Genomic DNA, 144,179 nt, shown 5'->3' on the forward strand with positions numbered 1-144,179 from the left:
TGTGCCTATCAGTGCCCACCAATGCTGCCAATCAGTGCCCATCAGTGTCTCATCAGTGCCTCCTGATCAGTGCCCACCAGGGTCGCCTATCAATGCCCATCAGTGCCACATATCCGTGCGTATCAGTACTGCTTACCAGTGCCCACCAGTGTGACCTCTCAGTGCCCACCAGTTCTGCAAATCAGTACCCTCCAGTGCTGCTAATCAGTGCCCACCAGTGGCCTCCTGATCAGTGCCCACCAGTGCTGCCAATCAGTGCCCATCAGTGTCTCATCATCAGTGCCTCCTGATCAGTGCCCACCAGGGCCGCCTATCAGTACCCATCAGTGCAACCTATGAGTGCCCATCAGTACTGCTAACCAGTGTACACCAGTACCACCTATCAGTGCCCACCAGTGCTGCAAATCAGTGCCCTCCAGTGCTGCCAATCAGTGCCCACCGGTGCTGCCAATCAGTGTCCACCAGTGCTGCCAATCAGTGCCCATCAGTGCCTCATCATCAGTGCCTCCTGATCAGTGCCCACCAGTGCCGCCTATCAGTGCCCATCAGTACCGCCTATCAGTGCCCATCAGTGCCACCTATCAGTGCCGCCTCTCAGTGCCCATCAGTGCATTGTCATCAGTGCTTCCTCATCAGTGCCCACCAGTGCCACCTATCAGTGCCCATCAATGAAGGAGAAAAATTACCTGTTTGCAAAATTTTATTACAAAATATGAAGAACTTTTTGGGGTTTTTTTCCAAAAAATTTTGTATTTTTTTATTTGTTTAGCAAAAAACAAAAAAACCCAGAGGTGATCAAATACCACCAAAAGAAAGCTCTACTTCACATGTGTACAGTGTTGTATGACCGCGCAATTGTCATTCAAAGCGAGAGAGCGCTGGAAACTGCAAAACTGGCCTGGACAGGAAGGGGGGTATAAGCGCTCCCCGGTATTGAAGTGGTTAAAGCTGCTGATATTTTTTTACGGTTAAAAAGTCCTTTGACAGCCTTCACCGAGACCACTAATATCCGCCTTCCATAAGCTACCTGTTTGTAAAGGAATTATATGCTGCCAAGTAGGAAATAATGTATAATATTGTTATTACGCAAGGAGCAAATTTATTCTGAAAGTCATGCCGGACTACATTCCCCTCTATTTGGTAGAACTTGTACACTAACGCTGTAGAGGTCAACAATATCCACTCGCCGACCTCATCACTTACATGTAGGGTGGCAGAGCGGCTCTTCTGTGCCAGATCACCTACCTAGTACCTAGTGCCTAGTAGCTAGTACCTAGTACGTGACTTGGCAGTTCTGAGTAGGGGGGTGCGCAAGGGCGTGCTGCCGGCGACCTGGCTTTGCTGGGATTAGACACTGGACAAACCGACCAGCAGGTGCCGGCCAACGTATGTCCACTGGGCACCCCACTGATTGGCGAGGGGAGAGACAGGGCAGAACTCTGCCTATGTAAACAATGCAGATCTCTGTCCTGTGAGCGGGGAAATCATGGATTTTGATTCCCTGCAAAGCTGTCAGGCTAGGTGCAGATAACAAGTAACAGTTCAGGTGTGCTGATTATACAAAGAGTTCAAAGCACATACCATGAGCAGGTCTAAGCAGAGCAGGTCAGCTGAGACTTGTAGTACACCGCTGCAGACGAAGGTAGATGATTGCTGGACCTTGTAGTTCACTGCTGTAGGTGAGGATAGATGATTGCTGGACCTTGTAGTTCACTGCTGTAGATGAGGATAGATGATTGCTGGACCTTGTGGTTCACTGCTGCAGATGAGGGTACTAGTAGAATCAGGCAAAGCGTAGTCTAGGCAAGCTGGGTCATACACAGGTAGATCAGAATCCAAACGGTACAGAATCAGAAGCAAGTACGGAGGGTCAAACAAGCCGGGTCAAACACGAAAGTCACAGAGCAAATATCAGCTGGATCAAACACGAGTGAACTCTAACACGAGCACTGACTGAATGCTGATACAGGTGATTTAAACGTGAGCAGGCCAATCACTGTTGTTTCCCAGACACAGGCTGTGTCAGGTGAGTTGTGCTGGGTCCTAAAGGGATTCTAGTACTGACAGTACCCCCCCTTTCTCGAGGGGTTGCTCCTGCACCCCCAGGCTTACTTGGATAACGGAGATGGAACTTCTTCTTAAGTCGGTCAGCATGAAGATCACGAGCTGGTACCCAAGATCGATCCTCTGGACCGAACCCTTTCCAATGAACAAGATATTGTAAGGAATTGCGCACTCGCCTGGAATCAAGAATAAATGCCACTTCATATTCTTGACTGTCCAACATATCCACAGGTTCTGGTTCATTTACTAGGAGGCTGGAATGAACAGGTTTCAACAATGAAACATGAAAGACATTTGGAATGCGCATGGATGGGGGAAGTTTTAATCTGTAGGACACAGGATTAACAATCTCCGAGATTTCATAAGGCCCGATGAATTTTGGGCCAAGCTTTTTAGATGGAACATGCAGGGACAGATTCCGAGATGATAACCACACTTTGTCACCAACTTTATATTCTGGAGCCTTTAAGCGCTTCTTGTCAGCAGTTTTCTTAAAAGCCTGCACAGAGCGGGAAATAGCATGATTTACATCGGACCAGATTTTGGAGAAATGTTCAATAGTGGTGTTGGCATCTGGAACATCAGAGGGCGGAAGATCAAAGGAGCACACACGAGGATGCAACCCGTAAACACAAAAGAAAGGAGAGGTCCCTGTAGATGTGCTGGCACAATTATTAAAGGCAAACTCTGCCCATGGAAGGATGTTGACCCACTCCACCTCATCTTTGGCCATCAGACAACGTACCATCTTCTCTAGAGTCTGATTAGTCCTTTCTGTTTGGCCATTAGTCTCAGGATGATATGCTGAAGAATATGATAATTTAATCCCCAGCTGAGAGCAAAGGGCCTTCCAAAACTGGGCTATGAACTGAGAGCCACGGTCAGAGACAATGTTAACTGGTGCCCCATGGAGCCTGAAAATGTGCTTAATGAATAAAGATGCCAGTTCTTTAGCAGATGGAAGCTTCGGAAGCGGAACAAAGTGGGCCATCTTACTGAACCTGTCTACCACCACCCAGATCGTGGAACATCCCTGGGACAGAGGCAAGTCTGTGATAAAGTCCATAGATAAATGGGTCCAGGGACAGGTAGGTATTGGTAGAGGACGAAGGAGACCGGGGGGCTTAGAGGTACTGCTCTTGCTTCTGGCGCAAACTTCACAGGCCTGGACGAAGGCTAACACATCCTGCCTAAGCGATGGCCACCAGAGGTTGCGAGAGACAATCTCAAAAGTTTGTCTAAACCCTGGATGTGCTGCGGGTTTTGATGCATGTACTTGTTGCAATACCTGCAAACGAAGAGCCAGGGGCACAAAGAGCATACCAGGGGGAGTGGAGGGAGGGGCTTCAGCCTGTGCTGGTAACAAGGCCTCAGAGATGTCAGTCTGGGTAAAAGCCAAAATCCTATCCTCAGAGATAATGGGTTGAGGAGGAAGCGGAGGAGGAGACTCTGATAAAAAACTACGAGACAAGGCATCGGCCTTAATGTTTTTTGGACCTGGTAAATAAGAAATTGTAAAGTCAAATCTGGAGAAGAACAATGACCACCTGGCTTGACGCGAGTTCAGTCTTTTAGCAGAACGGATATATTCAAGGTTTTTGTGGTCAGTCAGAACTATGAATGGATAGCGAGCTCCCTCCAGCCAATGTCTCCACTCCTCTAAAGCTAGCTTTATGGCTAAAAGTTCTCTGTTGCCTATATCGTAATTGCGTTCTGCTGGGGAATATTTACGGGACAAGAAGGCACAAGGGTGGATGGCAGCGCTTACAGGATCTTTTTGTGACAAAAGAGCCCCCACTCCTACTTCAGATGCATCTACCTCTACAATAAAAGGTAGCTCAGGAACAGGATGGCGTAGAATTGGTGCAGAGGTAAAGGCTTTCTTTAACTGGGTGAAGGCTGCCTGGGCTTCAGTAGTCCATTTAAATGTACTAGGAGTCTTCCTGGTGAGAGAGGTGATGGGATGTGCAATGGTGGCAAAGTTCTTAATGAATTTTCGATAGAAATTTGCAAAGCCCAGGAAGCGTTGAACTGCCTTCAGGTCTGAAGGTGGTGCCCAGTCTAGAATGGCTTGAACTTTGGCTGGGTCCATGGTGAGGCCTGTGTCAGAAATTAGGTAGCCCAGGAAAGGTACTTGTTTAACATGGAAAATACATTTTTCAGGCTTTACAAAAAGGGAGTGAGTCTTTAGTCGGGCTAATACCGAGCAGACATGCTTCTGATGTGTTTCAAGATTGGGAGAGTAAATCAAAATATCGTCTAAATAAACAAGCATGAAGCGACCCATCATGTCACGGAAAATGTCATTCATGAAGTTCTGAAAGACGGCTGGTGCATTCCTGAGGCCGAAAGGCATGACAAGTCATTCGTAATGACCATCCTTGGTGTTAAAGGCCGTCTTCCATTCATCGCCTGCACGGATTCGCACCAGATTATAGGCTCCCCTTAAATCCAGTTTGGAGAAGATTTTGGCTCCCTGGATTTGAGAGAACAACTCTGTGATGAGAGGGAGAGGATACCGATTGGGAATGGTTATTTTATTTAGACCTCTGTAATCAACACAAAGTCGCAGTCCTCCATCCTTCTTCGGGACAAAGAAGCATCCTGCTCCTGCGGGAGAAGTGGAGGGACGGATGAAACCCTTAGCTAGGTTTTCCTGGATGTATTCTTGCAAAGCAAGATTCTCTGGTTCAGACAGTGGAAAGACTCTCCCTCGAGGAGGTGTAGTGTCAGGCAAGAGGTCAATGGGACAATCATAACTGCGATGAGGAGGTAAAGTGTCAGCAATTCCTTTAGAAAACACATCCCGAAAGTCCTTATAACAAAGTGGAATCTGTTCTATTCCCACTTGACAGGTATCAAGTCGAACAAGGTGTTGGATGCAGCTCTTTTTACACTGATTGGACCAAGCCAGAATATCTCCTGTTGGCCAGTCAATTACAGGATTGTGCTTCTGAAGCCAAGGAAGGCCTAGGATCAAAGGAGTGGATGGAGAGTCAATGACAAGACAAGAAATCTTCTCCCAATGCAAAGCCCCTACTTGTAACTGGAAAGGGTTGGTGGATTTGAGCACCAGGTCTTGTGAGAGAGGCCGATTATCCACGGAGATCAGGCGGACTGGACAATCTAGAGCATGAGTTTCCAGGGACAAAGAGGTGATCAGAGTTCTATCAATAAAATTCTCAGCTGCTCCAGAATCCACCAAGGCCAGCAGTTCATGAGCCCCTGTCCCAAAGTGAATGACAGCGGGTAAAAGTATGCGATTATCCCCCTGGGGAGATGAGAGTAGACCTAAGGTGACCTCCCCGCAATCACCTAGGTCCTGGCGTTTCCCGGACGTGTAGGGCACGAACGGAGCATATGACCCTTGAGGCCACAGTATAAGCAGAGTCCCATATTACGCCTGCGTTTGTGTTCCTGGGCAGATAACCGGGTGGAGCCTAACTGCATAGGTTCTTCCTCAGATTTGGCACTGGAGATGGAATAATCAGGTGGTAAGGAAGGTATACAGTTTGCCACAGCCATTGTTTGTTCTCGCCTCCTCTCTCGCTGGCGGCGGTCAATTCTAATAGCTAGACACATAGCCTCCTCCAGTGAGGCTGGGTAGGAGAAGTTGACCAGAGCGTCTTTAATCGCATCTGAAAGGCCAATTCTAAACTGGCTGCGGAGAGCTGCATCATTCCAGCCAGATTCCGGGGCCCACCTGCGAAACTCTGAGCAATACATTTCAGCTGTGGTAGTTCCTTGTTTTAAGTTACGCAGGGTCGATTCTGCAGTAGCAGCACGATCTGGATCATCATATAGCAACCCAAGGGCTTCAAAGAAGGCATCTACTGTTAGTAAGGCTGGATGGTTAGGTTCCAGGTTAAAGGCCCAAGCCTGGGGGTCACCCTGTAGCAGAGAGATAATGATTTGAACCCTCTGAGTTTCATGGCCAGACGAGGATGGCCTCAACTTGAAATATAATTTGCAGCTGTTTTTAAAGTTGCAAAACGCTTTACGGTCACCAGAAAACCGGTCGGGCAAAGGAATTTTAGGTTCAGATGGAGTTTTAGTAATGGTGGTAGTAGAAGGAGATTGCACCTTGGTGAGCTCTGTGGCCATTTCCTGAACTTGATGTGATAAACGGCAAAGTTCTTGTGCAAACAACTGAGCCTGTTCAGGATTCATGATAGGTTTCCCTTTATGTATTGGCTCGTGTTAATGTCAGGCTAGGTGCAGATAACAAGTAACAGTTCAGGTGTGCTGATTATACAAAGAGTTCAAAGCACATACCATGAGCAGGTCTAAGCAGAGCAGGTCAGCTGAGACTTGTAGTACACCGCTGCAGACGAAGGTAGATGATTGCTGGACCTTGTAGTTCACTGCTGTAGGTGAGGATAGATGATTGCTGGACCTTGTAGTTCACTGCTGTAGATGAGGATAGATGATTGCTGGACCTTGTGGTTCACTGCTGCAGATGAGGGTACTAGTAGAATCAGGCAAAGCGTAGTCTAGGCAAGCTGGGTCATACACAGGTAGATCAGAATCCAAACGGTACAGAATCAGAAGCAAGTACGGAGGGTCAAACAAGCCGGGTCAAACACGAAAGTCACAGAGCAAATATCAGCTGGATCAAACACGAGTGAACTCTAACACGAGCGCTGACTGAATGCTGATACAGGTGATTTAAACGTGAGCTGGCCAATCACTGTTGTTTCCCAGACACAGGCTGTGTCAGGTGAGTTGTGCTGGGTCCTAAAGGGATTCTAGTACAGACAAAAGCAGGGAATAAAATCCACCACATCCCTTAGTGAAACCACAACAAAGTACACACAAAAACATGTTAGGCACACATTTAACCCTTTAATCGCCGTAGATGTTTAACCCCTTCCCAGCCACTGTATTAGTGTCACTGGTTGCTGCAAAAAGGGTAAAAAAATTGTCAGGCTGCCCGCCATATTATCGCAGTCCCGCTGTAGCAGTCGCTTGATCGCCGCTATTATTTGTATAAAAAAAAATTAAAATTACAGTATTAGTTTGTAGATGCTATAACTTTTGAGCAAACCAATCAACAAACATTTATTGTTTTTTTTTTACCAAAAATATGTAGCAGAATACATATTGGCCTAAATCTATGAAAATGTTTTTTTTTTATTTTTATTGGATATGTTTTATAGCAGAAAGTAAAAAAAAGTTTTTTATTTTTTTTATTTAATTGTCAGTCTTTTTTGTTTATATTACAAAATATAAAAACGCAGAGGGGATCAAATACCACCAAACTACCATCAAATACCACCAAAAAAAAAAAAAAAAAATCTCTATTTATGGGGAAAAATTACATAGATTTTTTTTTTTTCTAACATAGATTTTTTTTACATAGATTTTACATATATATATATATATATTTTTTTTACATAGACTTGACATAGATTTTTTTTTTTTACATAGATTTTATTTGGCTACAGTGTTGCAAAAACACAATAAATAAGTATTTGGAATTTAAAAAAAAAATGTTTTTGGGTTTAAAATCACTGGCAATTTTTAAAAAAGGAGCCTACAGCACCATCGGAGGGCTGAAAATGTAAATATGACATATTTGTATGCACTACTTCATATTTAACTAGCTAAAAGAAAAAAAAAAGAAAGCAAAGATCATTTTTTTTTATTAAAATGTTTTTTTTTTAATTGTATGTTTTAGTCTTGAGCAATCTTGTCAGTTAAAGTAACGTAGTGCCATATCACCAAAGTGGATATGGTGTACAGGAATGCATGTTGTGTTTGTTTATAATTAAAAAAAACACAATAAATAATTATTTGGAATAAAAAATAAATGTTTTTGGGTTTAAAATTGCTGGCAACATTTTATAAAGGAGCCTACAGCACTATCGGATGGCTGAAAATTTAAACATGAAATATTTGTATGCACTACTTCATATTTCACTAGCTAAAAAAAAAAAAAAAAAAAAAAGAAAGTAAAGTTAATTTTTTTTATTTAATTTTTTTTTTTATTTGAATTGTATGTTTTAATCTTGAGCATATTAAATAAAGAAATAAATTATATATTAAAAAATTGAATTGTATGTTTTAATCTTGAGCATAATAAATAAAGAAATAAATTATATGGTGTACAGGAATGTATGTTGTGTTTGTTTATAATAAAAAAAAAAACACAATAAATAATTATTTGGAATTAAAAAAAAAATGTTTTTGGGTTTAAAATCCCTGGCAAAATTTTAAAAAGGAGCCTACAGCACCATCAGAGGGCTGAAAATGTAAATATGACATATTTGTATGCACTACTTCATATTTAACTAGCTAAAAGAAAAAAAAAGAAAGCAAAGATCTTTTTTTTTTTAAATTAAAATGTTTTTTTTGAATTGTATGTTTTAGTCTTGAGCAATCTTGTCAGTTAAAATAACTTAGTGCCATATCACCAAAGTGGATATGGTGTACAGGAATGTATGTTGTGTTTGTTTATAATAAAAAAAACACAATAAATAATTATTTGGAATAAAAAATAAATGTTTTTGAGTTTAAAATTGCTGGCAACATTTTATAAAGGAGCCTACAGCACCATCGGATGGCTGAAAATTTAAACATGAAATATTTGTATGCACTACTTCATATTTAACTAGCTAAAAGAAAAAAAAAAGAAAGCAAAGATCATTTTTTTTTTTTTAATTGTATGTTTTAGTCTTGAGCAATCTTGTCATTTAAAGTAACGTAGTGCCATATCACCAAAGTGGATATGGTGTACAGGAATGTATGTTGTGTTTGTTTATAATTAAAAAAAAACACAATAAATAATTATTTGGAATAAAAAATAAATGTTTTGGGTTTAAAAGAAAGTAAAGTAATTTATTTTATTTAATTTTTTATTTTATTTGAATTGTATGTTTTAATCTTGAGCATATTAAATAAAGAAATAAATTATATATTAAAAAATTTAATTGTATGTTTTAATCTTGAGCATAATATTTAAAGAAATAAATTATATATAAAAAAATTGCCATTTAACCAAGATTTGTTGTAGAATATGGGAACTGTATGGATCTATCATATGCATTCAAAGTTTGACCTTAGTGCCAGTTATAATAATTAAATTGTTTACAATGAATATTCTGACAGCAATTTATGCCACCAAGAGGTTTAAATAATATCGAATTAATAACATTTTTAATTATGCCCAAAGCAGTCAACAATTTTCAGACTTGTTAGCAGAGTAAAAGAAGATTTTACCACCTGGGAAATTAGCAGAATATACTGATTACAGCTGAATCATCCTGGAAAAAAAAAAAATAGCCTCACTTCATTTTTAAAGGGCTAAAAAAAAAAAAATAAAAAAAAAATAAAAAAAATGGAGGCTGCCGTTACTGACTTCCTTCTGCAAATTCTTTTAGCCTGGCTGTCCCCCGGCTTTAAGACAATGATGCAGATCTGGTCAAGTCAGAGTGAAATCAGAACTTGATCAGAACTAATTGACAAAGGTTATTATCTCTGATGGTGTAGCACCCTCTACCTTAGGTAAGTAAGTAGGTAGGTGCTAGAGCAGTGTTTGTATTTTTACTGCCAGTGCAGATAAATTTAGGCCGGTGTTTGTTTTTGATCTGTGGGCAGGGGAGTGGTTTAGCGTAGCATAGCTCCCAACCATCCCGGATTTCGCGGGACTGTCCCTGATTTGGAGCAATGTCCCTCCGTCCCTCGTTCCTCCTCATTTGTCCCTCATTTTGGTCCGATCCATATAGTTGTATATGAAATGCACTTTTTAAAATGACAAATTTATTTTATTTTGTTTTTTATTGCATTTTAGTGTAAATATGAGATGTGAGGTCTTTTTGACCCCAGATCTCATATTTAAGAGGTCCTGTCATGCTTTTTTTTCTATTACAAGGGATGTTTACTACAATCCTTGTAATAGGAATAAATGTGACACAATTTTATTTATTTTTTTTATTATAAAAAACAGTGTAAAAAATAAAAAGGTAAAATAAATAAGAAAAACACGCCCCGTCCAGCCGAGCTCGCGTGCAGAAACGAGCGCTTACTTGAGCAGCGCCCGCATATGAAAACTGTGTTCAAACCACACATGTGAGGTATCGCCGCGATCGGTAGAGCCAGAACAATAATTCTAGCCTTAGACCTTCTCTGTAACTCAAAACGTGCAACCTGTAGAATTTTTTTTAAACGTTGCCTTTGGAGAATTTTTAAGGGTAACGGTTTGTCGCCATTCCACGAGCGGGCGCAATTTTTAAGCGTGGCGTGTTGGGTATCAATTTACTCGTCGCAACATTATCGTTTACAATATTTAAAAAAAAAAAATTAGTCTAACTTTACTGTTGTCTTATTTTTTTCATTTAAAAAAAGTGTATTTTTTCCAAACAAAGTGCGCTTGTAAGACCGCTACCCAAATATGGTGTGACAGAAAGTATTGCAACGATCGCCGTTTTATTCTCTAGGGTATTAGAATTTTTTTTTTATAATGTTTGGGGTTCTAAGTAATTTTCTAGCAAAAAAAAAAAGTTTTTAACTTGTAAACAACACATCTAAAAAAGAGGCTCGGTCCTTAACCACTTTCAGACCGGACCAATTTGCTGGTCAAAGACCAGACCACTTTTTGCGATTCGGCACTGCGTCGCTTTAACTGACAATTGCGCGGTCGTGCGACGTGGCTCCCAAACAAAATTGACGTCCTTTTTATCCCACAAATAGAGCTTTCTTTTGGTGGTATTTGATCACCCCTGCGGTTTTTATTTTTTGCGCTATAAACAAAAATAGAGCGACAATTTTGAAAAAAACGCATTATTTTTTACTTTTTGTTATAATAAATATCCCCCAAAAATATATAAAAAAACATTTTTTTCCCTCAATTTAGGCCGATACGTATTCTTCTACATATTTTTGGTTAAAAAAAAATCGCAATAAGCGATTATTGATTGGTTTGCGCAAAAGTTATAGCGTTTACAAAATAGGGATAGTTTTATAGCATTTTTATTAATAATTTTTTTTTTTTTTTTTTTTACTAGTAATGGCGGCGATCAGCGATTTTTATTGTGTCTGCGACATTGTCGGGGACCCATCGGACATTTTTGACACATTTTTGGGACCATTGTCATTTATACAGTAATCACTGCTATATAAATGCAGTGATTCCTGTGTAAATGACACTGGCAGTGAAAGGGTTAACCAGTGGGTGGCAGTGTAGGGGTTAAGTGTTCCTAGGGGTGTGTTACTAACTGTGGGGGGGGGTTGGGCTTTCATTTAGTGTACACTGATCTCTGCTCCAATCACATGGAGCAGAGATCAGCGTCACTAGTTGCTAGGCAGAATGGAAAAATGTTGTTTACACAGCATTTCTTCCATTCGGCCGCTCTGTGAGACGATCGCGGGGATGCCCGCGGCGATCGAGTCCGTGGGTCCCGCGACCGGACTCACGGGGGTCCCGACCAGCGTGGGAGCGTGCCGCCGCCGCTCCCGATGGCAGGGCGGCATCGAATATTGGATGTACCTGTACGCCAATATGCCTGCCCGTGCCATTCTGTCGACGTATATCGTTGTGCGCTGGTCGGGAAGTGGTTAAGTGGTTAAAGGGGGCGTGGTAAAAGGTGTGTCCTATGCCTGCATACTTTTGCTGATAGGTGTCCCTCATTCCCATCTCAGAAAGTTGGGAGGTATGATATAGTTGCATATAAAATGCACTTTTTATCTTTCAAAAAGTGTTTCCCAGTGCTAAACTGCTCATCCAATTTCTAAATTGCTGCATTTGTAAATTTAAAAGCCAATATAAAGGAATAGTAGTGGTAAAAAAAAAAAAGCCCTTGTGAGTTTAATTAACCTTGTTTGGTTAATTCTCCTTTAAGGGGGTGCGGCAGGGGGGCGTGTCATATGTCTACATACATTTGCTAGTAGGTGTCCCTCAATCCTATCTCGAAATGTTGGGAGGTATGGTGTGGCAGCAGGTGACTGACATGTGCCTCAGCTCTTGGGCGCCTCCTCTGTTTCCAGTGAGAAGGTTCTGGAAAAGAGGAAGGGTAAAGTGTTGGTAGGACATGGGGTGTATGTGGGAGCCCTGAACAATCCCCAACTAAGATTGGCAGGGGGCAGGCCTCCTGTATATACTCATGGTCAGCCTGTTGTGGTAGGAGTTGTCGGGTGGAAGAACTGGAATGATGGCGTTGACCTTTCCAAGGAAGCAGAATCAAGATCGTGCCAGGGAGGCGCGAAGTTACAGGCCTGGATGGGAATTTTCCAGATCTTGGAGGTCCAGACAATCGTCTTTCAAAAAGACTGCAAAAAGCAGTTCAACGGGTGAGAAGGAACGGACTAAGTCCTTTTGAGATCGGGGCCGCCCAGACGGGCCAGGTGGGAGATCGTCTGCTCCATTTTCGGCACGTCTGGGCGGCCTCGATCCAGGATTTTTGGACCATCAGGACGCTCTCTTCAGGACACACTTGGACATTCAGCAGTATATCCCTATCAGATTTTCGTCAGGGAATTGTGTTTGCCTAAAATCCGACTATTAGTACGCTCCTTCACACAATTTTTGTCAAACTTTACAAATGTTGGACGGCAGGCTAGTAAATTTTCGGCGGACAACGGTCTACAAACACGCATGCTTGGAATCAGTGCTCACCAAACATGACATTAGCAGAAGGTGCCCAAAGGGTGGCACTCAAGAGCTGAAATTCCACCTAGTACGTCACTACGTTTGTGCTTGTTGGCCGACAATTGTGTGCCGTTAGTATGCAAGACAAGTTCCTGGCACACACCCTTCGGACAAACGTCTGTTGGCCAACAATCTGATCGTGCGTACGAGGCTTTAGGCTGTGGTGACCCTTGAGGGACCCCTTTCTGGTGGTTGGAGCGTGTACCTCAGGCCTGGACCTTCGGGAGCTGGGAGGGAGCCTCTCTTTAGACGGTCATTGAGAGGTGTCCTGGAACAGGAGCAGGAGGAAGATGGTGGCGGAACATGGCCAGGAAAGTCATTCAGGAGGGATCCATGCCGAGATCGGTGAGTGAGAAGAACCGTGAGAAGCTCTGAGGAGAGACATGCCAGGATTGGATGTGGAGCCAGAGGGAGAGACTGCGGTGTTGGTGAAGTTAAGTTGCTGCAGCCAGGAGGGTTGACAGGATTTGCATCGGACATGCTGGGAGCAGTAGTCCACCAAGGATCAGTTAGCACAATTATTCTTTTTCATCTAAAGTGTCTACTAGGAAAATAGGTAGGACTTATTCCAAGTGACAGGAATCTAGAATAGGACAGTGAAGGAAAGCAAGAGATCTCAAGTAGTGTGCTGGAGGAGATGTGCAGTAGAAGAGACTGTCGGTTTGGATTCAATTACCTTCATTTCATCTAGAAGTATTCATCTCCCATGTCCCTTCCCCCATCCAAGTTTAATCCCCTTATAAAAACACAGACAAGACAGAGACTGTTCATTGACTGGAGAAGGTGTGACCAGCACTGTGGCATCAGAGGGGGGCGGGGCCACCCAGTGACGTAATCGGGTGGCCCGCCCCCCTCCGACGCCACGGGGAAACCATGGGGAAGACCTGTGGTGTCAGAGGGGGGCAGGGTCACCCGGTTACGTCACAGGACATCACTGGGTGGCTCCGCCCTTAGTTATATGAAGAAGACTCGTCACTCAGCAGGAGCCTCCCATGGAGGCGGATAGTTTGCAGGTTTTTTTTTTCTTTTTTCAGTCCATCAGCGGCGTGATAGAAGAAGATGAATGGACAATTTAATTTTTTTCATTTTTTAATAAAGGACTTGTCCCAAGCGGTCTCTTGTCTTTTTTACAATTTTTACACTTTTTTTGTGAAATGGTGGGGGTACATTTGTACCCCATTACCAATTAACACAGGGGGGGAGGCCAGGATCTGGGGGTCCCTTGTTAAAGGGGGTTTTCAGATTTCGATAAGCCCCCCACCGCAGACCCCCACAACCACCGGGCAAGGGTTGTGAGGATGAGGCCCTTGTCCCCATCAACACTGATTGTTTTTACAGGCGGCAGGAAGGGAAGTTTACCATACAGCTGACCATGGAGCAGATGGTCCCCGGTCATCTCTATGACTCTTGGAGGCGACGTTATGACGTCACCTCGGCCCCCGTCAGATGTAAACGCTGCTGTGTGTCAGGCGGGAAAGCCTGAGATAGTTTTTTTTCTTTTTTTTTTCTTTTCAGGCTTTTCAGCCTAGAGGAGAGATGTGAGGACTTATAGACCCTAGATCTATCCATAAAGAGGACCTGTCATGCCCTATTTCTATTACAAGGGATGCTTACATTCCTTGTAATAGGAAAAAAAGTGATAATATAGAATGTATGGGGTTTTCTAGGCAGCAAAAAGGTTGAAAAAAAAAAACGACATAAAAGTATGAGGACTTCAATTTTATTATAACATAGTATCAATATCAGTTAAAATATGAGCTGTGGCACAGGAGATATAAAAACAACAATATCACTAGTGTAGCTGTACACAATAATACACAATAGTCAAACGCTAAAGTATAGATAATATATACAAAATGTTGACGCGTTTCGACCCCATCAGGTCTTCTTCAGAGGATTTGTAAGCTGTAGGAATATTTGTATGTGTTGGAATTCAACTCTGCGATTATAATTTTGAATTCCAACACATGCAAATATTCCTACAGCTTACATACCTCTGAAGAAGACCCGGTGGGGTCGAAACGTGTCAGTTTTCATATATCATCTATACTTTAGTGTTTGGCTATTGTGTATTATTGTGTACAGCTACACTAGTGATATTGTTCTTTCTATATCTCCTGTGCCACAGCTCATATTTTAACTGATATTGTCAACTTTTTGATACTACGTTATAATAAAATCGAAGTAATCATACTTTATGTAGTATTTTTTTCAACCTTTTTGCTGCCTAGAAAACCCCATATGGAGGACTATCCCTTTTTTTGATATTATCCGGGGGGTGCAGCTATTTTCTTTTCTCCCATGAGTGTCTTCCCTTGCTACAAAAAGTGATAAAACATTTTTTTAAAAGCAAAAGTGTAAAAAAAATAAATAAAGAAATAAAACAAAAAAAGCAAAAAATTAAATAAAAATTAAAATAAAATAAACAATAAAAATAAAATAAAAATTAAAGTGCCCCTGTCTCCTCGTGCTCGCATGCAGAAGTGCCCACATATGTAAACAACGTTCAAACCCCACACATGAGGTATCCCCGTGAACGTTAGAGAAAATAATTCTAATGCTAGTCCTCCTCTGTAACCTAAACTGGTAACTTGTAAAATTTTTTAAAGAGTCACCGATGGAGATTTGGCGCCATTCCACGAGCGTGAGCAATTTTACAACGTGACATGTTAGCTATTTACTCAGTGTAACGTTATCTTTCCGATTATGCTAAAAAATTGGACTGTTTTGTGTTTTTTTGGTTTGGTTTTCACTGTTTTGTTTTTTTATTCATTAAATTGTCCCCCTCCCAAAAAAAAAAAAAATCACGTTTGAAAATTTTCTATGCAAATACCATGTGACATAAAAAATTGCAATGATCGCCATTTTATTCCACAGGGTCACCGTTAAAATCTTTTATAATAATAGGGGTTCTGAGTAATTTACTAGCAAAAAAATGAAGATTTTTACATTTAGGAGAGGAATGCTGGAATTGGCCTGGTATGGAAGCAGTTAAGCACACTGCTAATATAAACATATGCATTCCAAAGAGTGTTTTTTTTTATTTTTTTTTATTTTTTTTTTTTAGAAGCATGTGATTAGAACTCTAATTGGCCTAAAAAAGGGTGGGCTCAGGTGCAGAGCACTGCGCCAGGAGCCCATCAAGTTGTATGACAATAGCGACTGAATATTCGCTATTGTCTTCCTGATTCTCCTCCCGGCTAATTCATGTCTTTATGGACATGGTTGGGTGAGTTTGGGGTGGAGGAAATTGACTGGCCTGCACAGAGTCCTGACCTCAAGCAGATAGAACACCTTTGGGATGAATTAGAGTGAGCCAGGCCTTCCCACCCAACATCAGTGCCTGACCTCACAAATGCTCTTCTGGAAGAATGGTCAAACCTTCCCATAGACACACTCCTAAACCTTGTGGACGGCCTTCCCAGAAGAGATGAAGCTGTTATAGCTGCAAAGGGTGGGACAACTCAATATTGAACCCTACGGACTAAGACTGGGATGCCATTAAAGTTCATGTGCGTGTAAAGGCAGGCGTCCCAATACTTTTGATTAATATAGTGTACAGTATATGACATTTTTTTATATTTTGCCCAAAATTCTACTTTAAATATCTCCAACGCACTCAGCTAGAATTGGGTAAATCTGTGTCAGGTAATTAGGCCAGTGACAATCTGAACTAATAAAAGGTATTCTGGTTTTAATTCTGTCATTCCGAGGCTGAACACAATCTGATATTCTGGAAAATGTCTTCATCACATTTTTGTCACGAGGGCTTCAGTGGTCAGACCTGGAAAATGTTTCCTGTGAATGTGACGCCTCCGTCTGAAATGTCGCCATCAATTCGGTAAAATTAGTCAGTTTGCTTTAGGAAATACGATTTTCAACTCCACTTCAAAATGGGATTTTTTTTTTTTTGTAACCACTTCAATACCAGACACTTTTACCCCCTTCCTGCCCAGGCCATTTTCCAGCACTGTCACACCTGTAATGACAATTACTCAGTTATGTAACAATCTACCCATATGAAATTGTTATCTTTTTTTGTTTTTGTTTTGACAAATAGAGCTTTATTTTGGTGATATTTAGTTATCACTTTTTTTTGCTATATAAACTAAAAAATATTTATATTATTTTTATTATTTTATATTATGTGATTTTATATATATATATATATATATATATATATATATTGTAAGGGATCTTCCCGGGGTAGGATGTGTTTGGACACAGTTCACAGCAGACTTGGAATTTATAAAGCAGATCTTGGCGTTTATTCGTGGTACAAACAGTCCAGCAAACAAAATATACAGCAACACCGTGCTTTCTAAGTACAACAAAAATAAAAGTCCTAGCCCGGCTGGGCGCTTACTAACAGGTTCTTCTCACCTATCTGACACTTACAAACACAGCGTCTTTCGCCTGGACATCGCAGGGTGAGTTTTAGCTCCAGCAGTGGCTGTGCTTGCAGCTTCCTTCAACACACAGATTGTTCATTCCCTGGCTGAGAGCAATCACCTGCAGACCCTGCAGTGCCTTTAGCTTCCCAGGCTAATTAGGATCAAAGCTCACCTGATCCCAAACCCAGAACTGGATCGGGGGATGTGGAATGACAGGTCCCTCTACCAAACCTACCTGCCATTCCATATAAACCCAGGCCCGGCAAAATTAAATAACAACTCAGCAGCATATCGCTGCTGAGAAACTGATCCATCCTGGATTTACCATCTCACACTGTGTAGCAACCTAGGTGAGATGTACACCCCCTCGATCACTTCTCCAGTGACATGTCTACATATCCCCCCCCTCTTTTTCAGACCGGAGGGCTGAGCCTTTTGTCCCCACAGACAACTTACCCTTGACAATGCGTCAGCATTTGCCTGTAATTTCCCTGGCCTGTGTTCCACAGTGAAATTAAAGTTTTGTAGGGAGAGAAACCATCTAGTCACTCTTGCATTTCTCTCCTTGTTTAACTTCATCCATGTTAGGGGGGCATGGTCTGTCACCAACTTGAATTTCCTGCCTAGCAAGTAATACTTTAACGATTCTAGGGCCCACTTTACTGCCAAACATTCTCGCTCCACAATGGCATAATTTTTCTCGGCCGGGGTTAGTTTTCTACTCAAGTACGTCACTGGATGCTCCTCACCATTCACTACTTGTGAGAGTACTGCACCTAAGCCTGTGTTAGAGGCATCTGTCTGGACCAGAAATTCTCGCCTGAAATCGGGGGTAACTAACACAGGTGGTTGGCACAAGGCCGACTTAAGGCTTTGGAAAGCCTTCTCGGCCTCTGGGGTCCACGTGACCATTGCTGTCTTTCCGCCCTTTGTCAAGTCAGTTAGTGGAGCAGCAACTGAGGCAAAGTTCGGCACAAATCTACGGTAATACCCCGTAATACCCAGGAAAGCTCTAACCTGTTTCTTTGTCAGGGGTCTAGGCCAATTCTGTATTGCCTCAATTTTATTTAGCTGTGGCTTAATCAACCCTCTCCCAATAATGTAGCCTAGATATTTGGCCTCTTCTAGGGCTAGAGCACACTTCTCGGCATTTATGGTCAACCCCGCATCACTTATGGCATCCAACACGGCCTGTACCTTACAGAGGTGACTTTCCCAATCAGGGCTAAAAATGACCACATCATCGAGGTAGGCAGCTGAGTAATCACGATGTGGTCGCAGAATCAAGTCCATCAACCTCTGGAAAGTTGCAGGCGCTCCATGTAACCCGAATGGCATCACTACATACTGGAATAGCCCATCAGGGGTGGAGAATGCAGTTTTCTCTTTAGCCTCACCAGAAAGTGGAATCTGCCAGTAGCCCTTTGTGAGATCGAGGGTGGTTATGTACCTGGCGTTACCCAACTTCTCAATCAACTCATCTACCCTGGGCATAGGATACGCATCGAACTTGGAGATCTCATTCAACTTTCTGACATCGTTACAGAACCTCCAAGTTCCATTGGGCTTTGGGATTAGCACAATTGGGCTGGACCATTCACTCTGTGACACCTCAATTACCCCCAGAGCAAGCATACGTTTTACCTCGGCAGATACGGCTTCCCTACGTGCCTCGGGTATCCTATAGGGCTTAAGGTTTACTCTGCTTCTAGGCTCAGTTTCAATGTGATGATGGATGAGGTGTGTACGCCCTGGGAGGTCAGAGAACTTGTTTTTGTTTTTCTGTAAAAATTCCTGAGCCTCCTGTTTCTGTGACACTGATAGAGTATCACCTACCTTGACTGGAGGGATTGGTGGTGACAAATTATTAACAGTATTTGTCGCCACCAAGGATTCCCTGTCTTTCCAGGGCTTGATCAAGTTTATGTGATAAACTTGGAAAGGCTTCCTTCTACCTGGTTGGTGCACCTTGTAGTTCACCTCACTGACCTTTTCAACAATTTCATAGGGACCTTGCCACTTCGCCAAGAATTTACTCTCAACAGTGGGGACTAGTATAAGGACCCTATCGCCTGGGTTGAATGTCCTGATTCTTGCGGACCGGTTGTAAATTCTACTTTGGGCCTCTTGAGCCCTCTGGAGGTGTTCCCTTACCAGGGGCATTACAGTGGCTATACGGTCCTGCATTTGTGCTACATGCTCAATAACACTCTTGTATGGGGTGGACTCATTCTCCCATGTCTCTTTTGCAATGTCTAGTAGACCCCTAGGGTGATGACCATAGACCAACTCGAATGGTGAGAACCCTGTGGACGCTTGGGGCACCTCCCTAATAGCAAACATGAGGTAGGGTAATAAATGATCCCAGTCACGCCCATCTTTTGCCACCACTTTCTTCAACATATGTTTCAAAGTTTTATTAAATCTCTCCACCAATCCGTCCGTCTGGGGGTGGTATACAGAGGTACGGATGTGTGAGATTTTAAATAGTCTGCATAATTCCTTCATTACTTTCGACATAAATGGCGTACCTTGGTCAGTTAGGATTTCTTTGGGGATCCCAGTCCTAGAGAACATATAAAACAACTCACGTGCAATTGTTTTAGATGCAGTGTTTCTTAAGGGTACAGCCTCAGGATAGCGGGTCGCATAATCCAGGACTACCAAAATATACTGGTGTCCTCTAGCTGACTTTACAATGGGACCCACTAAATCCATGGCAATACGCTCAAAAGGCACCTCTATAATAGGGAGCGAAACCAAAGGACTGCGAAAATGTGACACTGGGGCACTAACCTGACATGTGGGGCACGACTCACAGTATTTTTTAATGTCATCATATATGGCCGGCCAAAAAAACCTCTGGAGAACCCTCTCTCGCGTTTTGTCAGTCCCCAAGTGTCCCCCAAGAACATGGTTATGTGCCATGTCAAGCACCTGACGCCGGTACGGCTTAGGTACCAGAAGCTGTTCCACAATCTCATCCTTAACCTTATTGACTCTATAGAAAAGATCATTAGTCACCGAAAAATGTGGAAATCTTTTTTCAGCATCTGGTTCCTGAGGTACCCCGTTCATAACAGCAACCTGCTCTCTCGCATTTTTGAGAGTGGGGTCCTGTAATTGTGCAGCCCCAAAATTATCGCTAGACACCTCTAAGTCTAGTATATTTTGCTCAGTGGGAGGAGCCTCCTCCTCCCCAGCCAGGACCTGCAAAGGAAAACAATCATTTTCATCCTGTACACTTTTATCATTCACAGTGGACAAGGCAACCCCCTTAGAGGTATCCTCACTCCTTTTGGGGATTTTTCTTTTTTCCCAGAGAGCCCAGAATAAAGGAAAATCGCGCCCCAATATTACATTATGCATGAGGTTTTTAACCACACCCACTTCATATTGTACGGTGCCTTGTTCAGTCCCGACTTTAACCAGCACTATAGGGTACACTTTTGTATCACCATGTATACACACAACGCTCATATGCTTTTTAGACTCTAAGTCCCCAGTCACCAGGCTAGCATGCACTAAGGTTACGAGGCTTCCTGAGTCCATTAACGCTTTAACAGGAAAGTCATTGATTGTGATGTCGCAGATTTGCGGTTCAGTCTCTAGTCCAGGAACTGCAGCACAAGATGGTTCCGCAAATAGCGACTGACGCCGGCTAGCGTCACATTCCATGGGTTCAGAGGTAAGAGGGCAATGGGCCGACACGTGTCCCGCCTCATGGCATCTCCAACACTGGATAGGGCCTGGTCTCTTTGGCAAGGAGTCCTTTTCAGAGCCCCTTAGCCACCCGGGACCATCACCAGTCTTTTGTCCCTGAGACACCACTTGAGCCCTTTTCCCTCCATCAGCACCCCTCCACACTCCCCCAATAGATGGAAGTCTCTTACCAGCTGACGGCACAGATCTGGCGCTCCGGGGAGGTGAAGATTCTGCAGGAACATCACGGAGGTAGTCCTCAGTCGCCTGGAACCTCTCCACAAGGTTGACAAGTTCGTTGGCATTCTTAGGATCACCTTGTCCCACCCAGCGTTGCAGGTCAGTAGGAAGTGCTCGGAGGTAGCGATCCATCACGACCTTCTCTAGGATTTGTGCAGGAGTAGAAGTGTCTGGCTCCAACCACTTTCTTGCCAAATGGATTAGGTCATACATCTGGGACCTCGCTGATTTGTCCAGACTGTAGCTCCAGTTGCGTACCCTCCGGGCACGGACTGCAGTAGTAACTCCTAGTCGGGCAAGTATCTCCTCTTTTAGCCGAGTATAGTCCTTAACCTCTTGCTCACTGAGGTCATAGTAGGCCTTTTGAGGTTCACCTGTTAAATAGGGCGCAATTACCTCTGCCCACTCAGCGGCTGGTAACTTCTCTCGCTCAGCCACGCGCTCAAATACTGTTAGATAGGCTTCAACATCGTCCTCAGCAGTCATCTTTTGCAGTGCTTTCTGCACAGTCCTTCTCCCAAAAAAAATCTCTGGAGCGGCTCCCATCACCACAGGCGCCTCTCGATTTGCTATCAGGTGCTCAATAAGTTGTTGTTGTGCAGCCATGGACTGTTCATGTCGTCTATTGGCCTCTGTCTGAGCCTGCTGTTGTTGCAAACTCACTTGCATAAACTGCTTCAGCATCTCCTCCATGTTGCTGGACTGTTCTTGGAGTGTAGTTGCAGCTTTCACCCAGGACATCAGCAGCTGTAGCCAAGTCTGTCCACACCGTTGCCCCTAGCAACCGCGTTGCCCGCATTCTCCACCAATTGTAAGGGATCTTCCCGGGGTAGGGTGTGTTTGGACACAGTTCACAGCAGACTTGGAATTTATAAAGCAGATCTTGGCGTTTATTCGTGGTACAAACAGTCCAGCAAACAAAATATACAGCAACACCGTGCTTTCTAAGTACAACAAAAATAAAAGTCCTAGCCCGGCTGGGCGCTTACTAACAGGTTCTGCTCACCTATCTGACACTTACAAACACAGCGTCTTTCGCCTGGATATCGCAGGGTGAGTTTTAGCTCCAGCAGTGGCTGTGCTTGCAGCTTCCTTCAACACACAGATTGTTCATTCCCTGGCTGAGAGCAACCACCTGCAGACCCTGCAGTGCCTTTAGCTTCCCAGGCTAATTAGGATCAAAGCTCACCTGATCCCAAACCCAGAACTGGATCGGGGGATGTGGAATGACAGGTCCCTCTACCAAACCTACCTGCCATTCCATATAAACCCAGGCCCGGCAAAATTAAATAACAACTCAGCAGCATATCGCTGCTGAGAAACTGATCCATCCTGGATTTACCATCTCACACTGTGTAGCAACCTAGGTGAGATGTACACCCCCTCGATCACTTCTCCAGTGACATGTCTACAATATATATATATATATATATATATATATATATATATATATATATACACACACACACACATATACACATGTAATATAAAATAATACACATAATATAAATATTTTTTAGTTTATATAGCATATAAAATATATATAAAAGTTTTTTTTTTTTTAGTTTCTGTTATACTTCACATTTGCAAATAAATAATATTTCTTTATCCAGGGAAAATCCGATTGCCTCTCTGGGATCAGGAAGGAATTTTTTCCTCTGCTGTAGAAAATTGAATGACGCTTTTCTGGGTTTTTCCGTCTTCCTCTGGATCAACTGTGGGTATAGGATTTAGTAAATGGGATTGTATGATATTTTATATATATATATATATAAAAATAAATATAATTTATATTTATAAAAAAAAAATTCTAATAATAGAAGTTTTTCAATTTTTTGTCAGATATCTATATATATTTTTTTTTTTTTTTTTTTTGTCATTTTGTCAAGTTTTCATATTTTGTCACATATTTTTTGAATATAAAAAAAAAGAAAATATAAATGAGATATATAAATATATATATATATATATATATATATATATATATATATATATATATATATATATATATATACACACACACATATATATATATATATATATATATATATATATATATATATACACACACACACACACACACATACACATATATATATATATATATATATATATATATATATATATACACAAAATTATTAAAAAATATATAATAATAATAATAAATATATATATATAACATATATATATATATTTTTTTTTTACAAAGTTGTCAAAGTTGTCATTTTAACAAGTTATTTCTTACACACACAGCCCTATGCTGTAATTATACCTCAAAATGCATTCTGCTATGCCTCCCGAGTATGGGGATAACACATGTGTGAGATTTTTTCACAGTTTAGATGCACAAAGAGGCCCAAAATCCAAGGAGCACCTTCAGGCATTCCAGGGGCATAAATTACACATCTAATTTCCTGACTACCTCTCCTATATTTTGATGCCCTGGAGCACCAGAATAGTAGAAACACCCACAAAACGACCACATTTTGGTAAAACAAACACTCCCAAGAGTGACATAATGAGCGTCTATGAGACGTAATGGGGGTTTATTTACTAAAGCTGAATCAGGCTCACTTCTTCATAGAAACCAATCAGCTTCCAGGTTTTATTGCCAAAGCTGATTGACCAAGCTGGGGTTAGAAGCCATTTTGGTTTCTATGCAAAAGTGTGACTGAATATGCACTCTCTAGCCCAGCCTTTCTCAACCTTTCCAACACAGAGGAACCCTTGAAATAGTTCTCCGGTCTCAGAGAAACCTGCTAAAAATTAGAAATCTACAACTCATGATACATTAGTGTGATGGTCAGTGGGAAGAATGGTCCTTACACTTGTGGTCATCGGGAAGAATGGTCCTTACACTTGTGGTCATCGGGAAGAATGGTCCTTACACTTGTGGTCATCGGGAAGAATGGTCCTTACACTTGTGGTCATTGGGAAGAATGGTCCTTACACTTGTGGTCATTGGAAAGAATTACCTCCTTACAGATAGCTAAAAAGATCAATGGTGTCGGTGGGAACTTATCTGAGAGGCAGAAATGGCCCAATGTTGAAGGAACCCCTAGCAACCTCTGGAGGAACCCTAAGGTTCCACGGAACCCAGGTTGAGAATCACCGCTCTAGTCTTTAGTAAATAAACCTCAATGAGTCCTTTTTTTGCCACAGATTTTTGGATGTTGATACACCTATCAAATGTTGATACACCTGCATCGGCTCTTGCTCCCTTCCGGCTGTTTATATGCATTGGCCGGAGGGGGAAGTGGTTAATTTCCAGGCTTCCCTCTGCTATGATCTAATAATTTCATATGATGTTTCCAGATTTTGGTGGTTCTCATGTAAAACAAAAATTCCCCATCAACTGGTGCAAACCCTTAGTGGGTGACATTTGTGTTCCATAAACCAGTGGTCATCAACCCTGTCCTCAGGGCCCACTAACAGGCCAGGTTTGCAGGATAACTGAAATACATCACAGGTGATATAATTTGCTGCTTAGTGATTGCAGTATTCTAGTCTGCATCTCCCCCAAGGTAATACTTAAAACCTGGCCTGTTAGTGGGCCCCGAGGACAAGGGTTGATGACCACTGCTATAGACAATTGCCATGTTTTGTTAATTTTAGAAAATGCTTGTCTTCACCTTTCATCATTCATTTTTTTTTTAACACCCATTGTTGCTAATCTCCTGCAGCCTTATTGCCACCACTTTGTGTCTCCATGTACTCCACTGAGTACGCCCCATGACGTCATTTGTGACGGAACGCGCAGGGAGGAGCTTACGCTCGTGACATCACCATGCACGCCCAAAACAGGAAAGAACCCCCACGGGATCAGTACTTTTTATACAGAAGAGCCAATTGTTCTTTTAACGTTGTGAGTGGCTAGCTTTATATTTATTAATAAATTGTTCCTATGGTTTTACACTATGTGGGTCCTCCCGGGTTCTCTTATTTTTGTATATTATGATCGACGTAACATCTTATGTTGCTGATCGGGAGACTCTGGTGACCAGTGGTGAAGCTATGGTGGAGAAACTGGTTCCTTCTACAGAGGACATGTTAATCTTAGCCCTTCCGACAACCAAATCCGTCGGATTTTGTCCAAAACTGTTGCATACACACGGTCGGACAATCCGATCGTTCAGAACGTGATGACGTTATTTCGTTACGATGGGACTACATTCAGGCTAGTAGCCAATAGCTTTGATGTAGGAATTTGATCTGAGCATGTGTGGCACTTTGTCTGATCGGAATTCTCTACTCATGATCGGAGTATGTCCGATCGGAGCATTTTGTCGGAAAATTTTACCAACAAGTTGGAAAACTTGGTCCGTCGGATACTCCGACGGAAACAGTCCGATGTAGACCACACACAGTCGGAATATCCGACAAAATGGTCCAATCGGACACATTCCGTCGGAATCTCAGACCGTGTGTACAAGGGCTTAGACATGTGCACTAACATGTTTATTTACGTTTCATTCTTTTTTCTTTTGTTTATCCGATCATTCATTATGATCAGCATTCGTTACCTTGGATGCATTCGTATTCGTTCTGTTCCATACGTTTACATGTGGCATTCATTACTTCTGATGATTCGTAATTTTGAATGCGTTCGTATTTATTACGTTCACTAACAGTTGCTTTAGCCAAATTTGAAAAGAAATTTGAATACCTATAGGTTTAAAAGTTTATAATAATAATAATAATAATATTAATAATAGTTATAATTTTAATTATAACAGAAAATAATAATAATAGTTATAGTTAACTGTAATAATAGTTATTAATTTAATTATAACAGATATATAACTTAAATTTATAAATAAATATATAAATAATATAAATTTATAACAGTTATTAATTTAATTATAACAGAAAATACGAAAAACTAAATTACCCCGAATGTCATCGATTTGTTAAACTGGTAGGTTGAATAATTTTTTCATTCTTTCGCATTTTCGTTACTTCGGATTTTTGTTTCTTTCTGAAAAATTTGTTTTCGTATGCATTTGTCATTGATGCTTCCTGAATTAATATGCCGAATTTCATCCAAAAACGAATTTGTAAGGAAACGAATTGCACATGTCTAATCTACACAGCCTGCTTGACTTAAGTAAAGGGCCAATATGCTTTCGTAAAAGTCAATTTTGTACAACGGTGGAGGTACACCTTGGTTGCCGTATATTTTGGCTTGGATCGATTTTGCCACATTTGATCTCTTCACTAATTTGGACTCAGTTGGGACTATTATTATTTTATATATATATATATATATATATATATATATATATATATATATATATAAAATCATTTTTTTTTTTTTTTTAGCCAGGTAAATATAAAATTGGATGGATAATGGCTTCAAAGGCAGGTGCCCTATACCTTAAGACACTGGCATTTTACTAGTCAGCTCTTTCAGTATGCTGCTTTTTTTGCAATAATATAGCATATTTTTTTTTATTTTATAGCATATTTTTCTGTATTTTTTATTAGATTATATTAAAGGAATGTATATTACTTTGTACATATTTTCGTTTTCTTTATTAAAGCCAGGGCTAAAAAATTATATATATATATATATATATTATACTGTGTATATATATCTATATATATATCTATATATATATATATATATATATATCTATATATATATATATATATATCTATATATCTATCTATATATCTATATATCTATATATATATATATATATATATATATATATATATATATATATATATATATATATATATATATATATATATATATATATATATATATATATATATATATATATATTTATTTATTTTCGTTAGTCCTGACTTTAATAAATAAAGAAAATATGTGCAAATCAATATGCACTCCTTTAATGTAATCTAATACAAACTGCCTGTCTACAAATCTTTAACTTTTTTTTTTTTTTTTTTTTTAGTCCTGACGTCAATAAATAAACAAAAATATGTGCAAACTAATATACATTCCTTTAATGTAATCTAATACAAACTACAGAAAAATATGCTGTAGTACCGAATATTATCACAAAAAGCCGCATACTGAAAGAGAAGCCTCAGTGGCCTGAGGGATAAGGTAGCGGCTGCCTAAGCCATGACCCGTCCAATATGGTGGAAGTCACTATGACGAGTCATTCATTTATGTGTATAATTTCAAGCTTGAATTAATGAGCTTTATAAACAAAATACATTTTTCAACAATGTTGCAAATAGTTAGAGACTGAGATGTGAAAAGGAGCGTAATAATCCACCAGCTGAATAAAAGGGGAATTCATAGTAAAACAGGCCCGGCTGCCTGCATTATAACAGCCAATTATGCTGTACGCCGTATGGCACAGCGTCCTAGCAACCACTGACACACAGCATCATTGGTTGCTGTGCAAGCGCCCTAGCAACCAAACGGAGGGGCATAAATACATATATGGAGGGGGGTTAAGGAAAACAGCGACACCTATCCTATATATGTTCCCAGAAAAAACATTCTTGTCATATTTGGAATATACGGTATATTGTATTATTTTATTTTCCTGCTGTAGTGACATGCAGTTTTTTTTATTTTTTTGTGCAAAGATACAAATTGTAAATGACGACTTCCCCACTGATAACTGTCCAATCGCTGGCTGCAAACAGCCTTATGGGGTGGGATGGGCCAATCATTTCCCATCGCTACGCTGCAGCACACAAAATGTTTGCACTCAGATTTATACACTGTACATGTATGAGGACATGCGTGTGCTAATTCTATCAATCTTCTTCTATTCCTAATATATTGATCTTCTTCTATTCCCAATACATTGATCTTCTTCTTCTTCTATCCCCAATACATTGATCTTCTTCTTCTTCTATCCCCAATACATTGATCTTCTTCTATCCCCAATACATTGATCTTCTTCTTCTATTCCCAATATATTGATCTTCTTCTTCTATTCCCAATACATTGATCTTCTTCTTCTATTCCCAATACATTGATCTTCTTCTTCTTCTATCCCCAATACATTGATCTTCTTCTATCCCCAATACATTGATCTTCTTCTTCTATTCCCAATATATTGATCTTCTTCTTCTATTCCCAATACATTGATCTTCTTCTTCTATTCCCAATACATTGATCTTCTTCTTCTATTCCCAATACATTGATCTTGTTCTTATATTGCCAATATATTGATCTTCTTCTTCTATCCCCAATATATTGATCTTCTTCTTCTATCCCCAATACATTGATCTTGTTCTTATATTACCAATACATTGATCTTCTTCTATCCCCAATACACTGATCTTCTTCGTATATCCCCAATACATTGATCTTCTTCTTCTATTCCCAATACATTGATCTTGTTCTTATATTGCCAATATATTGATCTTCTTCTTCTATCCCCAATATATTGATCTTCTTCTTCTATACCTAATACATTGATCTTCTTCTATCCCCTGATCTTCTTCTTCTATTCCCAATGCATTGATCTTCTTCTATCCCCAATACACTGATCTTCTTCTTCTATTCCCAATACATTGATCTTCTATCCCCAATACATTGATCTTCTTCTTCTTCTATTCCCCATACATTGATCTTCTTCTTCTATTCCCAATACATTGATCTTCTTCTTCTATTCCCAATACATTGATCTTCTTCTATTCCCAATACACTGATCTTCTTCGTATATCCCCAATACATTGATCTTTTTCTTCTATTCCCAATACATTGATCTTCTTCTTCTATTCCCAATACATTGATCTTCTTCTTATATCCCCAATATATTGATCTTCTTCTTCTTATATCCCCAATATATTGATCTTCTTCTTATACCCCCAATATATTGATCTTCTTCTTCTATTCCACAAAACATTGATCTTCTTCTATCCCCAATATATTGATCTTCTTCTTCTATCCCCAATATATTGATCTTCTTCTATCCCCAATACATTGATCTTGTTCTTCTATCCCCAATACATTGATCTTCTTCTTTCCCCAATATATTGATCTTCTTCTTCTATCCCCAATATATTGATCTTCTTCTTCTATCCCCAATACATTGATCTTGTTCTTATATTCCCAATACATTGATCTTCTTTTAACCCCAATACATTGATCTTCTTCTTTCTATTACTGATATATTTATCTTTTGCTTCTATTATCGCAATATTGATCTTCTTCTGTTACCAATATACTGATCATCTTCTATTCCCTATATATTGTTCTTCTTCTTCTATAACCCAATACATTGATCTTCTTCTATCCCCAATACATTGATCTTTTTCTTTCTAATACCAATATATTTATATTTTGCTGCTATTGCCATTCTTCTTTCTGTTACCAATATACTGATCTTTTTCTTTCTATTGACAATATATTTATCTTTTGCTTTTAGTATCACAATATTAATCTTCTTCTTTCTGTTACCAATATACCGATCATCTTATATTCCCAATACATTTATATTTTTTCTTTTTTTTTCCAATATATTGATCTTCTTCTTTCTGTTGCTAATATACAGATTATTTTTTTCCCAATATATCGATCTTCTTCTACTATTACCCAATATATTGATCTTTTTCTTTCTAATACCAATATATTTATCTTTTGCTTCTATTACTATTCTTCCTTCTGTTACCAATATACTGATCTTCTTTTACCCGAAATATTGATATTTTTCTTTCTATTGCCAATATATTTATCTTTTGCTTCTAGTATCACAATATTAATCTTCTTCTTTCTGTTACCAATATACTAATCATCTTATATTCCCAATATATTGACCTTCTTCTTCTATTCCAAATAAATTGATCTTCTTCTTCTATTCTCAATATATTGACCTTCTTCTACTATTACCCAATAAATTGATAGTTTTCTTTCTGACACCAATATATTTATCTTTTGCTTCTATTACTATTCTTCCTTCTGTTACCAATAAACCAATCTTCTTCTTCTATTCCCGATATATTGATCGTTTTCTTTCTGTTACCAGTATATAGATCTTATATTACTGATATATTTATCTTTTGCTTTTATTACCACAATCTTGATATTCTACTTTCTATTACCAATATATTTATTTTCTTCTTCTGTTACCAATAGATCAATCTTCTTCTATTACCCAATATATTGATCTTCTTCTTCTATTCTTAATATATTGATCTTCTTCTTCTATTCTTAATATATTGATCTTCCTCTTCTATTACCCAATATATTGAACTTCTTCTTTCTGTTACCAGCATATAGATCTTTTTTCTTTCTATTATCAATAGATTGATCCCCTATTACCAATATATTGATCTTAGCATGCAGTGATGACAGGTTCACTTGATACATCCCGCATCAGATTTAGTAATCTCCTGAACTTTGTGCACGTTTCCCGGATGATGAAAGAGAATGAATTGATAGATGACGCCCCCCCATCGCTCAACCTAGGGGGGACTACATTCTCTCCCGGCGCACGGATACGCCATGACGTGCCTGACGTGCTTCGCAACACACCCAGCGGCCAGCGCCGGCCGCCTCACCGATTCCCCGTGCTTTCTTAATGGGCGGAGGGATCTCTTTTTCCCAGAATGTGGATCCGGAGGAGGTGAAGGATGCAGATGGGAACGGTGTGTGGCGGTGGCCGCTGCGGGGCTCGGTGATGTTCGTGCGGTGAGTGTGGGCGGCCGGGGCCCCGTCGGTGGCCTCTGTTTATCCCCGGTTGGGGCCCCTTGTGGCTGAACGGCGCCCGAGGGGCCCCTGACTGGGGTCCTTCTCATGTCAGCAGACCCCGCCCCCTTCTCCCTGCTTGAGGGACCAGAGAGAAGGCCTGACACTGCTGGGGGGGAGCCTGGAAACCGCTCAGGAGGGGAGCCTGGAAACCGCCCACCGAAAGGGGGAGACACCCCCCCCCCAAGAGAGACCCCCCCTAGAGACACCCCCCCCACAAGGGAGACCCCCCCCAGAGATCCCCCCCACTGACAGCTGTCACTCATCTCCTGACCACTCATACAAAGTGTCCGATCCAATGTATCCATCTATATACAATCCTATCCATATATACTCCTCTATATACAATGTATACATATATACAATGTATATACTCATATCCATCTATTTACAATGTATATATATATGTCCATCTATATACAATGTATCCATCTATTCTCCTCTGTATCCATCTATATACATATATACCCTTCTATATATACAAAGTGTCCGATCCAATGTTCATCTATATACAATGTATTCATCTATACACCTCTATATATAAAAAGTGTCCATCTATATACAGTGTATACACTCCTATCCATCTATATACAATATATACACTCCTATCCATCTATATACAATGTATCCATCTATACCTTTCTATGTATACAAAGTGTCCTATCCAATGTTCATCTAAATATACAATGTATACATCTATACCCCTCTATATAAATATATATATATATATACACACACAGTGTCCATCTAGATACAATTTATACACTCATATCCATCTATTTACAATGTATCCATATATACCCCTCTACAGATACAAAAAGTGTTGAATCCAGTGTTCATCTATATACAATGTATCCTTATTATACCCTTCTATATGTACAATGTATCCACCTATACTCCTCTATATACAATGTATCCATCTATATACATATATACCCTTCTATATATACAAAGTGTCCGATCGAATGTTCATCTATATACAATGTATACATCTATACCCCTCTATATATATACAAAGTGTTCATCTATATATACACTCTTATCCCTATATATATAATATATATATACACACACACACACACACACACACTATGTATCCATCTATACATATATATAAGTATCCCATCAAATGTCCATCTCTATATACACAATCCATCTATATCCCTGTATACAATGTATCCACTCCTACCCCTATATATATATACACAATGTATCAATTCCTATCCCTCGCTATTTTTTATATATATATATATATATATATATATATATATATATATATATATACACACACACACACACAATATATCCATCTATACCTCTGTATGGAATGTATTCATCTCTACTCCTCTATATACAGTGTATTCACTTCTATCCCTCTATATAATATATATATATATATATATATATATATATATATATACACACATACAAAGTACCCAATCCAGTGTCCCTCTCTATATACAATGTATCCACTCCTATCTTTCTATATATACACACAATGTATATCAGTTCCTGTCCTTCTATATACAATGTGTATGTCTGTCTGTCCCTCTCTCTATATCTATCTAGCTATATATATATATATGGCTGTTACTGATTAAAATTTTCTTGTTCAATTAATCGTTTTTTTTTTTACCGATTAATCAACTAATTTTGATTAATTATAACGCACATACAGATCCAACTACTTTTAGCTGATCTCCTTGCATTGCAGCTCTGCATTAGTCAGTGGTAAATGTGGTATACACTTTATACAATCACCCGACACTAGTTAGTTTCCACAATCCATGACTTAACTTCACAGTTCACACAAATACGTTTTAAATTCAAACTGTAGCACTGACGTAAGTCATTTTATTTCCCACAGTAGCGTGACAATCCCTCCACCTCCGGTCTAACTAATCACTCTCACCTTGTGGCATGGACCCCTGTGCACACAGGTGGTCATGCAAGCGGGTATCAAAAGGGTTACCACGGACCATAAACTTCTCTCACGTCTCCTTAGATCTCAGCAAGGACGCCGGGTCATGGGTAGAAAGAAAAGATCGAAGTGCTCACCGCTTAAGTATAAGATTACATTTTTGTGTTCAAACACAAACTACTCACATAAAGATGATAAAAACACAGCATGTAAAGCCGACAATCGTGTTAGTTCCGTAGGGCAGCAGCAGGTGACGTCATGCGTAGCTCCTCCCCGTACGCGTTACGTTCAATCAGAACTTCAACATCACCGGACTCCTCCTTCCCTTCCTTTCGTTAGCAGATGGAGGGACTTGTGGAAGGGAGGAGTCCGGTGACATCACCGCATCTCCAACAGAACTCCCTGAAGCTCCCAGAGAGGCGAGTACTTATCAAAAGAATTTACGATTAATCAAGGAATTAATCTTTAATTTCCACAGCCCTAATACACACACACACACACACACACCTATACCCCTCTATATAGAATGTATCCACTCCTATCCCTCTATATGTACAAAGTATCCACTCGACTCCTATCTCTCTTTTATACACACACACACACACACACACACACACACTATCCAATTCAGTGTCCCTCTATACCAGGGGTACTGAATTTACAATTCACAGAGGTCCGGTTTGTAAAAAAAAAATTCTGCAGAGGTCCGAATCTCGTTTTTCTTCTATGACTCAGGTCATTTACATCAGAGTGCCCTTTTCCCATCTCAACCCCCTTTCACATTACAGCCCCCCTTGCAATCACAGACCCCCTCCCTCACATCGCAGTCCCCCTTGCAATCACAACCCCCCACATCACAGCTCTCCTCACATCCAAAACCCTTCATAGAACAGTCCTCTTCTCACATCACAGCCCCCCATATCATAGTTCTCTCTCACATCACAGCCCCCCATATCATAGTTCTCTCTCACATCACAGCCCCTCATATTATAGTTCTCTCTTTCTCTCACATCACAGCCCCTCATATTATAGTTCTCTCTTTCTCTCACATCACAGCCCCTCATATTATAGTTCTCTCTTTCTCTCACATCACAGCCCCAAATATCTTAGTTCTCCCTCTCATAACATCACCGCCCCCCATATCATAGTTCTCTCTCACATCACAGCCCCCCATATCATAGTTCTCTCTCACATCACAGCCCCCCATATCATAGTTCTCTCTCACATCACCGCCCCCCATATCATAGTTCTCTCTCACATCACCGCCCCCCATATCATAGTTCTCTCTCACATCACAGCCCCCCATATCATAGTTCTCTCTCACATCACCGCCCCCCATATCATAGTTCTCTCTCACATCACAGCCCCCCCATATCATAGTTCTCTCTCACATCACAGCCCCCCATATCATAGTTCTCTCTCACATCACAGCCCCCCCATATCACAGTTCTCTCTCTCTTACATCACAGCCCCCCATATCATAGTTCTCTCTCACATCACAGCCCCCCATATCATAGTTCTCTCTCACATCACAGCCCCCCCCCCCCCCCCCCATATCATAGTTCTCTCTCACATCACACTCCTTGATGTAAGTTCAGCAGCTGATGAGGGGGGAGGGGTTGGGTAGCTGCCGCTCCTCCTGTAGACCTTCCGTTCCTCCCTGCTCGATTCTTTAACGATTAATCGTGCAGCTCTATATACAATGTATCTAATGTCCCTCTATATACAATGTATCTAATGTCCCTCTATATACAATGTATCTAATGTCCCTCTATATACAATGTATCTAATGTCCCTCTATATACAATGTATCCATCGCTGTCCCTCTATATACAATGTATCCACTCCTATCCCCCCATATGCAATGTATCCATCTCTGTCCCCTTATATATGATGTATCCACTCCTATCCCTATATATATATATATAGAATGTATCCATCTCTGTCCCCTTATATATGATGTATCCACTCCTATCCCTATATATATATATATATATAATGTATCCATCTCTGTCCCTCTATATACGATGTATCCAATCCATTGTTCCTCTACAATTGGTATAGAAAATAATCCCCCCCCCCCTTAAAATAATCACATTTTGTTGCTTTGCAATGAAGACAGGCAATTTTTGTTTTATCCAGCTGTATGTACTCAGTGCAACTTCTAACATCCAAGTGAAAGTTATAACGCCAACATATCCGCTTCTATCCCTGTATATGAAATGTATCCAATCCAGTCTCTGTATATACAATGTATCCACTTCTTTCCTGTATACAATATATCCAATCCAGTACAGCTTTCTCCCATGGGACTTTTTAAGGCATTGTAATAAAAACAATGCATACTTTATTGATTAAAAAACAAACAATTTTTTTTTTAAAGGATAAGTTTGCCTTTCCAGAAAAAATAAATGCACATATTTTTGCAGAATTAAGTATTTTATCCCTCAGGAGGTGGGGGGGGGGGGGGGGGGGCCTGAACATTTTATAAAAGGTAAACTTATCTTTTGAAATCATTTTTACATAAAATATGTATATTCTGGCGTCATAATACAAATTGCAGGTGACTTTTAATTATTGCAACACCCAAAAACCCTCTTGTGGGGTTAAAAAGAATACATGTCAGTTATTATGACTTATAGAAAGAACTATCCCCTGCCATGGGAAGTCGACGCATTTCAATTTGTTCCCTGCGAATCTTCTACAAGGGGAAAGGTATTGAAGTCTTTGAGGAATTATATAACATTTCTCCATGCATGTTCATGATATGTTATACCATTTTTGCTCCACAACGCCGGAAAAATGCAAACACGATCAGCAGCGCGGTGGGCGGCATCGTATGTTAGCCCTTGTACACACGGTCGGTCATTCCAACAACCACTGGCGGATTTTGTCCGAAACTGTTGCATACACACGGTCGGACAAAGTTGTCGGACAATCCGATCGTTCAGAACGTGATGACGTTATTTCGTTACGACGGAACTACGTTCAGGCTAGTAGCCAATAGCTTTGGTGTAGGAATTTGATCTGAGCATGCGTGGCACTTTGTCCGATTGGAATTATCTACACATGATCGGACAAGGTCCGATCGGATCATGTTGTTGGAAAGTTTTATAGCCAAGCTGGAAAACTTGGTCCGTCGGATATTCCGACGGAAACAGTCCGATGGAGCCCACACACGGTCGGATTATCTGACAACACGGTCCGATCAGACATTTTCCGTCGGAATGTCCGACCGTGTGTACAAGGGCTAAGAGCACTGCTGCATAAAGACCTAAATGATGTCGCTATAGAGCACCTCAAATAAAGTAAAAAAAAAAAGCGCGCTGCTAAATCTCCCAGCCTGCTAGCCTCTCAGCGCGTCTAAATCGGCCCCCTCCCCTGCAGAGCGATCCACAAGGTGAGTGAGGTGATGGGACGCCGTCTCACCCCCCCCCCCCCCATTTTTACTCAATCTATTTACAGACCACCATGCTGCAAAACGTGGCTGCGGGCCATTTATAGCTCTTCTTCAACATTCACTTGAATGGGTTGCAACATGTTGGCTAGTTTGTGCTGCAGGTGCAAAGCATAGAGACCACAGCATGTAAACACCCCCATCCACTGCCATTGCAGCTTAAAGTGGTTGTAAACCCTTACAGACCACTTTGACCTACAGGTAAGCCTAGATTAAGGCTTACCTGTAGGTCCAAGAAATATCTCCTAAACCTACATATTTTGCAAAAAGACAGGCACTGAGCATGCTGCTGCTAACGATATGCCGTTAGTGGCGTCTCCCATGCACATGCGTGGGATTGACATCATCGCTGCTCTGGCCACTCACAGTGCCGGAGCAGCGATACCCAGAAGAAGATGGATGCTCCGTGGAAGAGGGGACAGCGGTGACTCCTGTGTCGGGTAAGTGACACATAATGGGCTACTATGCGATGCAGAGTAGCCCATTATGCTTTACCTTTACAGGGAGACATAGAGGAAGTAAACCCATCCCTCACATTTCTGTAAATATTTTATCATACCTTTTCATGTGACAACACTGAAGAAATGACACTTGTCTACAATGTAAAGTAGTGAGTGTACAGCTTGTATAACAGGGTAAATTTGCTGTCCCCTCAAAATAACTCAACACACAGCCATTGATGTCTAAAGGCAGCACAGTGTTCAGGGGTCAGTAGGAGGCAGCGCGGCGTTCAGGGGTCAGTATTAGGCAGTGCAGTGTTCAGGGTTCAGTAGGAGGCAGCGCAGCGTTCAGGGGTCAGTAAGAGGCAGAGCAGTGTTCAGGGGTCAGTAGGAGTCAGCGCAGCATTCAGGGGTTAGTAGGAGGCAGCGCAGCGTTCAGTGTTCAGTAGGAGGCAGCGCAGTGTTCAGGGGTCAGTAGGAGGCAGCGCAGCGCAGCGTTCAGTGTTCAGTAGGAGGCAGCGCAGTGTTCAGGGGTCAGTAGGAGGCAGCACAGCATTCAGGGCAGCGCAGCGTTCAGGGCTCAGTAAGAGGCAGAGCAGTGTTCAGTGTTCAGTAGGAGGCAGTGCAGCGTTCAGGGCTCAGTAGGGGGCAGCGCAGCGTTCAGGGCTCAGTAGGAGGCAGCGCAGCGTTCAGGGGTCAGTAGGAGTCAGCGCAGCATTCAGGGGGTCAGTAGGAGGCAGAGCAGTGTTCAGGGGTCAGTAGGAGTCAGCGCAGCATTCAGGGGTCAGTAGGACTCAGCGCAGTGTTCAGTGTTCAGTAGGAGGCAGCGCAGTGTTCAGGGGTCAGTAGGAGGCAGTGCAGCATTCAGGGGTCAGTAGGAGGCAGCGCAGCATTCAGGGGTCAGAAGGAGGCAGCGCAGCGTTCAGGGCTCAGTAGGAGGCAGCGCAGCGTTCAGGGCTCAGTAGGAGGCAATACAGCGTTCAGGGGGGGGGATTATACTGACCCCTGAACGCAGCGTTCAGGGGTCAGTAGGAGGCAGCGCAGCGTTCAGGGGTCAGTAGGAGGCAGCGCAGCGTTCAGGGGTCAGTAGGAGGCAGCGCAGCGTTCAGGGGTCAGTAAGAGGCAGCGCAGTGTTCAGGGGTCAGTAGGAGGCAGAGCAGTGTTCAGGGGTCAGTAGGAGTCAGCGCAGCATTCAGGGGTTAGTAGGAGGCAGCGCAGCGTTCAGGGCTCAGTAGGAGGCAGCGCAGCGTTCAGGGGTCAGTAGGAGGCAGCACAGCATTCAGGGGTCAGTAGGAGGCAGCGCAGCGTTCAGGGCTCAGTAGGAGGCAGAGCAGTGTTCAGGGGTCAGTAGGAGGCAGCGCAGCGTTCAGGGCTCAGTAGGAGGCAGCGCAGCGTTCAGGGCTCAGTAGGAGGCAGAGCAGTGTTCAGGGGTCAGTAGGAGGCAGTGCAGCGTTCAGGGGTCAGTAGGAGGCAGCGCAGCTTTTAGGGCTCAGTAGGAGGCAGCGCAGCGTTCAGGGGTCAGTAGGAGTCAGCGCAGCATTCAGGGGTCAGTAGGAGGCAGAGCAGTGTTCAGGGGTCAGTAGGAGTCAGCGCGGCATTCAGGGGTCAGTAGGAGGCAGCGCAGCATTCAGGGGTCAGTAGGAGGCAGCGCAGCGTTCAGTGTTCAGTAGGAGGCAGCGCAGCGTTCAGGGGTCAGTAGGAGGCAGTGCAGCATTCAGGGGTCAGTAGGAGGCAGCGCAGCATTCAGGGGTCAGAAGGAGGCAGCGCAGCGTTCAGGGCTCAGTAGGAGGCAGCGCAGCGTTCAAGGGTCAGAAGGAGGCAATACAGCGTTCAAGGGTCAGAAGGAGGCAGCACAGCGTTCAGGGGGGGGGATTATACTGACCCCTGAACGCAGCGTTCAGGGGTCAGTAGGAGGCAGCGCAGCGTTCAGGGGTCAGTAGGACGCAGCGCAGCGTTCAGGGAGTCTACTTCTACTGCAGGGCAAATGCAGGTGATTCTTTTCCATCAGGCGTGGTTTTGTAAAGTGTAGGTGAACTGTAAGCGCTCACGGGAACCTAAAAAAAAAAAAGCTGCTTTTGCAGGCATTTGAGCTTTTATTTCAGCTTGATGAAGCTTGTACCTTTTTGGTGCTCTCGTGAAAGTTTTTATTGAGCCCTTTTTACTACTTCTACTATACTACTATACCGGCCGTATATGTACATTGGCTGGGTGGGAGCTCTCTACTTCTGAGTGGACGTTCCTGAACGTCCTTCAGAAGTAGGGGGATCACGCGCGCGCGTGCTCACGCAGCGGCGCGATCCCGATGCGCTCGTGTCACCCGGACACGGCGCATCTCGGATCGGCAGGAGGGCTGTGCGATTGGCCCTCCTGATCACATGACGGCTGTGTCCAATCACGGCCATCATGTGATGTAAACAAACAGCCGGTTGCTAGGCAATCGGCTCTCCTCTCATCACACGGAAGTCATCGCTGAGGAGAGGAGAGTGGATTGCTGCAGCCGGCTGATGATCAGTGAGTATGAGCTGTTTTTTACAGCTTTTTACTCACTGATCACCAGTCTAGTGTAAACACACAACACACCACACAGTGTAAACACAATGTCCCCACAACACATATGTCCCCAAAACACATATGTCCCCAAATAATGAAAACACATGTCCACCACATATGTCCCACTAAAATCACATGTCCCAATGATTATCTGCATACATATGTCCGTGATCACCTGCACACATATGTACATGATCATTTGCGTACATATGTCCGTGATCACACAAACCAATTATTATACACTTAACCAAATTTTTTTTACCAAAGACATGTAGCAGAATACATTTTGGCTTAAATTTATGACAAAATTAGATTTTATTGGATTTATTTTAAAATAGAAAAAAGAAAATATAGTTTTTTTCCCAAATTTCCGCTCTTTTTTCCGCTTATATCGCAAAAAATAAAAAACGTAGTCGTGAATAAATACCACCAAAATAAAGCTCTATTTGTGCAAACAAAATGATACAAATTTCATTTGGGTACAGTGTAGCACGACCGCGCAATTGTCATTGAAATTGTGAGAGCGATGAAATCTGAAAATTGGGCTGGGAAGGAAGGGGGCAAAAGTGCCCGGTATTGTAGTGGTTAAAGCGGAGCTCCACCCTAAAGTGGACCTTCCGCTCATTGGAATCCTCCCCCCCTCCGGCGCCACAATTGGCACCTTTCAGGGGGGAGGGGGGTGCAGGCACCTGTACAGTACAGGTATCTGCACCCACTTCCGGCGTAGATTCTGCAGAAGCTACGCCCCTTTCTGCAGAATCCACGCCCCTTTCCGAAAGTCCCCCCCGCTGCCTGCTGGGAAACACACGGATCCCAGAGACAGCGGGGACCATCCTTATTGCGCAGCGCGACTCGCGAATGCGCAGTAGGGAACTGGGAAATGAAGCCAAAAGGCTCCACTTCCTGATTCCCATACCCAAGATGGCGGCGGCAGCACCCGAGAGACGATCGAGAGATCGGCTTCGGGTGCCGACATCGCGGGCGCGCTGGGCGGGTAAGTGTCACTATTTTAAAAGTCAGCAGCTGCAGTATTTGTAGCTGCTGGCTTTTAAAAAAAAAAAAAAAAATGGCGGAACTCCCGCTTTAAGCATAAGTGTTTTTTTTTATTTATTTTTTTTACAAACCCTCCCGTCAGCTAATTTTTTCCTTTTTTATGTTGTATGTTTTTCACGCTTTTTTTTTTTTTTTGCACGTTTTCGGACTTCTTTTCTACACAAAAGCTCCTTTTGTTTTTTTTTTTGTTTTTTTTCTGCCTGTATGAACATATGCCTGTAAATGCCTAAAAAAAAAAAAAACACCATAGTGTGTTATACATTGGCTAACATGGAGGAGGGGAGTTTCCAGAAAAAAAATGAAAGCTCAAATGTCTGTAGGAGTCGCTACTTTGAGATGCAGTGTGTGCGTGAGCCCCAACAATGTCCCTTATTTGCAGACCTTTTTGCTTGGTAAAGATGCAATCAGAGTTTTTATATATATATATTTATATCTGATCAATAAGTGCAGGAAAATCCTTCTCCTATGAATACCATAGAGTGAGTGTTATTACCACAGAACATGAAGTGTGTTACTGCAGGAGCAGCAGGTAATAAAAGGAAGATATTGCAGCCACCACATCTAGAGGAAGTGATGAGATTCACAATATTGAATGTTTGTTTTTGGGATTTGCATATATACTACATCCTTGCTGAGGATCCCATTCCACCAACAAGGTGTCAGATATCACACATGGCCTCCGTATGCACAGTGCGTGTGAATAAACAGCCCCAGTCTCCACTTTTGATGCTAATGGTTTACATGGAAAAAAAAAAAAAAAAAGCATCCTTCCCTTTCTACTCTTAATGCCCCGTACATACACGGTCGGGCTTTCCGACAACAAATGTTCGATGGGAGCTTGTTGTCGGAAATTCCGACCGTGTGTAGGCTCCATCGGACATTTTCTGCCTGGAATTTCCGACAAGCAAAATTTGAGAGCTGGATCTCAAATTTTCCGACAACAAAATCCGTCGTCGGAAATTTCCGATCGCGTGTACACGATTCCGACGCACAAAATTCCATGCATGCTCGGAACTTTTTCTCGTCTCGCCGTACGCGTTGTACCACGTTCTCAATGTTCGAAATTTCCGACAACATTTTTGTGACCGTGTGTATGCAGGACAAGTTTGATACAACATCCGTCGGGGGGGGAAAAAAAACCCATGGATTTTGTTGTCGGAATGTGCGATCGTGTGTACGCATAAGAGCCCCGAGAATATCGCACTGAAAAAAAAAAGCATTCGGAGTGATCGTATGATAATCTGATCATTCGTACACAGTAGAGCTGCACAATTCTGAGAAAAATTAGTAATAAGATTTTTTATTTTTTTTTGCTTAGGCCTCATGCACACGAGACGCAGTTAAACGCGCGTTCAGATGCAGTTGGACAGTTTTTTCAACTGCACCTGAACTCATTCAATGTTATCCTATGTGTCCATGCACACAGTCTCGTTTTTTTCCGTTTATATGCAGTTGCGTTTAATCTCGTTTTTCCAGAAGCAAAAAAATGCGTTCAGAAACAAAAATTTCTGCGTTTCAGACGCAAAACGCGGCAAAACGCGGTAAAACGCGGCAAAACGCCGCTACCGCGTTTAGCCGCGTTTGCGTTTATATGCGTTTTTAAAGGTGACCTTTTTTTTTACATTAAAAATCTCAAAAATGATTGCAAATGATGAAAAACCATTAGAAAAATATTTTAAACAATTGCAATTGCAAGTGGACAATCCACAACTTGTGGCAAGTGACGTGGCAAGTGGACAATCCACAACTTGTGGCAAGTGACAGGGCAGGTGGCAAGTGATGTGGCAAGTGGACAATCCACAACTTGTGGCAAGTGACGTGGCAGGTGAAGTGGCAAGTGACGTGGAAAGTGGACAATAGACAACTTGTGGCAGGTGACGTGGCAAGTGACCTGGCAGGTGACGCGGCAAGTGACTTGGCAGGTGACGTGGCAAGTGGAAAATCAACAACTTGTGGCAGGTGACTGGCATGTGACGTGGCAAGTGGACAATCCATAACTTGTGGCAGGTGACATGGCAAGTGACGTGGCAAGTGGACAATCCACTTGTGGCAGGGGACGTGGCAAGTGACGTGGCAAGTGGACAATCCACTTGTGGCAGGTGATGTGGCAAGTGACGTGGCGAGTGGACAATCCACAACTTGTGTCAGGTGACGTGGCAAGTGGACAATCCACAACTTGTGGCAGGTGATGTGGCAAGTGATGTGGCAAGTGGACAATCCACTTGTGGCAGGTGACGTGGCAGGGGACGTGGCAAGGGACGTGGCAAGTGGACAATCCACAACTTGTGGCAGGTGATGTGGCTGGTGACGTGGCAAGTGGACAATCCACATCTTGTGGCAGGTGACGTGGAAAGTGGTGTGGCAAGTGGACAATCCACAACTTGTGGCAGGTGATGTGGCTGGTGACGTGGTAAGTGGACAATCCACAACTTGTGGCAGATGGCATGGCAGGTGACATGGAAAGTGGACAATCCACATCTTGTGGCAAGTGACGTGGCAGGTGATGTGGCAAGTGACGTGGCAAGTGGACAATCCACAACTTGTGGCAGGTGATGTGGCAAGTGATGTGGCAGGTGATGTGACAAGTGGACAATCCACATCTTGTGGCAAGTGACGTGGCAGCTGACGTGGCAAGTGACGTGGCAGGTGACGTGGCAAGTGACATGGCAAGTGGACAATCCACATCTCGTGGCAAGTGACGTGGCAGGTGATGTGGCAAGTGACGTGGCAAGTGGACAATCCACAACTTGTGGCAGGTGACGTGGCAGGTGATGTGGCAAGTGACGTGGCAGCTGACGTGGCAAGTGGACAATCCAAAACTTGTGGCAGGTGACGTGGCAAGTGACGTGGCAGGTGACGTGGCAAGTGATGTGGCAAGTGGACAATCCACAGCTTGTGGCAAGTGACGTGGCAAGTGGACAATCCACAACTTGTGGCAGGTGACGTGGCAGGTGACGTGGCAAGTGAACAATCCACAACTTGTGGCAGGTGACGTGGCAAGTGACGTGGCAGGTGAAGTGGCAAGTGACGCGGCAAGTAGACAATCCACAACTTGTGGCAGGTGATGTGGCAAGTGACGTGGCAGGTGATGTGGCAAGTCACGTGGCAAGTGGACAATCCACAACTTGTGGCAGGTGATGTGGCTGGTGACGTGTCAAGTGGACAATCCACAGCTTGTGGCAGGTGGCATGGCAGATGACGTGGAAAGTGGACAATCCACATCTCGTGGCAAGAGACGTGGCAGCTGACGTGGCAAGTGACGTGGCAAGTGGACAATCCAAAACTTGTGGCAGGTGACGTGGCAAGTGACGTGGCAGGTGACGCGGCAAGTGACGTGGCAAGTGGACAATCCACAGCTTGTGGCAAGTGACGTGGCAAGTGGACAATCCACAACTTGTGGCAGGTGACGTGGCAGGTGACGTGGCAAGTGAACAATCCACAACTTGTGGCAGGTGACGTGGCAAGTGACGTGGCAGGTGATGTGGCAAGTGACGCGGCAAGTAGACAATCCACAACTTGTGGCAGGTGATGTGGCTGGTGACGTGGCAAGTGGACAATCCACAGCTTGTGGCAGGTGGCATGGCAGATGACGTGGAAAGTGGACAATCCACATCTCGTGGCAAGTGACGTGGCAGGTGATGTGGCAAGTGACGTGGCAAGTGGACAATCCACAATTTGTGGCAGGTGACGTGGCAGGTGATGTGGCAAGTGGACAATTCCCAACTTGTGGCAAGTGACGTGGCAAGTGGACAATCCACAACTTGTGGCAGGTGCCGTGGCAAGTGACACGGCAAATGCAAGTGTACAACTGCTCTCTATGCTGCTGCTGCTCACTCTGATCAAAATAGCAGAAATAGTTAAAAAAAATGCTTTGAGAGCTTGGGGAGGGTCTACATGATGTTATCTTTATAAACGCGTCTAAACGCAAACGCGTCTAAACGCGTCTAAACGCGACATGCAAACGCGGCAAAACGCGCGTTTCTAAACGCGCGTTTCAGCTTTTTTTTTAACAGAGGTTTCATCTGCGTCTCGTGTGCATGAGGCCTTAGACTAAAGATCACAATTCTCTCACGATTCTCGCGACGTAACATCATCTTTCACATTATACGAAAAAATTGGGCTAACTTTACCGTTTAGTGTTTTTTTTTTTTTTAATTCATTAACCCCTTCCCGCCGAGCGTACACAGATGTGCGTACTCGGCTTCCGGGGGGTATACCGGGATGATGCCCGCACCTGCAGGCATCATCCCGGTACCGTTTTGTCCAGCGGGCGATTGGCTATCCAGCCATAACAACCGATGCGGCCAAAAGCCGCTCGGCTGTTATGCCGGAGGAGCGGGAGGAGACGTCCCCCCCTCCCGCCGCTGTTACCGGTGCTCCCGCTCGATCGGGAGCACCAATTCCTGGTGCGATGCCTCCGGCCGCTGGGGAGGAACTGGAACGAAGCCGTAATCGGCTTCGTTCCAGTCTCCTCATAGTAAACACTGAAGCGACATCATGACTTCACTTCCCGTTTACTCGGCTGCCAATGGCGCCGGTTTTAAAAAAATATCCGGTATTCAGAATCGCCGTTTTCGGCGATCTGAATACATTGAAGTGTAAAGGAGGGGTGGGGGGTCTTTTAGACCCCCGATCCCTCCATAAAGAGTACCTGTCACCACCTATTACTGTCACAAGGGATGTTTACATTCCTTGTGACAGCAATAAAAGTGATCACATTTTATTTTTATTTTTTTAAACAATTTAGTCATTTTAAAATAAATAAAATAAATAAAAAAATTAATTTTTTTTTTAAAGCACCCACTGTCCCCGCGAGCTCGCGAAGCAAAGAAAACGCATACGGAAGTCACGCCCGCGTATGTAAACGGTGTTCAAATCACACATGTGAGGTATCCCCGCGATCGTCAGAGCAAAAGCAATAATTCTAGCACTAGACCTCCTCTGTAACGCTAACCTGGTAACCGTAAAAAATGTTTAAAGCGTCGCCTATTGAGATTTTTAGGTACCGTACTTTGTCGTCAATCCACGAGTGCGCGCAAATATAAAGTGTGACATGTTTGGTATCTATTTACTTGGCGTAACATTATCTTTCACATTATGCAAAAAAAATTGGATAATTTTACTGTTTTGTTTTTTTTAATTCATGAAAGTGTCCCTTTTCCCAAAAAGTTGCATTTAAAACACCGCTGCGCAAATACCGTGTGACATAAAATATTGCAACAACCACCATTTTATTCTCTAGAGTCTCTGCTAAAATTATACACATATATATATATATATATATAATGCTTGGAGGGGGTCTAAGTAATTTTCTAGCAAAAGATGATTTTAACTTGAAACCAGAAAGTCTTTAAAGCGGACCATTCAGTAATTTTTTTCATCTTTCCATCTATTAAATCTTCTGCCCTTTTTGTTTTAACTTTGGATAGTAAAACATTTTTTTCTGCCAGTAAATCCCTTCTACAGCCCACTTCCTGTTTCTTGTCTGGTGATTAGCCTAGGCTTATGACATCATGCACAACTCTGTCTCTCTCACTCTTGTGAGAGTTTTCCAGGAAGGGAGGGGGGGTGAGTCGTAAGAGGGCCAAGGAGAGCTGCAGAGCTGGAGGTGTGCCTCTGTGTGTCTGTGAAAATCCAGGAAGTGAACAAGCAGCAGCTTCAGCTACCCACAGTTAAAATGGCTGCAGCCAGACTCAGAGGAGGGAGATTTCTGCAGCATATTTGCCAAGTACAGAATCACAGTATATATAAAATAATATGCAGTGTTTTGGAGGGAAGCTGCAGTTCCTCTTTAACCACTTTCAGACCGGACCATTTTGCTGGTAAATGACCAGAGGTCTTTTTACACTTTGGCACTGCGCTGCTTTAACTGGTAATTGCGCGGTCATGCAATGTTGTACCCAAACGAGATTTGCGTCCTTTTCTTCCCACAAATAGAGCTTTCTTTTAAAGGTATTTGACTGATTCTGCGATTTTTATTTTTTGCGATATAAACGTAAAAAGACCGCAAATTTTGAAAAAAAATCATATTTTCTACTTTTTGTTATTAGAAAAATCCAATAAACTCAATTTTAGTCATACATTTAGGCCAAAATGTGTTCAGCCACATGTCTTTGGTAAAAAAAAAAGTCAATAATTGTATATTTATTGGTTTGCGCAAAAGTTGTCACATCTACAAACTAAGGTACATTTTCTGGAATTTACGCAGCTTTTATTTTATGACTGCCTATCTCATTTCTTGAGGTGCTAAAATGGCAGGGCAGTACAAAACCCCCCCAAATGACCCCATTTTGGAAAGTAGACACCCTAAGAAAATTGATAAGAGGCATGTTGAGCCCATTGAATATTTTATTTTTTTGCCGCAAGCGATTGAATAATGACAATTGTCACTAAATGATATATTGCTCACACATGCCATGGTTATATGTGGAATTGTACCCCAAAATACATTCTGCTGCTTCTCCTGAGTATGGGGATACCACATGTGGTCGACTTTTTGGAAGCCTAGCCGCGTACGGGGCCCCGAAAGCCAAGCACCGCCTTCAGGATTTCTAAGGGCATACATATGTCATTTTACTCCTCACTACCTATCACAGTTTTGAAGGCCATAAAATGCCAAGATGACACAAAACCCCCACAAATGACCCCATTTTAGAAAGTAGACACCCCAAGCTATTTGTTGAGAGGCATGTTGAGTCCATGGAATATTTTATATTTTGCCACAAGTTGCGGGAAAATTACAAACTTTATACATTTTTCACAAAGTTGTCACTAAATGATATATTGCTCACACATGCTATGGGCATATGTGAAATTACACCCCAAAATAAATTCTGCTGCTTCTCCTGAGTACGGGGATACCACATGTGTGGGATTTTTTGGGAGCCTAGCCGCGTACGGGGCCCCGAAAACCAAGCACCGCCTTCAGGCTTTCTAAGGGCATACATTTTTAATTTCACGCCTCACTACCTATTACAGTTTTGAAGGCCATAAAATGCCAAGATGGCACAAAACCCCCACAAATGACCCCATTTTAGAAAGTAGACACCCCGAGCTATTTGCTGAGAGGCATGTTGAGTCCATGGAATATTTTATATTTTGCCACAAGTTGCGGGAAAATTACAAACTTTTATTTTTTTTTATTTTTTTTTCACAAAGTTGTCACTAAATGATATATTGCTCACACATGCCAGGGACATATGTAAAATGACACCCCAAAATAAATTCTGCTGCTTCTCCTGAGTACGGGGATACCACATGTGTGGGACTTTTTGGGAGCCTAGTCGCGTACGGGGCCCCGAAAACCAAGAACCGCCTTCAGGATTTCTAAGGGTGTAAATTTTTGATTTTACACCTCACTACCTATCACAGTTTTGAAGGCCATAAAATGCCAAAATAGCACAAAACCCCCCAAAATGACCCCATTTTGGAAAGTAGACACCCCAAGCTATTTGCCGAGAGGCATGGTGAGTATTTTGCAGCTCTCATTTGTTTTTGAAAATGAAGAAAAAAAAAAATAATGTATATTTTTTTTCTTTTTTTCAATTTTCAAAACTTTGTGACAAAAATGAAGGTCTGCAAAATACTAACCATACCTCTCGGCAAATAGCTTGGGGTGTCTCCTTTCCAAAATGGGGTCACTTGGGGGGATTTTGTGCTATCTGGGCATTCCATGGCCTCCGAAACTGTGATAGGCAGTGAGGAATGAAATCTAAAATTTACACCCTTAGAAATCCTGAAGGTGGTGCTTGGATTTTGGGGTACCGTACGCGGTTAGGCTCCCAAAAGGTCTCACACTTGTGGTATCCCCGTACTCAGGAGAAGCAACAGAATGTATTTTGGGGTGTAATTTTACATATAACCATGGCATGTTTGAGCAATATATCATTTAATGACAACTTTGTGCAAAAAAAATAATAATAATGTATTTTTTCCACAACTTTTGTCAAAATATAAAATATTCCATGGACTCGACCTGCCTCTCAGCAAATAGCTTGGGGTGTCTACTTTCTAAAATGGGGTCATTTGGGGGGGTTTTGAACTGTCCTGGCATTTTATGCACAACATTTAGAAGCTTATGTCACACATCACCCACTCTTCTAACCACTTGAAGAAAAAGCCCTTTCTGACACTTTTTGTTTACATGAAAAAATATTTTTTTTTGCAAGAAAATTACTTTGAACCCCCAAACATGAAGTGTTTTTTTAAAGCAAAAGCCCTACCGATTAAAATGGTGGGTGTTTCATTTTTTTTTTTTCACACGGTATTTGCGCAGCGATTTTTCAAACGCATTTTTTGGGGAAAAAACACACTTTTTTTTATTTTAATGCACTAAAAATCACTATATTGCCCAAATGTTTGATGAAATAAAAAATATGATCTTAGGCCGAGTACATGGATACCAAACACGACATGCTTTAAAATTGCGCAGAAACGTGCAGCGGCGACAAACTACGTACATTTTTAAAAGCCTTTAAATGCCTTTACAGGTGACCACTTTAGATTTACGGAGGAGGTCTACTGCTAAAATTAGTACCCTCGATCTGACCTTCGTGGTGATACCTCACATGCATGGTGCAATTGCCGTTTACATATGCCACCAGACCAACGCTTGTGTTCCGCGTTGCGCCTTAGCAGGGGGGGACAGGGGTGTTTTTTTTTATTATTTTTTTTGCTTTTTTATTTTTTTTTTAAACTGTTCCTTTCATTTATATATATTTTTTTATGATTTTTATTGTTATCTCAGGGAATGTAAATATCCCCTATGATTGCAATAGGTAGTGACAGGTACTCTTTTAAAAAAAAATTAGGGTCTATCAGACCCTAGATCTCTCCTCTGTCCTCAAAGCATGTGACCACACCAAGATCGGTGTGATAAAATGCTTTCCCAATTTCCCAATGGCGCTGTTTACATCCCGCAAAATCTAAGTCATGAAATGCTCGTAGCTTCCGGTGTCTTAGGCCATAGAGATGATTGGAGCCATTCTGGTCTCTGATCAGCTCTATGGTCAGCTGGCGGAACCACCGGCTGCATTCTCAGGTTCCCTGTTGGGACAGGAGAGCCTGAGAAAACCATGGAAGATGGTGCGGGGGGGGGGGGGGGGGGGGACATTCCCTCCCACTGCTTGTAAAAGTAGTCTAGAGGCTAATTAGCCGCTAGGATTGCTTTTACATAAAAGCCGACCGCTGGCTGAAAAGAATGATACCAAGATGATACCTAAACCTGCAGGCATCATTCTGGTATAAGCACTCAAAGTCCCGCAACATACCAGTATGTTGCTGGAACTGGTTGGGCATATATTGTAATTTTTTTTTTCATGCAGCCTGTGGGCTGAACGAAAAAAAATATTGATCGGTGGGTATGCCCACCATTAGATACCACCCTTCATCCACCCACTTTCTAATGGTGGGCATACATGCACCATTTATATATGCCGAAGCATGGGGGCATCCTCCCGCAAAAGGTAGGAGCAGATCGCTACTCCACCCCTTATGCCCCCATGCTTCGGCATATATGCTCTTTTTTAACTGTGGTGGTGAAATCACCCCCGACAGTGCTGGAGTCGCGGCTTTATGTATCGTGGGAGCAAACGCTGTTGCTGTCAAGATAAATAAATCCGCTCTGCAGCAGAATGGCGTACCTGCTAAGCAAATGATGGTTAACAATAAAACAAAGTAACATTACAGTATAACAGTAGGACTTACCATACCTGCAAAGCAAATACAAAAAAAATCGCAAAAAATAACACATTTAACACAATCTGTGCCTAAAATATATATATGCCGAAGCATGGGGGCATCCTCCCGCAAAAAAGTTATGCCGCGTACATACATTCAAACTTTTCCACGGGCAAGCCCTCCGTCGGAATTTTGACTGTATGTACGTGGCATTAGGAGCAAAATCGATCCTCCACCCCTTATGCCCCCATGCTTCGGCATATATGCTCTTTTTTAACTGTGGTGGTGAAATCACCTCCGACAGCGCTGGAGTCGTGGCTTTACGTATCGTGGGAGCAAACGCTGTTGCTGTCAAGATAAATAAATCCACGCTACAGCTGAATGGCGTACCTGAAAACAAAAAAAATGGTTAACAATAAAACATTGCAGAATAGAATACAGTACAAAGGAGCAGAACAATAGAGAGAGAATAGAGAGAGAGAGAGAACAATAAAACGACAACTATTTTTGGTTTTTTTATTTTATATATTTTTTGGTTTTTTTACTTTTTTTTTTTTTAACACTTTTTTATGTAACTTTAACACTTCTGTTGTAACGGTTCCAGCGGTTTGGGTCTCTCAAAATGTGATGGCATCTTGGGAGACCCTGTGAACGTGTGCCTAGCTTGTGCAATGCTGTACCCTACGCTAATACTCAACTAGTTCATGGTAGCGTTCAAAACACTCACCCTGACAAAGACCAGGCTGGTCAGGACAGCGGGGACAATAAGAACGGGTGTCACGCCTAAATCCGCGCTTTCTGCAGACACGACATTTTCTTTGGTGGGCTCGTTGGGTAGGGGTACTCGGGAGGACATAAGAATAATGCCTCTCATGCAGCCGGCTTACTGCATCTGGTAGGGGAAGGTGAGGTGGAGCACCGCCTGGATACAGAAGGGCTCTGACGATATCCTCCTGGAATTTGAGGAAGGATCCAGTCCGTCCTGAAGCTTTGTGTAGCACATAAGCATTCAGTATAGCCAATTGGAATAAATAAACAGACACTTTTTTGTACCAGCGTCTGGACTTACGGGCAACTAGATACGGCGCCAACAACTGGTCATTGAGGTCCACCCCTCCCATGTTAAGGTTATATTTGTGGACACAGAGGGGTTTCTCCACAATACCAGTCGTCGTAGGAATTTGGACCGTCGTGTCTGCATGAAGGGAGGTAAGAACGAAAACATTCTTATTATCCCTCCACTTCATAGCGAGCAAATTATTACTGCGCAAGCAGGCTCTCTCCCCCAGCCTAAGACGGACTCTACAAGCCGCTGGGGAAAGCCCCGGCGATTAGGTCGCACGGTGCCACATGCTCCAATCTGCTGATCAAACAAGTGACTAAACAGTGGCACGCTTGTGTAATAATTGTCCACGTACAAGTGGTACCCCTTTCCGAATAAGGGTGACACCAAGTCCCACACTATCTTGCCAGCGCTTCCTATGTAGTCAGGGCAGTTCTCCGGCTCTACGTGACTATCTTTACCCTCATAAACCATGAAACTACGTGTATAGCCTGTGGCCCTGTCACAGAGCTTATACATCTTGACCCCGTATCTGGAACGCTTGTTGGGGACGTATTGTTTGAATGACAAGCGACCAGAAAATTTAATCAGGGACTCATCAACGCAGACAACTTGATCGGGAGTATACAAGTCTGCAAAACGTTGGTTGAAGTGGTTTATGAGGGGCCGAATTTTGTAGAGCCGATCGTACTCAGGGTCTCCACGAGGACGACAGAGTTCATTGTCGCTGAAGTGCATGAACCGCAAAATCATCTCGTATCGTGCCCTGGACATGGAAGCAGAGAACACGCGCATATGGTGAATTGGGTCAATGGACCAATATGACCGCAACTCACTCTTTTTGGTTATGCCCATGTTGAGGGAGAGGCCCAGAAAGATTTTAAATTCGGAAACCGTAACTGGTTTCCATTGTCTGGCAAGGGCGGACTGGGGAATAGTGGCGATGTGTTGAGCAGCGTACAAATTGGTTTGGTCCACAATAGATCTAAAGAGATCTTCGGTGAAAAACAGTGAGTAAAAGTCAAGTGTCGTAAAATCAACTGTTTCCACGTTAATGCCAGGTTGGCCAGTGAATGGGGGAAGTACGGGTTCTGCAGAAGTGGTGGGCACCCAAATAGGATTGGCGAATTCTGCAGGAAGGGCACTATGGGTACGACGGGCCTGTCTTTGTCTTCTTGGTGGCAGCGGGACACTACTTGTGCTTGCCACCTCGCCAGCTTGAACTGCACTTATGGGACTCGCCACGTCACCACGTGTTACTGCAGTGCTGGATGTAGGTCCAGGGTGTACTAGGCCGCTGGTGCTTGCCAGTTCACCAGAAGGATGAGCGGCTCTAGTACGCCTCTGCTCCATACGAGTGACCTGCGGTTCCTGCACCTCAACAACAGAATACATACGGGATTGGGCACACCTGTTCTTAACAGAGGCCTCATCTCCGTCGTCAGAGCTATCTGTCATGGAGCCGCTGTCCTCTACAGGATCGTATTCTGAGCCTGAATCTGACAGATGAGTGACGTCCTCTTCACTATCTGTCATGCTCAGAAACGTGTAGGCCTCATCACTAGTGTACCTTCGCTTTGCCATTTTGGGCTCTAAATTTAGGGGTACACTAGTGAGACTCACAGGTAAAAAAGCACCTAGCCTGTCAGCGACTGTTTCAAAACGCTACAAAAAAAACTGTTAGCGATCGCAGGGATCAAGCCTGACTCTGCGAACGCTGCAGTTATGTGTGTTGTGTTTTGTAAGTGACAGTGATCGATCGATACTGCACTTGGGTGGGCTGGGCTGGGCTTGGCGGAGGGGCTAAACGCAGGTGCTAGCAGGTATCTGGGCTGATCCCGCTAACAATGCGTTTTGGGAAACCTAAAATGCTGGCAACGCTAATATATATCTGATCAGATACTATATTACTAAGGGAGGTGTATGCTTTGCGCGTGGGTGTTAGCGGTACTGGCACTAACCTGACGCTGGGGCGACGCAGGCCTTATCTGACCCTAAAAAACTTATATCACCCGCCGGGTGATCAGGGGGTTAAACCTTTATTAGGTAATAAATGGCGGGTGCCCTGAAACAAAAAAAAAATAACTAACCAACCAGCGTCACCTGTAACAGTTATATGGTGATCACTGGTGAAAGGGTTAACTGGGGGGCAATCAGGGGGCTATGCGGTAGTATATGGGGGTCCCTGACGCTATAAAAAGCTGCGGCGAACCTAAATACTTACCTGCCTAACTAGCGTCACCTGTGACACTAATACAGCGATCAGAAAAAAATCGCTTATTAGTGACACTGGCGACAGGGGGTGATCACGGGGTTAAACCTTTATTGGGGGGGTTAGGGGGGCACCCTAGAGCTAAAGGGGGCTAGCCCTAACTGCCCTAACAGTTATTACAGTCACAAATGACACCAATGCAAAAAAAAAAAAAAAAAAAAAAAAATGCACTTGGTGTCACTGTGACTGGGGGGGGGCAGGGGTGATTGGGGGTGATCAGGGGGGTGAAAAGTGTGCCTGGCGTGTTCTACTGTAAGTGTAGTGTTGGGTGCAACTTACCGATCCTCTCTCCTCCGTGCCGGAACGAAAAAGACCGACACGAGGAGAGATTACTTCACTTCCTCTCCTGTGTTTACATTACAGGAGAGGAAGTGATGTCACCGAGCATTTTCATTCGTCGGGAGCGATCGCGAGGGGGTGGCCATGAATGAATGGCCGTCCCCTCGTCCGGGATCGCTCCCGAACGAATACCGACCGCCGCAGGCACCGGGCGGGGGCCCGATCGGGCCCCCGACCCGCGGGAGGCAAAGGACGTACATGTAAGCCCTTATGCCTGCCCGTGCCATTCTGCCGACGTACATCGGCGTGCGGCGGTCGGCAACTGGTTAAACCGAAACCAACAAGTGTCAGAAAAAGGTTTAGTCTTTTAAGTGGTTAAACTTCCCTCATTTACAGACTAAAGTTCATTCCTTTAATCTAAAGAACAAAACGTTACAATGTTTATAGTTAGCTCACAAAACGTTACAATGTTTATAGTTAGCTCACAAAACGTTACAATGTTTATAGTTAGCTCACAAAACGTTACAATGTTTATAGTTAGCTCACAAAACGTTACAATGTTTATGGCTGAGGAATGTTGTGAAGCTTGGCAGATTGCCTGTTTGTTTTGTTTTTTTACAGCTGTCAGCTTGAGCAGGGAACAATGCTTTGTTAAGATCGCAAAGGAGGGTAGAATCGCGATCTCAATTCTTAAACGATTAAGTACACAGCTTTCGAGAGCCAACAGTTTATGCGAAAACATCCACAGAGACGAGCACGAAAAATGTTCTCGTAAGATCGCAAAACAAACATTTTTAGTGAAATTTAGTATAGTATTTGTACCAAAAAAAAAAGTTGGGTGACCAAGACCACGCATGCTCGGAAGTGAAATAATACATTACAGTACAATACTTCACTTCTGAATTCTGTCTTAGGCCGGGTTCACACTGCTGCGGCAGCGAGAACCGGATGTGATTCGCACCGCACTGCAGTGCAAATCACATCCGATCTCTGTGCGATGCGAGTTCAGCCATACAGATAGTATGGCTGAATTTGCATCGCACCCGCCCCAAACTCGCACAGGACCCTTTTTTTTGGTCCGCAGCAGAATCGGATCGCATTGGCTGTTCACACCATGCAATCCGATTCCTGTCCGAGTTTGCAGATCGCACTGCGATATGCGAACTGATCTGGGGGTGTCATTAAGGTTTCACTGACACTCCCAGCAGTCCGCATAGGGCAGTGTGAACTGCCGGCGGGAGGCATGCGATGCGGGAACCCCCCACGGATTCGCGGCGTTCCCGCATCGCTTCAGTGTGAACCCAGCCTTAGGGTCCTTTCATACAGGCTTTCCGATCAGGTCCACTTGTCCATTTTTCAGGCGGACCTGATCAGGCACTCCATTTAATCCTATGCAGCGGCAGATGTCAGTGGTGACATGTCCGCTGACACCCACTGCTGTCCGATCCGATCCTCGAAACCCGACGTATGGTGACCCTATTCTTCATCAGCTGGCGGCTCGGATTGTATCGAAGGAAAAATGGGCAGGTGGTTCGTTTTCATCCGATCTCCCCATAGAGGAGAGTGGGAATCAGATAGGTCTGCCTTAGTACAAGTGAGTGGATTCGGACCTTCATCTTCATTTTCATTTTCATTATGAGACTAGCATGAAAAAAAAACAAATAAAACAATCAGTCGATCATTGATCTGATATTCTTATTAGATTTTCATTATCGATTATTATCGATAATATCGATTAATCATTTCAGCCCTAATTCTTATTGTGTTGACTAGGCTTTAAGTGATATTAAAGACAATCCTTTATTATTTAAAAATAAAACTAAAAAATACTCATACTTACCTGCTCTATGATGTGATTTTGCACAGAGCAGCCCCGGTTCTCCTCTTCTCTGTTCCCCTGCCAATGGCTCCCGCTGTTGTGTCTGAGCCAATGAGGAAGGAGAGAGCCTTGGCGCTTGTGCACAGTGCTGAATCAAGATAGGTAAGTGTTTGGGGGGGGGGTGGGGGGGTGTAGTTGCATGCAGAACGTTGTTATTTTTATTCACCACTTCCGGACCGCCCACCATCATTATATGTTAGCTGTCATAACCTCGGTATATCCTCTACATCAGCGGGCGGTCCGCTTCAGGATAAAAGTGGTCTCTGCGGTGGATTCGCAGGGAGATCACTTTTATTGGCGGCGGGAGAGGCCCCCGCCACGCTCCGGTGCCCTCCACCGCTTACCGGAGTCATTGGCAGCGGCGGAGGTGATCGGATCCTCTGCCTAGCTCAGTGTTTCTCAATTCCAGTCCTCATGGCCCACTAACAGGTCATGTTTTCAGGCTTTCCATTATTTTGCACAGGTGATTTGATCAGTTTCACTGCCTTAGTAATTACCCCAGCTGTTTCATCTGAGGGAAATCCTGAAAACATGACCTGTTAGTGGGCCATGAGGACTGGAATTGAGAAACACTGGCCTTGCCCGACATGGAGATGAGCGAGGGGAAGATGGCCCCCACCCTTCTCCATATTATTGCAGGGCGAAAGCGACGTCAAAACGTCACTTCCGCCCATAGCTCTTAAAGGGCCTTTTTTTTTTTTTTTTTTTTTTCAAATGACTTTTTTTTAATTACTTAATTACTTTATTACATTTTAGTGTAAATATAGGATCTGATGTCTTTTTGACCCCAGATCTCACATTTAAGAGGACCTGTCATGCTTTTTTCTATTACAAGGGATGTTTACATTCCTTGTGATAGGAATAAAAGTGACATTTTTATTTTATTTTTTTTAACCACTTCCCGACCAGCGCACGACGATGTACGTCGACAGAATGTCACGGGCAGGCATATTGGCATACAGGTACGTCCAATATTCGATGCCGCCCTGCCATCGGGAGCGCGCCGCCGCCGGCGCGCTCCCGCGCTGGTCGGGACCCCCGTGAGTCCGGTCGCGGGACCCGCGGACTCGATCGCCGCGGGCATCCCCGCGATCGTCTCACGGAGAGGCCGAATGGAGGAAATGCTGTGTAAACAACATTTCTCCATTCTGCCTAGCAACTAGTGATGCTGATCTCTGCTCCATGTGATTGTAGCAGAGATCAGTGTTCACAAAATGAAAGCCCAACCCCCCCACAGTTAGTAACACACCCCTAGGAACACTTAACCCCTACACTGCCACCCATTGGTTAACCCCTTCACTGCCAGTGTCATTTACACTGGAATCACTGCATTTATATAGCAGTGATTACTGTATAAATGACAATGGTCCCAAAAAGGTGTCAAAAATATCCGATGGGTCCCCCACAATGTCGCAGTCACAATAAAAATCGCTGATCGCCGCCATTACTAGTAAAAAAAAAAATAATAAAAAGTTAATAATAAAAATGATATAAAACTATCCCTATTTTGTAAACGCTATAACTTTTGCGCAAACCAATCAATAATCGCTTATTGTGATTTTTTTTACCAAAAATATGTAGAAGAATACGTATCGGCCTAAACTGAGGGAAAAAAATGTTTTTTTATATATTTTTGGGGGGATATTTATTATAACAAAAAGTAAAAAATAATGCGTTTTTTTCAAAATTGTCGCTCTATTTTTGTTTATAGCGCAAAAAATTAAAACCGCAGGGGTGATCAAATACCACCAAAAGAAAGCTCTATTTGTGGGGAAAAAAAAGGACGTCAATTTTGTTTGGGAGCCACGTCGCACGACCGCGTGCCGAATCGGAAAAAGTGGTCTGGTCTTTGACCAGCAAATTGGTCCGGTCTGAAAGTGGTTAAAGAACAGTGTAAAAATAAAAGGTAAAATAAATGAGGAAAAAAAAAAAATTGAGCTCGCGTGCAGAAGCAAACACATACGTGAGCAGCGCCCGCATATGAAAACGGTTTTCAAACCACACATGTGAGGTATCGCCGTGATCGTTAGAGTGAGAGCAATAGTTCTAGCCCCTAGACCACCTCTGTAACTCAAAACATGCAACCTGTAGAATTTTTTTAAACTTCTCCTATGGAGATTTTTAGGGGTAAAAGTTTGTCGCCATTCCACGAGCAGGTGCAATTTTGAAGAGTGACATGTTGGGTACCAATTTACTCGGCGTAACATTATCTTTCACAATTAAAAAAAAAAAAAAAAAAAATTGGGCTAACTTTACTGTTATCTTATTTTTTAATTCAAAAAAAGTGTATTGTTTCCAAAAAAAAAAAGTGCCCTTGTAAGACCGCTGCGGAAATACGGTGTGACAAAGTATTGCAACGACCGCCATTTTATTCTCAAGGGTGTTAGATAAAAATATATATAATGTTTGGGGGTTCTAAGTAATTTTCTAGCAAAAAAAAATTAAATAAATATTAACTTGTAAGACAACAAATCTCAGAAAAAAGCTCAGTGGTTAAAATAAAAAAAAATAAAAAAGTTTTAGTATCACTTTAATGCTGAGAATGCAGTAAGGTAAAATAAAAAAAAACCTTTTGCCTTTAGAACCACTTTAACCACTTTCAGACCGGACCAATTTGCTGGTCAAAGACCAGACCACTTTTTGCGATTCGGGCACTGCGTCGATTTAACTGACAATTGCGCGGTCGTGCGACGTGGCTCCCAAACAAAATTGACGTCCTTTTTTTCCCACAAATAGAGCTTTCTTTTGGTGGTATTTGATCACCTCTGCGGTTTTTATTTTTTGCGCTATAAACAAGAATAGAGAGACAATTTTGAAAAAAACGCATTATTTTTTACTTTTTGTTATAATAAATATCCCCCAAAAATATCTAAAAAAACATTTTTTTCCCTCAGTTTAGGCCGATACGTATTCTTCTACATATTTTTGGTAAAAAAAAAATCGCAATAAGCGATTATTGATTGGTTTGCGCAAAAGTTATAGCGTTTACAAAATAGGGATAGTTTTATAGCATTTTTATTAATGAATTTTTATTATTTTTTTTTTTACTAGTAATGGCGGCGATCAGCGATTTTTATTGTGACTGCGACATTGTGGGGGACCCATCGGATATTTTTGACACCTTTTTGGGACCATTGTCATTTATACAGTAATCACTGCTATATAAATGCAGTGATTCCGGTGTAAATGACACTGGCAGTGAAGGGGTTAACCAATGGGTGGCAGTGTAGGGGTTAAGTGTTCCTAGGGGCGTGTTACTAACTGTGGGGGGGGTTGGGCTTTCATTTAGTGAACACTGATCTCTGCTCCAATCACATGGAGCAGAGATCAGCGTCACTAGTTGCTAGGCAGAATGGAGAAATGTTGTTTACAACGGCATTTCCTCCATTCAGCCGTCCCATGAGACGATCGCAGGGATGCCCGCGGCGTTCGAGTCCGCGGGGTCCCGCGACCGGACTCACGGGGGTCCCGACCAGCGCGGGAACGCGCCGATGGCAGGGCGGCAAATTTAAAGGGACGTACATGTACGCCCATTTGCCTGCCCGTGCCATTCTGTCGACGTACATCGGCGTGTGCTGGTCGGCAAGTGGTTAATCATAGGGAGTATTAGACCTGATGGGATCTCTGGGTTCCCCTGAGACTCGTACGATCGATTTGCTCCCAGTGTTGAAGTTTGGTGACAGATGTCTTCTTGGCCAGCACCAGGTGTTTGCCATTCGCCGGCCTGTATTTACATCCGTAAAATGTAATAGGCTGAAAAAAGTTCAATAGGAAAAAAAAACGTCCTCTAGTGAATAAAACAAAAATAACATAATTACTATAATTTCTGCTCTCGCCGCGGAAGATCCACTCGGGAACACAAAACAATCGGTGTATATAACACAAATAGACGCGGGGAGGGTAAACACTGGACCTGGGTATGGACGGCTTTGTTTCACGGGAAATCATCCAGATCTCCCCAGATACTTCCTGCAGAGATATTACATTTGTGGAATCCGGTGTAATCTTTAAAGGGGTTGTAAAGGTAAAAGTATTTTTTACCTTGATGCATTCTATGCATTAAGGTGAAAAAACATCCAACAATACTGGCCCCCTCCCCCCAGCACCCCCCCCATTTTACTTACCTGACCCCTCGAAAGTCCCGCGCTCGCCCCCGACATCCTCTTCACCTTCTCAGTCTGGCCATTGATTAGTTACAGTGGATGGATTGAAAGCAGCGCAGCCATTGGCTCGCGCTGCTGTCAATCACATCCAATGACGCAGGGCTGAGTGATAAAGTGAGCGGCTATGGCCGCCGGCTGTATCACGGGAGCGCGCCCGCAACCACTCCTCACCATGCGAAGGAGCTCGCATGAAGGTGAGAAGTCCTTGCAGGGGGGGGAAGCCGAGACATCCGCAGAGGGACCCCAGAAGACCAGGTTTGGGGCCACTCCGTGCAAAACGAGCTGCACAGTGGAGGTAAGTATAACATGTTTGTTATTTAAAAAAAAAAAAAAAAAATTACCTTTACAACCCCTTTAAATCCTTTACATAGAGCTGTACAGAAAACTGCTCCCTGATCCTTGTCCCAGGAACTGGTAGAGTGAAGTAGTCACCTGTCAGGTCAGAGGTATGGGAGCTGCCATTGTTGACTTGGCTTCGAAGGTGCGTTCTACAGAGATGTCATTCTTATCCTTCTTTCAATAATTAGGGATCTAGTAAAAAAATAAAAATAAAAATAAATCGCTGTTCGAATGTTTTGGCATTCCCACAGAAGTTACCAGTAATGCCCATCATAGCAGCTTGTGTTGGTTTTGTTCAGACGGTGTCCTGTCAGAAAGCCGCTACCCATCAGAATATGTAACGGAAGCGATTTGACGGAGCGATCACATTGTAAACGTCCGACGGGTGCACCAAGATGGCCGCCGCTCTGGAACTAGGCCGAAGCCGCGGCCTTTCCTAAGGCCGAGACCGCAGATCGCGGCGCGTGCCGATCCGAACAGGGTGACCCATTCGGATCACGGATCGGTGATGATCCGTTGCACCCCTACATATCAGCCAGTGGAACATGATAGAACACTGACTTCCGATGTTCTGTAGAAATAGCCAACCTGTCAGATCAGCTGACCAAAGTGGCGTTCCGTCAGCTGACTTACCAAAAATACTTACTGCGCATGCGTTCCAGGTTTGCTGATCTGACAGAACACCTGCAGTCAGAAGGCAGCAGCGGGCATCTTGTTACACTCAGCCAAGTCTTACATTTCAGACTCATTTTAGAATTAAAGAGAGATTATATACTTAAATACAGTATTTTGAAACCCCTGAGACAGTTTTGATGTTCCGCTGACTGATATGACAAGATTACTAATCTGACAGAATACCGTAAACCCCGCAGTCATAAGCCTACGACGGCCATCTTGGTACACCCCACACTCTGTCACGGTAGATTGTTTGCTAATCTGACAGAACACCGGCTTGTCGCTGCTTTCAAAATTCAACATCAAACAGTGTTGCAGGGTTTCAAAATACAGTAAAACCTTGAAAGAAGAAGGACAAAAATGGGTTGCTGATCGCCGCCATTACTAGTAAAAAAAATATTAATAAAAATGCCATAAAACTATCCCCTATTTTGTAAACGCTATAACTTTTGTGCAAACCAATCAATAAACGCTTATTGCGTTTTTTTTTGTTTTTTTTTACCAAAAATATGTAGAAGAATACGTATTGGTCTAAAGTGAGGAACAAAATATTTTTTTTATATATTTTTGGGGGGTATTTATTATAGCTAAATGTAAAAAAAAATAACGTATTTTTTTTTCAAAATTGTTGCTCTTCTTTTGTTTATAGCTCAAAAAATAAAAACTGCAGAGGTGATCAAATACCACCAAATGAAAGCTCTATTTGTGGGGGAAAAAAGGACAGCAATTTTGTTTGGGAGCCACGTCGCACGACCGCGCAATTGTCAGTTAAAGCGACACCGTGCTGAATCGCAAAAAGTACTCCGGTCTTCGGCCAGCAAAATGGTCCGGGGGGCTTAAGTGATTAAACGTCTCCTATGGGGATTTTTTTAAGCGTAAAAGTTTGTCGCCGTTCCACGAGCGGGGCGCAATTTTGAAGCGCGACATGTTGGGTATCAATTTACTCGGCGTAACATTATCTTTCACAATATATTAAAAAAAAAAAAAATCGGGCTAACTTTACTGTTGTTTTATTTTTTAATTAAAAAAAGTATATATTTTTTTGCTCAAAAAAGTGTTCTTGTAAGACGGCTGCGCAAATATGGTCTGACAGAAAGTATTGCAATGACCGCCATTTTTTATTCTCCAGGATGTTAAAAAAAAAAAAAAAAGTATAATATTTGGGGGTTCTAAGTAATTTTCTAGCAAAAAAAAAAACAGTTTTTAACTTGTAAACAACACATCTGAAAAAAAGAAGCCCGGTCCTTAAGTGGTTAAGAGTCCTTTAATCATATATAAAGAGCTTACGTTGTGTCATCTGGCAGTATTTGATGAACATACCATGTTTGCCGGTTGTGGAGGTAGGAATTCCATTGAAACAAACCTCTGATGTGTTATCCCCATCAAAGGCCCGGCCTTTTCGCTTTGTTGCATTATGATGCGCGTCCTTTGTGCTGGAAAATGAGCTCCAACAAGTCCTGTCATTTCAAAGTGGGCTTAAAGTACATCAAAGGAAAGGGAGGGCACTACCAGCCACCTATTTACCAGGTAGAGCTCTGGAGAACATGCACCCACCTCCCCCCAAGGCATTGCTTGTGTCCAAAACACATGCTAACAAGGGGTTGGGGGGTGGGGGGTTGGGGGCGCAGTACCAGACAGAGACCAGGGCAAATCCATTGAAAGAAAAACATTTATTGATAAAAACTTTGCACGTGCACAGGCAGGTAGGAGAGCAGTATGATGAGCAACGGGAGCATAAAAGGAAACTCACCTGGATGGTGAAGAGCACAAATCCGGCAGGTCAGGCGAATGGCTTGGCTCTTACCCCCTGGATCTCCCATGGGGGAGAAACAGAGGACTCAATCGTGGTCCAAGGGATGGACGAAGCTGGACCCATTGTTTCTCAACCGTCTTTCAGTCAAGGCACCCGTTACAATTATGGACAATCTCAAACACCCTCCAAAAATGATGGGCAGTCCTGAGGCACCCCATTCTAAAATGTTTATTCTGATAGTTTTACATATTGCAGCAACATCCACACACGTAGGACACCCAACGTTAGAGGTGATTTATTCTTCCAAAGAAAATTATTATTATTAGGCTCCTTTCACACTGCCGGCGTTTTTCAGGCACTACAGCGCTAAAAATGGCAACTGAAAAAAAACTGGCCCCTTTCACACCAGTGTGAAAGCCGGAGGGCTTTCACACTGGAGCGGTGCGCTAGCAGGACGGTGAAAAAAGTCCTGCTAGCTGCATCTTTGGAGTGGTGAAGGAGCGGTGTATTCACCACTCCTAAGCCGCTCCTACCCATTGAAATCAACGAGGCAGCGCGGCTATACCGCGGGTGGTTTTAACCCTTTTTTCGGCTGCTAGCAGGGGTTAAAACCACCCCGCTAGTGGCCGAATACCACCGCTAAAATGACGATAAGTATTATATGGTGTGTTTTTTTGTTTTGTTTTTTTTGCACTAAAATTAATTTTATTATATTTTTTTCCTGAAAAATTTAGTTTAATAAAAAAGTTGACATAAAAATTTTCAAATATAACTTTTTTTATTCTACAGGGCCTCTGCTTTCAGAAAATATACAATATTCTGGGCGTTTAATAAATTTTATTACCAAAAATGAAATGTGACAAAATAAAATGCTCTTCAGCCGAATTGGTTAACCGGTTCCCGACCAGCGCACGCCGATGTACGTCGGCAGAATGGCACGGGTAGGCAAATGGGCGTACATGTACGTCCCTTTAAATTTGCCGCCCTGCCATCGCCGCTCCCACCCCAGTGTGAAAGGGGCCTAATACAGGATTTATATAGCGCCAACAGCTTACGCAGCACTTTAAAATGTAGGGGGGGGGGGCGGGTACAGTTTAATACAGAAGGGACAGGAGGGCCCGGCTCGTAGAGCTTACATTCTAAAGGGAGGAGGTGGTGGTACAAAAAGTAATAGATGCGGGGGAATGATTTGATGGGGGGTGGCTCAGGGACAGTTGTTAAGTGGGTGTGGGATAGGTTTCCTGTAGTTCTGTCTGTAGAAGCCGCTCAATGTTATCCTTTATGTCCATGCACCTTACGACGTTTACAGGCATATTTTGAGTCCAATGTTTATAGGCAGGGAAAAAAAAAAAACCTCCTGGTTCGTGTTTCTGTTTGGAGCTCACTGCCAGAAAAAACGTAAAAACTCTCCTAAACTCGTCTAGACTTAGCACAAAAAATGCTCTATATGGCTGTTTTTTTAAGCCCAGTGTGCATGGAGCCTAATGGCGGCAATCAGCAACTTATCGCGGCATTGCGACATTGTCGTGAACAAACTGGACACTTAAGTGACACTTTGGGGGACCAGTGATATTATTATAGTGATCATTGCTAAAAATATGCGCTATCACTGTACTAATGACACTGGCAGGGAAGAGATGAACAGGGGTGATCAAAGGGTTAAATATATTCCTAGGGAGTGCTTGCGAACTGTATGGGGGAGGTGCTTTAACTGTGGAAAGGCAGAGATCCATGTTCCTGCTTTGTAGGAACACAGGATCCATTCCTTCCCTTGTCAGAACGGTAATCTGCCTTGTTTACATAGGCAGACCGCCGTCTTGCCTGTGTCCCGAATGATTGGCAGAACCGCTAGTTGCCTCCCGCTGTGTTCAATCACAGCGGGAGCGGGTGACCGGCGGCGCACGTGCACTCCTACTGGAAGTGCAGAAGACGTACCTTACGTTATTCTGCGCACAGGAGCCACCGCCCCGCAGTAGATGTACGTGGGGCGGTCAGTGTAACGGAACGTCCCACACTCCGCTTGAGTGCTTCTGTCATACCACTTCCTTCAGTCTGAATATAGATATTCGATATTACAGCAACCAAGAACTAGGCAGTACTCGTTTTGGCTGCTGAACTGGAACATGAACTGTTTCTTTGAACAAAGGCATACAGATATCCACTCAAGGGACAATCCCCCCTTCTTTGCATAAAGAAACAGGGCTGGGTAGACTTGACCTCTACCAGTAGCATGACCAAGGTTTGTTCAAACGTCTCATCAGTAGACTGTCTTTGGGAGGGGCTGCTGCAGAAACCCCCCCCCCCCCCCAGCTAATCCACAGAGAAGACATACATGCCATAATAGATTGCTCCCAAGGCAGACACAAACCATGGAACAATCGGATAGAGCCACACCTCAAACGATCTAGTAAAGAGTCTACAACAGTATATGAGACAATATACAATATATATATATATATATATATATATATATATATATATATATATATATATATATATATATATATATATATATATAATATTATATTCCAGTGTGGTTGTACTGCGAGCCTGACTAGTGCAGATCAGACTGGGGTTCTTGGTCAGACTGGGTGGGGGGCTTGTGGAACTCAGCTTACCTTGGAGAGCACTGGAATCTCCTTGTCCAGCTCCCCCGATCCCTCCTATGTGTTGGTCACCCTGTGTCTATTAGGGGCACAGGGTAACTAACACACAGGAGGGGCCGGAGGAGCTGGACAAGGAGATTCCAGTGCTCTCCAAGGTAAGCTGAGTTCCACAAGCCCCCCACCCAAAGTGACTCTCGTCACAGTCAGCAACAGGTTAACGTTCTCATAAAAGACAAAAACTGCATCTAAGAAATGTTTCTGATTAAGTTTTCAGTGAAAGTTTCACTCTATTCATTTTCTGAAGTCGAATGCAAAGCAGAATTCACACCTTCGCACTCCTATGTGTGAACAGACACAGTGCCTCTATGAAAATTCATTGTGCATGAGTGTTAGGAGTTATACGTCACCTCTCTTTTCTTGGGCCCGGCTTCTAAAATCCTTCTTGTAGGAGTTCAGTAATTGCACTTTAGAATCAGGATGTTTTCCACAACGGGGGGGCTGACATAAATGGCTGTATCCCAGCCCCCCCCCCCCAAGGTGAGGATTGAAGCATTGAGAGATGCATCTAGGAGGCCACGTAAGTGATGGTGGATTTATCTTTTAGGCCCCTTAGTCTAGCTATACATGATTGAGTTTCTCTTTTCATGCCTGCGGGTTAAACGAGAGAAATCAGACGATTCCCAGATCCATATTACTGTCGGCTTCATGCTGGTTGTTGTATTCAGGCAGCCCCTGCACCCAATGGAACTGCCGGAAAGTGGCTGCATTTGCATGCTTTTTCCACCAGGCTTCTTAGACTTTGAATTTTTGTGGTGCCGAGAGGGCCACCAAGGTTAGAATTTTGGATGAAAATCGAGGCCATGTATTACCAGCTAAGCTTTGACCCGCAACCTAACCCATGGCACGACGCTTTTAAATTGGTCATAAATTTGTCTGGTTAAGCAGGGACTGGCCGAGATTTGATCCATCTATGGGCAGGCTGGTTGTACACAAGTCGATCCATCAATTTGACTTGGGTGCAACCAGCTGTCAGATTTTTTACATGCGATTATTGCCAGTGACCATTGTGTTGTGCCAGCAGGGAGGGCTCCCCATAAACCTTCCCCACCAGCAGAACACAACAGTGCTGTGGAGGCTTTCCCCCATGGGCACTGGCTGCATTGATGGGGGAATCAAGCGCTTTTTCTTACCTGCAACCTGTGGTGGAAGGGAAGAAAATCAAATCATCTATGGGCTGCTTTACTCACCTGATACACGACTCAAGAAAAGTAACCTGCAGGCATCTGACATGTTGTATGATAAACTATAACATTTTCTTTTTTTTTCTTTCTCTCTCTCTCTCCAGGCTTTAGTGAGAATTGTCCATTGTTGGACGTCGCTCCGATCCTCACATAGACTTGCAGATTTGCTCTTGCTCTTCGGCCAAAAAGTAGAAGGAGCAGAAAGCGACATGGCTGGCCATGTGTCTCCTACGGTAAGCTGCAAATCTTCATCTAATAAACTGGATGAAAGTTAAAGCGCATGCCTGGGCAATGTGTTCTGAAATGCTAGACCAGTGGTCTTCAAACTGTGGCTCACGGGCCAGATGTGGCCCTTTGCTTGCCTTTATCTGGCCCTTGATGCACCATTTCTCCCACTGATATGAGGCACTACTCCTACGGACACCAACAGTGGGGCATAATTTCTTCCACTGACACCAATGACGGGGGACAATTCTTCTAAATAACATCAATGATGGGGCACTAGTCCTCTCGCTGATACAAATAATGGGGCACTATTCCTCCCACTGAGACCGATTGAGCACTATTCCTCCCACTAACAGCAATGATGGGACACTATTCCTCCCACTGACACCAATGATTGGGCACTATTCCTCCCACTGACACCAATGATTGGGCACTATTCCTCCCACTGACACCAATGATTGGGCACTATTCCTCCCACTGAGACCACCGATGGGACACTATTCCTCCTACTGACACCAATGATGGGGCACTATTCCTCCCACTGACACCAATGATGGGGCACTATTTTTTCCCCACTTTCCAGTGGCGGTGCGTCCGTAAGGGCGAAGGGCGCTGCCCCTTCTCTCCAGCCACCCCTCTAGCACCAGTAGATAGATTCATGCACTGCCACCCCCATTCAGGCTCCATTTTCGGGGGCCAGGGGCCTGAATTACAGCGGCAGGGTCGTTTTTTTTTTTTAAGCACCTGATTAGAGTTATAGTCTCTAATAGGCGTCACAAAAAGTGACCTGCAAGCGCCGTCACTCAGCTGCGTTAGAAAAGAGAATGAATATTCGCTTTCCTAACACTAAACCACCTCTCCGCCAATCAGGTACTCGGATCTGTTAGCCGTCACCTGATTGGCTGAAAGGACAGGCGCTATGATTGGATGACTCTCAGGCGTCCAATCATAGCAGAGGATGGGAAGATAGGACGGTAGAAGATATTGAGGAGCTGTCCCACCGCCACCGAGACAGGATAAGTACAGACAGTGGGCACAATGGCTGCGTTTGATGGGGCACAGTGGCTGCGTTTGATGGGGCACAGTGATGCTGCATTTGATGGGCACAGTGGCTACATATGATGGGGCACAGTGGCTGCATAGGATGGGCACATTAGTGGTATTTGATGGGGCACAGTGGGAGCATCTGATATGGCACAGTGGCTGTGTTTGATTGCTACAGTGGCTGCGTTTGATGGGCACAGTGGCTGCGTTTGATGGGCACAGTGGCTGCGTTTTATGGCACAGTGGCTGCGTTTTATGGCACAGTGGCTGCGTTTTATGGCACAGTGGCTGCGTTTTATGGCACAGTGGCTGCGTTTGATGGCACAGTGGGTGCGATTGATGGTACAGTAAGTCTGCAATTGATAGGGTTTTTTTTTTTCAGAATTTTTCAGTTTGTTTGCTCCCCTCCAAAAAATTTGAGCACCAGCCGCCACTGCTCTCCATCCTCCTGACCACAGGTGCTATGTAATTATTTTGCGCCAGCTGACCATCAAGTTGAGGCCACTGTTGCCAGGGCTTTTTCTACCTCCACAGGCCTCAGTCCGGCCCCCCTAAAATTTGAAGGACAATACATTTTTTTTATAAAGTTTGGAGACCCCCTTTTCTAGACTATAGTATGCCTTCCGCCTTCTTATCCCCATAACATAAGGGGGATGTTTTTTAGTCCACCATATGAGGACTCAAGCAGAAATTACAGCACTGCTTGGGATTTCAGATAACTGGGCGGGGCTGACAACCCTACATAGGATTTATGGTGTCACAGAGAGAGTGTTGTCAGCCCATGAGATGCCCTGGAATATCCAGCACTTTTCTAATCTGTGAATAAAAGCATTGACTGGGGTATGGTGTGTATGGGCTGAGCACATCCCGCCCAGCTGTCCAACTGGAGTGGAAATCTTGGTTCCCGGTATGCAGTCAATTCCTGGCATCCCAGCTGCATAGAGAAGGATTGGATAAAAATGACTGTGCAGGCACCATGTAGCATGTAAAAGAGAAAAATATAAACAAGCCAGCGCTACAACTGTGAGCTGCTTGCAATAAAGGCAAAATACAAACCCTTATAATGAACAATAAAAATAAATTGCAGCAATATAAAAATAAGACTCCTCTGCGCATACAATGTTACAATATTAACATGAACAATAGCCCCACTGGTTCTATTAAAGTCCGCTGTAATGATCGGGTCAGTTCTTAGTCACTCAATGGAACCTTCTCCATCACAGAACGTCCCTGTGTTTGAATCAGATGAATTGCCAACTCACTAAAAGTCAAAAACTGCCTTCATAAAAAGTGCAGCAAAAGCGCCTTTAGCTACAATCTCAGGGATTCTACATCTCCGGCTCCTATTAGACCGGTCCATTCATCCCCTTCAATGGCTCGTGCTCATGAATCGTATTATTTGAAAAGCGTAAAGAGCGAAGCACTGTGGATGAGAGAAGTAGAGTGAGAACAGATGCATATCTAGAACCTTCAGGGCCCCAGTGCAAGAAACCATGAAGGGCCCCCTGGCCCGGGGCCCTTTCTGGTGATCTAGGGGGGCTTTACTGCCATCATAGGACCCTTTATTATGGTCTTGCAGCGGGCCCTCTTCCTGCTGTCTTGGGGCCCCCCCCCCCACTGTGGTGGAATGCCAGGGCCCAGACGCAAGTGCTGCCTTTGGGACCCCAGTAGTTCCGCCACTGGTGTCAGTCGTTTTTTTATTAGTTTGTTTACTATTTTATTATTATTATTTATTTTTTTTACAATTTTATTTTTTATAAAAAAAAATTTTTTAGGGCCCTCCTTGGGGCTTTGGTGAAATATCGGGGGGCTAAACAGACCTCCTGCTGTTTTGCTTTTAAGCCATAGAAAGCAGATTGAGGACAGCTCAATCTCCATCTCTGCAGTCTCAGCAGCACAGAATGAATGGACAGGAATATCTCTGTACAGAGTTTCCCATTCATTTATGAACTGAAACACAGTAAACACAGTTTACTATGCCTCAGCTATAAATTAAGAAAAAAAAAAAAAGAGTCGTGGCAAGGAAGGGGCTGGTAAATTACATGTTTACCGGCTCCTTCCCTCCTCTCCATCCTGACATCCCCTTCAATGGCTCGTGCTCATGAATTGTATTATTTGAAAAGCGTAAAGAGCGAATCACTGTGGATGAGAGAAGTAGAGTGAGAACAGATGCATAACTAGAACCTTCAGGGCCCCAGTGCAAGAAACCATGAAGGGCCCTCTGGCCGGGGGGCCCTTTCTGGTGATCTAGGGGGGCTTTACTGCCATCATAGGACCCTTTATTATGGTCCCGCAGCGGGCCCTCTTCCTGCTGTCTTGGGATCCCCCCCACGGTGGTGGAATGCCAGGGCCCAGTCGCAAGTGCGACCTTTGGGAACCAAGTAGTTCCGCCACTGGTGTCAGTCGTTTTTTTTTAATTTGTTTACTATTTTATTATTTTTTTTTATTTTTACAATTTTATTTTTTATTACAATTTTTTATTTTTTTTAGGATCCTCCTTGGGGCTTTGGTGAAATATCGGGGAGCTAAACAGACCTCCTGCTTTTTTGCCTTTAAGCCATAGAAAGCAGATTGAGGACAGCTCAATCTCCATCTCTGCAGTCTCAGCAGCACAGAATGAATGGACAGGAAAATCTCTGTACAGAGTTTCCCATTCATTTATGAACTGAAACATAGTAAACACAGTTTACTATGCCTCAGCTATAAATTAATAATAAAAAAAAAAAAAAAGAGTCGTGGCAAGGAAGGGGCTGGTAAATTACATGTTTACCGGCTCCTTCCCTCCTCTCCATCCTGACAGATCCCCTGCAGCAGCCAGTGGGAGAAGGGAGGGGGGAACCCAGCAGCACTGGGGGGGGGAGGAGGGGGGCTGGCAGAGAGCACACAGGGGGGACCAGGAGAGAGGACAGGGGTGGCCTATAGAGGAACCGATCTTTTCATTTCTCTCCTGCCACCGCTGAATGCCTGCAGGAGGAAAAGCGAGCATTCAGCGGCTGCATAGAGGGATCAATTCCTCTACCTGCCACCGCCCCCCCCCCTATTCTGGTGCACAAGGGAGGTCGGATCACACGGGCCCCCTAGAGCATAGGCACGGGTCGCCATCACAACCCCTGTACGTACTTCCCTGAGTGAGAAGATAGATCTATAAAGCGGAGGATGGATGCCTGTATCTTTTTTTATGTGAAACGCTTTGTGCTGCACATTTATCTGGCAGCGTTTATTGGCGGTGAGTGCGCACTGCATGTGGGTGGTGGTTGGCGTCTGGACACATTTTGCACAGTGTGTTTCACGGGTGTTTACCAGCTTATGCTTTTCAAATAATCCTACACTTTTATTTTACTTTTGATTCATGAACACGAGCCATTGAAGGGGATGAATGGACCAGTTTACTAGGAGCCGGAGATGTAGAATGCTGTCCCTGAGATTGTAGATTAAGACACTTATATTCTGCACTTTTTATGAAGGCCGTTTTTGATTTCTGGTCAGTTGGCAATTCATCTGATTCAAACACAGGGACGTTTTTCATACCATCTGTGATGGAGAAGGTTCCATTGAGTGACTAAGAACTCACCCGATCATTAATTGATCCAGTGGGACTGTTGTTCATTTTAATATCGTAACATTATCTGCTCAGAGGAATTTTATTTTTATTTTTAACGATACGATTTATTTTCTATGGAGGGAGTCATGGTAGACCAGCCTTGCTCAACCAGGGTTCCTCCAGAGGTTGCTAGAGGTTCCTTGAGCAATGAGTAATTTCTGCCTCTCAGATAAGTTCCCTCTGACACAATTGATCTTTTTTTCGATCTGTAAGGAGGAGCATTCTTCCCAATGACCACCAATGTAAGGATTATTCTTCTCACTGACAACCAATGCAAGGATAATTTTTCTCAATGACCGCCAATGTAAGGAGCATTCTTCCCACTGACCCTCATTGTGAGGAGTATTCTTCCCACTGATCACCAATGTAAGGGACATTCTTCCCACTGATCACCAATGTAAGGAACATTCTTCCCACTGACCCCCATTGTGAGGAGCATTCTTCCCACTTACCACCAATGTAAGGATCACTCTTCCCACTGATCCCCATTGTGAGGATCATTCTTCTCACTGATCACCAATGTAAGGAGAATTCTTCCCAATGACCACCAATGCGAGGATTATTCTTCTCACTGACAACCAATGTATGGATCATTTTTGACCGCCAATGTAAGGAGCATTCTTCCCATTGACTCCCAATGTAAGGATTATTCTTCCCCACTGACCCCCATTGTGAGGAGCATTCTTCCCACTGACCACCAATGTAAGGAGCATTCTTCCCACTGACCATCAGAAGTAAAGTGAGCTGTATATGTATTATGACACGGCTTGTCAGGACTGTAGCAGTCAGCCGATTGGTCATTGGAAGGTCCAGCTACAAAATAAACACTGAAAGGAATGAATTGGTCTTCAAGTGTTGCGGTACAATTTGTCTATATCAGCCATTTTCAACCAGGGTTCAGTAGAACCCTAGAGTTCCTCTTGCAGTTATTAGGGGTTCCTTGAGCTGTGACTGTGCCGGCATAGTTCCAGGACCAACACAACTTGGCAGAGCCAGCAGCATGGCACCAAAGATTTTTTATTTTTTTTAATGGTCTATAAGGGTGGCATCCTTACTGCTCACCACCAGTGTATGGGTCATTCCCCCCCCCCCCCGGCTTCCGATAATTAATTTTAGTAGGGGTTTCTTGAGATCTGAACCTTTTTTTCAAGGGTTCCTCTGGGGTAAAGAGAGGCTGATTTATCCCATGAAAAGTGTTTCTTTTATAGAAAAGCAAAATGTAAACGCTTTGTACTGCAGACGTGCGGCACCAAGAAAAGGTGTAACAAGTCTTTCCAGCATTCCTTCTCCATGCTTTGCTATTTAATAGTGCAGATCTGTAAGGAGCGGCCTGTTTACATGCGCTCACATTAAAGCCGTCTATAAACCGGGAACCCTTTTTACGATTACTTATTCCCTTTTTTTTACAACGAACAAGCTTCAGTTACTGTGCATGTTGCTATAAACCTGTAAGAAATGAAATATGGTAGTTCTGTTGTACACAAACATACAGTTAGGTATAAAGTGCCGGTAATGAGGGGTGCGCTTGCTTGCTGATGTTCTGAAGCTTTGTTTGGCAGAACAGCCGTGTATAACGCTCAGTTCACACCTATGCAGTTTGCTTTTGATCGTTTCTGCAGTGCCTTTTGTGTTTTTGCGTATTTTTTATTTATTTTTTCACAAATGCGATTTGCATTTTTTTTAATGCATTTTTTTGGCCAATTTGTTGTTGGACAGATTAAAAAATGCACAATTGCTGTAAAATGACGGCAAAAACGCACTACAGGGGCTCCCCAGGTTATGAACCCGTTATGGACTTTCCTCCTGTTTGCAATCCGAAAATGTTCGTAAATCGGCCGCGCATGCGCAGAACGACAATTACGGTTATTTCCAATGTTCCGTCGAATGCCGTTCTGCGCAATGCGCGCGAAATTGCAGACATTTACGACATTTTCCGAGGCTCCGTCTAGCCGCGCAATGCGCAGAACGGCAGGTGGTCCACGCAGAAAGGCAGAGGCGCCCTGTTCGTAAGTAGGAGTGGTTCGTAAGTAGGAGTGGTTCGTAAGTCGGGGGCCCCCTGTACATGCTTTTCTGCAGCTTCTCCATTGAAGTCTATTCAACCAAAAAAAACAAAAAATAAATAAAATAAAAGTACAGTTTTGCATTTTAAAAATGTCACTGACCCTTCCCAAAAACGCAGCGGCTGAAAAAAAGCATAGATGTGAATGTGTACCATAGGAAAAAATGTTAAAATGAACGGTTGTGCATTTCTGCAAAAAGAACTGGAAAATGCATAGGTGTGAACCAGACCTTTATGCCCTGTACACACGGTCGGACATTCCGACAACAAAATCCCTCGAGTTTTTTCCGACGGATTTTGGCACAAACTCGTCTTACATACACACGGTCGCACAAAGTTGTCAGAAAATCCGATCGCTCAGAACGAGGTGACGTAGAACACGTACGACGGGACTATAAAGAGGCCAGTAGCCAATATCTTTCGTCTCTTAATTTATTCTGAGCATGCGTGGCACTTTGTGCGTCGGAATTGTCTACACACGATCGGAATTTAAACAATTGGATTTTGTTGTCAGAAAATTTTAGATCCAGATCTCAAACTTTGTGTGTCGGAAATTCAGACGGAAAAAGTCAGATGGAGCCCACACACAATCGGAATTTCCGACAACTAGATCCGATCGCACATTTTCCGTCCGTGTGTACAGGGCATTAGACCAGTGATGGTGAACCTTGGCACTTCAGAGGTTTTGGAACTACATTTCCCATGATGCTCATGCACTCTGCAGTGTAGTGGAGCATCATGGGAAATGTAGTTCCAAAACATCTGGGGGTGCACCATCACTGCCTTAGAGGCTGCCGTAGGTTTGTGTGGCTGTCTATAGGTGCCTGCTTTTGGTACCTGGATGAAAAACAACATTTTTGCAAAATGAAAGTGGTTGTGAAGGCAATTTTTTTTGTTACCTTAATGCATTCTCTGCATCAAGAAAAAAAAAAAACCTTTACAATAGCAGTGGCCCCACTCTCTGTTCACTGGCTGTGTTTGACAACAGTGGGACTCAATGGCTCCTGCTGCTGTCTCAGAGCCAATGAGGAAGGAGTAAGCTGAGAGAGCTGCTGCTCTCATGCACATCACTTGATCGAGATCTGTTGTGTAAATTATATGAAGATGTATTTAATAGGGATGCACCGAAATTTCGGCCGCCGAAACATATCGGCCTGAAAATGGCCTTTTCAGCAATTTCCCAAAAGAGAAAAACGCCCGATAATGGGGCGGGGGGCAGGTTTCCGCAGCCCGCCCCTGGTGCCGCCTATCACGGGGCTTCCTATACCATAGAAGGAAGGAGAGCCGCCGCCGCCACCTGGTTGATTAGAGCGTCCAAGGATTGGACGGGTGATCTGTCTATCAAAGTGCCCGGACAAGAGGGAGGGGCTGTATGTGACGGCGCGCAGCGGGGAACACACAGCTATTGAAATGAAAGCTGTGATGTTCCCGGCGCTCTGATCAACCAGGTGGCAGCTCTCCTCTCTCTTCCCTTCACAGGCTATCTGCACTACTGGGGACACAGGCTGCACTACTGGGGACACAGGCTGCACTACTGGGGACACAGGCTGCACTACTGGGGACACAGGCTACACTACTGGGGACACAGGCTGCAATACTGGGACACTGACTGCAATACTGGGGACAATGGCTTGCTGCAATACTAGGGACAATGGCTGGCTGCAATACTGGGGACAATGGCTGGCTGCAATACTGGGGACACTGGCTGGCTGCAATACTGGGGACACTGGCTGGCTGCACTGGGGACACTGGCTAGCTGCATCTGGCGGGCACTGGTGAGGCTACATTGATCTCTTGTATCGTCCACAGTCTCTGACCACCTCCTGTACCATGTTCCCAGTCTCTGACTCTCTGACCATCTCCTGTACCATGTCCTCAGTCTCTGACCATCTCCTGTACCATGTCCTCAGTCTCTGACCATCTCCTGTACCATGTCCTCAGTCTCTGACCACCTCCTGTACCATCTCTGCGGTCTCTGACCATCTCCTGTACCATGTCTGCAGTCTCAGACCATCTCCTTTACCATGTCCCCAGTCTCTGACAATCTCCTGTATAGTGTCCCCAGTCTCTGACCATCTCCTGTACCATGTCCCCAGTCTCTGACCATCTCCTGTACTACGTCCCCAGTCTCTGACCATCTCCTGTACCATGTCCCCAGTCTCTGACAATCTCCTGTACCGTGTCCCCAGTCTCTGACCATCTCCTGTACCATGTCCTCAGTCTCTGACAATCTCCTGTACCGTGTCCCCAGTCTCTGACCATCTCCTGTACCATGTCCTCAGTCTCTGACAATCTCCTGTACCATGTCCCCAGTCTCTGACCATCTCCTGTACTACGTCCCCAGTCTCTGACCATCTCCTGTACCATGTCCCCAGTCTCTGACAATCTCCTGTACCGTGTCCCCAGTCTCTGACCATCTCCTGTACCATGTCCTCAGTCTCTGACAATCTCCTGTACCATGTCCCCAGTCTCTGACAATCTCCTGTACTATGTCCGCAGTCGCTGACCATCTCCTGTATAAAAATATTTAAAAAAAAATAAATTTTGCTTTTCAGCATAGTGTATTTTTCATTTTCGGTATCGGTTTCGGTACGAAAAAACCCATTCGGTGCACCCCTAATATTTAATATGTATTGTCACAGTGTCTCCCAGTGTTCGTTTTCCCGCAACCCTAGAAATAGAGTGATAGGTAAGGTGCATTATACCATTAGATGAAATTGGCACTTATTAGCGCAAAAGCGTATCGTGGGTTTTTCCACAACAGATTGAGCTCTGGTAAGTAGAAAGGGGGTGGGGGCTGCCCTTCAAAGGTTTTCTACCTCATTGCAGAGAATGCATTAAAGTGGTGTTCCACCCCCCCAAAAAAAAATGCATGAATGTGCCTAAAAAAAAATAAGAAAAAAACATTTGGAAATTTTTTTTTTACTCGCCTCTAAATGGCTGTAGCTAGGGGGTCCCTCGTAGTCTACCTCCTTCAGTGCCTGGGCTCTTGACATCACTTCTTCTCGGCGCAGGAAGGGCTCAGCTCTGCCCCCTCCCTCTTGTCAATAATCTGTGACAGGTCCCAGATGATTGCGTGCCCAATCACGGCACGTGGCGCTGCTTTCGCATGCGCAGTGGGTGCCCGGCTGTGAAGCCGCAGCCGAGTGCCCACAGTTACAATGCTGGTTTACCGCCGAACGGAGGGGGAGACGAGCGGGGGGTTCGATCCCCCGCATCGCTGGACCCTGGGACAGGTAAGTGTCCGATTATTATAAGCCAGCAGCTGCAGTATTTGTAGCTGCTGACTTAATTTTTTTTTTTATAATAGGAACACCTCTTTAAGGTAAGAAACCGTTTGCCTTTAGAAGCAGTTTAAAGGGCATGTCTCAGTTGAAACAGGTTGTTGCGGCTGGGGGCTTTGTTTTGCTTGCTCTCCATGCATGCTGCGATTGCATTTTTTTAAAACAAATTTAAATTGCGGTTTCTATAAAACAAGAAGCATTATTATTATTATTATTCTTGCATTTTCATTGTTTTAGGTGATATTTAGAGACGTTGCGGTTTATTTTTCGGAAAAGGAGTGGGAGCTGTTGGAAGGATGGCAGAAGGATCTGTACACTGGCGTCATCAAAGAAATTCATGGCATCTTAATTTCACTGGGTATTGTATCTCGGACAGGCTTGTAAACTCTCAGAAAGCAGGAATTCAACCTAGGCCTCTTAATCAATGATCTGTTTCTGTTGTTATTGAATTGTAAGGGCTCATTGCATGCAAAATTTACCTTCATGATAGTGCAGTGTTAATTAAGTTACTGACAGTGGTAGAGGCTGGTGTAAGTAGGGCAGAGGTGGGTGTGTTAGAACAGTGGATGGTGTTGGTCAGTAGGGCAGTGGACAGAATCAGTAAGAAAGTGGATGGGGTCAGTAGCCCAGTGGATGGGGTCAGTAGGCCAGTGGATGGGGTCAGTAGGGCAATGGAGGGGCTCAGTAGAGCAGTGGATGGGGTCAGTAGGGCAGTGGACGGGATCGGTAGGGCAGTGGATGGGGTCGGTAGGGCAGTGGACGGGCTCAATAGAGCAGTGGATGAGGTCAGTAGGGCAGCGGATGAGGTCAGTAGGGCAGTGGATGGGGTCAGTAAGACAGATGAGGTCAGTAGAGCAGTGGATAGGGTCAGAAGGGCAGTGGATGGGGTCAGTGGGGCAGTGAACGGGGGGTAGAGGTTAAGTTGACGACAGTGGTAGAGGTTGTTGTAAGTAGGGCAGAGGTTGGTGTTAGTAGAGCAGTGGATGGGGTCAGTGGGGCAGTGGGCAGGGTCAGTAGGACAGTGGTAGAGGTTGTTGTAAGTAGGGCAGAGGGGGGAGTTAGTAGAGCAGTGGATGGGGTCAGTGGGGCAGTGGACAGGTGCAGTAAGAAAGTGGGTGGGGTCATTAGGGCAGTGGACGGGGTTATTGGGGCAGTGGATTGGGTCAGTAGGGCAGTGGACGGGGTCATTAGGGCAGTGGATGTGGTCAGTAGGGCAGTGGATGGGGTTAGAAGGGCACTGAACGGGGGATCCCCATAGGGCAGTGGACGGGGTCAGTAGGGCACTGAACGGGGGGTCCCCGTAGGGCAGTGGACGGGGTCAGTAGGGCAGTGGACGGGGTCAGTAGGGCAGTGGACAGGGTCAGTAGGGCAGGGGACGGGGTCATTAGGGCAATGGATGGGGTTAGTAGGGCACTGAACGGGGGGGTCCCCATAGGGCAGTGGACGGGGTCAGTAGGGCAGTGAACAGGGGGTCCATAGGGCAGTGGACGAGGTCTGTAGGGCAGTGGATGTGGTCAGTAGGGCAGTGAACGGGGGGTCCATAGGGCAGTGGATGTGGTCAGTAGGGCAGTGAACGGGGGGTCCATAGGGCAGTGGATGAGGTCCATAGGGCAGTGGACAGGGTCATTAATGCAGTGAATGGGGGGGTCTGTAGGGCAGTGGTGGTCAGTGGGGCAGAGGTTGGTGTTAGTAGGGCAGTGTAAGGTGTCGATAGGGTAGTGAATGCGGTCAGTAGGGCAGAGGACAGTGTCAGTTGGTTTTTATTTTTATAATTTTTTTTACAAAAAAAATTGGTGAAAATATTTTCGCTAATGAAATTAACACTATTTTTGTTGACTAAAATACAATGAAAATAATTTGGGTGACTAAAGTACGACTAAAACTTACTGTATTTATCGGCGTATAACATGCACTGTTTCCCCCTTAAAATCAGGGGAAAATCATGTTATACGCTGATCCCCTGCTGATTTTGAGCATTTAAATGTAAGTTTTTTTTTCCGTAAAAAGTTTTTTTCCTTAAAATTTCCTCCTAAACTTGGGGTTCGTGTTATACGCCGATAAATACGGTACATATCACAACAGATAAATCTGTGTCTCTGTAGTGCATGTTCAAACTTTAACCACTTAAGCCCCGGACCAATTTGCAGCCAAAAGACCAGACCGCTTTTTGCGATTCGGCACTGCGTCGCTTTAACTGACAATTGCGCGGTCGTGCGACGTGGCTCCCAAACAAAACTGGCGGCCTTTTTTTCCCACAAATAGAGCTTTCTTTTGGTGGTATTTGATCACCTCTGTGGTTTTTATTTTTTTGCGCTATAAACAAAAATAGAGCGACAATTTTGAAAAAAATTCAATATTTTGTACTTTTTGCTATAATAAATATCCCCAAAAAATATATAAAAAAACATTTTTTTCCCTCAGTTTAGGCCGATGTGTATTCTTCTACATCTTTTTGGTAAAAAAAAAATCGCAATTACCGATTATTAATTGGTTTGCGCAAAAGTTATAACGTTTACAAAATAGGGGATAGTTTTATAGCATTTTTATAAATTTTTTTTTTTACTAGTAATGGCGGCGATCAGCAATTTTTATTGTGACTGCGACATTATGGCGGACACATCGGACATTTTTGGCACATTTTTGGGACCATTGTCATTTATACAGCAATCAGTGCTATTTAAATGCAGTGATTCCTGTGTAAATGACACTGGCAGTGAAGGAGTTAACCACTAGGGGGCAGTGTAGGGGTTATGTGTGACGTTATGTGTTTTTTTTATTTTTTTTTTATTGTAGAGGGCGGGGCCTGGCATGTGACGTCACTTATCGTCTTTCCCTATAACAGGGAACAGACGATCGGTGACAGCCACAGTAGGAAGCATGGGGAGAGGTTTGTTTTTACAGACCTCTCCTCGTTCTTCAGCTCTGTGACCCCAATCGGGTCCGCTGGTCCCGCGGTCACGGAGCTCAGGACCAGGTCGGGAGCGCCCCACGCCGGCGGCACGCTCCCGACCCACGGCTGGGCACTTAAAGAGCCACTTACAGGTACATGATTGTGCCCAGCCGTGCCATTCTGCCGACCTATATGTGCAGGAGGTGGTCCTTAAGCATTTAATACCAGAAATAATGACGTTATTCGATTTTTTACTCCATGAGTATATAATGAGTTTGGAAATTCTAGAGAAATGCTTAAACAACACATTACATTTTAACTAAACCCATTCGATTTTGGTAGACTAAAATGTACTGGAGATTTTAGTCGACTAAAATACGACTAAAAGAATTCAGAGGACTAAAATACGACTAAAACCAAAAGAATTCAGATGACTAAAATACGACTAAAACCAAAACAATTCGAAAAACCTTAAAATATGACAAAAACTAAAAATGGCATTTTAGTCAAAAGACTATGATTAAAATGAAACCGAAATTCGATGCCACAATGAACGCGGTGATAGTGAGCGATTCAGCCTCTTGTCACCAATCACCCTGCTCGCACCTCTTTGAAATCTGCTGAAAACGAGGCAATTGTTAGCCGTCCTGGCAGGGAAGAGAAGTGGAGCTTTCAAATACCCAGACTGTTGCCCAGCGGGCACAGAGAGAGGGGGTGGGGTGGGTGTGCAGTTTTCGCCTTTTTATTAAATATTTTTTGTGAAAAGTTGAACTTACACTTCAAGAGCAAGAAAGAGCAAACAAAGGGTCACCTTTCTATTATCTTTACAAACTATTTTTTTTTTTATTTTTTTTTGGCAGGCTTTGTGATTCTAAATCCTAATAACTTCCTTCGGATACAGCCGGAAGAGGAGCCCTGTCGGAAAAGTTACCACGTCGGTGGCAGGAATGGAAACGTGAATGTCGCAGGTTCAGGTGGGCCGAGTGTTATTTTGTGCTGCACTTGAATGTTTACATTTATGGCACTCCAGAGCGCAGCTCGGAGCATAAGGCTTGATTCACACTAATGTGTTTTTTGATGCATTTTGCAGAAATGCAGGGACATTTTTTAACATGGGTTCCTATGGAACATGTTGACATCAATGCATTTTTGTGCCTCTGCGTTTTTGGAAAGGGTCGGGGACTTTTTTTTTTCATGCAAAATGCAGCGTTTTGCATGTAATAGAAGTCAATGGAACCACACCCAAAACTCAAGTATTTTTTTTTACACAGTATTTAGCTGGTTGCTAAGCAACCACACTGTAAAAAAAAAAAAACGCGGTAAAAACGTGTGTCCAAAAAGCACTGCAGAAACGCTCAAAAGCAACATGCATACATGTGAGCCTAAAGCCGCGTACACACGGGCGGACTGTATGGCCTACTTAGTCCGCTGAAACACATTTCAGCGGACAGTCCGCTCGTGTGTGGGCTTCAGCGGACTTTTTCAGCGTGCAGTCTGGCGTACTAAGTATTTGGGAAATTCCGTAATACTGTCCGTCATACTTTGGTTTCAGCGGACAATCCGCTCGTGAGTAGGCTAGTTCGACGGACTAACAATGGCGCATGCCCAGAAAGGATTTACACGGCGGAAGGGTGCTTTGCTGTGTATTGGACTTCCTATTTCTAGTCCCGTCGTACGTGCTGTACACGTCATCGCGCAAGCTTTCGACGGACTGTTTGTGCATCCGTGTGTGGTCAAGTCCGTTCATTCGAAAATAGGACGGACTGTCTGTCGGATTGTATGATGGACTAAGTAGACCATACAATCCGACCGTGTGTACGCGGCTTAAGAGAGAACACTGAACCATTCACATCCATCCATGCTACAGTTAACCACATGACCTCCGAAAAAGATTTACCCCCCCCCCCCCCTTCACGACCAGACTATTTTTTGCAATATGGCACTGCGTAGCAATTGCGTGGTCGTGTGACGCTGTACACAAATAAAATGTATGTCTTTTTTTTTTGCACACAAATAGAGGTTTCTTTTGGTGGTATTTGATCACCACTGCAAAAGAAGACAGACAACTTTTCGGGAAAATTTTTTTTATTTTTTACTTTCTGCTATAAAACATATCAAATAAAAAAAAAAAGTCGTGTTATAGATATGGCAATAATGTAACGCACGCTTACGTGGATCATGTTGAAATGACAAAAAAAAATTGTGAGTGTTCTACATGACAAACAATCCCTATTCAGTAAAACAATCCCTTATTCTATGGTCCCCTTGGCTTTACCTACTTGCAGGTCCCTAACACATAGAGATATTCCTTAGGTCGACTGGCGGGAAGCTCCGAGATGGATTTTGCTCTTTCCTTCTTCCTATCCCCGTTTCTTTCTTTTCTTTTCTTCACTGTTCTTAGCCAAAACTTGGCATTGCGTGTATGTAGCCCCTTTTTTGTAACCCAGCCTATTCCGGACATATTTTGGGGAATTTGATCCCTCATATGGGAGAGTTACAATGGTGATAATTGCAAGTGCCTTAAAGTGGTTGTAAACCCTTACAAACCACTTTGAGCTACAGGTAAGCCTAGATTAAGGCTTACCTGTAGGTCCAAGAAATATCTCCTAAACCTACACGGTTTAAGAGATATTTGCAAAAAGACAGGCATCGCCCTAGACATCGGCACGCAGGCGCACTGACCACGCCGCAGATCGTATGCACGCCGTATGTAGACTGTAGGCTGCAGCGCTCTCTTCTTTCTATTAAACCTGCAGCTTTCGTAGATTTGACCCCATTGGGTTTTGGTAGGAGAGCTGTCTCTTATCAAACTACTAGACCAGACCCGAGTCTAGCGCTCAGCCAGCATGGCCTCTAACATCGTCATATGGCCCTCCTAGTAGATCTGCTCTTATTGTTCCCTTTATTTTTGTTAGACCCAGACTGTTCTTTGGTGAACCCCGACATTCTGTTAACGGTCCAGCTCGGTGAGAAGCAGCGTGCCACAGAGACATACGACCAGAACGGCAGAGAGAACGTGTCGTTCCCCAGCACAAGTAAGATCACCGAAGCAAAACTGTGTTTTTTTTTTTATGCATTTGTGTCAGGGTCATGATTGAGTGGATAGTCAAAATACTCCATGGACTATGTGCATTCCTCAGTAATAGTACTTGTAGCATTGCTATTTATGAATGGTGGAAAAGAGGAAGGGTAAACCACTGCTAAAAGCTGAAACTCCCAAGATTTTCGTCCCCTGCTGCCCTTCCCCCCCCCGTATTATTATTATTATTTTAGAGGTTAGTTCACCTTTATTATGCTGTCCTATATTGGTGTAGGAGTATGTTGTGCTAAACCTACCTTCCTGCCACGACTCCTTCATTTAAAATAATTTTTTATTATTGTAAAAAAAAAAAAAAAATGGCTGTAGATAATGTACCACATCCCTGGAATATAGTATATGTAGGAAATTTAGAATTTGGACTTTACTGGTGCAAAAGAGGGCAAACACATGAATATATAAAAATGCCAAAAATATATTTCAAATTTAAAAACACACACAGAATAAAACCCCACTGTCCGATCCCATTGGAACCGGCAATATTAACCAGAAAAAGGCTGCTCAACATTTTATTGTATCCCGGTGGTGGCTGGTGCTCAATATTTGGGGGAGTTGTGGTTGTGTGGCAAACTAACCCCTCCCCCCTCCTCGCAGAAGACAAATGGGAAGGTGCCTTAACGTAGGACAGGGATATGCAATTAGCAGACCTCCAGCTGTTGCAGAACTACAAGTCCCATGAGGCATAGCAAGACACTGACAGCCACAAGCATGACACCCAGAGGCAGAGGCATGATGGGACTTGTAGTTTTGCAACAGCTGGTGGTCCGCTAATTGCATATCCATGCCGTGGGAGATATTGAGGATATCAAGGGTTAGGGCTGCTGCTCCTCGCTCCAGTTGGGGTTTCTCCTCCCGGCCAAACAAAGTGGACCCTGAGACCCAACTAGCCGGGAGTTCTAAGACTCCCTGGCCAATCGGGTCTCGGGACCCGCTTCCTGATTGGTCGGGAGGAGAATCTGGAAGCGAATGAACCCTGCAACTGAACCCCCCTCCTCGCAGTAGACGGATGAGAAGGCGGCCTTACCTTAGGAGATATCAAGGGGTTGGGCTGCTTGCTGCTCCTTGCTCCAGCCGTTGCTTCTCCTCCCAACCGAACAGAAAGGGGGTCCTGAGACCCGATTGGCTGGGAGTTCTAAGCCCTTGTACGCACGGTCGGACATTCCGACAACAAAATCCATCGGATTTTGTCCGAAACTGGTGTTGCATACACACGGTCGGACAAAGTTGTCGGAAAATCCGATCGTTCGTAACGTGATGACGTTATTTAGTTACGACGGGACTACGTTCAGGCTAGTAGCCAATAGCTTTGGTCTAGGAATTTGATCTGAGCATGCGTGGCACTTTGTCTGATCGGAATTCTCTACAAATGATCGGACAATGTCCGATCGGATCATGTTGTCGGAAAATTTTATAGCCCAGCTCTGAAACTTTGTCGGTCGGATATTCCGATGGAAACAGTCTGATGGAGCCCACACATGGTCGGATTATCCGACTACACGGTCCGATCGGACATTTGCCATCGGAATGTCCGACCGTGTGTACAAGGGCTAAGACTCCCTCCCCGTTTGAATCTCAGAACCCGCTTCCTGATTGGTCGGGAGGAGAATCGGGAAGCGTATGAACCCTGCAAATGAACCCCCTCCTCGCAGTAGACGGATGGGAAGGCGGCCTGACCTTAGGAGATATCAAGGATATCGAGGGGTAGGGCTGCCGCTCCTCACTCCAGCTATTTGTTCTCCTCCCAACCGAACAGAAAGTGGGTCCTGAGACCCGATTGGCTGGGAGTTCTAAGACTCCCTTGCCATTTGGATCTCGGTACCCGCTTCCTGATTGGTTGGGAGGAGAATCGTGAAGACAATAGCGAATATTATTTCGCTATTGTCACACAGCTGGGTGGGTTCAGGGAGCGCTGCTGTGTTCCAGCAAGTCCACCATTTTTTTAAGCCAATTAGAGCCTTAGGTTCTAATTGTGTGCTTCCAAAATAAAAAAAAATCGTTTGAAATCCATGCGTCCGACGCTCTGCATGTAGATCAGGGACAGGCCACCACTGTTGTCTCCATAGTTACACCAGGAGATATTAAAAAAAATGTTGACGCGTTTCACAATCCTTGCTTCCTCAGGACCTTATATTCTTGGGTATAAAATGAGTAGCTTCCTTTTATAAATGAATAGCTCCTGGCCATTCACTGTGCTCATTTGAAATGGAAGCATGGTAAACTGAGTTTATGAATGGCCAGGAGCCTCTGTGTCCTGTTCGTTCATCTGAAAGGGATGATGTTTCCTCAATCCCTTTCTCTTTCTCAAAAGTGAGACTTTGGGGATCTCTTTAGACCCCTAAAATCTCACAAAAAAAAACCCAACGGCATTGTAGAAATTCCTTTTTTTTAAAACTGCAAAAGAATTGTAAAAAATCTGACCATTATTTTTATTCAGACTAAAAAGCCACAACCAATATGTAGCATAAAATAGCCACACCCACTGTTTGCCAAGGTTGACGCTGGTAGGGGCCCCAGTGCATTACTTTGCCCACCGGCCCCATGATGCTATTAAGGTGGCACTGCCCACAGGTATGGGTCATACATACTTATATTGGTCCAAGCAGGAGGCACATCACAAAATATCTCAATCTCTTTAAATCTTCTCCAGTGTACAGTTAACTTTGTTACTCTTTTTCCAAGATTTCTGCATCATCCATTGTTCCTTATTGTTCTAGGCAAGTTTATAGACCGATTCGGGGAGTACACAGCTGTTAAACAGGAGTCTCCGAATGAAGATTTTTCTGTTATTTCCGATGTTGAAATTTTGGAAGACACAGGAAAATGTAAGTAGGGTGCCTGGGCCTGTCACAATGCTACATTGTTCCCAAATTTTCCAGTTTGAGAATATTCACACAGTTTAGAATGTAGTTGTGTAAAGAGGACAGGACTATAGACAAAGCTGTCAGCGGCTCGGGAAGTATTGCCCTGGTACTCTTCCAGTGACCCTTATTGTTGTCCTTCACAGGTTTTACTCCTAATAGCCCAGTGGTTCGGAGGGTCAGTGTTCAGGAGCCCCCAGCCAATAGCCACAACTTCCATACAGATGGAAAACATGGTATCAAATATGCAGCTGGTGAGTTGTCACTTTACATGGATCTGTAGTCTTTTTACAGTTGAACTGCAGCCAATCCGCTATCTACACCGATAAAGTACAGTTACTCTGTGTGAGTAATGATCCACGACAAAGAAATACCGGAGATAACATTTCAGCTGTACTCAAAGGACAAATTTTAATTCAGTTGATTATACAATAAACATCATCAAGGGGTCTGTGTATGAAAAATTAGCTGTGAGAATGTCTCAGCCGCTGGGAATAATCCCCGTAATGTGTTTAATTAACCACCTTCCGCCTGGCCTATAATAAAAAGACAGCGGGCGAGAGCACCATTATTCTGGGTGGACATCATATGAGGTTCTCCTAGTCGCATGCCCCAGGGGCTGTGCAGTAGCACGATCTGTCACCCGGACACAGCGGATAACAGATCGTTGTACCATGTGATCGCTGTGACCAATCTCAGAGATAAACATATCAAATGTACACAATGCTTTCCATTCATAGCCATTCACTGTGTACTATTGTGAGCTCTGTGATTGGTCACAGCGATCACATGGTACAGACAGGGCCAATCACAGCACACCTGTACCATGTGATAGCTGTGGCAAATCGCAGCTGTCACAGTTGTACACATTGGCACATGAATGGATCCCATCCATAAAAGTGATTGCGCATAACAGTTATCAATCATGGTGTAAAAAATTCTGATCAACGACCCGGAGTAATAGTGTCACTGTGGTCACACTGCTCTGGTCAGAAGATATCAAAAATATTGTAAAACATGAGATATGTGTGTGTGTATAGGTGTATGTATGTATATATATATATATATATATATATATATATATATATATATATACATACACACACACACATATCTCATGTTTTACAAAATTTTTTTTATATCATCTTTATATATACACACATATATATGTGTGTGTGTGTGTATATGAAGAGATAGATATATACAGTATATATATATATATATATATGTATATATATACTGTATATGTCTATTATATGTGTGTGTGTGTGTGTACATATATATATATATATATAACATACACACATACACACACACACACACACACACACACACACACACACACACACATATATATATATATATATATATATATATATATATATATATATATATACTAACATACATACATATACACAGTATCTCACAAAAGTGAGTACACCCCTCGCATTTTTGTAAATCTTTTCTTCTATCTTTTCATGTGACAACACTGAAGAAATGACACTTGTCTACAATGTAAAGTAGTGAGTGTACAGCTTGTATAACAGTGTAAATTTCCTGTCCCCTCAAAATAAAACTCAACACACAGCCATTAACCACTTCAGCCCCGGAACATTTTCCTGCTTAATGACCGGGCCATTTTTTTGCAGTGCAGCACTGTGTCGTTTTAACTGACAATAGCGCGGTCGTGCGATGCTGTACCCAAACAAAATTAACGTCCCTTTTTTCCCACAAATAGAGCTTTCTTTTGGTGTTATTTGATCACCTCTGCGTTTTTTATTTTTTGCGCTATAAAAAAAAAATAAAATAAATTAAAGGCGACAATTTTGAAAAAAATAACCACAATATTTTGTACATTTTGCTATAATAAATATCCCAATAAAAAAAAAAATTCTTACACAGTTTAGGCTGATATACATTCTTCTACATATTTTTGGTAAAAAAAATCACAATAAGCGTATATTGATTGCTTTGTGCAAAAGTTATAGCGCCTACAAAGTAGGGGATAGATTTATGGCATTTTTATTATTATTATTTTTTTTTACTAGTAATGGCGGTGGTGATCTGCGATTTTTATGGGGACTGCAACATTGCGACGGACACATCGGACACTTTTGACACTTTTCTTGGGACCAGTGATTAGTGCTATAAAAATGCACTGATTACTGTATAAATGTCACTGGCAGTGAAGGGGTTAACACTAGGGGGCGATCAAGGGGTTAGCTGTGTTCCCTATGTGTGTTCTAACTATGAGGGGGAATGTGGCTGACTAGAGGAGAAGAGAGATAGTTTTTCCTACTTAGTAGGAACACATGATCTGTCTCCTCTCCCCTGACAGAACCGGGATTTGTGTGTTTACACACACAGATCCCAGTTTTCGCTCTGTCACGAGCAATCGCGGGTTCCCATCGGTCATCGCGCCGCATTGGCTCCGGGGACGCACTTCGGGCACACGCTGCCGGAGGCGTCTTAAAGAGCCGACGTAAAGCTACGATGGCTCGCGCAGGGGAGCCAACTTGCCTCAGTATAACTTTGGCGGCTGGTCAAGAAGCGGCTAATGTCTAAACCGCTGTCAACAAAAGTGAGTACACCCCTAAGTGAAAATGTCTAAATTGGACCCAGTTAGCCATTTTCCCTCCCCGGTGTCATGTGACTCGTTAGTGTTACAAGGTCTCAGGTGTGAATGGGGTGCAGGTGTGTTAGATTTGGTGTTATCGCTCTCATACTGGTCACTGGAAGTTCAACATGGCACCTCATGGCAAAGAACTCTCTGAGGATCTGAAAAAAAGAATTGTTACTCTACATAAAGATGGCCTAGGTTATAAGAAGATTGCCAAGGCCCTGAAACTGAGCTGCAGCACGGTGGCCAAGACCATACAGTGGTATAACAGGACAGGTTCCACTCAGAACAGGCCTCGCCATGGTCCACCAAAGAAGTTGAGGTCACGTGCTCAGCGTCATATCCAGAGGTTGTCTTTGGGAAATAGATGTATGAGTGCTGCCAGCATTGCTGCAGAGGTTGAAGGGGTGGGGGTGGGGGGGAGCATGGTTGTGGGAGTGTCATGGTCTTGGGCTGCATGAGTGCTGCCGGCACTGGGGAGCTACAGATCATTGAGGGAACCATGAATGCCAACATGTACTGTGACATACTGAAGCACAGCATGGTCCCCTCCCTGCAGAGACTGGGCCGCAGGGCAGTATTCCAACATGATAACGACCCCAAACACACCTCCAAGATGACCACTGCATTGCTAAAGAAGCTGAGGGTAAAGGTGATGGACTGGCCAAGCATGTCTCCAGACCTAAACCCTATTGAGCATCTGCGGGGCATCCTCTAATGGAAGGTGGAGGAGCGCAAGGTCTCCAACATCCACCAGCTCTGTGATGTCATCATGGAGGAGGGGAAGAGGACTCCGGTGGTAACCTGTGAAGCTCTGGTGAACTCCATGCCCAAGAGGGTTAAGGCAGTGCTGGAAAATAATGGTGGCCACACAAAATATTGACACTTTGGGCCCAATTTGGACATTTTCACTTAGGGGTGTGCTCACTTTTGTTGCCAGCGGTTTAGACATTAATGGCTGTATGTTGAGTTATTTTGAGGGGACAGCAAATTTACACTGTTATACAAGCTGTACACTCACTACTTTACATTGTAGACAAGTGTCATTTCTTCAGTGTTGTCACATGAAAAGAAAATATTTACAAAAATGTGAGGGGTGTACTCACTTTTGTAAGATACTGTGTGTATATATATATATATATATATATATATATATATATATATATATATATATATATATAGCAGTGAATGTGACACACCAAACATCCACAGGTGCTAGGCTAATTATTCACTGTACATAAACACATTTGTACCAAGAAGACAGCAGTGAATATTTAGTGAATGTCACATTCACTGCTTTAGAGAGATGCCCAGATGCAGTGAAAGGACTTACATTCAACATGGTATAGCAGAGCTCAGACTGGGAGAGAGTGGAGATGCAGAAGAAGCCAGACAGTGGTGGTATAGTGCAAGGTGCATTAATCTGCTACCTCTCCTTTCACTGTACAGTCACAGGCTGGGAAGGAACAAGACCTGCAAATGTTACTGAACAGCAGCATAGAAAATTCAGCTCTCCTGCCCTGTTATTTATATATCTTTTTAGTAGCTAAAACTACTCCCATATATATGTATATCATCTGTGCCTGGTGTGTTGTAAATTAAACCCTAAATATCTTTTTATCTACAGTGCCTTGAAAAAGTATTCACACCCCTTGAAATTTTCCACAATTTGTCATGTTACAACCAAAAACATAAATGTATTTTATTGGGATTTTATGTGATAGACCAACACAAAGTGGCAAAAAATTGTGAAGTGGAAGGAAAATGATAAATGGTTTTCAAAATATTTTACAAATAAATATGTGAAAAGTGTGGTGTGTATTTGTATTCAGCCCCCTTTACTCTGATACCCCTAACTAAAATCGAATGGAACCGATTGCCTTAAGAAGTCGCCTAATTAGTAAATAGAGTCCACCTGTGTGTAATTTAATCTCAGTATAAATACAGCTGTTCTGTGAAGCCCTCAGAGGTTTGTTAGAGAACCTTAGTGACCAAACAGCATCATGAAGGCCAAGGAACACACCAGACAGGTCAGGGATAAAGTTGTGGAGAAGTATAAAGCAGGATTAGGTTATAATAAAATATCCCGAGATTTGAACATCTCACGGAGCTCTGTTCAATCCATCATCTGAAAATGGAAAGAGTATGGCACAACTGCAAACCTACCATGACATGGCCGTCCACCTAAACTGACCGGCCGGGCAAGGAGAACATTCATCAGAGAAGAAGCCAAGAGGCCCATGGTAACTCTGGAGGAGCTGCAGAGATCCACAGCTCAGGGGGGAGAATCTGTCCACAGGACAACTATTAGTCGTCTCTCCACAAATCTGCCCTTTATGGAAGAGTGACAAGAAGAAAGACATTGGTGAAAGAAAGCCATAAGAAGTCCTGTTTGCAGTTTGTGAGAAGCCATGTGGAGGACACAGAAAACATGTGGAAGAAGGTGATCTGGTCAGATGAGGCCAAAACGCAACATGTGACGGAAAACTAACACTGCACATCACCCTGAACACACCATCCGCGCTGTGAAACATGGCGGTGGCAGCATCATGTGGTGGGGATGGTTTTCTTCAGCAGGGACAGGGAAGCTGGTCAGAGTTGATGGGAAGATGGATGGAGCCAAATACAGGACAATCTTAGAAGAAAACTTGTTAGAGTCTGCAAGAGACTTGAGACCGGGGCGGAAGTTCACCTTCCAATAGGACAACAACCCGAAACATACAGCCAGAGCTACAATGGAATGATTTAGATCAGGGATATGTAATCAGCGGACCTCCAGCTGTTGCAAAACTACAAGTCCCATCATGCCTCTGCCTCAGAGTGTCATGCTTGTGGCTGTCAGAGTCTTGGGACTTGTAGTTCTCCCACAGCTGGAGGTCTGCTAATTGCATATGCCTGGTTTAGATCAAAGCACATTCATGTGTTAGAATGGCCCAGTCAAAGTCCAGACCTAAATCCAAATGAGAATCTGTGGCAAGACTTGAAAATTGCTGTTCACAGACGCTCTCCATCCAATCTGACAGAGCTTGAGATATTCTGCAAAGAAGAATGGGCAGAAATGTCCCTCTCTAGATGTGCAAAGCTGATAGAAACATCTCCAAAAAGACTTCCAGCTGTAATTGTAAGTGAAAGGGGGTTCTACAAAGTACTGACTCCGGGGGGCGCCATATAAATGTACCCCACACTTTTCACATATTTATTTGTAAAACATTTGAAAAACCATTTATCATTTTCCTTCCACTTCACAATTATGTGACCCTTTGTGTTGGTCTATCACATAAAATCCCAAATAAAATACATTTACATTTATGGTTGCAACATGACGAAATGTGGAAAATTTGAAGAGAAGAAAAATGCTTTTTCAGGTCTCTCTCTCTCTCTCTCTCTATCTCTATCTCTATCTCTATCTCTCTCTCTCTCTCTCTCTCTCTCTCTATTTATCTATCGCTCTCATTATCTCTTTTTCTCTCTCACTCTCTAATATTTTTTTTTTATATTTTTATTATACTTATATATTATTATTATTATTATTTTTTTTCATTTTTAGTAAATGATATGAAGCTTCACTTTGCAAAGAATACCCAATCATATGCAAGGAAATTTAAAGTATGGCAGTTTTGCTTGCACATGATTAGATAATGGAAGTCAGAGCTTTCCCTTATTTACTAAACTCTGGAGCAGCTGCACTTACAAAGTACACAGTCTTGGAGGGTGGAGGAGTTCTTTATGTTTTGTGGAGCAGTATGGTTCCAAGTACACAAGTTTACCAAAGTTTCTGCACTTTCTGACGGATAACGGCCATCTCTCTTTTCCTTTTACTACAAGGACACAGAGCATCTACCTCTGGTATAAATAAAACCAATATGGTTACCGTTTCACAGAAGCTTGTCGCCAAGACACCTTACAATGCCTGCGAGAAAAACACGGCTAAAAAAGGTGAGGTGTTATGGGACTTGTATGATTGGTTATGAGTATGCAATGGCGCTAGAATTTATATCAGAGCAATAAAAAAAATCGTAAAAGTGGGTTTGAGCAGAAGTGTCTTCTGCCATGATGTGGACATACATGTGAGACATACATAATAATTTCAAGCTGTTGTAAACCCTTTACTACCACTTTTACCTATAGGTAAGCCTATATTAATGCCGCGTACACACGATCGGAATTTTGGTAGGAAAAAGCTCTGATGGTTTTCCAAACGGAATTCCGGCGGGATTTCGCTCAAGCTGTCTTGCATACACACGGTCACACCAAATTCCGACCATCAAGAACGCAGTGACGTACAACACGAACGACGGGACTAGAAAAAGGAAGTCCAGTAGCCAATAGCTTCCGTCTCGTAGTTGAATCTGAGTATGCGTGAGTTTTTTGCACGTCGGAATTGCATACACACAAACACATTTTTGGGTAGGAACTTTTTCCGACCAAAAATTGAGAACATGCTTTCAATCTTTTGCTGGGCAAAATTCGGCCAGCAAAAGTCAGATGGAGCGTACACACGATCGCATTTTTCCCGACCAAAAGCTCTCATTGTTTTTTTGCTGGCCGAAATTCCGTTCGTGTGTATGCGGCATAAGACTTACCTGTAGGTACCATGAATATCTCCTAAACTTGCACCGTTTAGGACATATTCACTATATCTGCATGTGCCGACGTCATCAGCACATGCACACCGAAGAAACGGCTCGCTTGTGCCATTTCTTCAGTAGCTGTGCCATGACCGGCGGCACCCACCCACATGGCGGCTCCGTCAAATCACAGCGCCAGAGCTTTGAACCTAGAAGTAACTCCGGTAAAAAGATGTCCACTCTGTACTCGGAGGGCCGATGCCGATCCAGGGCATCGTTCTAAGGCAAGTATTTCATAATGAGCTAGTATGAGATGCATACTAGCTCATTATGCCTTTGTCTTGCAGTTTTTTTTTTCAAGGTTTACAACCTCTTTAAGGCTCGGTTCACACTGCTGGGACTTAGAAGCCAACATCCCAGCGTGACTTGCATATGAGTTCTTTAACCAGTTCCCGACTAGCCGCCGCAGTTATACTGCAGCAGAATGGCTCCCCTGTAGCTGTACGTTGGCCATTTAAGATGCTGTAGGAGGGACATCGTGTCCCCGGAGATGATGTGAGTGCCCGGCGGGGCGCGATGACAGTCGGGCACCCGCGATCGCTCGTGACAGAGCGAGAACCGGGATCTGTGTGTGTAAACACACAAATCCCGGTTCTCTCAAGGGAGAGGAGACAGATCATGTGCTCCTACTAAGTAGAAACAGACCAGTCGGTCTCCTCTCCTACTCAGTCCCATCCCCCCACAGTTAGAACACACCTAGGGAACACAGTTAACCCCTTGATCGCCCCCTAGTGTTAACCCCTACCCTGCCTGTGACATTTATACAGTAATCAGTGCATTTTATAGCACTGATCGCTGCATAATTGTCCCTGGTCCCCTAAATGTGTCAAAAGTGTCCGATTTGTCCGCCGCAATATCGCAGTCCCGATAAAAATTGCTGATCGCCGCCATTAAAAATAATAAAAATGCCATAAATCTATCCCCTATTTTGTAGAGGCTATAACTTTTGCTCAAACCAACCAATTATTTATTTATTTATTTTTTTACCAAAAATATGTAGAACACATATCGGCCTAAACTGAGAAAAACATTTTTTTTACATTCTTTTTTTTTTTTTTTGTAAATTGGGTAAATTGGGTTATTTATTATAGCAAAAAGTTAAATATATTGGTTTTTTTTTCAAAATTGTAAGTTGTAAATAAATGGGCTCAAATCACACTGCACTTGTATCTCGTACGGGAAAGACGAAACACGCTGGCAGGAAGAATCAATGAACTACCACAGTACTCAGAGTGCCGAGGTAGTTCATTGAGGTCTACAAGCCGACAGCTGCTAAGGCTGCTGTCACCTACTCACCAACATCCCACTTTATTACGTTTGTATGCACCTGTAAGCTGTAAACTTAAACTGTACTGTCATTTTGCTGTCCACCTTCTACATTGTAAAGTGCTGCGTAAACTGTTGGCGCAATATAAATTATGTATAATAATAATAAACCTCAACCGTTATTTTTAAATAGCCCACAATGATTTACAAGGCACATGGATTATAATCCGAGTGGTTGGTGGGTAATTAACCAGCACTTCTTGTCTTTTTCCTGTTACTAGAATTCCCTAGTATTGAGCCGGTTATACTGAGAGTTAAAACCAAGGAGCTCCCGGTGAATAGTGAAAATGTGTGCGTGGATGGAAGAAATGTTGTAAATTACACACTGGGTAAGTTTTCTACACACACACACACACACGCAGACACACACGCAGACACACACGCAGACACACACGCAGACACACAGACACAGACACACACACAGACACAGACACACACACACACACAGACACACACACACACACACAGACACACACACACACAGACACACACACACACACACACACACACACACAGACACACACACAGACACACACACACACACAGACACACACACACACAGACACACACACAGACACGCAGACACACACACAGACACACACACACAGACACAGACACACACACACACACAGACACACACACACACACACAGACACACACACACACACAGACACACACACACACACAGACACACACACACACACAGACACACACACACACACAGACACACACACACAGACACACACACACAGACACACACACACAGACACACAGACACACACACACAGACACACACACGCACGCACAGACACGTGACCGTGCCTTTCTGTAATTGCAGATTTTAGCGGGAATAAAATATTTACCTTTAGACCCCTTTCACACCACGCCACCCATAGCGTCGGCGGTAAAACGCCGCTATTTTTAGCTGCGTTTCACTGTAGGATCTGCGGCATATTTTGGCCGCTAGCGGGGCGCTTTTACCCCCCCGCTAGCAGCCGAGAAAGGATTAAAACCCCCGGCAATATTTTCCAGCGTTATTACAGCGCTGCCCCATTGATTTCAATGGGGAGCAGCGGTGGAGGAGCGGTAAACACACCGCTCCTTCACCGCTCCAAAGAAGCTGCTGGCAGGACTTTTCCTGACGTCCTGCCAGCGCACCGCTGCAGTGTGAAAGCCCTCGGGGCTTTCACACTACAGACAATGGTGCAGCTGTTTTAGGGCGGATTGCAGGCGCTATTTCTAATGCTATTGCGCCTGCAAAACGCCATTGGTGTGAAAGGGGTCTTAGTGCAGTGCTTATATAGCTTCATGTGCTGGATTTAGGAATAAAGTGCAAAAAAAAAGTGAACTGATTTTCCCCATGCAGCTGCACAGCCACAACTTATTGAAAGAAAGTGAGAAATACAAAGCGCCTGTGTGGCAGTAAAACCAAAAATATACCAATATACTAAAGATTGTTAACCACTTGCCGACAGCTGTCGGCATATATACGTCGGCAGAATGGCATGGTGGGCAAAGTAACGCACCCGTATGTTACTTTGAATTTCCCGCCATGCTCCTCTTCTGCGAGCTCTGTGCCCACGGGACCCGCGGACTCGACCACCGATGGGATACCCGCGATCGCGTCACACAGCTCAAGAACGGGGAGATGCCGATGTAAACAGCATCTCCCCGTTCTGTCTAATGCCAGGACACTGATCGTCTGCTCCCTCGGGAGCAGCAATCAGTGTCCACGTCACACACAGCCACACCCCGACACTTAGAAACACTCCCCTAGGACACACTTAACCCCTCCCCCCTGCCCCCTAGTGGTTAAAGGGATTGTAAAGTTATTTTTTATTTTTTTTTAAATAACAAACGTTTGCACAGAGTGGCCCCAAACCTGCTCTTCTGGTGTCCCTCGGCAGCTGTCTCTGCTTCCTAGTACTTCTCACGTTCATGCAAGCTTCCTCGCATGGTAAGAAGCACTTGTGGGCACGCTCCCGCAATACAGCCAGCGGCTATAGCTGCTTGCTGTATCACACGGCCCGGCGCGCCGCGTCATTGGATGTGATTGACAGAGCTTTCAATCCAGCCAATCAGCGGCCAGGCTGAGTGGCGAAGAGGACGTCGGGGGCGAGCGCGGGACTTTCGAGGGGTCAGGTAAGTAAAACGGGGGGACTGGGGGCGCCGGCACTGTGAGATGTTTTTTCACCTTAATGCATAGAATGCATTTACCTTTACAACCCTTTTAACCCCTTCACTGCCAGTGAAATGTTTACAGTAATCAATGCAATTTTATAGAATTGATCGCTGTATAAATGACAATGGTCCCAAAAATGTGTCAAAATTGTCTGATGTGTCCGCCATAATGTCGCAGTCACGATAAAAATCGCTGATCGCCACCATTACTAATAATAAAAAAAAAGATTAATAAAAATGCCATAAAACTATCCCCTATTTTGTAGGCGCTATAACTTTTGCGCAAACCAATCAATATACGCTTATTGCGAAAAAAAAATTTTATTTTACCAAAAATATGTAGAAGAATACGTATCGGCCTAAACTGAGGGAAAAAAAAATTTTTTTTTTACATATTTTTGGGGGATATTTATTATAGCAAAAAAGTAAAAAATATTGCGTTTTTTTTTTTCAAAATTGACACTCTTTTTTTTGTTTATAGCGCAAAAAGTGATCAGTGTTCACTAAATGAAAGCCCAGCCCCCCCACAGTTAGCAACACACCCCTAGGAACACGTAACCCCTACACTGCCACCCACTGGTTAACCCCTTCACTGCCAGTGTCATTTACACAGGAATCACTGCATTTATATAGCAGTGATTGCTGTATAAATGCCAGTGGTCCCAAAAATGTCCGATGTGTCCGCCATAATGTCGCAGTCACAATAAAAATCACTGATCGCCGCCATTACTAGTAAAAAAAAAAATCTTAATAAAAATGCCATAAAACTGCCCCCTATTTTGTAAACGCTATAACTTTTGCGCAAACCAATCAATAATCGCTTATTGCATTTTTTTTTACCAAAAATATGTAGAAGAATACGTATCGGCCTAAACTGAGGGAAAAAAATGTTTTTTTATATATTTTTGGGTATATTTATTATAACAAAAAGTAAAAAATATTGTGTTTTTTTTCAAAATTGTCACTCTTATTTTGTTTATAGCGCACAAAATAAAAACCGCAGAGGTGATCAAATACCACCAAAAGAAAGCTCGATTTGTGGGAAAAAAAGGACGTCAATTTTGTTTGGGAGGCACGTCGCACGACCGCGCAATTGTCAGTTAAATCGTTGCAGTGCCGAATCGCAAAAAGTACTGTGGTCAGGAAGGGGGTAAATCCTTCCGGGGCTGAAGTGGTTAAAGCAGAGTTAAAGTCAGCAGCTGAAAATACTGTAGCTACTAACTTTTAATATAAAGGCACTTACCTGTCCAGGGATCCCGCAATGTCAGCACCCCAAGCAGATTCATCCGTTGGCTTTGGGTGCAGGCGCCAGCATTGCAAGTAAGGGAAACCGGCAGTGAAGCCTCTGGTCTTCACAGCCGGTTTCCGCATGCGCGAGTCGTGCTGCGCTTTCTGAATGGTCCCGTCATCTTCTGGGACACACACGGGTCCCAGAAAGCTGCATGGGGGGGAAGGAGGAAGGGCCAGACATGACGTAGATCGCCGTGCGGCGATCTTACCAGGAAGCGGGAGCAAGCACCTGTTAAAATCATCCCTTGTAATAGAAATAAGAATGACAGGTCCTCTTTATGGAGAGATCTAGGGCCAAAAAGATCCCAAATCTCTTCTTTACCTTTAAAAATAAAAGATAAAAAAAAATAATAATTTGATAGTTAATTTTAAAAAGAAAAAAAAATCCTACAGCCTGGACCGGAAGTGACATCATGATTTTACTCCGGTCCTCCAAGACCATATAGTCCATTAAAGAGTGTTAACTCTTTGATCACCTATGGGAGTAGCCGGCCACACTGTCAGATCGTTTCTTGGGCGAACCGGCAGAAACGCTAAGCCTGAGAAACACCAGTGAGGGAACCGTTCCAGCGGCTCATGAGCCATTCAGGCTGGTTTTCAGGCAAAGAAAAATGGTACAGGGGCTAGTAACTGATAACTTCAACCATAATCCCAGTAAACCACTTGCAAACCGCAATGTATATATACGTATTGGGTGTCGGCAAGTGGTTAAGAGAGGCTGCTCTAGGGGACTGACATTCACTTTTCTAATGGCCTGGTGTCCGTTTCCCCAGTCGGCGGTGGTATAACCCGAGGTTTCTTACTATCAAGCTGTCTCTCAATGGACTCTGAGAAAAAGATTTTACTGTTAATACAAAAATCCTATTATTTTTTTCCCCCCCATGTTCTTACTGCAGATGATGATGATGTAATTATCGAGAGACCACGGGGCCCTGAGAAATTCAACCTAAGAAATATTCCCTCAAACAAAGTCCAGTACAACATAAAAAATAGTGGATACTGCCAAAGATTGGTGAGATGGCCAGTTGGTCAGAAAGAGGCTGTCACCCTCAAACGTTTTGTTCCGGCCTTGCCAAAGGAACCCGAAAGGACTTTTAACTGCACTGAATGTGGGAAGAGGTTTTTAAAGCTATCCGACCTTAGACTTCACCAAGGAATCCACAAAATGAAAATGAAACAGTTTAACGGGTCCGTGGCCCAGCTGAGACCCCAGCCAAAGGTCGAGACCGGTCCGAAGGCCCCTGCCGAGGACTGCTTTCTTCAAAGAGCATCGATCAAAAATGCACCTGAAGCAAAGCCTTTGTCGTGCGTGTTCGGAAACGACGTGAGCTCCAACTCCAGCATCGTACAAAGTCCAAAATCTTTCACCAAGGAGAGACGGTTCGTATGTAGGTTCTGCGGCAAAAGGTTTCAGAATAACAGTAACCTTATCGGACATGAGAGAATCCACACAGGGGAGAAACCGTTTGAATGTCCCGAATGCGGAAAAACTTTCAGCCAGAAGGCCAACCTCACCACCCATCAGAGACTTCATACCGGGGAAAGGCCCTTTGTGTGCATCACTTGCGGCAAAGGCTTTGCCCAAAAGATAAACCTTTTAACACACGAGCAGACACATGCGAAGAAGAAAAGGAAGATTGATGGAAAGCACGTTATGTTGACCTAATTCCGTATTTCACTTCAGGTTGTGGCTGAATATGCATCAGCTGCGATTACCATAAAGTGCCTGAGAATCACTCGTTCCTCTACACAAGGGGCTAAGCTATGCGGACCAGATATAACAGAAGGAACGAACTCTTAATGTGGCCGCTTTTTTTTTTGAGGGAAAGCGTAGGATATTGAACAGTTACAGAACATGGCAAAAAAAAAAAAGAAGAAATTTACCCAGGTTAAAAAAATGTAAGTCCTTGACTAATTCAGGTTGGAAAGTTTCAGAGAGGCATCTTTATCAGTGGTGAAATTTAAAAAGACAGCCAAGGTGGTCAGCTCCTCAGTCCAGAGCTTTTATATTGAAACACATTGGGAAAAGTAATGGTTGTCTAAGGTGTCAATAACTTAAACTGAATAACGCCCTATTCTCCACACCCCTTGAACTTAAACTGGATATGAAGGTGATTTGGGTATGATCAATTGTCCCAAAAAAAGCTCTTCAAACCTTTGTGCTTCTAACAGCCTTGTTTTATGTGTATTTTAGGAAACTTAATTTGCCCCCCCCAGAAAATCTTTTAAAAGTCAGGTATATTCGGAATAATTTTATTTCAAAAGTTGACTTTGGTGTCTATGTCTCCTAAGCTGGTCCTATCTATCACTGACAGAGGTGAAAGATACAAATAGGATAGGACAAATTTTATATTCCCTTGTCTCCCAGTTATTTTAAAGCAGAGGTCACCAAACTGTAGCCCGCGGGCTGGATGTGGCCCTTTGCTTGTCTTAATCCGGCCCTTGGAACGCTATTCCTTCCACTGATACAAGGCACTATTCCCTCCACTGACACCAACATTGGGGCACAATTCCTCCTTCTGATGAAGGGATATAACCTCTTCCTCTGGCATCAATGATGGGTTATAACTTCTTCCTCTGACACCAATGATGGGGCAATATTCCTCCCACTGACCACCAAGCCTAAGAGAAAATCTACACCCAATGGCCACAGTTCGGCCCCCCTAAAGACTGGCCCTTTGTTTAAAAAGTTTGGAGACCCCTGCTTTAAAGAATAAAGGCATCTTACAGTTTTCCGGGCCTTCAGTTGGAGCTAAAGTTGTGCATTACCTTTACGGACTAACTAGATTTCCAGAAAAACAATTTTAGATAATTCATTAGTAATTTCTGCAAGTTGGCTATTTCAGCAAGAAATGACAGAAATCAGACCTTCTTGTCATAAATATACAGCAAGAAAAGAAATAGTAAGGTATAATTAAATCAAACTATTCTCAGACGATTGCGCTCACTCCCCACATAGGGGGCAGTTCTCTAACTTTTGTAGCACTTCCACACAGATATGTTAATGGGACAGACCAGAACTTTAAATACGAGGACTAGAAGAGCTTTAACTTTAATATTTAAAAAAATTCAACCTTTATTAATCAAAATCTCACACTAAAAATAAACTCATGTAATTATACAACCTTCATCCTCCACCATCAAAATCTTGTTGACAATGTTGTCAACATATAATCCAGAGGTCCCAGTCATAGAGAACCATATTCCCAGGAAGCATAACCATTATATTAAACTAATGAGGAAGCCCAGTGATTGGGTCGAAACGAGTTGACGTCACTGTGACATAATGATTTCCACTCCCACCAGACCACGCCCATAGAAACGGTCAGTACCACTACACATTGCCAGGTGTAAGGGACCTAATATACGGGACTAGAAGATGCAAGTCTTTGACGACAAAGAAGACTGGCATGTGGAGTGAAAGCCTAAGCAAACGCAAAGGTTTGGTGAACTCATAGAAGGAGACGCTACTCCAGCTAATGGTCTGTCTCATTAACATATCTTTGTGGAACTTGTCTAAACTCCAACTTACAGACAAAACTTAATCTTTTCGGTTTTAGAACCTCTAGCAAGTTTTTATTGCTAAAAGGTATAGGGGACCGAATCGTTGGCTCTAATACCTGTTCCAACAAAATTTCAGGCCTTGTATATGGAAATTGAATTTCCGTGTCTCAGATAAACTGTTGCACAGTGAAGAATATGCCAGACACTTTGCCAAAAGTCCAAATCCCAATTTTATTGAAAGTCTTGTTCAGCTAAAGCCAATGTGTTTCCTTCAATAGAAATTTGATTGGGCAGCTTGAGATACCCGTGTCTATTGCTATTGTTACTTCCTGAGATAAATGGTTCCAGGGCATCAGCGTGCTTCATTTGAGTGCTTCAAGTGGAAGCTGCCATCTTTACCTCTGTTTAATCTTCAACTGCTATGGTGCTGCACATGTGATTCGTTATGACACCAGCCATTGGATGGTTTGATAGTTTGGCTGAGAGTACAGCCAATGTGCAGTTAGCATTCCCGGCATGCCTTTTTTTTTTTAACTGTTTAAATCGATGGGTTTACTTCCACTTTAAGCTTTTCTTCCTCAGAGCCATCCTTCTATATTTATGGAACCATCTGAAAATGTGCTGCCTAAGGCCGCGTACACACGGGCGGATTGTCTGCCCAACTAAGTTCGGCAGACAATCCGACAGACAGTCCGTTCAAAATTTGAATGAACGGACTTGACCACACACGATGAGCAGACAGTCCGCTGAAAGCGTGCGCGATGACGTGTACAGCACGTACGACGGGACTAGAAAAACGACGTCCTATACACTGCAATGCAACCTTCGGCCGTGTAAATCCTTTCTGAGCATGCGCCATACTTAGTCCGTCCAACTTGCCTACACACGAGCGGACTGTCCGCTGAAACCAAGTTTGGACGGACAAAACCAAGTTTGAACGGACTGTCTTACGGAAATTCCGTAAGACTTTGTTCGTCAGATTGTCCGCTGAAAAAGTCCGCTGAAGCCCACACACGAGCGGATTGTCCGCTGAAACACGGTTCAGCGGACTAAGTTGGACAGACAATCCGCCCGTGTGTACGCGGCCTTAGAGAGCTTGGATCATGTCTTTGCAAATAACCACCCTCTGGTGTCTATGGGCTTACTTATTTTTCCCACATGGCCCTCAAAATAGGAAAACTAAAACTGGAGTACGTAGCTTGGAGACTATTCAGAGAAATATAGGAGGATGATCTTTTTGTTTTTGTTTTTTAACATCAAGGATTGCTCTTTATTGAAAACGTGGCCATCATACAATAACAATAGGTGGTCAGAGTGTTACAAGCAAGGTGAAGGTAGTACAGACACGGTGTTAACAAGTCACAGTTGCTCAAAGGTATACAAGGCCAAGAAACTAGTTATGGAATAAGGCCAAGAAACTAGGTATGGAATAAGGCCAAGAAACTAGGTATGGAATAAGGCCAAGAAACTAGGAATGGAATAAGGCTAAGAAACTAGATATGGAATAAGACTAAGAAACTAGGAATGGAATAAGGCCAAGAAACTAGGTATGGAATAAGACTAAGAAACTAGGAATGGAATAAGGCCAAGAAACTAGGTATGGAATAAGGCCAAGAAACTAGGTATGGAATAAGGCCAAGATACTAGGTATGGAAGGCCAAAAAGTAACAAAAATTACCACAAGGGTAAGCAAAGAACCCTAGTTGTAGTGCACCAACCAGGGAAAAGAAGGACATTACTGAGCCATCCAAGGCTGCCAGATCCTGTCATAATTCTTGGGGCAATTAGGATGATGCTCTTTAATTTGACATTAAATGTATATTGCTGAGGAGGCCATGGTTGAAATGTGCCAAGGCCCCTTGACCGTTTTAATTCACCACTGATATACATTGCTTCGTTGTAGGAATGTACACAAATGGTCACAGCGGGTACAAAACCTACATTCAAGGACAGACTCCAGTCCATCATTTAATTGTAGAGATCATTTATACCTGGTTACGATCAAAATTTACTGGTATATTTTAGCCCCAAAGTCTACTTATTTTTAAATGCACACTATACATTTATTGAGTCGCAAGCTAATTTTACTATTACGTTTTTTGGACTCGTATTTTGACAGGTGCTACTCTGAAGAAGATAAGATACATACAAAAAAAAAAAAAAAAGAAGTACCTCAGACATGAGAAGTATTTTAGAAGTTTCTAAAGTACGAATCATTTGTTCCAATTTTTCTAGCCTTATGTTAAAGTTAAAAAAGTTAAAAAAAAAACAACAACAAATCTATATATAAAAAAAAAAAAATTGTTGTAACCTGTTTGTATATAACAGTTGTGTTTTAGATATCGGTTCACGGCTGAAAGTCTAGACCGTTTGTCCACTAATAACAGTTTTCAGGGGTGAAAAAAAAAATAAAAAAAATATCTTGTACATAGATTAGTATCTCCCCCCCCCCCCAACTCTGAGACCTCAATGACACTTTTCCAGTATGCTAATTGTGTTGTGCAACCCTCAAAAAAGTCTTTATTTTTAAGAAAAAGAAAAAATGATGTTGACTGCAAACTTTGAGGAGAGAAATGTTTTTGTCTTATTTTTTTTTTCTTTGTTATTTATTGAATAGTTAATCTGTTAGTGCAAAACTCTCCATCAGGTTTTTTTTTTTTTTGGTAAAGATTTTAATGTTAACACTAAAAAAAACAAAAAACAAAAAAAAAAAAAAAAAAACATCCTGCTAAGACATATAACCTCCAGATGTAATTTATAGCTTAGTAGTTTCCGATTTGTGCTTCTATGTAGGCAATGCTGACAATGTTACATAAACCTCCATGTTTTAATGGTGTGTTATTTGCCAAGTAGACAAGAATTTCTGGAGTGAAACTATAAAAATGTTGTAGATGGCTTTTTTTTTTTTTTTCTCTTGTGCTTTATCCTTTTTTATTTTTCTTTATATTGTTAAAAAAAAAAAAAATGTATACTCCTGGATGAGTTTTAACAATATATTTGGTTCTAGGTTGTGAAAAGGCGTTTTGGGCAGGCGGCCACATGTATAAAGTTTCTGGTGAGGTAGACGCAACTCCTCTGTTTGGTGCAGGTCAGGGATTGGGTGTTTGTGCCATATAAAGAATACGGTGCTTAAATACAAAGGCTAAAGGTATCCATATTCGGACATGAATGAGAAATTGGAATTGTTTTATTTCTCTTCAGTTTGATACAAAGTATCAAGATGTCCATTGACGACGTCTGATAAAAATCCACACAGCAGTTGATGGAGCTGGTCGGAAGAGAATCCTTTTTTTTTTCATTGCCGTTGACGTCTTACCAATGTATTGCAGTTGTAAATTTAGGAATGTACATTTCAGTCTGTGAATGGTACCTTTAAGCCCAGTGATTTATAGATATTCAGTCATATGAACACTGTACTAATAACTTCCATTTTCATTTCATTCAGTTTTTCACCATCACTTGCAGTTGCACAATTTTGCCTAAATATGACTGCATAGTTTGATAGGCACTTGCCAAGTTCACTCCATAATATACTAGAGCTGCTCGGACAGGCCCCTTTCTTTCTCTGCACTACAAGTCTGCCTTTAGATGAAGGGCGTGGCCATCAATCATTAGACATGTGCACGCCGGAAATCTTTGTTTCGTTTCGATGCATTTATTCGTTGAAGAATTTTTTTTTTCGTCATGTTGAACTGATTCATTTTTGGAGTTAAAGGGGTCATAAAGCTTTGATTTTTATTTTCTAAATAGGTTCCTTTAAGCTAGTGCATTGTTGGTTTACTTACCTTTTCTTTTGATTCTTTGTCTGAATTTCTCACTTCCTGTTTCTCCTCAGTAAAACTTCACGCCATCATCCGAGCGGTGTTTAGTCAGCCAGAACAGCTTACTGAGGAGGAACAGGAAGTGAGAAATTTAGACAAAGGAAAAAAACATTTAGAAGGGAAATCGAAAGGAAAAGGTAAGTGAACCAACAATGCACTAGCTTAAAGGAACCTATTTAGAAAATAAAAAACGACCCTTTAAAACCCTTTTAATTTAATATCTTCAGCATTCGTTTCATATATTCGTTGGTCCTGGTGGATATGAAAAATTTCGCATTTTTAAAAAAAAAAATTTAAGATTACTATATATTCGTTTTTAGTTTTAATATTTTGGGTAGATTTGTTAATCATGTATCAATCAATGTATATCAAACTACTCCATATTTTCAAACGGAATAAATAAACTTCCGGCGGGCCCAAATTTTTCAAACCTAAGAATCAGATTAGATTTTGTAACTTAACTGACTGACGATTACAAATTCAATTTTAAATCACAACTTTACACGAAACGAAATTATCGAACCAATGTGAAAATGTTATTCTTTTCTCCATGGGCCTGAACTACTATGACATTGTGTGAAGTCACCCGAATGAAGCGAATGCATTCTTTCATTTCGTTATAACTTTTTTTTTCAGATTCATTGAAATTTTTTACTACCGTGTTTTCCCGAAAATAAGCCCAGATCTTACATTCATTTTGGCAACAAAAGACACAGTAGGGCTTATTTTCGGGGTAGGTCTTACCAGGTAATGTGTTGTCTTCTCCCCCCCCCCCCCCATCTTACTGCCTGGCAGCAATCTCCAATGTGAAGTGAGTTAAAATGCTTGTAAATTCCTACAATCCACTCTATTACAGTAGAATATAATGTACAATATTGTATACTGTATAATGTGTGTGTCTCTGTAATATATAATCTGCCAAATACCTTAATTATAGCGCCGCTCTGCGCTTCTGTGACTCGCCGGACCTCTCTTCCCCGCTATTATATTACAGAAATACACATTGTACATTTTATATTCTACGGTAATAGAGTGGATTATAGGATTTTACAAGCATTTTAAACTAGGGCTTATTTTCGCGGTAGTGCTTATATTGCAGCCTTCCTGGAAAATAACGCTAGGTCTTGTTTTCGGGGTAGGTCTTATTTTCGGGGAAACACGGTATGTCCTTTCAGAGATTCATATACATCCGAAAAGGAGATTCGTTACGAAACACACATGTCTATTACTCATCTATGCCACCATAGAGCACTGGAGTAGGAAGGCAGGAAGCACATTTTACAGTTTTAAGAGGTATCTTAGGCATTTCCAATCAAAAATAATGAAAAAAAATATAACCTATGACAGCACAGGACGTTAAATACCCTAACAGTTTGGTGACTTGAAATGGGCCTTAAGACATGCAGATATTAAATACATTTGTCTAGCTATCAATTTTTGTTTAATTTAGATTTAGGACTGTGTTCAAATTTAGAATCCGAATAATTAATTTTACATTAAATATATTAAAATAGTTTTAGGACAGTGATGGCGAACCTTGGTATGAATTTAGGACAGTGATGGCGAACCTTGGTATGAATTTAGGACAGTGATGGCGAACCTTGGCACCCCAGAAGTTTTGGAACTACATTTCCCATGATGCTCCTGCACTTTGCAGTGTAATGGAGCATCATGGGAAATGTAGTTCCAAAACATCTGGGGTGCCAAGGTTCACCATCACTGAGTTAGGACATATTGGAGAATAGTCAGGCTGCACATGTCTGAAGCACTAGGAGGCAACATATGTTCACTGTTGACAACTCAGCTGCCTAGTTTTTGGTTAATTTGGCCAGATGAAGAATCTGACAGTAAAGGCTTCAGTGGGAAAATTAACATCGACTTCATTTTATCGTCAACCATAGCAGAGTTTCTAAATTTACTCAAATGGCAATTTTCCATTTATAACTGCAACCCAGGTTTTTTTTTTTATGACAGCTAAAGTGGCTTTGCAATACATTGGTTTTCGTTTTAAATTTGAATACTTTTATTCAAAATCAATTCTAGAAATCCCAGGCCCATAGCTAAAGCTCAACTTTTGGCAACATTTTTTTTTTACTTTTCCACAATAGGTAATTTGAACTTTCACATGGCAGTTATATGAATTCAAGGCCCATAGCTGAAGCCCAACTTTTCTCCAACTTTGCTTTTCCACCATGGGGTAACTTGAACTTCCACATGGAAAAATCCAAGGCCCATAGCTGAAGCTTAACTTTCTACATTTAATTTGCTTTTCCACCATGGGGTAACTTGAACTTCCACATGGTAAAATCCAAGGCCTATAGATGAAGCTCAACTTTTCTCCATTTTTTTTTTTTTTTTTTGGTTTTCCACCATGGGGTAACTTGAACATGTGCATCCATAATATTTGTTTTTATTGCTAAGTGGAGTTCAAATCTTGACTATCATGTTAGTCATTTATATCCTCTTTTTTTATTCAATAAATATTTTGAAATAAGAAACTTGCCCGATTTTCTGCGTTTGTAGTAATTCTACTCGCATATATATGTTTTTTTATCATATCATAGACATATCGTTGTCCAAATGTAAAACCCCACCTCAGGGGAGACCTTTTTCTTTTTTTCTGGGGTAACTTGAACTTCCACATAGAAAAATCCAAGGCCCATAGCTGAAGCTTAACTTTCTACATTTATTTTGCTTTTCCACCATGGGGTAACTTGAACTTCCACATGGCAAAATCCAAAGCCCGTAGATGAAGCTCAACTTTTCTCCATTTTGTTTGCTTTTCCACCACGGGTAATGCCGCGTACACACGATTGAACTGTATGACATACTTAGTCCGTTGAAACACATTTAAACGGACAATCCGCTCGTGTGTGGGCTTCAGCGGACTTTTTCAGCGTGCAGTCCGGAGTACTAAGAATTTCGGTTTGCCCAAAAATCTTTCCGTCGTACTTTGGTTTCAGCGGACAATACGGTCGTCAGTATGCTAGTCCGACGGACTAAGAATGACGCATGCCCAGAAAGGATTTACAGGGCGGAAGCGCTCTGTCTTGTAAAACTAGTGTTCGTATTGAAGCTAGCATATTCGTCATGCTGCTAATTTTGTGTTTTTTTAATATAGCACATTCTTTTCTTCTTCATAATGCAAGAAAAGTGAATTTGCTTTGCTGCTTATATTCACACAGAGTTATCACAAATGTCTTTATTCATCCTCATCCTATGATTAATATTCCAATTCGAGAATAAATTAAAAAAACAAAAACGGACGAATTAAGCTGAAGTCTGAAAAGCGCGAATCGTCTCTAACCAAACTTCCACTAACGCAAAGTCAGCAGAAGGAGCCCAAAGGGTGCTTTGCTGTGTCTTGGACTTCCTATTTTTAGTCCCGTCGTACGTGCTGTACGTCATCGCGCAAGCTTTCGTCGGACTGTTTGTGTATCCGTGTGTGGTCAAGTCCGTTCAGTGGAAAGTACGCCGGATTGTCCGTCGGATTGTATGACGGACTAAGTACGTCATACAGTTCGATCGTGTGTACGCGGCATAACTTGAACTTCTACATGGTAAAATCAAGGGCCTATAGACGAAGCTCAACTTTTCTCCACTTTATTTTTTTATTTTATTTTTGGGTTTTCCACCATGGGGTAACTTGAACTTCCACATAGAAAAATCCAAGGCCCATAGCTGAAGCTCAACTTTTCTCAAATTTTTATATTTGTTTTGCTTTTTCACCATGGTTAACTTGAACTTCCACATGGCAGTTATATGAATTCAAGGCCCACAGCTGAAGCTCAACTTTTCTAAAAAAAAAATGTTTGCTTTTTCACCATGGGCAACTTGAACTTCCAAATGGCAAGTGTATGGACTCCACATTACCAAAATCTACTAAACATTTTTTTTTTTTTTTTTGATCCTCCACATTATTTGTCAGACTGTAGTGAAAACTTTAAGGCTTTAAACACTGTAGATAGTGTAGCTGCATGTCTTAAAGTGAAAGAGGAAACAAAAAGAAAAAAAAATTCTTTATTTGAAGTTGACTCTACAATTTGAGCTCATATTTATTGAGCACAAGCCTATAGATGAATTAATATATGTGATAGCAATATAGAATTAGCAGACATTTTTCTTTTCTTACGGTCTATCGATAGAAATTAGTACTGTTGAGTTTTTGTTTGAGAAATGTTTATGTTGCAATGAATACCGCAGTATAAGTAGGTCAGATCTTATGGGTTTTTTTTTTCTTCTGTTTCCGTGTTAGTTTTAACTGCAGATATCTTCCAGGTTACAGAACTCAAGAAATGCAAACAACTCATTTTCAGGATACAAAGTCGATGTAATTGTTCAGGAAATTTTAATCTTGATGTTGTCATTGTACAAGCTGAAAGATATAGTCACCCGACTGCTCATGTTACTTGCAAATTAGTCTGTCGTATTTGACGCAGGTTACCTTTTTCATGTTCCCTCCGAATTCTACTGAGATTTATGAGATGGGCTGTGTACCCTTTGTGCATAGCACCAGTCTAGGACTTTATGGCTCGTACTGTTTAACATCAAAAGGGAAGCTGCTACCGCTAAGTGTATGTAAACCCTAAATCAGTTTTTCAGCCTATTTAGCATCATGGCTCATTGTATTACTGTTTTCTCTGAACATTTCTTAAACTAGCAATGTTTTGTTTCTCTGTTGCAAAGTGTTTTTTCTTACCTGGCGATCCTGCCAGTAACAGAACTTCAGGCTGGCATTCCTAAGCCATTGCCTATTAATAGCAGTGTCGTCAGCCTAGCAGTGATTGAGCTAAAGTTCTGGAAATGTTCACCAGCCCAATCAGCTGTGCCTGGAGAATTCGCCATCCACACCTAACAAAGAGACGGGATGTTGGCTGATGTCATTTTTCCATATATGGCCTTTTTTTTTTTCTGGTACAATAATTTATATGGCATACAGTATGTAAATAACAAAAACAGTATACACAACAAGGAAGGAAACAAAACATATAGGCATGAGTAATATCTTGTGCAACTAAACATCAACCTGACGACCGCACGGTGAAGGCTGTAGGTCTGCACAAATTGCCTAAGCTCGAGGGCCTAGGGTCATACCATGAGGGATCAGATAAGGTGAACCAGCAAGCCGGTCACCAGAAAAGGAAGGAGGAATAGAGGGGTGGGAGAGGAAGAAAAAAAGGGGGAGGGGGAGCGAACAATTCCCAGTATAGGGAAGATGGGGAATAGAGAGGAGGAAGGGAGAGGGGTTCCTGCAGGCTTGGGCGGCAATTTCAACAATTACAAAGTGCCCAGGCTGGTCAGATGCAGGGTGGGGAGAACATACGACCACCAGGGAGCCCATACTTTCAAAAGTTTAGCATGGGAGTCATGTAGAATACTTGACATTTTTTCATTGATCGTCAAGGTGGTCAGAGTGCTCTTCCCCGCTGCAAACAATACAGAAGGTGTCTTCCAGGCCCTTGCAATAATGCGTTTGGCAGCAATACACAGATAAGTCACAAGTTTCTGTTTGTTACAAAAATAGTCCCTTAATTAAGCAATGCAGTAGGGCGAGTTTAGCGTCTTTTTCGATCCTATATGGCAATTTTTTTTTACATCATTGACCTAATATGGCCATGTGGCTATAGCAGGATAATGACGGAGCCAGCATCCCTGACCCCCCTGCCACACCTAACAAAGAGGGGTGATGTTGACTGGTATAATTTCCTAGATGTGACCATTTTTGGACATTGTCATTGACCAAATAGAGCCATGCGGCCATATTAGATCAATAATAGAACCAGAATACCTATTCCTTTGTTACGGGCGGCTGTGGATGGGGAATTCCCCGGGCAGTGGCCTGATTCCCGTAGGTTCAGGCTGAACCTTAGCTTATCCCTACTTACCATCCATGGTTTTTCAGTTAGTTGTTGGGCTTCTTATCTGATAGGCCTTCCAATGTCAAACTGAAAAAGCATGCATGGCAAGTAGGGATAAGCTACTTACCTGAACCTACGGGAAGCTATCACATGAAAGCAGACACATCACAAATGGATGGGGATGCTGGTGATATCATCCCCACAGCAGGATGACAAAGCTGCTTCTAAATGATAGGCGGCAGCAGTATAGCGTCGGCAGCCCAAAGCAGGAAATACTGTTACTGGCAGGATCACTTTATAACACAAAAAAACTGCAACAGATTCTCAAAAAATTTGTTTAAACAAACTCTACAATGAGACATTGGTGGGGATTTACTAAAACCGGAGCACTCACAATCTGGTGCAGCTGTGCACAGTAGCCAATCAGTTTCTAACCTCAGTTTGTTTAATAAGGCTTTGGCAATATAACCTGGAGGCTGATTGGTTTCTCTGCAGAAGTGAGCCTAATTTTGCACTCCCCGGCTTTAGTAAATAAACCCCATAACATCCAACATCCTGAACAAACTACTTTTACATTTACATACACTTACATTTTTCCTTTTATTTCGGGTGATTCTGCCAGAATCCCGCTATTCCCGAGATGTAAAGCCCCAGAGTGCGAAAGCCATCTCTGATCGGACATTTCTGTGTATTTGTCTCTTACAGAATCTGTTACTATTACATACAGTATGGCAATGTTTGTGCTCGTCTTGCTTAAGGAATAAAAAAAATAAGTGTCCCTTTTTAAGCAACGGACAAAGCCATGATATTTGTTTCTGTAACGTTGGATTAGAGTGATGCATATTTATTGTTGGGGGCGCACGCACAGAGTTGTTTAATAAAGCTGAACCGTTTTGACGTAGTAAATGGCGGTCTTGCAGGTGATGCCTTGCCCACACACACACATAAGACGTTGCTTGCCAGACTCACAGTAGATTCCTCAGTCGTACAAAGGTTTTTACCCGTTGGCGTTCTGTAAATGCAAAAGATTTTTTACTTAAACATGCATGCGCAATGAAGAAATTCAAGAGAGACATTTTGTATCGTTCAAAGTGTGTTTTGTGTACATCTCTGCAATATTGCACATTTCCACCATGTTTTATTCCTTTAATTTCTTCCCACCCAGTCCAAGTGTCCTTTTTAAAAGAGGGGGGGGGGGGGGGGGGGGGTTGGCAGGAAGGACCAGGCATTATCTTGTGACCACTGTAGTTGGCTAGAAGTTCTGGATGAACCTGAATGGACAAGCTATTGAGATTTGAGCACAAGTATAAGCTTATTTTTGTTGACCCAATACCCAACTTTGGGTGCTGCTCAAGGCTCCAACGGGTTCTCTTCTGATGAACTGCTGGGAGTGTAGGCGAGGACAGAGCTTGTCCCAGCTCCATAAATACCAATTAGAGAAAGTCCTTAGCCGCACATCACTACTAAAACCTGTGTGAAAACAGGCTCCATCCAAGCCACCCTCCAACGTGCTTCGGCACACCCGTGGGGGTTTAGTCATGGGGACTAACGGCTAAGGACTATATCTTTTTTTGTTGCATTGCTGGTCATTGGCTCTCCTCCAATTTGTGTCAGTTTGGTGTTGTGTCCACTGTAGAATTTGATGCAAGGTTTGGACAGTGAAAAGCCGAAATAGGCACCACGTCCCAAATGTAAACAAATTTTGGGGACTGTAAGGCTGGGTTCACACCGCTGCGGGTGAGAGATCCGGATGTGATTCGCACCGCACTGCAGTGCAAATCACATCCGATCTGTCTGTGCGATGCGAGTTCAGCCATACAGATAGTATGGCTGAATTCGCATCGCACCCGCCGCAAACTGGCACAGGACCCTTTTTTGGTCCGCAGCAGAATCGGATCGCATGGGTGTTCACACCATGCGATCCGATTCCTGTCCGTGTTTGCAGATCGCACTGCGATATGCGGACTGGTCTGGGGGTGTCATTAAGATTTCATTGACACTCCCAGCAGTCCGCATAGGGCAGTGTGAACTGCCGACGGGAGACATGCGATGCGCGAAAACGCCGCGGATTCGCGGCGTTCCCGCATCGCTATGGTGTGAACCTAGCCTTAAGGTGCCAAAAATTTACAACATGATCATGTGAGGTAAAAATGCATATTTTATTCAATATCAAATGTTAAAAATAATGATAAAAGTTATCACAATAACCTGCAATTCATACAACAGTTCAGCCACTTCTACATGTTTCGCCCAGAAGAGTATTTACGATAAATTGTATTTATATAAATATCATTACAATTATTTTTTTTACATGAATAATTATACAAAATATATCAAATTAAGAAAAGATGATTTTTTTTTTAAGCATCTGGTAGGCCTCTTTTCTAAATTCAATATTATTTTGTATAATTATTCATGTAAAACCAAGTCTAAATGACAAAAAGATAATTATAATGATATTTATATAAATACAATTTCTTGTAAACCCTCATAAATGTTTGTCTTTTTCACCTATAGCATTAACCTTATGTAGCACTCTTAAGTCTCCTGAGGAAGCTCTTCTGGGCGAAATATGTAGAGCAGAAGTGTCTGCACTGTTGTATGAATTTTATCATTATTTTTAAAATTTGATATTGAATAAAACAACATGATCATGTTGTAAACTTCTTTTGGCACCTTTAAAGTCCCACTGTTTGTGTCCCCAAATTGACTATAGCATTTGCATTTTGTGGATTAGAGTAGAGACTTGCCAGAGAGGAATTACTTTGACACAGTTGACCAGCTTAAGCGTGCATTGCAATATCTGTGAACTAAAAATCCTCTTTTTTTTTTTTAATTGCAGATTTTGTTAGAGAGGGTGTCTAGCAGTGTGCAGAGGCTTCATCCAGAATTTATAGTGTTAACATGTGGTCACTCTGCTTTAGCGCCTGATGGATTATATACCTGCACAAGCTATTGGGATTTGAGCACAGGTATATCTTATTGCCATCTTATTTCCACTGCAATTGGCTGTCACAGTGGTCACGTGATCAGGAGCTGATCCCGTCATCTCACCGAGAGTCGTTTTTGACAGCTCAGTCACTTGGGCTGGTCACAGAAAGCTCTGCCAACCCATGGACACAAGTGAGCGGGTGTTTAACACATGTGTTGCATGGGGGCAAGAGGATAAATGTGCCGCAAGTGCAAAAAAATATCTATTGATTCTGTCGGAAAATGAACTTACAGAAAAGCACTCCACGCATAACTTCCTGCCAGCAGCTGCAATTCCAAGCAGTGAGGAGGGAGATGTCCTGTAGTCCTGCAGAGGCTGACTACAATGCAGTGCAGCACAGGCAGCATTGTCTGCTCGGTAAAGGAAGTTAGTAGATCACTGGATTCCTGGCAGGATCAATGGGAATTCATCCTGCTTCTTTGAAATGTTCTCATCACTGTGGTAGAAAATGTCCGCCAATTGGTCCCCAGTAATGGTTAAAAAAAAACAAATGTTCCTAGAACTAAGAATTTTTAAAGAAAGTCTACAAGTGATTGGCCAGCTTTACCTTCTGTGTGTGTGTGTGGGCAGTTTTAGTCACTTGTCTGGTGGGCGTAGATTTAACGTGGTGCGGTCACTAAATTGCCATTGTGTGCCGTCTGTAATGAATCCGAAGGGCCGGCTCACACCATGAATCGCACAATGATCCGGGTACAGTGTGATTTCAGCCTATTCATTCGCATCGGACCACACAAAAAGGAGTGCATGCACTACTTTACAAAACGCACAGCAACCGGATTGCATAGTACTTCTATACCATGCAATCCAGTGCACTGTTTTTGTGACCTGCATTTGGGGTGTCGTTAAGTTACATTGATGCAAGTGCAATGCGCTTTGAACGAGATACGAGAAACAATCGCTGCTTTCTGGTGTGAACTGGTCCTAACTCCCCAGTTTCATTTTACTTTATGAAATTCGCTCCAAGCTGGCCCAAATAAACTATTCCCATTGTTAAGAAATGCAGCCACCGTCAGCGCCATATAAACTGTATGTAACATCAGTAGGGTTGCATCGGTGTCGGTGCTGATACTAAGCATTTTCACAAGTATTGGTACATGTGTAAATGCTCTGATACCTGAAAACCGATACTTAACACGTCCTTAACAACCAATGACTCATTCCACTGTTCATAGCTAAAGTATAAATTAACTCCCGGCAATTGGAGCCGTCAAAAAAAAAAAAAAAAGCACCTGGCCAATGTGTATCAACAACATTGCTCAGCCGCTGAAACAGAAAAATAAAAAACATTGTTTCTTTTTGTAACTTTCTCTTTATTCATCTACAGATCAAAGGGGTGAACTTCGATCTGCAGATGAAGTCAGTTTAAAGCAACCTGTCAAGTAAAAAAAAAAAAAATTTGTCTTGTTTTTACTAAATGTTTTCCTGTTTAACCCCTTATTAACCCTTAATTTACTTTAATCAGCCTTAATTAACTCCTTACTCTCCTGCTGCTAAGCGATTTACAGGAAGCGTATTTTTATACATATTTTTATAAATATATTTGTATTTCTGATTGGCTGAGGCGGAGATTGCGACATCATCCTCCTGCCTCAGCATTGGCTGAGGGAGGGGGAGATTGTGATGTCATCCTCCTGCCTCAGCCAGTCAGAGAAAGCTTTGTGTTGATAAAAATAGGTTTCCTGTGAATGGCTGAGCAGTGTTGGACTCAATTTTGTTCTGAGAATGGGAAGTCCCCGTACTGCTGCTATAACACAGCATGTAACCGAGGCTACAAAGAGTTTATACAGTGCTGACAGCGGGTACATTTCTTCATAATGGAAGTAGTACATTTGGGCCAGCTTGGAACGAACAAACTACTTGTGAAGTGAAAATTTAGAGTTAGGCTTTAGGGCTATGGAGACCTTGTCGGCCATGGCTCTTGAGGGCTAGTTAAATGGAACTGGTCCGGTTTGGTTGAATAAACTTTTGTTCAGGTCTGAAAGAGTTGTTCATTGGTAAAGCATTGTGATTGGGTGTATCCGTGTTCATGGGAACAGAACACCTGTAATTATGGCTTTTTCATAATGAAAACAAGAATGAGAAGCTTTAAACGCCCCACAGGAACAGTGGTGACCACCAGTCTGTTGTGGAGAAGAGAATAACCAAGTTCAGCTTGTTAAACGTTCACCCATCTGCAGATGCCTTTTGGTCCTTTTTAGTTTGCAGAAGCAAACCATCTCTTGGCAACTCTTTCTGGGGCATAACTCACCAAAACATCCCTATGTTTAGCCATCTGCAATTTTATCACTCCGTAGATTGGTGCCCAAAGTATGACTTTGGTTCAGCAAGCACTTTGCATCTGTTAGTTGGGTCCCTTTTTGTTAAATGCCTTTATATGTCCAGTAACTTCTCAGAAGCAACCGTTTACAACAATGTTGATAGTTTCGTTTTTGTTACATGCCAAATCTACCTGAGAGAACACTAATGGTCATGGTTACCTCTCGAATTTTACATGTCTGTCTATGTGTGCCCAAATCCCAGTTGAGGGGGGGGGGGGGGGGATCCCTAGCAAAAATGAAAACATCTTTAGGTTAGGGAAACTGAGTATTGGAATTCTCATGTACTGTAGCTACTGAATCCCAATGTGTTCTGCAATATTCTGTTTAAGAAGCAATCACATTTATTTTTTGTTCAATACATATACAGTGGTCTGAGCTGCCCCCGTGCTTCCTGTCTTGTGTTTTGTATTATACAGTTGAGGGAATGTATTGTTTTTCGATCATTTGAAATATTTTGTTTTATGTAGTCTAAGGTTTTTTTTTTTTTTTTTTGTGGGTGGAGGGTGGAGGAGGTTGGTCCAGGGCTCTATCTACTAAATAAAACCATGATATTCTTGGTTCTGTTAAATGACAAATTTTCAGCAGTTACAAGTCAGATGTTTCATAAAGTGCTATGAACAACCAAAAATGATCTTCCTTAAATCTGAATTTCAGGAATTTCGCAACCGCAAAAAGTGAAGGCACTTTATGAGTTAAGTCCAATTAGGTGCATGTCACCTCTGGGACTTATCACTATTACTTATTTGTAACAGGTTTATTGTACTCCCAAAGGATACACTCTGGCTGTGAGAGGAAAGAAGCACACAGAGCAGCTATGCCGACAAAATACAAAGGCTTCTGCGAATGGACAGTAGGGAGGGACCCCCTCTGCTGCCCATTCACAGAAGCCTTTGTATTTTGTGAATTCACATTATGCAAAAGCTTCTGTGAATGGGCCTAAGGAGGGGAGGGACAGGCATAACTCAGTGACTCTGCTCTTGAAGCAACCTAAAACCACAGTGAGCAGCGTTGGAGCTCTGGACGTTATCTTCCTGGAGCACAATAAACCTGTCAGATAGGGTGACTGAAAAGCTGAAATCGGGTGTGATCTAAATTTCATACTTACACAGTCCAGCTTGGTTTAGTGTAGAAAATTCCCCAGAAACACATGAAGACCTCTAAATCATCTATAAGTACCACAGCCACCAGTAGAAAAGCTAACTATCTAAGATACTCCAATGATAAACTTCTGCTATAGGGCTACAACGGATACTAAGTATAATTATAAAAAAAAAAGAATTGAAAAAAATACAAGGTGTTCTGTGAATGGCAGCCATGCCAGACAAGTGACCCCCGGTGGTTGGTATGCATGGGGCAGCCGCTCGGCACAAGACCAGAGGATCATGGCGATCACAGTGGTAGCTCCAACTACTAGATTGATTGTCACCTTCGACACCCAACCTAAAGTATGCAATAGACTTACATTGGTTCAAGCTGGACCAACGTAACTATGCAATTAAGGTCATACCTAGAGTTCAGCTGTATTTATTGGCATGAATATATGGAATTTAAAGTAGTATGTTGCTATATTTAAGGATGTTTTTAGTCTCAAACCCTCAACTCAATCCGTTTCGTAGTAGAAAAACACAATTTTATGAGATCCCCATTAGTAAATAGAGCCACTGGTTTTATTCTGGCACTTGTCTTTCATGTTGTGTTTAATTTATGGTGACCCTGTCTGATTCTAACAAAAAGACGTAAAAGAAGAGGTATTCTGCTCCCTTCTCCGGCAGCCTATAGCCTATCTCCCCTCCAGCACTGGAGCCTCCACCAGTCTCTTCATACTTCAGCAGTTCTGGAAGTGTTGGATGCCCCTGTCTCCACTGCACACAGTGGTTTCATCCTCCGTCTACTATGTTCCTACAGGTCTTACTAGGGTTTGGAGGATGAAACCACAGGGAGCAATGGCAACAAACACTCCCGGAAGTGTCTTCTTGAGAGGCTGGTGGTGGCATCTAAAGAGCCTGATGTGTCCTTCAGCTCTGGAACAGAGGGAGATTGGAGACCGGGGCCACCAGAGAGATGACTATACTACATCTTCCATTGCAGACACCTTTCAACTGCATGCTTGTTAGAACCTGACAGGGTCACTTTAAAAATTTCCTTAGTGTGTGCCTGTCAGCCATACACAGAGCAGGTTACCATTTTGTAGGCTGGGAATCCTTTACAGGATGCAGCCTGTGCATTCACAAGGACTTTGTGACATCTGTTAGAAAAACCAGAGCACCTCATAATGACATGATGTTACAACTTCCTTTTAAATTAATAGGCCAAATATATGTTTGGCACTCAGTACGAGTAACAGGTTCACTATGGGGTCTATGTAAAAAAAAAAAAAAAAAAATTCTGAATCTCAAGCGTTTGAACAGCTGTCAGGAATAATTACCATAATTTGCATAATGTTTACTTCCAATGATCTTCATCTCCATCTAGTGGCTGTAATGTGTTATTTTCTCAGTTGGGGTATTTCAGAAAAATGCAGCTTAATGGCCACTAGTTGGCACTGGGCGGTCATAGGAAGTAGGCCTTTTACACAAATTACGACAAATCTGACATTCGCAAAGCAATTTTTTTTTAAATAGACCCCTTTAATTCAGTTGTTGCTTCGTCTACTCCTTAAAAAAGAAAAGTGAAACCAAAATATAACATATGCAAAGATTTTGCTGTTTTTATTTTTTATTTTTTCCTTTTGTTCAGCAGCAAGAATTGTTTTTTTTTGTATTTTGTCTCTATCAGTGTTGTGTGCGTATCACGGACCTTTCCTTCAAAAAACATTTTTCCTCTCGTTACCTGTCACCCCCTGTGTGTCTGAAAAATGATTATAACTTACGGTACTTCTAGAAGGAGATTGTTAGCTGTTACTATAATAATCCTTCCGTTTAGAATGAGTGCTCCATAGAAGTTGAGTCTGTGTATGTGATTCTTTATGGTTGTCAGAAATGCTGTAATATCTTCCAATAAACTCTGTTTTCTTACTTTATTAGCGTTGTCTTTTATGTTCCTGCGTGAATTTCTTTAGATGAACCAAGGCTTCATAAAAGTTATGTTGTTTCTTTGAAAAGTTTAACACCTTCATGATGAAAGTAAAACGAATCTTAACACCTGGACATAGTTTTGCAACTTTGACATGTGCTAGTAAAACTGTACAGATTACACTTAGTGTATCCCGAAGAATTATTGCCTTGAAAAAGTATTCATACCCCTTGAAATTTTCTAAATTTTGTCATGCTACAGCCAAAAACGTAAATGTATTTTATTGGGATTTTATGTGATAGACCAACACAAAGTGGCACATAATTGTGAAGTGGAAGGAAAATTACAAATGTTTTTTTACATTTTGTTTTTACAAATAAATATGTGAAAAGTGTGTGGGTTACATTTGTATTCAGCCCCCTTTATTCTGATACCCCTAACTAAAATCTAGTGGAACCAATTGCCTTCAGAAGTCACCAAATTAGTAGAGTCCACCTGTGCGTACTTTAATCTCAGTATAAATACAGCCATTCTGTGAAGCCCTCAGAGGTTTGTTAGAGAACCTTAGTGAACAAACAGCATCATGATGGCCAAGAAGCACACCAGACAGGTCAGGGATAAAGTGGAGAAGTATAAAGCAGGGTTAGGTTTTAAAAAGAAATATCCCAAGCTTTCAACATCTCACGGAGCTCTGTTCAATCCATCATCCGAAAATGGAAAGAGTATGGCACAGCTGCAAACCTACCAAGACATGGCCGTCCACCTAAACCGACAGGCTGGGCAAGGAGAGCATTCATCAGAGAAGAGCCAAGAGGTCCATGGTGACTCTGGAGGAGCTGCAGAGATCCACAGCTCAGGTGGGAGAATCTGTCTACAGAACTATTAGTCGTGCTCTCCACAAATCTGGTCTTTATGGAAGAGTGACAAGAAGAAAACCATATGAAGTCCCGTATGCAGTTTGTAGGAAGCCATGTGGGGGACATAGCAAACGTGGAAGAAGGTGCTCTGCTCAGATAAACCCCAAATTTTACTTTTTGATATGTGTGGCGGAAAAATAACACTGCACATCAGCCTGAAAACACCATCCCCACCATGATACATGGTGGTGGCAGCATCATGTTGTGAGGAATCTTTCCTTCAGCAGGGACGGGGAAGCTGGTCAGAGTTGATTGGAAGATGGATGGAGCCAAATACAGGACAATCTTAGAAGAAAACCTGTTAGGCCGGGTTCACACCTATGCGAATTAGACGCGGCTTTCCCCACATCCAATTCGAATAACAGGAGAATGTGACTGGCTCCCTATGGAGCTGGTTCACACATCTCCATTGCAGCTGCGGAGCGCACTTCACAGAAATGCTGTGCGTCTTTGGCTCAGTTTCAGGGCGGAATTCAGGCATAGAATCGCCCCTGATTCGTCCCTGAAACAGGGAGCGCTCCTGTGCAATCTGCAGCGGGTTACAGTGTGAACCCGGCCTTAGAGTCTGCAAAAGACTTGAGACTGGGGCAGAGGTTCACCTTCCAGCAGGACAACGACCCTCAACATACAGCCAGAGCTACGATGGAATGGTTTAGATCAAAGCATATTCATGTGTTAAGCCGCGTACACACGGTCGGAGAATCCGTCAGAATGTGTCCTATCGGACCGTGTCGTCGGATAATCCAACTGTGTGGTATGCATCGGACTGATTCCGTCCGAATCTCCGTCGGACCCAATTTTCCATGTTGGAAATATTTCCCGACCAACTGGGCCGGTCGGACCTAATCCGATCATGTGTAGAGCATTTTGATTGGACCAAGTGCCACGCATGCTCAGATCAAATTCCTACATCAAAGCTATTGGCTACTAACCTGAATGTAGTCCCATCGTAACGAAATTACGTCATCACGTTCTGAAAGATCGGATTTTTCGCCAACTTTGTCCGACCGTGTGTATGCAACAGTTTCGGACAAGATTCGATGGACAAAATCCGACGGATTTGGTTGGCAAAATCTCGGACCGTGTGTACAGGGGCTTAGAATGGCCCAGTCAAAGTCCAGACCTAAACCCTATTGAGAATATGTGGCAACACTTGAAAATTTCTGTTCAAAGACACTCTCCATCCAATCTGACAGAGCTTGAGCTATTTTGCAAAGAAGAATGAGCAAAAATGTCCCTCTCTATATTTGCAAAGCTGGTAGAGACACCCCCAAAATGACTTGCAGCTGTAATTGCAGTGAAATTCTGTTTATTATTTTGTCATAAAATAATACAATACAAACAGTGAACACCTCAAACGGAGGCGTCCATCCAGCCAGCGGCCGTTGAACTAACTAACATCAGACAACTATCTATCCCCTAAAACCCCCCCCACCCATCCCCCCCCCCGTGGTCACAGCTCAATCTTCTAACGGATTCACCCGTTGTCTTGCATCACACTAACAGGGCATCTCCATTGTCAGAGCCTCAGGTGACATAATCCCCTGGATGCATTACAGAAATCACTATATCACAACTCGACAACTTTAGCAGCAATATTATGCCCAACACCCGAACAACCATGTGACTCCAGGCCCTCTCAACCCACTGTTGATTCAGAGTTAAACCACGTGTGCCATACTTTATCAAACTTCTTCATACACCCCCTAGCTTCATAGGTGGCCTTGTAATATGGCAGCATCGAGTTGACCAACCCCTTCCAGAAGGAAATATCCGGAGCCCTGACTTTCCTCCAATGCAGCAATATGGCTTTCCTTCCATAAAATAACAACACATTTAACATTGTGCGCATTGCCCTAGACGGGACCACCTCCTCCACCAACCCCAATAAGCATACACGGATTGTTAAGGGGACTGATACCTGTATTAAATCAGATACGCAGGAGACTACCGCCTCCCAAAATTTCCGTATCTGAGGACATTCCCAAAAGATGTGATCCGCATTCGCGGGTGCGTGGGTACAACGCCAGCACTCCGCCGATACTGTCGGGTAGATCCTGTGCAATCTGGCGGGAGTAAAATAACACCTGTGCAAGAACTTGAACTGAATTAACCGATCCCGTGCGGACACCAAGTGTCTAAACGGTTGGATCCACAGAGAGTCCCAGTCCTCCCCCCTCACCTCTGGAACCTCTACCGCCCATTTATCCCTGCATTTAGCAATCGCCAAAGGTGTGGACGCAAACATTGCCTTGTACGTAATCGACAGAGGCTTTGTCAGACTCTCACTCCGTAGCAGAGTCTCGAGCGAAGAGGGGACCGACTCCACTCTCATCACTCGAAACTGAGCTTGATAAGCATGGCGGATCTGCAAATATCGGAATAAGTACCTGTTAGGGAGGTCATGTCTCATCTGCAATTGAGGGAACGTAAGCAGCTCCCCAAAAGTGGTTATGTCCCGTACTGTCTTAATCCCTTTCATCGCCCAGAGCATAGGATCCGGAAAACAATAAAAGTGGGGTAATGTGGGGTTCATCCACAAGGGAGTCGATGGGGACACCCCCCGGAAGGACGGGCACGCCAACCTGACCGCCACCCCCCACGCCTTAATGGTGGCCTTCATCGTGTCTGTTAAGGGCAATTCCGACCGGAGACCCCTGAACAGGGCAAACCGGAGACTCTCCAGGGAGCCCAGCAGAGCAGCCTCCAGCACGTTGGCAGCATCCCCCTCGTCTGCCGTTAACCATCTATGTGCAAACACCAGTTGACCAGCTAGATAGTACTTATGATAGTTGGGTAGCGCTAGTCCCCCCTGGTCAGTCGGTTCCTGCAGAGTTCCAATACCCACCCTTGGGGTCCCGGGGGCCCAAATGTAAGATGTGACAATGCCTTTAATCTTCTTGAAGTAAGACTTCGGAACCCACACCGGAGCATGTCTCTGAGGAAGTACAAAATAATTGGAAGAAATTTCATTTTTAGCAGACTAATTTTCCCAGCAAGGGATAACGGCAATTTAGCCCAAGCTTGAACCTTGTTCTTGAGTAATGGAATCAGGGGGAGCAAGTTCAGAGACATATAATCCCGGACATTGGCGTAAAAAAAAGTTTTGAAAACCATTTATCATTTTGCTTCCACTTCACAATTATGCGCCACTTTGTGTTGGTCTATCACATAAAATCCCAATAAAATACATTTACATTTTTAGTTGTAACATGACAAAATGTGGAAAATTTCAAGGGGTGTGAATACTTTTTCAAGGCACTGTATATGATTGTATCATCTCAGGCCATAACGTAGATGGTGACTCTGCATGATACTTGAGCAAAGATGGCTCTCTCATCCTTCTGTAGAGAAAAGCAGATGAAGGAATTGTCAGGGGGGGCACTATGATCTATGTCAAAAGTAATAAATATTTGGAAGGCTAACACATATGCATGACTTGGTATGCTCCACTTTATCAATAAAAAATACATCAAATGCAGATTTTTATATATTTTTTGTTTACTCCAAAATCATTTTTTTTGTATAAAAGTCTTTACCCTCCCGGATTAATGCTGATCCTCTTTCAGGTTTAAAAGAGAAGCATGGGATCCCCCTGCCGACTCTAATGCCACGTACATACGACCGAACTTTTCGAGGGACTAGGTCCGACAGTCTTTCCGACGGACTTTCCGAATGAACGACTTGGCCACACACAATCACACCAAAGTCCGACGGATTCGAATGTGATGACGTACGACCAGACTTGAATAAGGAAGTTAATAGCCAGTATCCAATAGCTGCCCTAGCGTCGGTTTTTGTCCGTCGGACTAGCATACACACGAACTGATTTCTCGGTCCGGCGGAGTTCCGGTTGGAAAATGTAAAACATGTTCTATTTCTAAAGTCCGACGGATTTTTGGCAAGCAAAGGTCTGATGGAGCCCACACACGATTGAATTGTCAGACGGACTCGTTCCGTTGGACCTTTGCTGTCAAAAATTCCGGTCGTGTGTACGTGGCATTACACTGAGAACCGAGAAATCGGAACACTGCCGATTTGCAGTTCTCACAGCTTCATGAGCAGAGGGCTGGTGACTGTCAGCCATGACTCTGCCCGCCCCCGTCCTTGCTGGAATGCTGGGCTGTGGAGGAGGCAGCTGACTCCTAAGAGGCTGAGCCGGATGCTAGTCCAGGCATGTGGGTGGATCCAGACCATATGGTCACGTTCCTTCCCGAGCCTGGACCAGCTCTGTGACATCAGCCAACAGCTCCACTCCTGTGATCCGTAGGAGAAGTATAGCCAAAACGAGCTTTGGCTGTACTTTTTTAATGATTCTGAGATCAATTAACCTACTTTCTGTGAGCCCGGGGTCTCACGGACCCGCCTCCTGATGGTGTATCATCATGCCAGCCTGAGCAGACATTACTCCTACAGAGAACAGTGCTAACAGAAAGCTATAAGAGTGTCAATCTGTGCTGCAGAGAAGAGGTGAGATACTCATCCTTTGACCAGCCAGGAGACACCAGTGAAAAAATTGACCAAGGTTTGCCAGCATTTAACCTATGTTACCAAAAGTATTGGGTCGTCTGCCTTTACACGAACATGAACTTTAATGGCATCCCAGTCTTAGTCTGTAGGGTTCAATATTGCGTTGGCCCGCCCTTTGCAGCTATAACAACTTCAACCCTTCTGGGAAGGCCGTCCACAAGGTTTAGGAGTGTTTATGGGGATGTTTGACCATTCTTCCAGAAGAGCATTTGTGAGGTCAGGCTCCGCTCGAATTCATCCCAAAGGTGTTCTATGGGGTTGAGGTCAGGACAGGCCAGTCAAGTTCCTCTACCCCAAATTTGCTCATCCAATACGTTTGACAATATAGTGTATTTACAATCTAATAGACTTTTACAGCCTCTAGCAAAACTACAAAACATCAGTTCTATAAAATAGTTTAAAAAACAATTAAAATTCCCCAATTTTTCTTTTTTTTTTGGGCTTTGTTTGGTTTAGCAGGCTGCTTTAAGGATTTATAATTGTTCAATTTTTCTGATGTTTCCCAGAAGAATTAAAGCTTTTATTAATGTTATTGCTGCAATCCCAACGGATCCTGGAAGTATATAAATCTCACAGTTTCTCGTTGTAAATAAGGCATGTCGGAAGCTTTCTTCTATGAACATTAAACAAGAATACTGATTGTAATCTGATATTACTGTCGTTTTTCTAAAGACAGCATGATCACGTATAACGTTTTCTTTTGATTTCTCTGCAAAATTTTGCAAAAAAATTAAGCTTTTTTTGGGTTTGAGCTGAAATGTATTTGCAAAAAAAAAAAATTTTCTTTTAATAGAGTTTTTGTTTTTTGTGTTTGTGTGTTTATTGTGTATATGTTTTCCCCTTTCTGTATATTCGGGTTTTGTGTGCTGTTGCAGTAAATTGTTTTGTTTTACTACTTTTTGTTATTTATGCTTTCTTTCTGAAAAAAAAAAAACTTTATTTAATATAATATCCCTTTGAAATTTTATTTCAATATAGTATTGTTTGTGTACTGTTTTTTTTTTTTAAATATATCCATTTTCCCAGTTTTTCTTTCTGTGAAAATAAAATAAAATGATGCAATGAAGCAGATCTCAAATACACCTTTAAAAATGAACATCTTTAATTTGCCTTCCCTTTTTGCCTCTGCTGTATTTTGCAGAAATGATCACATTTTGGGGAAATTAATTCTCCATTTCGCTCACCCTAAAGCGTGGATTTTTTCCCACCAAGCTTTTAATTTTGTTTTCTGTATTTTAGATCTTTCATCTCTGCCCTTACAGCCTACGTTGTACCCTATATTTTCAAAAGTATTGGATGAGCAAATTTGGGGTGGAGGAACTTGACTGACCTGCACAGAGTCCTGATCTCAACCTCCATAGAACACCTTTGGGATGAATTTGAGCGGGAACATGCGAGCCAGGCCTTCTCGTCCAACATCAGTGCCTGACCTCACGAATGTGCTTCTGGAAGAATAGTCAAAAATTCCCATAGACACCCTCCTAAACCTTGTGGATCGCCTTCCCAGAAGCGTTGAAGCTGTTATAGCTGCAAAGGGCAGGCCAACTCAATATTGAACCCTACGGACCAAGACTGGGATGCCATTAATGTTCATGTGTGTGTAAAGGCAGGCGTCACAATACTTTTGGTAATATAGTGTATGTCTGATTTCTTTTAGTGTGGAAATAAGAAAGCAGAAGTAGAAAGTCAGACAAAAGTTAGTTTATTAGACTAAAACATTTATTTTTGATTTTCATGGGTCAGTTAATGGGTATGACAAGTATAATAGTTTGTAGCCTATTGGTTATATAAAAGGATCAGACATTAGGAAAAATATCAAAAATACGCTAACCTCATATACCCCCTTCCATCCATGACACCTAGACAATGGCGTCATCAAGGTCCTTCAGACAAGATTCTGGGTGGGCTTGGGATCCCAAGTTTTTCTAGAGCTGGATAGTGCTGGATCATTTTCTTGACCAGGACCAGAAGGTTGAATCTCAACGTCTTCCTTCAGACAAAATTCTAGGTAGGCTTGGGATCCCAAGTTTTTGTAGAGCTGGATAGTGCTGGATCATTTTCTTGACCAGGACCAGAAGGTTGAATCTCAACATCTTCCTTCAACACACTTCCTTTAGACAAAATTCTAGGTGGGCTCGGGATCCCAAGTTTTTGTAAAGCTGGATAGTGCTGGATCATTTTCTTGACCAGGACCAGAAGGTTGAATCTCAACATCTTCCTTTAACACACTTCCTTCAGACAAGTTTCTAGATGGGCTTGGGATCCCAAGTTTTGACTTGGGACCAGAAGGGTGAATTTCCCCAACACTTATGTTGCGTACACACAACAATTGCGTGACCGTGTGTATGCAAGACAAGTTTGAGCTAACAACCTTTGAACAAAAATCCACGTTTTTGTTGGCGGAAAGTCTGTGGGTGTGTTTCCGGGGCATTACAGTGACAGCAGTGAAAACATGAAAAAGGATTCAGGCCTTCCGTACAGTGCCCAAGACTAAAAAAAAAAAATGAACTTTAGATATACTTTACCACATTAATTTAACCTTCTTCCCACCACGTAAATTCCAACTCCTGGATTTTTTTTTTTTTAATTAACATGTTGATACTGGTATATCATATATGCAGCATCACAGAAGTGGGCCTTTTTCTGAGGAGCAGAATATATGCACACCGGTGTTTGTGCTGGAAGCACGCTCCTACCATTAAGGCTGAGTTACTCCATGTCTCATATAATGATTGGAAGCTGGGAACACAGGCTCTTAATCACATAATTGCTGTGATTAGCATGTGATTGACTATTACAATGATCATTTAGTAAAACCCACCTCTGTACTCTCTTTCTCCTTCGGAATACATTGTGTCTTTTTACTGGCTAGAGAATTATACGCTGTGTCATCTTCTAATTGGAGAATTTAAAGAAAGACAAAAAACAACACACACATATGGTATTGCTGAAAATGTCAGGACTAGGGGAATATGTTTTGGGGTTTTGTTGTTTATAGTGGGTCATGTTAAGGACACGAAGTATAGAAATATACAGCTAAAGTTTTATTTAGATTTTTTTACTATCTTAGGCCAGTTTTTCTTTGATAACAAAACAATATGAGAGGCTATCATTAACATTTACCACCAAATGAAAGGCCAATTTATCCTGAAAAAAGGTATTATTTACCTGGATACAACCAGGATAAAACAAAAACAAACTCACAACACCCTCCCCACACCTTCGGTCCCTGCTGTACTTATCGCCATGAATGATTATCTTCTGCTTTCCATACCAGCTGGTGTAGTGGTCCGGGGCATTTGAAAAATGATGCCCGCAATGCTGAATGGGCATTGGTCAGTGCCGAAATGTGACCATGCTGAACGATGAGAATCTATCTGATCCCCCTTTGTTCACCCCTGAAGAAAGAATGGTGCAGAAAAGTATGTTTTTCAAATGCCCAGACTGCAGTTAAAGGTAATCACCCAAGTGTGGCAGGGAACCCAGGGTATGGGCAGGGTGCTGTGAGTTAGTTCAACTTTTCATGATCTGTAAAAAGGTGAACTAACCCTTTAACCACTTGCCGACCGCCGCACGCCGATGTACGTCGGCAGAATGGCACGGGCAGGCATAAGCACATACATGTACGTGATTTGCCTCCCGCGGGTCGGGGGCCCGATCGGGCCCCCGCCCGGTGCCTGCGGCGGTCGGTTTTCGTTCGGGAGCGATCCCGGACGAGGGGACGGCCATTCATTCATGGCCACCCCCTCGCGATCGCTCCCGACGAATGGAAATCCCCGGTGACATCACTTCCTCTCCTGTAATGTAAACACAGGAGAGGAAGTGATGTATTCTCTCCTCCGTGTCGGTATTTTTCGTTCCGACACGGAGGAGAGCGGATCAGTGAGTTGCACCAACACATCCCACACACAGTAGAACATGCCAGGCACACTCACACCCCCCCTTTACCCCCCGATCACCCCCCCAATTACCCCTGCCCCCCAGTCACAGTGACACCAATGTCATTTTTTTTTTTTTTTTTTTTTTTTTTTGCATTGGTGTCATTTGTGACTGTAATAACTGTTAGGGCAGTTAGGGTTAGCCCCCTTTAGTTCTAATGTACCCCCCTAACCCCCCCAATAAAGGTTTAACCCCGTGATCACCCCCCGTCGCCAGTGTCACTAAGGCTGGGTTCACATTGCAGCGGTTTATGAGAACGAATGTGATTCGCACCGCACTGCAGTGCAAATCACATCCGATCTCTGTGCGATTCGAGTTCAGCCATTCGCCGCACCCGCCACACCCGCCGCACCCGCCGCAAATTCGCACGGGACCCTTTTTTTGGCCCGCAGCAGAATCGGATCGCATGGGTGTTCACACCATGCGATCCGAGTTTGCAGATCGCACTGCGATATGCGAACTGATCTGGGGGTGTCAGTAACATTTCACTGACACTCCCAGCAGTTCGCATAGGGCAGTGTGAACTGCCGCCGGGAGGCATGCGATGCGGGAACCCGCCGCGGATTCGCGGCGTTTCCGCATCGCTCCAGTGTGAACCCAGCCTAATAAGCGATCATTTTTCTGATCGCCGTATTAGTGTCACAGGTGACGCTAGTTAGGCAGGTAGGTATTTAGGTTCGCCGCAGCTTTTTATAGCGCTAGGGACCCCCATATACTACCGCATAAAGCCCCCTGATTGCCCCCTAGTTAACCCTTTCACCAGTGATCACCATATAACTGTTACAGGTGACGCTGGTTGGTTAGTTATTTTTTTATAGTTTCAGGGCACCCGCCATTTATTACCTAATAAAGGTTTAACCCCCTGATCACCCGGCAGGTGTCATTTGTGACTAATAACTGTTAGGGCAGTTAGGGTTAGCCCCCTTTAGTTCTAAGGTACCCCCCTAACCCCCCCAATAAAGGTTTAACCCCGTGATCACCCCCCGTCGCCAGTGTCACTAAGGCTGGGTTCACATTGCAGCGGTTTATGAGAACGGATGTGATTCGCACCGCACTGCAGTGCAAATCACATCCGATCTCTGTGCGATTCGAGTTCAGCTATACAGATAGTATGGCTGAATTCGTGTCGCACCCGCCGCACCCGCCGCAAACTCGCACGGGACCCTTTTTTTGGTCCGCAGCAGAATCGGATCGCATGGGTGTTCACACCATGCGATCCAAGTTTGCAGATCGCACTGCGATATGCGAACTGATCTGGGGGTGTCATTAACATTTCACTGACACTCCCAGCAGTTCGCATAGGGCAGTGTGAACTGCCGCCGGGAGGCATGCGATGCGGGAACCCGCCGCGCATTCGTGGCGTTCCCGCATCGCTCCAGTGTGAACCCAGCCTAATAAGCGATCGTTTTTCTGATCGCTGTATTAGTGTCACAGGTGACGCTAGTTAGGCAGGTAGGTATTTAGGTTCGCCGCAGCTTTTTATAGCGCCAGGGACCCCCATATACTACCGCATAAAGCCCCCTGATTGCCCCCTAGTTAACCCTTTCACCAGTGATCACCATATAACTGTTACAGGTGACGCTGGTTGGTTAGTTATTTTTTTATAGTTTCAGGGCACCCGCCATTTATTACCTAGTCTCACTAGTGTACCCCTAAATTTAGGGGTGTCTACTTTCTAAAATGGGGTCATTTGGGGGGGGGGGTTTGTGCCATCTTGGCATTTTATGGCCTTCAAAACTGTAACGCCCTTAGAAAGCCTGAAGGCGGTGCTTGGTTTTTGGGGCCCCGTACGCGGCTAGGCTCCCAAAAAGTCCCACATATGTGGTATCCCCGTACTCAGGAGAAGCAGCAGAATTTATTTTGGGGTGTCATTTCACATATGCCCATGGCATGCGTGAGCAATATATCATTTAGTGACAACTTTGTGAAAAAAAAAAAAAGTTTGTAATTTTCCCGCAACTTGTGGCAAAATATAAAATATTCCATGGACTCAACATGCCTCTCAGCAAATAGCTTGGGGTGTCTACTTTCTAAAATGGGGTCATTTGTGGGGGTTTTGTGCCATCTTGGCATTTTATGGCCTTCAAAACTGTAATAGGTAGTGAGAAGTGAACTCAAAAAATTACGCCCTTAGAAAGCCTGAAGGCGGTGCTTGGTTTTCGGGGCCCCGTACGCGGCTAGGCTCCCAAAAAGTCCCACATATGTGGTATCCCCGTACTCAGGAGAAGCAGCAGAATTTATTTTGGGGTGTCATTTCACATATGCCCATGGCATGCATGAGCAATATATCATTTAGTGACAACTTTGTGAAAAAAAAAAAAAAAAAAAAAAAGTTTGTAATTTTCCCGCAACTTGTGGCAAAATATAAAATATTCCATGGACTTAACATGCCTCTCAGCAAATAGCTTGGGGTGTCTACTTTCTAAAATGGGGTCATTTGTGGGGGTTTTGTGCCATCTTGGCATTTTATGGCCTTCAAAACTGTAATAGGTAGTGAGGCGTGAAATCAAAAATTTACGCCCTTAGAAAGCCTGAAGGCGGTGCTTGGTTTTCGGGGCCCTGTACGCGGCTAGGCTCCCAAAAAGTCCCACATATGTGGTATCCCCGTACTCAGGAGAAGCAGCAGAATTTATTTTGGGGTGTCATTTCACATACGCCCATAGCATGTGTGAGCAATATATCATTTAGTGACAACTTTGTGTAAAAAAAAAAAAAAAATTTTTTTTTTGTCATTATTCAATCGCTTGAGGCAAAAAAATAAAATATTCAATGGGCTCAACATGCCTCTTATCAATTTCCTTAGGGGGTCTACTTTCCAAAATGGGGTCATTTGGGGGGGTTTTGTACTGCCCTGTCATTTTAGCACCTCAAGAAATGAGATAGGCAGTCGTAAACTAAAAGCTGCGTAAATTCCAGAAAACGTACCTTAGTTTGTAGATGTGACAACTTTTGCGCAAACCAATAAATATACAATTATTGACTTTTTTTTTACCAAAGACATGTGGCTGAATACATTTTGGCCTAAATGTATGACTAAAATTGAGTTTATTGGATTTTTCTAATAACAAAAAGTAGAAAATATCATTTTTTTTCAAAATTTGCGGTCTTTTTACGTTTATATCGCAAAAAATAAAAATCGCAGAGGCAATCAAATACCATCAAAAGAAAGCTCTATTTGTGGGAAGAAAAGGACACAAATTTTGTTTGGGTACAACATTGCATGACCGCGCAATTACCAGTTAAAGCAGCGCAGTGCCAAAGTGTAAAAAGACCTCTGGTCATTTACCAGCAAAATGGTCCGGTCTGAAAGTGGTTAAGATTTGTTTTACCTCCAGGTGTTAAGGGGTTAACTGGGCCCCTCAGGAAGTGAACAATATAAAAGAAGGGGCTTAGGCTGCAGTACTCGCCTCCAGTCTGGAACTAAGCATAATTTAACCCTAAAGACTGGGGACATACTATGAAGGCTGGGCCACCACTGGAGAAGATTGGAAGAGGAAGCAACGTGTCACATGACCAGCCAGAAGACTTCTGAAAAAAGGTAAGTAAGAAAAGAAAACAAAGCATACACACCTCATTTGGGGGAAGAGCGGGGTTTCAAAAGTGTGGGAACTTCTCTCTTTTTAGAACTTATGTCCTTTCTATCTCATGTTCCTTGATCTTGTTTTTTCTATTTCAGCATTTAGTTGTAATTTTATTATTACCATGATGAATACCAGTACAGTGACAGAGTTCATCCTCCTTGGATTTCCAGCCCTGATCTCTGTACAGATTGCTCTATTTTGTGTCTTTTTTATATTTTACATATCGACTCTCCTAGGAAACGCTCTTATCCTCGTCACAACTACCTTTAGTACGGAGCTCCACACTCCCATGTATTTCTTCCTCGGCAACCTGTCTGTTCTAGAGATTTTTTATACCTCGGTGACCATTCCTAAAATGCTTTTTAATTTTCTCTTGAAGACCAGTTCCATCTCCTTTATAGCTTGTGCTGCCCAAGTGTATTTTTTCATAGCCCTGGGCAGTATTGAGTGCACCTTACTAGCTGTCATGGCTTATGACCGATATGTAGCCGTCTGCCACCCATTGCATTATGTGATGATCATGGACAGACGTAAATGTGTCAAATTAACTGGCTGTTCTTGGTTTAGTGGGTTTGTAAACTCTATGATCCATACTAGTTGTACTTTCCACCTTACGTTTTGCTCTTCCAACAGAATAAATCAGTTTTTTTGTGACATCCCACCCTTGCTGAAGGTGGCCTGTGGTCAAACTATGCATGCTGAGATTGTCCTATTCATTGTTGGTGGTGCTTATGGATATGGATCTTTCCTGTTGACTTTAATATCATACATTCACATAATTTCCACCATACTAAAAATCAGATCCAAAGAAGGACAGCGAAAGGCCTTCTCTACTTGTACATCTCATCTCATTGTCGTGACCTTGTTCTTCGGAACTTCTTTCTCTGCCTATTTGAAGCCTACATCGAAATTTTCATCGGAAGAAGAAAAGCTGGTTCCTGTGTTTTATGCTGTAATCACCCCCACCCTGAACCCCATCATATATACACTGAGGAATAAGGATTTTAAAAGCGCCATAAGGAAGATGAAGGGTCTTGGTTATGCAAAGTTTTAGTCCTGGCTGAGGAAGTTCTCATCCTAGGTTTGATGTGGGCATAATGTTTCCACCTCCATGTTTGACGGTATAAGGAAGATGAAGGGTCTTGGTTATGCAAAGTTTTAGTCCTGGCTGAGGAAGGAATTTCTCATCCTAGGTTTGATGTGGGCATAATGTTTCCACCTCCATGTTTGACGGTATAAGGAAGATGAAGGGTCTTGGTTATGCAAAGTTTTAGTTATAACCAGTCAAAGTTGGTTTTCATTTGGGGTCCTGCTTTCCATGCTTTGAGCTTTCGACAGAAGTTTTGTGCTCGGAAGCCATTCCCCCCTCCAAGGAAGAACAAATAGAGATGAACAGCTAGCCTTTGTGAGAACAAATTCTGCCTTTTATAGATGATTTTCGTGTATGGATATTTTTACATAGTTACTGTACATAGCTTGCACCAATGTATGTATGTACTGTATATACCAGGGTTTTTCAACCAGGGTTCCATGGATCCCTAAGGTTCCTCCAGAGCAATGGTCTCCAAACTGTAGCCCAGGGGCCTGATACAGCCCTTTTCCTGCTTTTTCCTGGCCCTTGGGGCACTATTTTGTTCACCGACACCAACAATCGAGCACAATTCCTCTCAATGACACCAACATTGCGGCACAATTCCTCCCAATGACACCAATAATGGGGCCCAATGACACCAATGATGCAACACAGTTCCTACCAATGACACCGTTTGCTTACTCCAAATGATGCTGGGACATTTTCTACTCCCAATTTGCCAAAGTTTGACCCCCTCGAAGACTAAGCCCTTGTACACACGGTAGGACATTCCGACAACCAAATCCGTCGGATTTTGTCCGTAACTGTTGCATACACGCAGTCGGACAAAGTTGTCGGAAAATCCGATCGTTCAGAACGTGATGACGTTATTTAGTTACGACGGGACTACGTTCAGGCTAGTAGCCAATAGCTTTGGTCTAGGAATTTGATCTGAGCATGCGTGGCACTTTGTCCGATCGGAAATTCTCTACACATGATCGGACTATGTCCGATCGGATCATGTTGTCGGAAAATTTTATCGACAAGTTGGAAAACTCGGTCCGTCGGATACTCAGACGGAAACAGTCCGATGGAGACCACACACGGTCGGATTATGCGACAACATGGTCCGATCGGACATTTTCCGTCGGAATGTCCGACCGTGTGTACACGGGCTAAAGGACAGTAAACCAGCCCTTTGTTCAGAAAGTTTTGAGATCCCTGCTCCTGAGGTCTCTAGGGGCTCCTTGAGCAGTGAGCAATTTCTGCCTCTTAGATAAGTAACCAGTGACACCATTGATCTTTTTAGCTATCTGTAAGGGAGAAATTGTTCTCACTGACCACAAGTGTAAGGAGCACTAATATATCATGAGTTGTAGACATAGTAATTACTAGGGGATACCATACTTGTGGGATCCTTCTAAAAGCTGGACATCACTGTAATAGGCACCACTACAGTGATCTCCACTAGCTTCTGGGTTCCATGCCAAGTGGCTGACTTATTGTTTACTGAATACAGAAATTTGTCTAATCGGCACAGGCGCCATTCTCGGAACGCTTAGCATTTTCACAATCGATGCAAAGGGTTCCCTGATTGGACGAGGTAGAGATCACAGGCTCTCCACTTTATCCCATCAGAGAATGCTTTGCGGTTATTCAGAAAATGCAAAGTATTCTTTGAATGGCAACCGTGTTGCACAAACGTCCTCGGAGAAGCTAGTGCAGATCACTGTGGTAGCGGTGTCCACTACAGTCATTTCCAGCTTCTAGGTGGATCGGCTAGGTATGGCATATACAGAGAGGGAAAAAAGTATTTGATCCCCTGGTGATGAAAAATGATGAGTCTATTTTTTTTTTTTTTTTTTACATAAGATTTTATTAAATTTGTACAGTACATGTCAGAACAGTGGTACAATCTCAGCAGTGATCATTATGGCAGTTTACAGTGGTAAATCACGAAGAGTATTTAGAGAGCAAAGTCAAATCTGGGCTAAGCAGCATATAAACAGATCATATTACAGCATACATTCAGGTAGTGTCTCTATCAAACCAGAATTGCAGTCAAAGAGTAAGGTCCGTGGATTACACAACATCACGGGTGGGATACCATCGTTTATACCAAACACAAGTCATCCCCATTTAACTTAGAAGGGCAGACAGATTCCCCGGCCCTCCCTACCACCCCCACCTTCCTACCTAGAGATGCTTATACCATCTGGAGCTTAGTGACTAAGGAAGTGGTCTCTCTTTGGTCCAGGGACCCCATACCTTATCAAATTTTTTGGGACAGTTCCTTCCTAAGTACGTCAATTTATAGAGCGGCAAGGCCGCATCGATCAGGGCTCACCATTGAGAAACCGTTGGGGGACTAGGGTCCTGCCATTTAATTAGTATACCTTTCCTAGCATAGAAGGCTGAATAGAACACATTGTTTTTTAGCCTGCGATGTTGGGAGCGTGTGGATCACATGGAACAGAAAATCGGCCTATAGAGCTGATCTCCGATGCCACCCCCCTCTAGAAGGCCTGTAAGTACACACAGGACCATACAATATGGAAAAAAGTGCCAGCGGTCGAGCCGCATTTAGGGCACACACCATTTCTGTCAGGGTAAATTCTGGTCAAACGATCCGGGGAGTAATAAACCTAAGCTGGGTGTATCTGCCTCTAGAGGATATCATGAGGGGTAGATACTGTTGGACACCCTCCTCCCAATCCTCCGCCAACTCTGGTATATCCCGCTGCCATCTGGAGAACAGACGGGAGACAACAGATGTATCAATACCATTTAAAACAGCATATAGGGTCGACAGCATTTTCTTTTCATTCGAGAGGGCCAGAATTGTCTCCACAGGGGTCGCCTCCAGAGCGATAGCACATGTAAACTGAGCGCGATAGGCATGCCGGAGCTGGATGTACCTAAAAAACATGGAGTTAGGCAGCCCGTGTCTACATTTCAGTTCATCAAATGGAAGCAGCCCCTGTGGGGAGGAGACATCCGCCAAGGTTTTGATACCACTCCGGACCCACAGCATCGGGTCTGGAATGGTTCGAAAGTGGGGCAGCCGCGGGTTCCCCCACAGTGGAGTATCAGGGGACCAACTGTGCGGTTTCCCTATCCTGGCCCTGACTGCATCCCATACCCTCAGCGTGGTCCGCATCGAGGGAGTAACCCCGGATTGGACCTAGGGCCTCTGTGGACCAAATTCCGGAGTTCGGAATAAGAGCCCAGGAGTGCCGCCTCAAGGGTAGCCGCAGGGTTTGCCGGTTCTGCCGACAACCACCACCGCACCGTTACCAAAACTGCGGCCCAGTAGTATTTCACAAAGCACGGTAAAGCGAGTCTATAATTTTAATGGTCAGTTTAATTTAACAGTGAGAGACAGAATAACAACAAAAATATCCAGAAATTTTATTTAAAAAAAAGTTATAAATTGATTTGCATTTTAATGAGTGAAATAAGTATTTGACCCCTTCGCAAAACATAATTTATTACTTGGTGGCAAAACCCTTGGCAATCAGAGGTCAGACGTTTCTTATAGTTGGCCACCAGGTTTGCACACATCTCAGGAGGGATTTTCTCCCACTCCTCTTTGCAGATCCTCTCCAAGTCATTAAGGTTTTCAGGCTGACGTTTGTTAACTCAAACCTTCAGCTCCCTCCACATATTTTCTATGGGATTAAGGTCTGGAGACTGGCTAGGCCACTCCAGGACCTTAATGTTCTTCTTGAGCCACTCCTTTGTTGCCTTGGCCTCGTGTTTCGGGTCATTGTCCATCCAGGACCCATTTTCAATGCCCTGGCTGAGGAAGGAGGTTCTCACCCAAGATTTGCCGATACATGGCCCCGTCCATCGTCCCTTTGATGTGGTGAAGTTGTCCTGTCCCCTTAGCAGAAAAACACCCCCAAAGCATAATGTTTCCACCTCCATTTTTGACGGTGGGGGTGATGTTCTTGGAGTCATAGAAAGCATTTCTCCTCCTCCAAACATGGTGAGTTGAGTTGATGCCAAAGAGCTCAACTTTGGTCTCCTCTAACCACAACACTTTCACCCAGTTCTCCTCTGAATCATTCAGATGTTCATTAGAAAACTTCTTGTAGCCAATTCCAGCCTTGTGTAGGTCTACAATCTTGTCCCTGACATCCTTGGACAGCTCTTTGGTCTTGGCCATGGTGGAGAGATTAGAATCTGATTTATTGCTTCTGTGGACCAGTGGCGGATCCGGGGGGGGCAACGGGTCAATTGCCCCCCCCCCCCCGAGAATATGGGTGAGTGAGTGGGCGGCTCCGCGGGTGAGAGTGCGGCCAGCTCTGCGGATGGGTCGTGGCTGCCGGGTGGCTCGGTTGGTGAGCAGGCGAGATGCTCGGTGGGAAGGTGAGAGAGCGGGCGAGCAGCCCAAGCGCCCGCCCTGCATCCCTGCAGTTCCACCCTCACTGTGCAGGCAGCTTCGGGCAGCAGAGAGATTACATCATCTTTCTGCTGCCTGACTGGTAATCTGCTGCCTGACTCTGGGACACAGTAAAAGACCACCTTAGCAGGAAAGTGACGCAGCAAGTGACAATTGTAGCAGACAAGTAACAATCCACAACATGTGACAGGCGACATGGCACGTAAATCTGCATTGTGTGACAGGCGACGTAGCAAGTGACAATTCGCAACGTGTGGCAAGTGACGATCCGCATCTGCTGGCAGGCAACGGTGGCAAGTGACACACTCAGGGCTCCCACTGATTCTGCATTATGGTGAGTTGAACGATTTAATATTTATATAACAATGCAATAATAGTAATAATGCGCTTCAATCATCCTGACACCATAAAAACCATGGTGCCGTGATGATGAAGCGCCAACACCAACCATTGCCCCGCTAAATTGCCCCCTAAAAAATGTATTTTCTGTCCGTGCCCCTCCCGAGACTAGACTCTGGATCCGCCCCTGCTGTGGACAGGCGTCTTTTATACTGGTAATCTCAGCTCATTACCTGTTTAGAAGACGCCCGGGGCCCCGAAATCTTGCTGATTGATAGGAGATCAAATACTTATTTCACTCATTAAAATACAAATCAATTTATAACTTTTTTGAAATGCATTTTTCTGGATTTCTCATGATTCCGAGCATGCGTGGAACTTTGTGCGTCGGAATGGTGTACACGCAATCGGAAATTTCCGACAACGGATTTTGTTGTCGGAAAATTTAAGAACCAGATCTCAAATTTTGAGAATTTCCGATGGAAAGTGTCTGATGGAGCCTACACACGGTCAGAATTTCTGACAAAATGCTCCCATCGAACGTTTTCCGTTGAAAAATCCGACCGTGTGTACGAGGCATAAGGAGAGAGGACCTATGGTGGAAACTCTGCACTAATACACCACGATTGCTAGGTTGCGGTGGGTTAGTCCTCTCACCTGTTTACGCTCTTCCGGCGTTTAATACATGACGCTGGCGTGAACACGCCCCGTACCTGGGGTATATCAGTAGCGGTCTCTCGCCGGTTCAGTCCCTGCATACTCGCTGACTGGGAGTGTTCAACCTGCACAACATATCACAATACCTTCGGTAATTACATCTGTTAAATTTAGATCCTTTTACACTTTATTTGCTACATTTTGGTTCTTTGCACCCCTGTTTCTGTTGCCATTACACATACACCTTCTCAGCACCAACACTTTTATTATTTTCAATGATCTCAATTATAAATTATTACAACTTCTTTGCATCACTAGTATACACACACTAATTCCACTCCTCCTTCACTTATTTTTTATTATTAGAATTGGACTTTCACGGTGGCATGTTTGCACATTCCCGAGCGATGGTGCGCTGTACTGCTCCGGCGACTATATCGGCTGGTGTCCCCCGGCCCGGGGTTAACTCTTTTTTGAAGGGTGTTCTCTGCCTCAACCCCGGTTGAGATTAAATGGATTCCAGACCACCACGTGATTTCACCTCAGGAACCTTGATTATTTTTGGTTGCCTATTTATATTGACATGCATCTGACTACTGACGATTGGTATAAAACCATGAAACGCGTAGAGTTAACATTTAATGGATGCACTTATTTTTATATTTTTTTATAATATTGTCAAATCCAATGCCCTGTTTATTATTTATATGTGGATACGGCTGTATTAATTACACTATATGCCTTTTGTATGACCTATTATTTTTATCAATTGTATCATTATGTCCAATAACTGATTATATTAAATTAATTTATACAAATATTACTATGTAAATCATGTGATTACGGTATTATTATATAGTAATATGAATTTATTGATATGATTATGTTTCTTTGGAACATGGTTCAATATGACCCTAATACCTAGGCATTACAAACAGCTTATCAATCATTGACCAGCCTCATTTAAAGCGGGAGTCCGCCGGGAGTGCGCGTTTTTTTTTTTTTTTTAAAAGCCAGCAGCTACAAATACTGCAGCTGCTGACTTTTAAAATAGTGACACTTACCTGTCCAGCGCGCCCGCGATGTCGGCACCCGAAGCCGATCTCTCGATCGTCTCTCGGGTGCTGCCGCCGCCATCTTGGGTATGGGAATCAGGAAGTGGAGCCTTTAGGCTTCATTTCCCGGTTCCCTACTGCGCATGCGCGAGTCGCGCTGCGCAATAAGGATGGTCCCGCTGCCTCTGGGATCTGTGTGTTTCCCAGCAGGCAGCGGGGGACTTTCGGAAAGGGGCGTAATCTACGCCCCTTTCCGCAGAGAGCTATCCCGGAAGTGGGTGCAGATACCTGTACTGTACAGGTATCTGCACCCCCCTCCCCCCTGAAAGGTGCCAATTGTGGCGCCGGAGGGGGGGAGGGTTCCGATGAGCGGAAGGTCCACTTTAGGGTGGACCTCCGCTTTAAAGTCCCATTTTAAATGCAAACTTTTTCTACTTAATCTGTAAACTATTTTTTTTTTTTCAATAAGTTTAGTCAAGTTTTTTGTACAAAAAAAAAATGGTAAAACTGAGGAAGATATTATAGAAGTGTCATTACTTTTAATATCCTGGCGTGTCATTGCGTACATTTTTATATACATCTGTGTTAATAAAGATCGCATCACTTGTAGTTCGTCATTGAAATAAGGCAAGAATATTTAGACAAATTCTGATATTTGCAACATTTAAGCCTCAAATATTTCTGCAGTGTATATATTGTAAAAAAAAAACTAAAATTAACCACTTGACCACCAGAAGATTTAGCCCCCCCCCATAGCCAGGCTATTTTGTGCAATACGGCACTGTGTTACTTTAACTGACAATTGCGCATTCGTGTGATGCTGTACCCAATTAAGATGTATGTCTCCCCCCCCCCCCCCCAAAAAAAAATTAACCTTTCTTTTGGTGGTATTGGATCACCTCTGCAGTTTTTTATTTTGTTTAACTATAAACAAAAAATGAGTGACAATTTTGAAAAAAAAAAATCATTATTTTTTATTTTTTGCTATAATAAATATCCCCCCAAAAATATAACAAGACAATTTTTTTCCTCATTTTAGACCAATATGTATTCTACATACTTTTGGTAAAAAAAAAAAAATCTCAATAATCTTATATTGATTGGTTTGCGCAAAAATTATAGCGTCTACAAATCAGGGGATAGATTTATGGCATTTTTATTATTAACTTTTTTCCTTATTAGTAATGGCGGCGATCTGCGATTTTTTTTTTATCGTGACTGCGACATTATGGCGGACACATCGGACACTTTTGACACTATTTTGGAACCATTGCAGCAATCAGTGCTATAAAAAATGCACTGATTACTGTGTAAAACGGGCAGGGAAGGGGTTAACCACTAGGGGGGCGATCAAGGGGTTAAGTATGTCCTAGGGACTGATTCTTACTGTGGAGGGGATGGGCTACCACTGACACGACAGCGATCACTGCTCCCGATGACAGGGGGTAGTGATCTCTGTCATGTCACTAGGCAGTACGGGGAATTGCCTTGTTTACACAGGCATCTCCCCCGTTCTACCTCTCCACACCTCAATCGCGGGCCGCCGGCGAATATCCTGTCACCGGGAGCGGTGATCTCTGTCATGTCACTGGCAGAACAGGGAAATGCCTTGTTTACATAGGCACTTCCCCATTCTGCGGCTCCGTGACACGACCGCCAGGAGACTGGTGGACATCGAGTCCACGGGTCCCGCAGGCACAGTCACCACTCTGTACGCATCACTCTAACCCCGCCAATTACAGGGAACGTACAGGTGCGCCCATTTGCCCACCGCTGCCGTTGTGCCGACGTATATCGCGGTGCGGCGATCGATAAGTGGTTATGTGTAGAGGTTATAGAATAGATGATCTACTCATCCAATTCTTCACTCCTCCATGCTGCTAGACCGGCACCCGCAGCATCTTCTCCCCCTACGTTCCAGGGCACTAAGGTCCTGACATCATCAAAACTTATGCAGGGCCCAAAGCCCTAGATTGGATGTGATGACGCTGAGGGACAGTTCACCACCGGAGGAATTGGAAATGGAGGATCTTCTGGAGTAGAGTTTTTAGAATCCTCCTACCAAGTCTTATAGAGAAGGTGACTTCCAGGGCCGGGATAAGGGGTGGGCAGGAGGGATGGCTGCCTTGGGTGCGGTAGCATCATGTGAGGTGGTAGGGCGTTGCATGTAGAGCTCCTACCTACAAGCTGACATGAGTAGTGACGGTGGATTCATTACTCCTGTTAGCTTAGCGCTGTAGGAGACCAGCCAGATCTGGCGAGAAGGAGAGAGCCGGGAGGAGGTGCAGGTTGTGCTCTCTTGCCCCTCCAGCTCCTCCCTCCTGTCACTGCAGCTCTCCTGGATCGGGAATGCCGGATCACCACTGTGCAGTGTTCGTTTAACCTTCATCATCTCCTCCCAGCAAAGAACAGAGGGCCGGTAAGCAAGCACCGTACAGTGGCCAGTGCCAGTGGCATCTCCAGTGAGGGGCCCCGACATTGTGTTTCCATTGCTCTTCAGCAGCCGACGTCTATCCCCACCATTTGCCTGTCAAAACTGTTGAAGCGGACCTTCAGCCATTTTTTCAAACTTTCCATCTATTAAATCTTTTGCCCTTGTTGTTGTTTTAACTTTGGATAGTAAAACATTTTTTCTGCCAGTAAATTCCTTATACAGCCCACATCCTGGTTCTTGTCTGGTCATTGGCCTAGGATTAGACATCACGCACAGCTCTCTCTCTCGCTCTCGTAAGAGTTTACCAGGAAGGGAGGGGGGGGTTGAGTCATAAGAGGGCCAATGAGAGCTGCAGAGCTGGAGGTGTGCCTCTGTGTGTCTGTGTAAATCCAGGAAGTGAACAGGCAGCAGCTTCAACTGCCTACAGTTAAAATGGCTGCAGCCAGACTCAGTGGAGGGAGATTTCTGCAGCATATTTGTCAAGTACAGAATTGCAGTATACATAAAATAATATGCAAAGTGGTTGGAGGGAAGCTTCAAAATGGCAAAGATGTTATTAGACATGTGCAATTTGTTTCCTTCTCAATTTGTTTTATAACAAATTTTGACAAATTCGTTCATTCGGAAATATCCCAATTAACGAAGACCGTTTTAAGAATTTTTCCAAATACCCGTAAATTCGAATGTTCGTACATTTGCACATTCGTAAATTAGTAAATTCGTAAATTTGAAAATTCAGAAATTTGGAAATCTGAAACAATATTTAACTAATAATAACTTAAGTATTACTAACGATTAAATTATAGGTATTGGAATTTCCTTTCAAATTTGGCTGTTAGTGAACGTAACGAGTACAAATTTATCCGAAGTTACGAATTACCCAAAATAATGAATGCCGTATCCAAACGAATGGAACGCAATTAATTAATAATAATAAATGATAATAAAAACTTTTTATTTTTATTATTTATTATTAATTTGTTCCGTTCCATTTGTTTAGATGCGGCATTCATTATTTCAGATAATTTGTATCTTCGGATAAATTCGTATTCATTATGTTCACTAACAGCCAAATTTGAAAGGAAATTACAATACCTAAAATTGAATAGTTACAATTTCAGATTTTCAAATTTTTGGGTTTTCGAATTTCAAATTTCCAAATTTACGAATTTTCCAATTTACGAATGTATGAATTTATGGATATACAAATTTTCTAATTTACGAATGTACGAATTTACGAATTAACAAATGTGCAAATGTACAAATTCATTAATTGCGATCATAACGAATGGCCTGAAAAATGAAAAAAAAAGCAAAAAAAAACATATGAAATGAAAACGAAAATTAAACAAATATTTTGGCAGTGCACATGTCTAGTTTTTATTAAAAACTATGTGAGCAGACTGCAGTTCCTCTTTAAGTCAGCTTCCCCTAGGCTTCCCCTCAACTCTGACATGTTAAGATGAGGAGGAGCCTGGTAGCCACAGCAGCACAGACTAAATGAATAGGAAACCCTCTGAGACTTCCTGCTCATTCAAACACTGAAGCTTAGTAAACCTTATTTACTATGCTTCAGTGATGAATGAACACAGAAGTGATTGGTACCGCTCGCTTACTGTGTTCATTCAGGAAAGGAAGGGGCCAGTAAATGACATTTTTACCGGCCCCTCTCCCTGCTCCCTTTCCCTGCTACCAGCCCTTTTCCCTGAAATATCTCCCTTTGTGCCTGCAGTATAGCTTCCGGCAGAAGAGGAGAGGAGGAAAGCCGGAGGCGCTGCAGGTAAAAATGGCAAATGAGGGGCCTGGACAGCAGATGTAAGGGGCGCATGTTAGTTACATAGTAGGTGAGGTTGAAAAAAGACATAAGGCCATCAAGTCCAACCTATGTGTGTGATTATATTTCAGTATTACATTGTATATCCCTGTATGTTGTGGTTGTTCAGGTGCCTAATAGTTTGTTTAAACTATCGATGCTCCCTGCTGAGACCACCGCCTGTGGAAGGGAATTCCACATCCTTGCCCCTCTTACAGTAAAGAACCCTCTACGTAGTTTAAGGCTAAACCTCTTTTCTTCTAATTTTAATGAGTGGCCACGTAAACTCCCTTCTGCAACAAAGGTTTTAGCCCTATTGTGGAGTCACCAGTACGGTATTTATAAATTGAAATCATATCCCCTCTCAATCGTCTCTTCTCCAGAGAGAATAAGTTCAGAGCTCGCAACCTTTCCTCATAACTAATATCCTTCAGACTCTTTATTAGCTTAGTTGCCCTTCTTTGTACTCGTTCCATTTCCAGTACATCCTTCCTGAGGACTGGGGCCCAGAACTGGACAGCATACTCCAGGTGCGGCCGGACCAGAGTCTTGTAGAGTGGGAGAATTATCGTTTTATCTCTGGAGTTGATCCCCTTTTTAATGCATGCCAATATTCTTTTGGCTTTGTTAGCAGCAGCTTGGCATTGCGTGTCATTGCTGAGCCTATCATCTACTAGGACCCCCAGGTCCTTTTCCATCCAAGATTCCCCTAGAGTGCTAGGAC

General features: G+C 43.1%; 2 protein-coding genes across 3 annotated transcripts; both read left to right on the top strand.

The window, feature by feature from the left end:
• Positions 1 to 30,507: 30,507 nt before the first annotated feature.
• LOC143934525 (uncharacterized) lies at positions 30,508 to 103,227 on the top strand. Its single transcript, XM_077458212.1, has 10 exons — positions 30,508 to 30,676; positions 66,207 to 66,335; positions 76,553 to 76,673; positions 80,066 to 80,179; positions 82,121 to 82,240; positions 85,017 to 85,124; positions 85,307 to 85,414; positions 91,606 to 91,716; positions 93,956 to 94,063; positions 98,102 to 103,227. The coding sequence occupies exons 2-10, from the start codon at positions 66,312 to 66,314 to the stop codon at positions 98,869 to 98,871; spliced, it is 1,584 nt and encodes a 527-aa protein (XP_077314338.1). The 5' UTR covers positions 30,508 to 30,676; positions 66,207 to 66,311; the 3' UTR covers positions 98,872 to 103,227.
• Positions 103,228 to 124,757: 21,530 nt separating this feature from the next.
• Positions 124,758 to 134,239, top strand: LOC143934526 (olfactory receptor 5V1-like). 2 transcript variants are annotated; one of them, XM_077458213.1, is made up of 2 exons: positions 124,758 to 124,842; positions 131,773 to 134,239. In XM_077458213.1, exon 2 carries the CDS (start codon positions 131,799 to 131,801, stop codon positions 132,729 to 132,731), a length of 933 nt encoding a protein of 310 aa, XP_077314339.1. In that variant the 5' UTR covers positions 124,758 to 124,842; positions 131,773 to 131,798; the 3' UTR covers positions 132,732 to 134,239. The 2 variants fall into 2 exon arrangements, with proteins under 2 accessions (XP_077314339.1, XP_077314340.1); XM_077458214.1 differs by having other exon boundaries at positions 124,758 to 124,798.
• The last annotated feature ends 9,940 nt before the right edge of the window (positions 134,240 to 144,179 follow it).

Source organism: Lithobates pipiens, unplaced genomic scaffold, assembly GCF_037356315.1.
Source record: "Lithobates pipiens isolate NorthernLeopardFrog02 unplaced genomic scaffold, aLitPip1_a1.2 Scaffold_27, whole genome shotgun sequence".
NCBI classification, from domain to species: Eukaryota; Metazoa; Chordata; class Amphibia; order Anura; family Ranidae; genus Lithobates; species Lithobates pipiens.

Coding starts and splice junctions, on each gene's coding strand:
- LOC143934525 (XM_077458212.1), top strand. CDS start 66,312: ATGGCTGGCCATGTGTCTCCTACG. Junction 80,180..82,120: donor CGTGAATGTCGCAGGTTCAG/GTGGGCCGAGTG, acceptor TATTTTTGTTAG/ACCCAGACTGTTCTTTGGTG. Junction 91,717..93,955: donor GAAAAACACGGCTAAAAAAG/GTGAGGTGTTAT, acceptor TCCTGTTACTAG/AATTCCCTAGTATTGAGCCG.
- LOC143934526 (XM_077458213.1), top strand. CDS start 131,799: ATGATGAATACCAGTACAGTGACAGAGTTCATCCTCCTTGGATTTCCA.